General features: G+C 35.5%; 10 protein-coding genes and 1 non-coding gene across 16 annotated transcripts; 7 read left to right on the top strand and 4 right to left on the bottom strand.

Annotated features, from left to right (window-relative positions):
• Positions 1–5,918: 5,918 nt before the first annotated feature.
• LOC144573176 (NADPH-dependent aldo-keto reductase, chloroplastic-like) lies at positions 5,919–10,309 on the bottom strand. Of its 2 annotated transcripts, XM_078322895.1 has the most exons (7): positions 10,094–10,306; positions 8,198–8,248; positions 8,038–8,114; positions 7,839–7,926; positions 6,955–7,227; positions 6,261–6,512; positions 5,919–6,126 (listed from the first exon to the last, which is right to left on the bottom strand). In XM_078322895.1, the coding sequence occupies exons 1-7, from the start codon at positions 10,202–10,204 to the stop codon at positions 6,043–6,045; spliced, it is 936 nt and encodes a 311-aa protein (XP_078179021.1). In that variant the 5' UTR covers positions 10,205–10,306; the 3' UTR covers positions 5,919–6,042. The 2 variants fall into 2 exon arrangements, with proteins under 2 accessions (XP_078179021.1, XP_078179013.1); XM_078322887.1 differs by having other exon boundaries at positions 7,839–8,114; positions 10,094–10,309.
• An 811-nt stretch (positions 10,310–11,120) lies between these two features.
• On the top strand, positions 11,121–11,204 carry LOC144550720 (small nucleolar RNA R16). Its single transcript, XR_013510562.1, has one exon. It is a non-coding gene; the product is annotated as a small nucleolar RNA R16 (small nucleolar RNA).
• Positions 11,205–33,232: 22,028 nt separating this feature from the next.
• On the top strand, positions 33,233–38,669 carry LOC144573270 (NADPH-dependent aldo-keto reductase, chloroplastic-like). 2 transcript variants are annotated; one of them, XM_078323018.1, is made up of 7 exons: positions 33,233–33,469; positions 36,223–36,273; positions 36,357–36,433; positions 36,545–36,632; positions 37,251–37,523; positions 37,968–38,219; positions 38,353–38,669. In XM_078323018.1, exons 1-7 carry the CDS (start codon positions 33,359–33,361, stop codon positions 38,434–38,436), a joined length of 936 nt encoding a protein of 311 aa, XP_078179144.1. In that variant the 5' UTR covers positions 33,233–33,358; the 3' UTR covers positions 38,437–38,669. The 2 variants fall into 2 exon arrangements, with proteins under 2 accessions (XP_078179144.1, XP_078179136.1); XM_078323010.1 differs by having other exon boundaries at positions 33,248–33,469; positions 36,357–36,632.
• Positions 38,670–41,529: 2,860 nt separating this feature from the next.
• Positions 41,530–44,605, top strand: LOC144573283 (aldo-keto reductase family 4 member C10-like). Of its 2 annotated transcripts, XM_078323037.1 has the most exons (8): positions 41,530–41,550; positions 41,589–41,717; positions 42,444–42,494; positions 42,686–42,762; positions 42,887–42,974; positions 43,127–43,399; positions 43,803–44,054; positions 44,296–44,605. In XM_078323037.1, the coding sequence occupies exons 2-8, from the start codon at positions 41,598–41,600 to the stop codon at positions 44,377–44,379; spliced, it is 945 nt and encodes a 314-aa protein (XP_078179163.1). In that variant the 5' UTR covers positions 41,530–41,550; positions 41,589–41,597; the 3' UTR covers positions 44,380–44,605. The 2 variants fall into 2 exon arrangements, with proteins under 2 accessions (XP_078179163.1, XP_078179155.1); XM_078323029.1 differs by lacking the exon at positions 41,530–41,550 and having other exon boundaries at positions 41,558–41,717.
• Positions 44,606–53,325: 8,720 nt separating this feature from the next.
• On the top strand, positions 53,326–57,025 carry LOC144573301 (NADPH-dependent aldo-keto reductase, chloroplastic-like). The gene is made up of 7 exons (XM_078323048.1): positions 53,326–53,551; positions 53,894–53,944; positions 54,299–54,375; positions 54,471–54,558; positions 54,888–55,160; positions 56,172–56,420; positions 56,806–57,025. Exons 1-7 carry the CDS (start codon positions 53,441–53,443, stop codon positions 56,887–56,889), a joined length of 933 nt encoding a protein of 310 aa, XP_078179174.1. The 5' UTR covers positions 53,326–53,440; the 3' UTR covers positions 56,890–57,025.
• A 1,301-nt stretch (positions 57,026–58,326) lies between these two features.
• Positions 58,327–60,450, bottom strand: LOC144573260 (putative glutathione S-transferase GSTF1). The gene is made up of 3 exons (XM_078322997.1): positions 60,297–60,450; positions 59,355–59,403; positions 58,327–58,885 (listed from the first exon to the last, which is right to left on the bottom strand). The coding sequence occupies exons 1-3, from the start codon at positions 60,441–60,443 to the stop codon at positions 58,446–58,448; spliced, it is 636 nt and encodes a 211-aa protein (XP_078179123.1). The 5' UTR covers positions 60,444–60,450; the 3' UTR covers positions 58,327–58,445.
• A 3,424-nt stretch (positions 60,451–63,874) lies between these two features.
• On the top strand, positions 63,875–69,399 carry LOC144573225 (NADPH-dependent aldo-keto reductase, chloroplastic-like). 2 transcript variants are annotated; one of them, XM_078322950.1, is made up of 7 exons: positions 63,875–64,094; positions 65,243–65,293; positions 66,504–66,580; positions 67,731–67,818; positions 68,057–68,332; positions 68,683–68,928; positions 69,158–69,399. In XM_078322950.1, the coding sequence occupies exons 1-7, from the start codon at positions 63,957–63,959 to the stop codon at positions 69,239–69,241; spliced, it is 960 nt and encodes a 319-aa protein (XP_078179076.1). In that variant the 5' UTR covers positions 63,875–63,956; the 3' UTR covers positions 69,242–69,399. The 2 variants fall into 2 exon arrangements, with proteins under 2 accessions (XP_078179076.1, XP_078179070.1); XM_078322944.1 differs by lacking the exon at positions 65,243–65,293 and having other exon boundaries at positions 63,893–64,094.
• A 686-nt stretch (positions 69,400–70,085) lies between these two features.
• LOC144573245 (Integral membrane Yip1 family protein) lies at positions 70,086–72,741 on the bottom strand. Its single transcript, XM_078322977.1, has 6 exons — positions 72,449–72,741; positions 72,231–72,273; positions 72,071–72,151; positions 71,576–71,735; positions 71,204–71,477; positions 70,086–70,549 (listed from the first exon to the last, which is right to left on the bottom strand). Exons 1-6 carry the CDS (start codon positions 72,503–72,505, stop codon positions 70,358–70,360), a joined length of 807 nt encoding a protein of 268 aa, XP_078179103.1. The 5' UTR covers positions 72,506–72,741; the 3' UTR covers positions 70,086–70,357.
• Positions 72,742–81,730: 8,989 nt separating this feature from the next.
• Positions 81,731–85,043, top strand: LOC144573235 (uracil phosphoribosyltransferase-like). Its single transcript, XM_078322963.1, has 11 exons — positions 81,731–82,051; positions 82,155–82,233; positions 82,449–82,507; positions 82,806–82,883; positions 82,999–83,080; positions 83,674–83,722; positions 83,835–83,896; positions 84,278–84,345; positions 84,434–84,489; positions 84,583–84,630; positions 84,772–85,043. Exons 1-11 carry the CDS (start codon positions 81,797–81,799, stop codon positions 84,821–84,823), a joined length of 888 nt encoding a protein of 295 aa, XP_078179089.1. The 5' UTR covers positions 81,731–81,796; the 3' UTR covers positions 84,824–85,043.
• Positions 85,044–85,645: 602 nt separating this feature from the next.
• LOC144573251 (PRA1 family protein A3-like) lies at positions 85,646–87,847 on the bottom strand. Its single transcript, XM_078322989.1, has 8 exons — positions 87,593–87,847; positions 87,452–87,492; positions 87,276–87,354; positions 86,838–86,924; positions 86,646–86,734; positions 86,449–86,520; positions 86,242–86,362; positions 85,646–85,912 (listed from the first exon to the last, which is right to left on the bottom strand). The coding sequence occupies exons 1-7, from the start codon at positions 87,748–87,750 to the stop codon at positions 86,265–86,267; spliced, it is 624 nt and encodes a 207-aa protein (XP_078179115.1). The 5' UTR covers positions 87,751–87,847; the 3' UTR covers positions 85,646–85,912; positions 86,242–86,264.
• Positions 87,848–102,221: 14,374 nt separating this feature from the next.
• LOC144573210 (delta-1-pyrroline-5-carboxylate synthase 1-like) lies at positions 102,222–108,657 on the top strand. 2 transcript variants are annotated; one of them, XM_078322928.1, is made up of 20 exons: positions 102,222–102,427; positions 102,771–102,842; positions 102,928–103,031; positions 103,561–103,663; positions 103,782–103,943; positions 104,308–104,582; positions 104,932–105,091; positions 105,408–105,572; positions 105,787–105,864; positions 106,072–106,161; positions 106,327–106,413; positions 106,533–106,619; positions 106,750–106,846; positions 106,972–107,075; positions 107,170–107,245; positions 107,683–107,833; positions 107,916–107,984; positions 108,086–108,152; positions 108,257–108,327; positions 108,566–108,657. In XM_078322928.1, the coding sequence occupies exons 1-20, from the start codon at positions 102,377–102,379 to the stop codon at positions 108,639–108,641; spliced, it is 2,145 nt and encodes a 714-aa protein (XP_078179054.1). In that variant the 5' UTR covers positions 102,222–102,376; the 3' UTR covers positions 108,642–108,657. The 2 variants fall into 2 exon arrangements, with proteins under 2 accessions (XP_078179054.1, XP_078179059.1); XM_078322933.1 differs by having other exon boundaries at positions 102,223–102,427; positions 103,782–103,916; positions 108,566–108,648.
• The last annotated feature ends 2,313 nt before the right edge of the window (positions 108,658–110,970 follow it).

Raw genomic sequence — 110,970 nt, 5'->3', positions numbered from 1 at the left:
TCCACTGTTGAGCCTCCTCTTGCACGGCTGGCTTGGTCTTCTTACCACCTGTCCAATATAAAAGCAAAGAGACGATCAGATAAAGAATGCTTTTTGGCTGTTTTAGTTGTTGCTGTTTAAAAACGATTTCATTTATGTGTTTCCACAGAGTCCAACAAGCCGCACTAAAAATGAGTAAGAAAGCAGTTTGTGCATGTTTGGGGAGGGACGGAGCAAACTCTAACACCTCTTTAAAGGAGGTCCAATGCGTGTAAATTTGTAATATAATTGTTTGCATCCTAACCAAAACCATAATTGTCTAGCTACATGACATTGGAGCCTCATCCTCTTCGTTAATAAGCCTACATCAATAGCGGACGGGTTCCTTTAATATTAATGCAAATTTAAATTAGACAATCCAGATCTGAACTCAAATTTTGAGTTTTTTTTTTTTTTTTTTTGCAGAAAAAATGTCCCTAGGCTTTCATTACACTAGTTTATTATCATGAAAAAATCACACTGCACGAAGGCTTATCCATTCCTTCCCTCTATTCTTTTTCGCAATTTTTGGATTAGTGGTTGAGAATAGTGCTAACCCAAGGGATTCAAAAATAGCACTAACTTTGGCTATTCCGGATTAGTAGAAATGTTGTTTGGATTGTATGTTACGAATAGCACTAATTTTTAATTGATATCGCTAACCCCGTTTCTTCTATTTTCCGCTAACCCATGATTTTGATGGAATAGCAGAATAGAGCTTTTCCTCCGCTATTCTTATTTCCTATATGTCGTTTGGATGGCAAGCTAGGTTCTAGGAATAGCTCCGCTATTCTGAGAATAGCTATATTCTCACCACAACCAAACGCACCCTAATATAAGGGATACATAAACCCTGCGTGTGTACATGCAGATGCATTAAGAACGAATGAGGTCAATTGAGTTTCATTTTTTTTCTAAAATATTTTGTGTCTGTATGTGATTTTTTATATATTTTAGAATAAAATATTATAGATAATGTAAAATTAACTATCATTCACAACATAAAAATAAAATATAAAACTGACTCTCATTCACATTTAATTTTCATAATTTAAAAGCCTAATTCAGCTTCTGTATGTGTGGTTCCGCTGTTCCTTTCTTAGTCAATTTTGACTAGACAGAGAGGATACAAATTGGAATGGTTGTTGTCAGCTGTAGTTAATTTTCTCTTGGTTCGTGAACAGGCAGTTCAGTGGCGGCTTTAGTTATTTGTTTTCGTTTTTTAAAGTTTAATTTATAAGGCACTGAATGAATTGCACAGGCCTTTCAAGAAACGCATCAAAAGAAAAGAAACAAAGAGAGAGAGATTATTATACTGTTCGATCACGAAATATGAATAATAATTATAATTAAATATGTATTTGTCAGATAAAATAAGATGAAACGACAAAAAATCGCTCAAATAAAAATATAGAAGAGAATAGTTTTTTATATTTTAAAAAATAAATAATGGATAATATTCTCGCACGAAAAAAATTGATGAGATGAAATGAAAGCAAATTCCTAATTATTGTTTTCCCCTTAAAAATTGCGCTCGCAAATTACGAAATCAATATGACAAAAAGCTTAGTTTAGAAAAAATATAGATCTTTTGGCTTCTCCTATTACCTCAGCAGTGACATCATATTTTTTTAACAACTCGAAGCAAATTTTGATGGTAAACTTGTAATGATATAATTTTGTGTATAATCATTCAAATTTTTATGATACAGTCAATAATTATAATACACGTATTTAAATATATTATTTATATTAAAAATCAAAATTATAGACGTGTTCCAAAATATTAAGATAAATCTTGTATCAAATTTGAATAATTTTAAATTTTAATTAGTTATTTGTTAAAGACGAGGGATCCAATTACACCATTTTATGGTGACACATCTTAACACCATATTTTTATAAGTCATTTTTGCAATTTCAAAATTCAAATAGTCGATTCGAATCGTTCAACGTGATGTCCATATTAAAATGTGCTTGGAGACCAAATTTTACATTTTTTGAAAATGTATTACTATTTATTTATAATTTTTTTAAATTGTTGTTTTTCAATGGTTCAAAATAGCTTGAAAACAACAATTTTGTACACATCTTAATAAATGCTAAAAAAATTTCCAAAAAATGTAAAATTTTGTGCACATCTTAATATGGAGATCATGTTGAACGGTTTAGATTGTCTATTTGGATTTTAAAATTGTAAAAATAATTTATAAAAATATGGTGTCAAGATGTGTCACCATAAAATAGTATAATTGGATCGCTTCTCTTGTTATAAATCAATAAAATTTCATATTATTTTTTTTAGTCCGGTATTGCACTGTATCTGAATTCTCTTATTTATTTAGTCATCAAAATTATTTTGACTCCGGCGGCGAGCTCATTAATGGATTTTTTTTAATTATTATTAAATCTTGAAAATTTATGAAACCAATATAATTATAACTTTTTTTTTACAAAAATCATCACCGGATACTATACTCGATATGAAAATTTTGAAACTAAATATCATACTCGGTATTACATGTTACACAACCCATTTCAATTTAAAAGCCATATTGAAGATGGAAACCGGTTTTCTATTTTGTCATACCGGATACCAATCTCACCATACTCAGTTTCTATATTTTTATTTTTACAATTTTGCAAAACCACACATGATTGCCGGTTTTTCAATATTTTTTTGTTTTTTTTTTCCTAACAGAACCTGATGGCCGATTTTACTCTTTTTTTCTTTTTTTGCTTTTATTTAATATCTCATCAAACCGAATACGGTATTCAGTTTCTAATTCCTTCAAACCAAAAATGATTTTCAAATTTTCATACCAAATATCATTCTCAGTGGAGATGATTTGTATAAAAAAATCATAATTACGTTGATTTCATAACTTTTTAAGATTTAATAATACTTTTTAAAAATTCGTCATTAATCATTATACGCCCCAGTAGGGGTGGCAAAAAAACTCGTGGCTGGATCGTGATTTGTACCTGACTCGTTCACTAACAGCTCCCTCGTTATTGAACCGAGCTGTTATTGAGCCAGCTCACCACTAATTCGTTCTAAAATTAACGAGTTCAAGTTAGGCCCTAACTTGCTCGCTAACTCGGCTATGCATCAATTTGTGCATTTGTATGAATTTGCGTGGATGTTATACTGTCTAGGCTCTAGCTCGGTTCAGCTCGATTCAAAAAATTCATAAAATTTATTTTCTTTTTAAAACAAAATTCAAACAGGCGGTTCGTCTGATTCCCGTCAATCGGGAATAAAGAATTTCGTCTTTTTTTTTGCTATCGCCATAGCCAGATCTGTGGTAATCAGAATAGCCAGGAATCACTGATTACCGGGTCTATTCCCTTCCTAATATTGCCAAACGCGGGAATCCTATTCCAGGGCATCTAGATAGCAGTGAATCATCTCTCAAAAGCCTCAACCAAACGCCCCCTAAGAGGATGAGGCTCCAATGTCATGTAGCTAGACAATTATGGTTTTGGTTAGGATGCAAACAATTATATTAAACACATTGGACCTCCTTTAAAGAGGTGTTAGAGTTTGCTCTGTCCCTCCCCAAACATGCACAAACTGCTTTCTTACTCATTTTTAGTGCAACTTGTTGGACTCTGTGGAAACACAGAAATGAAATCGTTTTTAAACAGCAACAACTAAACACAACCAAAAAGCATTCTTTATCTGATCGTCTCTTTGCTTTTATATTGGACAGGTGGTAAGAAGACCAAGCCAGCCGTGCAAGAGGAGGCTCAACAGTGGATTCCTGATGAAGAGATTATAGATGCTGTCCCTTTGCGCATGATCTTGCCAGGAGAAGACGATAGTGTCTCATACCATCCTGAAGACTCAGACAGTCATAACTAATGTCACCAAAATTAGTTTTGTAGTTTGCTTTCATATGATAACTGGACTGTTGAATTAGAACTTCTGTTAAATAGCTAACTGCGTAGTGCAGCAGCCTCTTTTGGGATAGTGATAGGCGCTGCTTTGGCATGCTTTATGTAGCTCTTATTCGTAGCAGAGAGAGAAGGTCATGTGTTACCTTCTCTCTAAGAATTAGCCTACCAACAATTTCATCCCATTTTGTGTAAGAGTTTCGTTGATTTAATGAAACTGGGCACTAGTGCCTTTTTATCAAAAAAAAAAAAAAAAAAACCGAAGAGGATGAGGATTCTGGTCGTTCATGTATACTCCCTCGAAAATATAAAACATAAAGTTCAAACAATCGTTCTAAAACCCTTCAACGTTATCTCCATATAACAATGTTTCAATGTTATCTCCGTATAAGAATGCACTTGTATAACAAATTTTATATTTTTAAAAGAAATTTATTATTTTTGTAGATAAGTAGAAAATCAGTTGATCTAAAAATTGCAGATCATTCAAAAGTAATGATTTTTTATCCAACTAAAAAAATAATTAATATTTTAAAAAAATAATCTAAAATTTAGTAAACAAGTATATTTTCGTTTGATTATCGAGTTTAACAGTTCAAATCAATTATTTTAACTTTGAAAATAAAAATATTAATATATAGTGCACTATTAAATAGTACCATAACCTCACTCGAATGGTCGTATAATTTTGGACCTTGCTCAGGGAAGAATAAAGACGATGGATGAAAAGAGGGGGGGGGGGGGGGGAAGTTATTTACTCCGAATTTATAGGATTTTATGGGAAAGATTTCATTTTTTTCTCCCGATTTTTTTATTAATAGAAAATAAATAAATAAAATATCGAAATACGGGAGTATTGTTGGATTTTTTCAAAAAATAGGTAGGATGGGTCGTGTTAACCCGTCCCACCAGACAGGTCTAATTAACCCGTCCAGGTTAATCCCCCCTAATTCCCGCAAAAAAAAAAAAAAACCCGGACGGGTTTAGAGGACCCATCCCACACTTAAAAAAAAAAAAAAAAAATTCCAGGACGGGTTAAGAGGAACCGACCCCCACTTTATTACCCCGTCCCCTCCCTCTTTCGCTTTCGGATATTTGTTTTTTTTTTTTTAAGTGTGGGACGGGTCCTCTAAACCCGTCCGGGTTTTTTTTTTTTTTTTTTTTTTGCGGGAATTTGAGTAAGAGGAAATTAGAGGGATTAACCCGGACGGGTTAACACGACCCATCCTACATATTTTTCGAAAAAATCTAACAATACTCCCGTATTTTGATATTTTATTTTATTTTTTTCTATTAATAAAAAAAATCGGTTTTTTTCTCACTCGAAAAAATCAAGGTAAAAAGGGAGGTAAACCAACACATTGGCAACAGATGAGCAGATCCTTTTCATGCGGAGGAGATAGCCATAATGGATGCACTACAATTCACAACCATGCACACTATCACATCAATGCTTTTCAGATTTTCTCAGACTGTCAGGACGTACATGAAGGCACTAGTCTACCGGTGGTGCAATGCTCAAATCAGCATTGCAGAGAACAGGCAGAGAGGCACGCTTACAGATGCCAGAAGAGAGTCTCTGCACGTCTGATCACCAACTTTCGAATTTGGCGAGAAGGGGACATGCATACTGTGGAGGCCCTGAACAATGTGATACCAAAACTGGTACACGTACCAAACCAACAAATCCCATCAGGTTTTCTTATTGGGTCTTTACAGGGAATAGAACAAAACGAGGCAGGGATGTTGGATGTTTTCATTATGCACTTTCACCACTCATTTGATTGCTCAACCCATGTGCTTTCAAACCAGTCCATCAATTTGACCAATTTGGTTCCAAATAATTGACGGAACTCATGTGATCTCACGGTATGTATTCACCAGCATCTAGGAAGCAAAACTTCATTTTTATAGTACAAACCAGTAACCACAAAAATTTCACTGAAATGCATCTTATATCATGGAATTTTAACAGCAAAAGAAAACAAAAGGCGGGCAGATACAAAACCAAAGTGAAATTACATTTAATATTGCAATATTTTTTCCAATGGATACTCATAAATTCGTTGTTTTATTATTGAAAACCAAGAGCTTAAATAGACATTAGATAGGAGAAAGAGCTCCTTATATTTCGCCATCCCAGAACTCCTCAATGGTCTTGTAGATACTCTGTGGACCAACCAAGAACTCTGCCCTAAGTAACCTAGCCTGCATATCAAAACACGACAAAAAAAAGTACCGTTTATTTTTCATTAAAAACAAGATTTCTTGTAATATTTTTTTCTCAAAATCAAAGCATAATAAATCTGATTTGAGAAAACTCATCATCAGTATTGACTTGCCTGCTCAATTTTGGAGAATTCTGCAAAGTGGTCATCGGGAATAGACCAACCGAAGAGGTCCAAATTCTGCTTGATCCTTGCTTCGTTTGTGCTTTTCGGGAGTACGCTATGGCCTGATTGGATACCCCAACGCAGAGCAACTTGTGCCGGTGTTTTTCCTAATTTCTCAGCAACTGAGGCAATTATTGGGTGCTCAAGAATATTATTGTTTTTCATCCATGTTGTCCCAGGAGAACCAAGTGGGGAGTATGCCTGGTCAAACACCAGGAGCATTGAGAAATAAGCACCATCAAATGAACAAATTTAGAACCCAATTCAAGTATATCATTTCATGAAGTAACAAAATTAAGCTAGTACAACTGAGAGTACTAATAGTATTTTATACTTGAAAATTTTCTGATTAGACATTTATTATATGACTTTTACAACTAATACAATGCCTCAGAATTTGCATGAATGGAAATAAGTGACAAACAAATGGGCCATTATTCACAATAAGGCAATGGTGGAAAATCCAGTGTCAAGTAAACAATTTTGCTATAATACACACACCCTTTTAGATAGCATTTCTCAAGGATATATTAAAACAAAAGGTAGGAGTGTTACAAATTTTGATATGAGATATTGTTCCTGACTGGGGTTTCATAGTATGATCATAGATGAAATCCAACATAATGGACACGGGAAGACTTACAGTGAGATGAACACCCTTGGACTGGCACAGAGCATGTAGCTTCTCCTGTTGCCAGGAAGGGTGGCACTCAACCTGGATGACAGCTGGCGGGACCCGTGCCACAGTTAGCAAATCCTCCAGTTTCTTGGAAGAGAAGTTACTCACACCAACTGCACGTGCTTTGCCAGAATCATACAGCTTCTCCATGGCCTTCCATGTGGCAGGTATATCTGGGTTGACAAAGTTTTCAGGGCTTATGCTGCTGCCCTTCTTGACCCGAAATGGCCAGTGGATCTTCATTAATGAAAATTGTCATGGTCAGATAAAGAATTCAATCAAATGGATTAAAAGAACAATTAATGGCTACATTTCAGATTCAAAAAGCATCACTGTTACTATATTAATTCAGATCAAGGCATCTCTGGAATTTAAATGTAATTAATTAATAATTGGTATGTTATGATACAAAGCAAATGCAAATCCTTGATTTTCATGTGTGCTGCCATAGGTTGACAGCATTTAATATGTTTTACAGCTGTAGCATTGAACAGCAAATTATATGCTCTGCCCATCCATGTTTTATCTATGTGATCATTTACTTATTTCTGCTGAGTTATTTTCTGTAATTGGTTGGAGCTTGCGTTATCAGTTAGACTAATTAGTAGTTTTGAGTTGACTTCCATGAGACGTATATATAAAGCAAAAAACTGATTTTTACCAGGACATATGCTCAGCTATACTATATTTAGCCCGTTATAACTCACAAGTAATTAAAAAAGTATCTAACAAGTTTTGCGGATACAATAAATAAACAGCAACCATAAAACAACAAGTATAGGGTTCTTTCTCTGTCTTTTTTTCATTTTTTTTTTTTTTTTGAGAAATATTAGATTTCAGAAGCTTACGAGATATAGGTCAACATAATCAAGCCTTAAATCTCTCAGGGTTTTATCCAACGCCTGTGGCACATCTTCCGGTGCAGTGCTATCACACCTGCACATTTTATACCAGTATTTAAGCAAAACAATGCCAAGGGATTTTTGACCTATCCGAATAAAATTAGCTTTACATTTAGTGTGACAGGAAAAGAAATAACAAGTCAACCATAGTTTGGAGGTTATGAAGAGATCTTCACGCTTTACTACACCATCGTGAAACAGCTTCTGAAGAGAACCCCCTATCTATAAAATTTCGTGAATTAGAATTAGGTCTATTTGTAGAAAAGAAAAGGCATTGAAAAATTCTAATTGGACAGTGTAAATACCTCCTCCTCATTTCGGTATATACTAGCACAGTCAATATGACGGTAACCAACCTGCATTAAGACAAAAAATATAAATAACTAGCTGATCTATAATTATTTTATATCAAAATAACCTCTGCCAAACTGGAAAGTTCAAGCATCAATTAGTTGCAGTAGAGTTCTCATACAATGTTGATTTTAGATCCTGTTAAAGAGACCTCATTATTTGTGGGCTCAGAAAAGGATGGAAGTTGATGAAAGATAGGCTGCCTGTGAAAGATGCAAGTAACATAGCCGACCTTTTCTGATAAAGTTTGAATTTTTAATACATCTGGCAGATCGTACAAGTTCTATAATCCAAATCCTCTGTGCTTTATAAGCCCCGAGTCCGCATCAGAGAAGTAACTCAAATTCTGATCGATCCGGTCAAGAACAATGTACGGGGCTGCTTTAATAATCGTGTCAAAACAGTTCCGACAGTCCGGATCTAAACTCAAAATTTGAGCCCTTATTAACCAAAGTTAGTGACAGCCCATGGCTCCACAGCCAGTAAAAGGGCCCTTTATTAAAGGAAGAAAAATAAATAGCATGTGGTAAGGAAAATGGCACCGACAAACCGAACACATAATTACAATAATTATTTACAGAAAAAATTTCCATCAGATGTTGCTTGGTTGACAAAATTATGTTGGAGGTGAAGGGTACACAAGGGGAAAGGTTTAACTTTGCATCATTGTAATCAATATAATTGATTTCCCTCTCAATTTGAGATGTAACGGATGAAAAAAAAATATTGCAAATATTTTCAAAGAAAATAACACAAATGTCCAACCTTATATCTTACTTATATAATTTTCATCCAAATTTCTTTGTCACAAACCTACAGCTGCTGAAATTTTCATTAGCCTTCTAAATTTTAATTAACCAAACAAAAAATAAGGAGAGAACACAATTTGGTACTTTGAGAACACAATTCATCCAAATCTCTTTCGTTGATTATTGTTATTTGTTTTATTAATACAGGTACTTTGAGTTGTTGCCATACTACAAAGGAGAGAACACAATTTTTGATGTCTCACCTTCTTCGTTAGTTGTTTCTGTCGTGCATCAGCATCTCACAATTCTTCAAAAGTTTGAGGTGCTAGTATGGAGAATGCTAAAGTGATACTGGATGGCCAACTAATTAAAAGCTTTAACAGATAGACTTCGATACTACAAGCTTGATCAGATATGTTCTGGCAGTGACTAAGAAATTCAAGGAATTGGTTGGTTGGAAACAATAAAACAGAATTAATGGTTAAATTGTTGTTTTCCTATTCTTTTTTGTTTAGCTTGGAATGACCATATAATCACAAGTCATTTTGGAAGATAAAATTAGTAATTAAGAATCATAAGGAGGTTCTTCTAATTTGGTAATCTGTAACCTAGAATATGTATCAATTTGTGATTTTTGATTTGTAATTTAGATAGTGTTCTGATTTGTGATTTTCTTGCTTTAAATTTGTCAATTAGAGAATGGACACATACTACAAGAAGGGACCTAAATTCAAGGAATTTCTTTTTGTTATGTTGAATTTTTTTTTGCAACTATATATGTTCGTCTAACCCTGACAAAATTCTTGGTTTCGCCACAGTCAATGCCCCCAGAAGAAGAAGAAAATATAATAATATTAAAATAGAAAGACAAGGAATTTCTGCTTAGTAAAAAAAAAATAGTCCATAACAAACTAAAAGGTAGACCTTTGCCGTATATAAAATTCGCTGACAGACGTCAATTTGTAAGGATTATAAAAATGGTGCCACAAAGTCATGGAATTGATTAGCTGTGCCGAGCAGAGAAGAGAGGACAACCAAAAATTAAAAAGTAAATAACGAAATTTTTACGGATTAACTAAAGAGAGTAAAAGACTAAGAAACCTTCACAGCAGATAAAACAGCCTCTGCGACGACATTGGGTGGTGCTTGCCACGTGCCAAGGCCAACGGACGGGATCTTAGCGCCGGTGTTCAGTACGAAATGAGAAGCCATTCTTAGGTCGACAAGTGCGGAGCAAAAGAGGAACTGGGAATAAAATAATTGCTATGGGACCAATTTAGAGAGAGCGAGAGAAATGTTGTGGAGAAGTCGATGTGAAAAGGCAATGGCGCTTTCGTTGAATGTATATGGATGTTTAAGTCCCTATTTTTAGTGGCAGCTAGGAGTGGCAGCGAGGTCCTCTTAGCTCAGCTTATTAATACTACATTCGAGCGAGCTGAATTCAAGGCATATAAGTTAAAACCTAAGTTTGAACTTGTGACAATTCGGACCGAGTTAGCTCTTGAGCTGACAAGATGGCTCGTCGCGCGAGCACGCTTTTTATTTTATTTGGTTAAAACTGTTTTCTTTTCTTTTCCGATAATTTTCGCGAGAGAAAACTTTCTCCGACTCCGACTTGTCTCCTCGGCCTCCGTTTATACGATTCGACTTCTCCCTTTGACCTCCGTCTCCGATTACAGGTTCTCTCTCTATCTATCTCTCCGCACTAGGTTTTTCTTATTAGTTCAGAAAGTGAAAAAAATTAGAACACCGATTCAACTGCTTTATTCCGATGCTTTATTCCAATTGATCGGAACCCAAATTCAACTGATCCAGAATACCATTCAACTAATCGGAACCCAAGTTCAACTGATCCAGAATACCATTCAACTGATCGGAACCCAAATTCCGATGCTTTATTCCAATTGCTTGAATTAGTTCATTATGCTTTATTCCAAACTGAGTAAATTAGTTCATCTAGCGTTTTTTCTCTGAAAAACACAGCCAGTCAGTTTGGAAAATTGCTTTATTAATTCCAATTGCTTGAAGTCGTCAGGTAATAAGCAAATAGAAGCGGACTACCTTCTTTAGATACCTGTGTAGTCCATTAACAAATTACAGTGATGTGAATCTCTGAACTTATTTTGAGAAAGGCAGTGATGTGGATTTCTTATGCTATACACAGAATTTAAACCATGTTGACGAAATCATTCGCTTATTTACTTATGCCTTATGATATCATGTACTTGCTTCTTATCTAATCATCTTTTGTGAATTTTGATTATTTAGATAAATTCTGCCTGCACTGAAATAATGGATGAACCAACCAATCTCTACGCAATTCCTGTTACAATTTCCATTACAGCTTCATACTTTGAGATGCTTTATTATCTAACGTTTAAAACTATCTTGTTATGGTTGCTGTTGATGAGTCGTCAGACCTTGTGGGGTGGTCGTAAAGCTTTGGAGAGACACTCTATTAGATCTATAACTCTTCACAGAATGATATTTGATAGTGATTTGGTTTGTGTTGAAAATACACGCATGAATCGAAGAGCTTTTTATAGCCTGTGTGGCTTGTTGTCAAGTGTGGGGAGGTTGACATGTGATGGAAGTGTATCAGTTGAAGAGGCAGTAGCAATATTTTTGAATATTTTGGCGCATGATGAGAAAAACAAGGTAATAAAGAGACAATTTGTGAGATCCGGAAAATCAATAACCAGGCAATTCCGTAATGTGCTTACTGCCGTTATTAGATGCCATAATATTCTGCTTAAGAAGCCAACACCAATACCAGAAGATTCAACTTATGAAAGATGGAAATGGTTTAAGGTACTTCGACAATTCACCAATCATATAAAACATGTACATGGTAAATAAAATCAAATATAACTATTCTCTCTATTTAACAGAACTGTCTTGGCGCATTAGATGGTACATATATTCAAGTGAATGTATATGACATTGACAAAGCCAGATACCGTACCAGGAAAAAGGAGGTTGCTACAAATGTTTTAGGAGTTTTTTCTCCAGATATGCAGTTCATGTATATTCTACCTGGATGGGAAGGATCTGCTGCTGATTGAAGAGTACCATGTGATGCAATTGCTAGGAGAAATGGATTACACGTCCCTCGTGGTAAGCATATTAATTAGTATTTATCATATATTATATAGCTCATTACTGTATCTAAAAAAATAGAGATTTGTCTAAGATGATTAAGTGACCAGTTTTTTAGAAAGTGCAATGATACATGTGAAATCAGTTCATTATTAGCACTTGATGATTCTCAATAAAAATGATACATATCTACTGTTTTATTAAGCTAAAATAAGAATAATAATAAAGACAGGGACCTCTTTGTAAAAAACCTTGTCATAATCACTGACAGAGACAGTTCATACATTTTCATAAACTAAATAAAACAAGATGTTTCTTTTAATCTTGCATTATTTTTCATATGCATAATAAGTATATCAATTCACTAAGTCAGTACACAAGTTAATGCATATCTATGTCAAATTATCTTTTAAAGTAATGTTCAAACATAGTGAAAGCCTTGTCCCAGTCATTAGGTTAACACAATACCAATGCATGCATTACTGGTACCAGAACTCTATAGAACAACCCTCTGTTAGAAACTGAAACCAAAACTTGACCAAAACTCAAAATTAAGCCAATTCCTCTTCCAGACAGATAGAAGACATCATCATGAGCATTTAGGAACAAAAACCCAAATTATGATATTTTAGCATGCATTACAGTGTGGGGGTAGTGCACTGTTTTGAGAGTGCACTTCATTTCTGAAATATGAAATTCAATAGGCCATAAAAACTTGTAAAAAAATCATTTTTGAGAAATTCTTTTTTTAGAGTTCTTGTATGTGTGTCTACTATATGCTCATGAAGATGTTTGATCAAAATCAATCCAGAACCACTTGTGCAGTCAGTTTACTGACAAAAGGTAAATCTGGAGCTGTTTTCATGTCTCCAATTCAAAAGATTGTATTTTTCTAACTACAGGTTACTACTATCTTTGTGATGCCGGTTATCCAAATGGAGAGGGTTTTCTTACACCTTACAAAGGTCAAAGATATAATTTAAGTGATTGGAATGATGGCAGATTACCACAAACAACACAGGAGTTTTATAACTACAAACATTCTTCGGCACGCAATGTCATAGAACGATGTTTTGGTCTTCTTAAAGGGAGATGGGCAATTCTTAGGGGAAAATCATTTTATCCAGTAAAGATTCAATGTCGAATAATTGCAGCTTGTGCGCTCATTCACAATCATATTCGAAGGGAAATGCCTATTGATCCTTTGGATGTCGGAATGCAAGAGGCCAACCTACTGTTAGAGGAGCTAGATAGTGAGCGAATTACACATATTGAATCAACAGATGAATGGATGAATTGGAGGGACACATTAGCTCATGAAATGTTTACCACGTGGAGAAGCTCAAGAAATAATCACTGAGTTGATATGTTATTAGTTGTATTATATAGTCATTTTCCTTTTTATGTCATTTAAAAAAATTTAATGGGTACGAAGTATATGGTTTATGTATTAACATGATTCTTGTTATTCTATGCTTTTGTAGTATATTTTGTCGTTATTATGTGGTGATGATTTACTAATATGGTCTAAATTTTGGACCGTGTATGTAGGCACATTTATAAACTTGTTATACATAATCTTCTAAATTTAACATAACCTCTAAATTAAAATAAGTTAATATACATAATTTATTGAAGAGCTTGTATTTTTTTTTCTAAATACAAGTATTGCTAAGTATCGAAAATAACTCAGCATAGCTATTACCATTGCTGTCTAAATTAAATAACGTAATATATATTCATTAATTAAGTTAGCTTGTATTTTTTTCTAAATACAACTACTGCTACGCATAAAAAATTACTGAGCATAGTTATTACATTCTAAATTAAATGACGTAATATGCATTAATTAAGTTGGATTGTATTTTTTTTCTAAATACAATTGCTGCAGATTAAGCATTGAAAATTATTGAGTATAGTTATTGTATTCTAAAATTAAAATGACGTAATGTGCATTATTTAAACCAATTGTTGTTTTCTCTAACAACAGTTCACTAAACATCGATATTACTTTCCTCATAAAAAAATTAGACTCTTTTTCCTGCATAGACATGGATAGACAATCAACCGGCCAGAATAACAACAATACTAAACACCAGTGGGATAGGCAGGAAGATGAGAACTTGATAGAGTGCTTGCTTCAACTTGCACAATCAGGAAATTGGAGAGCTGACAATGGGACATTTCGAAGTGGCTTCCTACAACAACTCGAGCGATGGATGCATGACAAGAATCCAAATTGTCAAGTAAAAGCTACTCCTCACATTAGTTCTCGAGTGAAACTATGGAAAAAACAATACCATGCACTTTCTGAAATGCTGGGACCTAGTGCGAGTGGTTTTGGATGACATGACATTGAAAAGAGAATAATTTGCGAGAAAGACGTATTCGATAATTGGGTTAAGGTAAAACAATTTTTTTTATTCGTGTCATTATTTTTTAAGAAAAAATCTTACTTTAAATGAAACATTTATTTTATTTTCATTTTCAGAATAGTTGGTTTGATTATTTATCATAACTAGAATTTAAGGCTGAAAGCATTTTATGTTTATCTACATTTTTTAATTCATGTGCAGAGCCATCCAACTGCTACAGGATTAAGAACAAAGTCATTTCCCTTTTTGGAGCAGTGGTCTATTGTCTTTGGCAAGGATCGTGCCAATGGATTAGGAGCATAGTCCCTAGCTGATGCAGTAGAAGATATTGACCGAGAGGAATCAACTAATGAAGGTAGAGGAAGAAATGTTGAGGTAGACATGAACAATAATTTAGACAATGAGGAGTTGGATGATAATTCCATTGACGAAGGCCAATCAAACAATTCACCAACACATAGAACTGATAGTAGCGCGTCTAAAGGAAATAGAAAAAGAAGAATTTCGAATACAGACTCGCTTAATGAGTCAATTGCTAAAACAATATGCTCTATGGAGAATAAGTTTGGAACAGCTAGTGACAATATCGCAAAATTAGCCGGCTGTTTCCAATTCATGGCAGATGATGTAGCTAAAAAGGATGGAGTGTCTGCAGAGATTGATAAAATACAAGGCTTATCTTTATTAGATAGTATCAAAGCTGAGGCTATCATTTCAGGAGATACTAGTAAAACCAATTATTATTTTTCTTTAGCGGATGACAAAAAGTCAGAGTATGTGAGGTGGATCCTAGGTGGTTGTCAGATGTAGTAATTTTCAGAATCAACTATGCTTTTATTTTTTAATTTAGGACAATTGAATGTTATTTTATATTATTACCTTTTTGTTGCTCAATCAGTTTTCAATACCTAGGGTGTTTATTTGAGTGTTTTCATGTTATGTCTTTTTTTTACATTAATATAATTTATAATTTATAATTTATCTTCAAACAATACATAAAAAACTAGATAACATAATATTATTTAGTTAATAATTAAAAAAATAGTGAAGATATGTCTATAGCCATTGCAATAACTATGCGCGAACCAAACATGGGAATGCTCATTCCAAGGAATGTTGAAGCAATAGCCATGCGCGAACCAAACATGGTAATAACACATGCCCTGTAATGATATTCCCTGGTGATAGGGCCATGTGCCCAAGGCCCTTATAAAACAATAAGGGGCCGAAAAATAACCTGGGCCGAGAACTACTTGGATGAAGTCGGCCCAGGATTAAGTAAAAAGCCCCAGATAAAATAGTATAAGTGGCCCATGACCCAACCCGAGGCGGGAGGAAATCGGCGCCAAGCCCAGCCCGAAATAGGCTTAAGATTACCTCCCCCGATCTTTCGTACAAGTCGGGTGCGATTTAGTCACCGTTCCCTATGCGGACCACACCATCTATTATGCGGATGATACCGCGTTACACGTAAGCCTGGTCGCTTTGGTGCGATCCCTTCTGACAGCTCTGACAATGCGGGATGTCAAAACTGGAGAGAGCTATTTAAGGTAAGCGGCTCCAGTGAATAGGGGCTGGCATTTTGAACAAAGGACACGAGATAGGATAGAGTAAAAGTGTCTTATAACTATCCTCGGGTTACTAACCCCGAATGATGTTTGCGAACTGTCCAACATAGGCAGGACGCTAACCACACACGTACACACTGCTCACTAAACACCAACGAACCTCGAGTCTTACCTCGACATAGGCCGTATCATCCACCGTGGGGCCCAACCTAGGCAAACTCTTAAGCGTTAGATGGCACACAACCCTCCGAGTAGTCGGCCAGTTGGGTCGACTACTAGCGCCCCATGCCCTGGGAAGGGAGTCGGTCAGACCTCGCAAGGACGACCTCCCGTTCCACCTTCATCTGACATCCCTCAAAATGAATGTCCGACTATGAATCCACCCGGGATGCATCCTGAATTCGGGTCCTCCAGGATACGGGCGATCCCTGGGTTACCCCCACCCCCGACAGGAACATTACCTTACTCAACTCCACAATATCCTTAGCCTCCACCTGTTTACCCATACGCTTGGGGGACGTATCCTTATGCCTATTCGAGTCCACAATACACTTATGCCACACTCGTAGGGTATTTTCCGCCCGGGGGAAACCCTCAAACCTATATCCCTGGAACCCCCTGACCAACCATGGTCCAGCCTCCCATAAATCAGAACCCACGACAGGGGCCAGTGGGGAGAGACATCCCTATCCGTAACTTAGATACAGAATTCGGGGAGGCCCAAAAAGGAGCAGGAGACGATAGTTTGGATCTTTTGGGGTCAAATGGGGAAAATTCTAAAACGTCGGCAGATTCTCTGGCCAAAACAAATGAAAGTCAAGAAGAGCAATCCCCGAGGCGGCTGTTGTCGAGGGGTCGGCAGCAGGCAAAGACCAGGAGTACGCGGGATGGGCGCCAACGGGGAAATGGAAGCCGGGGTAAGTCTGCCTCTTTTTCCTCCAATAATAAAACTATTACGGGGAGAAGTGTGAGAACCCCCTCCCGGTCGAAGGGATCAAAGCAGTCTCGCAGATGCAAAAGATCACCTTCGCGGAAAAGCATTCGGTCTTACAGCACCGAAAGAGAAAGTGTTCCGATTAAAAAGAGGAAGTCTCCATCTCGCCGGAAGACGAAGAAAGTGATAATTAGGGATCGGAGAATCAAACGTTCTAAGAAACAGGCAAATGTTGATGTGGGGCTTAACGTGACTCAAGTAGAGGAAATGATCCAAGCTCAATTGAAGGCAAAGCTAGATGAATATGAATCAGCCAAAGATACTGCTCGAACCCGACCAATGGGGTTGGAGGAAGGACCGTTGTCAGCCGAGATATATGCGGAATCTTTGGTAGATTTCAAATGCCCTGCTAATTTACCTGTTTTTAGGGGAAGCGGGGATAACCAGGACCCGCGAAGTTTCATGTTTGGATTCCGTGAGAGGCTTAGGCTGGTGGGTGCTACCGATACAACGATGTGTCGCGTATTCACACTTTGCTTGGCTGGGGAAGCATGGGAATGGTACATCAGTTTGCCCAAGGGATCTGTGAAAAGGTTCGAAGATTTAGCCAAGGCCTTTTTGGCGCGATATATTGTCATCAAGCGACCAAGGGTCACTTGTGAAATGCTGTTCGATTTGTCTCAAGGGTCCAGTGAAAGGACACGATCATTTGTTAATCGGTTCGTAGAAGCTTCGCGAAAAGTTTCGGATCTAAATGAGGAAGTTGCCGTCGCGGCATTGAGGAAAGGCCTCCAAAGAGGGGGAGTAGGCACCTTGAGGCACGATGCCTATGTCCAAGATATAAGAACTCTTGGAGAATTTTTGAACTTCGCTGAGGGATACATACGAGCAGAAGAAGATGCCAATGCTGCAAGTCGAGATGAGAGGAGACCAAGATCCCGCTCCCCTAGGAGACAGAAGCAGGGGATAAAAGATATGAGTGGCCAGTTTAAGGGATCATGAGGGAATCCTAAAAATAAACCAGGAGGACCAGGAAGTGGCAAGCGAGATTTTAGAGACGAGGGTTACCGCCCACATTACACCAAGTATGCCGAGTTTGAGAAAAAGAACAATGAAATGTATTATGTGGCGAGTGAGGCGTTCGAATTGCCCAAGCCTTTGTCGAGGGAAATTTTCGAAGTAAAAGATAACAGCAAGACGTGCGACTTCCATGGTTTCAAAGGGCACTCGACGGCAGAATGCCTCCAATTAAAAGATATCCTGGAACGTTTGGCAAGGGAAGGTAAACTTTCTGAATTTATTCATCCCGACTTCTACAAGAGATATAAATGGAAGTATAATGGCCAGAGGAAACACTATAAAAAGAAGATACCTTACCGAAAAGATTACACGGGGCCTAGACCTCCCATAAACGATGCCCGGGAAATTGACCGGGATGAATCCGAACGACCAAAGCGTCAGGACAGTCCGGTAATTAACGTAATAAGCGGAGGTCACAGAGATAGTGAGCCAAAAAAGATCCATAGAAGGACAAAACAATATCTCACTATTTTGAACGTAGAGCAAGGGGTGGATAGAAAGAGACCTCGGTCGGATGAAGTGATTTCTTTTTCCGAAAAAGATTTTGGTGATGTGATATGGCCTCATGAGGACCCCATAGTGTTGACCCTCAAATTACATATTCACCGAGTAAAAAGGATCTTGGTCGACACGGGTAGTTCGGCTGATATTTTGTTCTTGTCGACTTATAAGAGGATGGGGTACGATCCAAGAAAGTTGCAAGAAAGAACTACCCCGTTGATAGGGTTCACCGGGAATTCACTGCAGCCAAAGGGGGTCATCAAGCTCAAAGTAATATTTGGGAAGTCGCCTAGATGTGTAGAAGTGATGGTGGATTTTCTCGTGGTTAACGCACCTTCAGCTTATAACGCGATATTAGGGAGGGGAACTTTAAATAAGATAGGCGCAGTAGTGTCCCCCCTCATTTGAAGATTAAGTTCCCCACAGAGCACGGTGTAGGTGAGGAACGAGGACATCAAGAGGTGGGCCGAGAATGTTATCTAATGTCCGCTCAAGAGCGTTAAGGGGTAATACACCAAGTCGAGAGACAAGTTGTTACAAAAAGGTCTGGGAACAGTCTTGTAAGTAAAGATTTCTTACCACCCGGCACCCAGTGGTGTTAGATCCTATAGATAAAAATGAGTCAAAAGATCATCTCGAGCCCACAGATGACGTGGAACAGGTAGAACTTCAGGAAGGCAAAGTGGTGAACGTGGGTAAAAAGATGCAAGGACGAGCCAGAGAAGAGTTGTTGGCGTTTTTGAAGCACAATCTATCTGTGTTTGCATGGAGCACAGCCGATATGCCTGGTATTCCGAGAGCGCTTGCTGAACACAAGTTGCATGTCAAACCGAGAGTTAAGCCGGTGATTCAAAAGAAGCGGAACATGGGGCCTGAAAGACGCATGGCCGTGAAAAAGGAAGTGGAGAAGTTATTGGCAGCTGGTTTTATCAGAGAAGTAGAGTGTCCCAAATGGGTAGCAAATCCTGTATTGGTGAAGAAGTCTAATGGGGATTGGAGAATGTGTATCGATTTTACTGATCTGAACAAAGCATGCCCGATGGATCCTTTCCCTCTTCCGAAAATTGATCAGTTGTTAGATTCAACGTCGGGGCATGCTTTCCTCAGTTTCATGGATGTTTTTTCGGGATATAATCAGATTATGATGAAGGAGGAAGACGAGGAAAAAACAACTTTTGCGACTAAGAGAGAATGCGGGCGCTTCTTTTCAGGGTTATGCCTTTTGGATTGAAGAATGCGGGCGCTTCTTTTCAGAGGATGATCAATGCGTTATTTGCGGGCCAATTGGGACGAAACATGGAGGCCTATATCGATGATATGCTCGTCAAAAGCATGACAGACTTTGACCATATCAGCGATCTAAGAGAAACCTTTGCCACCCTCAATAAGGCCAACATGAAATTAAACCCCAAGAAGAGTTTTTTCGGCTTAACGGGAGGAAAGTTCTTGGGATTCATGGTGTCCATGCGAGGTATTGAGATTCACCCTTCCAAATCTCAGGCCATCCTTGATATGAAACCCCCGACCAATTTGAAGGAATTACAGTCACTCACATGGCGGTTGGTTGCCCTTAATCGGTTTATAGCTCGATCAGGAGATGTGTGTTTTCCTTTTATCAAAGCGATGCGAAAAGCAGCTAAGTTCGAATGGACCGAGGAGTGTGCGACGGCTTTTGATAAGGTAAAGGAATACCTGGCGAGTCCCCCTTGCCTTAGCCGACCGGTGAATGGGGATACACTTGTGTTGTATTTGGCAGCTACGAGACGCGGAAACCCATGTACTGCGAGACGCGGAAACCCGCTATTCTCAAACGGAAAAAACTGCGTATGCTTTAATCGTCGCCACTAGGAAGCTGCAGCCGTATTTCCAATCTCACCCGATCAAAGTGTATACGGGGGTACCGTTAAAGAAAGTTTTTGCAAATTTTGACAGCTCGGGGCGCATGTTAGCTTGGGCCCTCGAGTTAACTGAGTTCGACATAACCTTTTACCCTCAAACGGCCTTAAAGTCACAGGTGTTCGCTGATTTCATAGCGGATTACTCGGGAGCAGAGGTGGCGAAGGAAGGCAAATGGATCGTCTACGTAGATGGGGCTTCGTCCGCTCAGGGAGCAGGAGTCGGGGTGTCGATGACTGGACCTCATGGAGAAATTTTGAACTATGCTCTTCATTTTCAATTTCCCGCTACGAATAATACTGCGGAGGACGAGGCCATGATAGCAGGGCTCCGAATCGCTAAAGAAGTGGGGGCTGAAGTTCACCTTTACAGTGACTCGGAACTCGCAGTAAAGCAGATTAATTCGGAATGCCAAACTTTGGATGATACTCTGCGTAGGTATCATGAGCAGATAGACAAGTTTCGATCGCAGTTCGACAAGGTCGAAATTGAGCATGTAATGAGGAACAAAAACTGCCAAGCGGACGCTTTGTCTAAGCTCGGAGCTTTTGGTTATTTAGACAAGGAGAAATCGGTTACAGTGCTAGATGTAACTGAGGCCAGTATTCCCCCGCGAAGTTTGGAAGTGTTAATCTTGGATGAACATGGTGATGTGTGGTATGGGCCTATGTGGGATTTTCTTTCCACTGGGGCATTGCCTGCGGATAAATTGGAGGCCCGACGTTTGAAGAAAATAGCCCCCATGTACTCGATATTTAATGGTCAGCTATACAAAAGGGGATATCTAAGGCCTTGGCTACGATGTGTCCCAGAAGATGTCGGCAGGACACAGATAATTGAGGTCCATGAAGGGCTATGTGGAAGCCACCAAGGGGCAAAAACAGTAGCAAAGTGAATTTTGCGGGCAGGTTTCTATTGGCCGACAATGTAGGAGGATGCAGCAAACATAGTAAAGAAATGTGAGAAATGCCAATTTCACAGTAAATTATGCAACGTACCAGCTTATGGGCAAGTCAGCATCTCGGGAGTTTGGCCTTTCGATATGTGGGGGATAGATATCATAGGGCCTTTCCCCCAGGCAGTTCGTCAGAAAAAATGGGTAATCGTGGCGGTCGAATACTTTACTAAATGGGTAGAAGCCGAGGCGTTGGTGGACATTTCTGCTGTCACAGCCCAGAAGTTCATCTGGAAGAATATAGTGTGCCGTTTTGGGGTACCGCACATTTTAATTTCGGATAATGGAACACAATTCAATGCTGATTCGACCATGGAATTTCTAGAAAAACTGAGAATTCGCAGTAACTTTGCTTCCGTAAGCCACCCTGCTAGTAATGGATTGGCAGAAGTCATCAACCGAACCATTTTAGAAGGACTCAAGAGGAAGGTTGCGGCGAATAGGAAAAATTGGCCAGACAAGTTGGACGAAATCCTGTGGTCTTATCGCACCACCCCGCGAGAGGCCACACAACAGACTCCGTTTTCGTTGGTGTATGGGATGGAGGCTATTACCCCGGTCGAACTCATCACTCCATCATTAAGGGTATCAACTCATTCAGAAGAAGGAAATCCTGAGGAGTGCGCGTTCGAGTTGGAGTTGATTGACGAAAAGCGGGAAAGGGCCCGAATTCGGATGAGTGAGTACCAGCGGCGGATAAAACGTGCTTTTGATAAGCGCATTACACCTCGAGAATTCCAACCTGGGGATCTTGTTTTGAAGACAGTGGAGTCCGCGGGGAAGCACGTAGGGAAGCTCGAGGCTAATTGGGACGGACCCTATAAAGTGCGATGTCCTCGCGGTACAGAAGCTTATGAATTAGAAGATCTCTCGGGGAAAGTGCTTCTTAGGCCGTGGAATATAGGACATCTCCGTAAGTTCTATGTTTAAAGGCGTAGGCTCCGAATAGCGAGCTGTGTCTGTATCTTCCCTTATTCTTACGTTTTTATATATGCCTTTTGTGTTAAAATTTTGTGATAGTGCGCGTTTATAAGCGCTACTTTTTTTTTTGCAAACAAAGAAGAGAACCATAAAATGCTTGCTGTTTTTTTTTGGTCGAATTTGTATAACGTATCCAAAAGATCAGATTAACTAACGAAAGTCATCCGACAACGAAAGCCGAAAGGCAACGAAAGTCATCCGACAACGAAAGCCGAAAGGCAACGAAAGTTATTTTACACCAAAAACATATGACCAACATAAGCCAGAAGGGCAAAGAAAACGGTGACATTTTTTAACGCCATCCGTAAATACAATACCTGCAAAACCTCCTATGCCAATTCTCACAGGAGGAGGTAGTTCGTTTACTCCTTTCCGACGACCTACATGATAAGAAGTTGGTGCACATTTTCTCCGACCCGGACCAATACTTTCAAGACGACGAGGACTTCGAACCACCAGCAAAGCTCCCTCGACTCGAGTTCGTAGTAGAGGGTTATCCTTCCATGGAACACGAAGGCTCAGAGGAAGAAGACGTCCTTGAGCACCATGGTAATACTCTCATCAGTGACGACGATAACAGCGATGGGAACGAGTTGGATTTCCCGGACACTGATGAAGAATTTACCTTCGCCGAAGAGCAAAGTATTGATTCGTCAGACACCGATGCTTCCCTGTCCGATGATGATTTTGATGAATAAAGTTCTCTTTCTATAATTTAGGGTCATGTTAACAATTTTGCTAGCTTTTTATGAAGCACAGTTAGCATGTAACTTTGATGCTTATAATCTTCGAGATGGAAAACTCGATAAACCAACACCTTAGTGATATGGCCTATAACTTTTTGAAATACCGTGTACGTTTACCCGGCCTTCACAGTACGACATAATGATTAGAGTAATTCACTATGTTCATCTTCCAAATACTATAATTAAAGGCATTTAAACCGGCGCATTTTCCAATGTACGCCTCAACTCTATAAATACAACCCTTCTTAAACATAGCATACCATAAAGGGCCCTACCAACCTCAAGTAGCGCAGCGAGAATGAGTATCAGCACGGCAGAATCACGGATCAAACCGCTTAGCCCTATATTGGAGGAACTGCCACAGGCTCCTCTGTCGTCCTCCGACTTTTGTTTAGCTGACTTTGAGGATGTCCCGGTGAACGACGACATTCACAACTCGTCTCGGGAATCGATTCCTCGATGTAGGACAAGAAATAAAGAGAATTGCCTTGTATGTCGACAGCCCGGGGACCGACATGCTATGTTTCATTGTGTTGAATGTATACATGATTTCCATCCACCATGCATCAGTGCATACCCGCCACAGTCAGCGGATGATGCTCGTTTTCATTTGTTTATATGCCCCTCGTGTGCTCGAGAAAAGTCTCGGCGGAGTCGACTGCCAAAGAAGCGCCGGATGCAATGGACCTCAGACTCGGAGTAGGAAGTTGTAATGCGAAGTAACTATCTTCTTCAAATAGGAGGATATTTTAGATAATATAACTTCTCTGGGAAATTCTGTATGAAATTAAGATAGTTATATTATTTTGATTTTCGAGAATGTTATATGAAATTAACGTTTACATCTCGAGTAATACTTGACTTTGGTACGATGTGTCAACACTTACATTAAATTTCGAGCAACACTTACAACTCGATTTCTTCTACCAACAACGCTTACAGCGGTAAAGGCAGCTCGGAATACGACATTTCCGCCTGCCTTACCTTGGAAGCCAATAATTCCCTCGCAAGCGATCTGGACGACATCAGCTACGTTGTATCCTTCGCAGATAACAGTTTTAGCGAGTAATCTGGGCAACTTTTCATACTTGATTTACAACTTCATCACACGAATTAACCATACGTGGAATATATTTCACACTTATTATTGCCTTTTTATGTTATTTGTCAATACTACAGCGACCTTATTATTAACTAATGTTACGCCCATTACGTCAACACCATGGTACAACTCACAATCCGCCACATGCACTGACCACGTCTGATAGTTACCTGGGACCACCAATGTTGGCAAATATTACTATAAATATGCACACAAACATGCTGTGAAAGGAGGAACTACCATAAGCATTTCAGCCATGCCTCCCAAATATTTCAAACGCGTCGCGCGCAAAGGCAAACAACTTCGTTTCGCCAAAGCGAGGCCAGTAACCCGCATGCGCCACAGCAGGCGAAGCAGACGAAGCCCGTGCGAGAGTTTAACCAAGAGGAATGACGTCTCGCCCGACGATTTTCAGTCTCCGAGATCTACTGGTTCATGCACAATAACGAGACCAAAGTTGGCGACTTTGTCGATAAGACCTTGGCGCAGGAGGCCGCCAGACCACCCACACCCAAAAAGACGTTCCTAGATCACCATTTCGATGACCTCCTCCGAGATGACAACCAACCGCCAACCGATGACGAGACTGAGAACGAAACCGTTTCTATCCGCCTTTGCTTCACCTGTACCAACTTCGGCCATAAGGATGATATGGTCTGATGTCGCAAGTGTGGATACTGATACCATACCTGGTGTGCAGATGAGCCCGAGCGAGATGGTCGCGGAGACCCATACTTCAGTTTCTGGCTCTGCCCACAGTGCAAACCGAATCCCAAACAGGACCCGGGATATAAGTTCACTTACAGATCCAAAGCCGCTATTGAGAAAGACAGCCACTACAAAGATACTGACTCCGACATGGAGCCCGATTTCAAGGTTTCAACTTGACAGCAATCAGCATGTCTCACCAGCGACACCTTATTTCTAGACTTGTTTTTCTATTATGAGTTTATATTGCCCTAAACCCATCACTTTACTTTTTCTTTTTTCCTATAAGCGCATCTCGATGATTATGTTGTCCTTGTTTTAACATTATAACCTTTCATTTGCACATTCTTGCTGGCTGTCATAAATACAAGTTAAAAATAAAAAATAAAATATATAAAAAATAAAATAAAATAAAAAAAGGGGGAAGGAAAGAGAGCATCGAAGCAATTAGAACTTCGATAAGGACCCCGCGTCCTAGTCGCCTAAGTCGATAGAGGATACATTGGATAAACAAAACTCGACGAAGTTAATCAAATCACACTTCGGATAAGTAAAGACGTATGTATTTAGAAAGACGAGCCAATTAAGAATATCCTCGGAAACATGCGCTTGGAATGCCTAGGGAATACGGAACGCCGCCTAAAACTGACAAAGTTACCTCGAAAAGTGAGAAAGCCTGTGTCGCATTAAATGAGATGTTACCGAACAGACGGCTCCGTGGACCCTACCAAATTGAATACAGACATATCCTTCCTATAAATACCCCTTAGAACACACGATTACGGCACAATCGAAGATCCTTAAACTGCATAACTCAAACCGAGTGATACTGTGAGTCGTGAATTTTAAGACTACAAAGCGAATAGCCCACAAAAATAAACCACTTAGAACAGATCCCGGGGCATCATCGTCAAACCCTTCGAACCCTCTAACACCTAATCCGCCTAAGGAGCGACGTCACTTGACCCCGGACGAAAAAGAAGGGTTATCAAAAATATTTCCCCGCTCCTTAGAGTGGATGCTGGCTAATGAAAATATTCGAATCGGGGATATGTTAGACACGACCCTCTGTATTTTCCGGAGGGCTAAAGAGTGGGAGGCTAATGAAGATGGAGTTGACTGGGAGGAACTCGAACGCGATAGCTCCGAAGAAGCTGAGGTCGATATCTCGGATGCGAACCCCCGAGATCCGTATGGAGTTCGATATCTCGGATGCGAACCCCCGGGATCTGTATGGAGTCCCGTTTACTCCGTGTCTTATCTGCGGAAAGACGGATATCGGCACCAGATTAACTTCTTGCGAGGTTTGTCACAAAAGGGCTCACATCTCGTGTCTCCCATGGAAGACGCAGCAAGATTCTCAATCGGGACGATCTTATTGGGAATGCCCCGACCACGAGATACCCCAACAACTTGCTCAAAGAAGCCATTGGGAGGATTAGGTCGCGCACATAAGCACTTACCTCCCATTCATGTGGTCTTTTACAAGTAGCCCTCAATATGTTGGTTACTTGTATTAAGACTTATAACATTTACCATTCGGCGACTACGAGCAAGCGACATCACGCCTGTCTATTTGCCGAGCTTGGGAGTTATAGTAGGCGTAAAGTATAGGGCTAGTCTTTCCTGTTGTATGACAAGTAGAATTAAAATATTAAGTTGTCGTTAAAGGTCGACGTGTGTCGCTCGATGTAAAAGAAAAGCATTATATGCGACGCGACATGTCTTGAAAAAGTATAACAAGACCATATGGATATATATGTATCTATTGATATGTTGGAGTGCTTTAATCTGTTTTAGATTTTCTTGTCTTTCGAAGTTTTGAAAACTTGATCTCGACTAGCTCACGACGTTCTCCCTTCGAGGATTTTACTTTTCAGCATACGTGCTTTATACAAACATCTTTCTCCGCGGAGATTATAAAATGCCGAATAACATGTCTTAAGTAAATAGGAAAAAGTGCAAATCGACGAGATAAACGCCCTTGCGCATGTGAAAAATAACATGAGAATTTACTCGTGATTAACAAATCCTATTATACATTCTTCGAGATTATCTTGTAAAAGCGCAATGTGTTAGGACTATTCTTTGCCTCGACTTCGAGTGATTAGTTTTTCGCTCCGATATTGTTAAGTCGCGAGATATGTGAATTGACAAGATTTGGCTCAACCCAAAATGCATCTCGCAAGATGCCTTCCGGCTTCGGGGGTTCATGATAGGGCCATGTGCCCAAGGCCCTTATAAAACAATAAGGGGCCGAAAAATAACCTGGGCCGAGAACTACTTGGATGAAGTCGGCCCAAGATTAAGTAAAAAGCCCTAGATAAAATAGTATAAGTGGCCCATGACCCAACCCGAGGCGGGATGAAATCGGCGCCAAGCCCAGCCCGAAATAGGCTTAAGATTACCTCCCCCGATCTTTCGTACAAGTCGGGTGCGATTTAGTCACCGTTCCCTATGCGGACCACACCATCTATTATGCGGATGATACCGCGTTACACGTAAGCCTGGTCGCTTTGGTGCGATCCCTTCTGACAGCTTTGACAACGCGGGATGTCAAAACTCGAGAGGGCTATTTAAGGTAAGCGGCTCCAGTGAATAGGGGCTGGCATTTTGAACAAAGGACACGAGATAGGATAGAGTAAAAGTGTCTTATAACTATCCTCGGGTTACTAACCCCGAATGATGTTTGCGGACTGTCCAACATAGGCAGGACGCTAACCACACACGCACACACCGCTCACTAAACACCAACGGACCTCGAGTCTTACCTCGACATAGGCCGTATCACCTGGCATTACATTCCCTGGAATCCTTCTATTCCCTGGAATGACCTATAGCGCGAACCAAACACCCCCTTAGTTAATAAGCCTACGTCAATAGCGGACGGGTTCCTTTAATATTAATGCAAATTTAAATTAGACAGTCCAGATCTGAACTCAAATTTTGAGTTTTTGTTTTTTTTTGCAGAAAAAATGTCCCTAGGCTTTCATTACACTAGTTTATTATCATGAAAAAATCACATTGCCCGAAGGCAGGTCCATTCCTTCCCTCTATTCTTTTTTCTCACCTTCTATTCTCTAAAATAAGGGATACATAAACCCTGCGTGTGTACATGCAGATGCATTAAGAACGAATGAGGTCAATTGAGTTTCATTTTTTTTCTAAAATATTTTGTGTCTGTATGTGATTTTTTATATATTTTAGAATAAAATATTATAGATAATGTAAAATTAACTATCATTCACAACATAAAAATAAAATATAAAACTGACTCTCATTCACATTTAATTTTCATAATTTAAAAGCCTAATTCAGCTTCTGTATGTCTGGTTCCGCTGTTCCTTTCTTAGTCAATTTTGACTAGACAGAGAGGATACAAATTGGAATGGTTGTTGTCAGCTGTAGTTAATTTTCTCTTGGTTCGTGAACAGGCCGTTCAGTGGCGGCTTTAGTTATTTGTTTTCGTTTTTTAAAGTTTAATTTATAAGGCACTGAATGAATTGCACAGGCCTTTCAAGAAACGCATCAAAAGAAAAGAAACAAAGAGAGAGAGATTATTATACTGTTCGATCACGAAATATGAATAATAATTATAATTAAATATGTATTTGTCAGATAAAATAAGATGAAACGACAAAAAATCGCTCAAATAAAAATATAGAAGAGAATAGTTTTTTATATTTTAAAAAATAAATAATGGATAATATTCTCGCACGAAAAAAATTGATGAGATGAAATGAAAGCAAATTCCTAATTATTGTTTTCCCCTTAAAAATTGCGCTCGCAAATTACGAAATCAATATGACAAAAAGCTTAGTTTAGAAAAAATATAGATCTTTTGGCTTCTCCTATTACCTCAGCAGTGACATCATATTTTTTTAACAACTCGAAGCAAATTTTGATGGTAAACTTGTAATGATATAATTTTGTGTATAATCATTCAAATTTTTATGATACAGTCAATAATTATAATACACGTATTTAAATATATTATTTATATTAAAAATCAAAATTATAGACGTGTTCCAAAATATTAAGATAAATCTTGTATCAAATTTGAATAATTTTAAATTTTAATTAGTTATTTGTTAAAGAGGAGGGATCCAATTACACCATTTTATGGTGACACATCTTAACACCATATTTTTATAAGTCATTTTTGCAATTTCAAAATTCAAATAGTCGATTCGAACCGTTCAACGTGATGTCCATATTAAAATGTGCTTGGAGACCAAATTTTACATTTTTTGAAAATGTATTACTATTTATTTATAATTTTTTTAAATTGTTGTTTTTCAATGGTTCAAAATAGCTTGAAAACAACAATTTTGTACACATCTTAATAAATGCTAAAAAAAATTCCAAAAAAATTAAAATTTGGTCTCCAAGCACATTTTAATATGGAGATCATGTTGAACGGTTCAGATTGTCTATTTGGATTTTAAAATTGCAAAAATAATTTAAAAATATGATGTCAAGATGTGTCACCATAAAATAGTATAATTGGATCCCTCTCTTGTTATAAATCAATAAAATTTCATATTATTTTTTTAAGTAGTCCGGTATTGCACTGTATCTGAATTCTCTTATTTAAGTGGAAACGTCTAATTGTCCACAGCCTTTTGTCCACCATTTGTCCACAGCTTTGACTTGCGCGAATACTGTAAAATTACTTCTACATGCTGTATAATTATACAATATATCACATAAAATATATCAGTTAATCACAAAATATTCAACAACTATTTGAAGTGGTCCCATGATAGTTGGAAAAAGATTGCAACGAGAAAAGAAATGTACTTTCAAACTGTACTTTTGGAAATTACAATTATAGGAAATTATTGGCAGTTAGAGTTAGTTATTAGCGGTTATTGGCAGTTAGAGTTAGTTATTAGCGTCTGCACTGGGTTGAATCTTGTATACTGTAAAATTGAATCATGTATACAGAAAAAATTTTGATTGAATCTTGTATACTGTAAAATTGAATCTTGTATACAGTAAAATTTTCAATTGAATCTTACATCATACTATAAAATTTTCAAATAATACTGTAAATTTTCAATTGAATCTTGTATACTGTAAAATGTTTAAATCTAAACCATAAAATAATACCATGTATAAGATAAAATGTAAAAATGCTACATTTCAGCTTAAACTACCACATGCAAAGAATCATGTATATCGTAAAATTTCAAAATATAAACCATAAAATAATACCATGTATACTGTAAAATTTCTAAATCTATACATGCATCCATCATCTGTTCAACAAAAATATGTTCACCACACAAAAAAATCTGTTCACCACACACAAAATCTGTTCACTACAATATTTGACTCTGATGATTCTTCAATTCCTACATCTCCCACAATATTGGGTTCGACATTTAAATCGATTTCTACAATCCTAATTTTTGCAACACTATTCACGCTTGAATTTTCACTTGTCAAATTTTCATTTAAATCAAAAGTCATTGGGGCAAAACTGTAAAAATCAATACTAAAGAATGTTAGACACAAAAAAAAATATAATGATGTACATCAAAATGTATTCATAACACTGTATTTGTATATCTTATATACTGTAAATTACTTAATATAAAATGTAACATACACATGTCATAACAAATAATACAAAGTGCATATCAAAACATTACTTATATACTGTAAAATTTGTCACCTATACCGTAAACCGAACCCATTTATAACATAAAATGATATATAACATTTAAAAAATAACAATATATATCATGTAAAACTGACTTGCGCCAATCCTATAAAATTTCTAATTCAAAACTGTAACTTATGTAAAATAATATAATAATAATTTTCAAACATAAGGAAAAAGTGTCATTTCACTTGCACCAATTATGTAAAATTCATCATTCAATGCTGTAACTTAAATAACAAATCTTATAAAAAATGTCATTCAAATTTTCAAACATCTAGAAACTTTCAATATGCACCAATACTGTAAAATTCATTATTCAATGCTGTAACTTAAATAACAAATCCTACAAAAAATGTACTTCACATTTTTAAAATATCAAAATCGCAAATCTAAACTGGAAAATCACAAAATCGTAACATTTCAGAAAGAATTTTTTTAAAATATCATAAATCTACAGAAAATTATAAGAATAAGTGTAACCTTGAGTATTTTTCTTCATTTTTGTTCAAAAGGATTCGAAATCACTCTCAGTTGATCCACCGGTTCAGCGATGACACGGTTGCCTGATCAAACAATGGCACCGGTTTAGCGATGACACGGTTTAGCAATCTCCAGTTTCTCTTGTTCGATCAGATCTAGAATTCTAGATCCCACGAGAAAGGGAGATGCCTTGCAATTATCAGAAAGGATACAGACTGAACGGCTCGTTTGATTTTTTTTTGATATGTGAACAGCCCGACAGGTACGCTTCCGCTGCTCCCGGAGCACCGCTGCAACCAGCTTTGAGACCTCAAATTCGTCTTGAAATCTCGTGTGATCTCTCTGACAAGCCTACGAAATGGCAGCGATCAGAAGCTCGGTGCTATCTCTCTCGAGATCAATCTCCGATCGGATTCAAAGAGAAGAGACCGATCTGATTCAAAGAGAAGAGAAGAGAGAGGGACAGAGAGAGAGAGAGAGAGAGAGAGAGAGAGAGGGGATACAGACAAGTTGGTTGGAAGGGAACGACGCTAGACTGGGAGAGCGTTAATTCTCCTAGTAGAAAGGGTAAACAAAGAAGAGATAGTACACGTGGAAATTAGTTTGGGGGATTGTACATCTGTTTGGTACGCTCTTTTATGCAGTGGACAGAAACCTTTTCTCTATTTAAGTAGTCATCAAAATTATTTTGACTCCGGCGGCTAGAGCTCATTAATGGATTTTTTTTATAAATTATTATTAAATCTTGAAAATTTATGAAACCAATATAATTATAACTTTTTTTTACAAAAATCATCCCCGGATAGTATGGAAATTTTGAAACTAAATATCATACTCGGTTTTACATGCTACACAATATTATACAAAACACAACCCATTTCAATTTAAAAGCCATATCGAAGATGGAAACCGGTTTTTCATTTTGTCATACCGGATACCAATCTTACCATACTCGGTTTCTATTTTTTTATTTTTTATTTTTACAATTTTGCAAAACCACACATGATTGCCGGTTTTTCAATATTTTTTTTGTTTTTTTTCCTAACAGAACCTGATGCCCGATTTTACTCTCTTTTTTTTTCAATTTGTCAAATGAGAATGGCATGGAATTTTTTGCTTTTTGTTTTTTGTTTTTGTTTTTATTTAATATCTCATCAAACTGAATACGGTATTCAGTTTCTAATTCCTTCAAACCAAAAATGATTTTCAAATTTTCATACCAAATATCATTCTCTCTCTTTTTTTTAAAAAAACTTGACAGAAGCTGTCAAGGCCATACCAAATATCATTCTCAGTGGAGATGATTTGTATAAAAAATCATAATTATGTTGACTTCATAACTTTTTAAGATTTAATAATACTCTTTAAAAAATTTTGTCATTAATCATTATACGCCCCAGTAGGGGTGGTAAAAAAACTCGTGGCTCGATCGTGATTTGTACCTGACTCGCTCACTAACAGTTCGCTTGTTATTGAACCGAGCTGTTAATGAGCCGCTTGTCACTGGCTCGGTTCAAAATTAACAAGTTCAAGTTAGGACCTAACTTGCTCACTAATTCGGCTATGCATTAATTTGTGCATTTGTTAAGAATAGAGTTATTCTCAGAATAGCGGAGCTATTCCTAGAACCTTGCCATCCAAACGACATATAGGAAATAAGAATAGCGGAGGAAAAACTCTATTCTGCTATTCCGTCAAAATCATGGGATAGCGGAAAATAGAAGAAACGGAGTTAGCGATATCAATTAAAAATTAGTGCTATTCCTAACATACAATCCAAACAACATTTCTACTAATTCAGAATAGCCAAAGTTAGTGCTATTCTTGAATCCCTTGGGTTAGCACTTTTTTTCAATCACTAACCCAAAAATTGCTATTTTTGCATTAATCCTTGCACCATCCAAATGTATTCTAGTGTGAAAAAAACTATTACTTTTTAATTAATAGGTAGAGCCAAAAAATATGAACTATAAGTTCAAACCTAAGTTTTAACTTATATGCCTTGGATTCAGCTCATGTAGTCGGATCCAGAATTGGATCCAGAATTAATAAGCTGAGCTAAGATATATGTCGGACCTCGCTGCCACCCCAAGCTGCCACTAAAGATAGGGACCTAAACATCCATATACATTGAACGAAAGCGCCATTGCTTTTTCTGTTTTTCACATCGACTTCTCCACAACATCTCTCTCGCTCTCTCTAAATTGGTCCCATAGCAATTATTTTATTCCCAGTTCCTCTTTTGCTCCGCACTTGTCGACCTAAGAATGACTTCTCATTTCGTACTGAACACCGGCGCTAAGATCCCGTCCGTTGGCCTTGGCACGTGGCAAGCACCACCCAATGTCGTCGCAGAGGCTGTTTTATCTGCTGTGAAGGTTTCTTAGTCTTTTACTCTCTTTAGTTAATCCGTAAAAATTTCGTTATTTACTTTTTAATTTTTGGTTGTCCTCTCTTCTCTGCTCGGCACAGCTAATCAATTCCATGACTTTGTGGCACCATTTTTATAATCCTTACAAATTGACGTCTGTCAGCGAATTTTATATACGGCAAAGGTCTACCTTTTAGTTTGTTATGGACTATTTTTTTTTTACTAAGCAGAAATTCCTTGTCTTTCTATTTTAATATTATTATATTTTCTTCTTCTTCTGGGGGCATTGACTGTGGCGAAACCAAGAATTTTGTCAGGGTTAGACGAACATATATAGAAGAACATATATAGTTGCAAAAAAAATTCAACATAACAAAAAGAAATTCCTTGAATTTAGGTCCCTTTTTGTAGTATGTGTCCATTCTCTAATTGACAAATTTAAAGCAAGAAAATCACAACTTAGAACACTATCTAAATTACAAATCAAATATCACAAATTGATACATATTCTAGGTTACAGATTACCAAATTAGAAGAACCTCCTTATGATTCTTAATTACTAATTTTATCTCCCAAAATGACTTCTGATTATATGGCCATTCCAAGCTAAACAAAAAAGAATAGGAAAACAACAATTTAACCATTAATTCTGTTTTATTGTTTCCAACCAACCAATTCCTTGAATTTCTTAGTCATTACCAGAACATATTTGATCAAGCTTGTAGTATCCAAGACTATCTGTTACAGCTTTTAATTAGTTGGCCATCCAGTATAGCATTCCCAATACTAGCACCTCAAACTTTTGAAGAATTGTGAGGTGCTGATGCACGACAGAAACAACTAACTAAGAAGGTGAGACATAAAAAATTGTGTTTTCTCCTTTGTAGTATGGCAATAACTCAAAGTACCAGTATTAATAAAACAAATAACAATAATCAACTTCAGAATGATACTATAAATGAATAGTTAAAATCTGTGAAAGACATTAGCTCAAAGCAAAAAAAAAAAAAAAAAAAAAAATCAAATATTCAAACAATTTAAGTTCATCATTCTTCTCACTTCTCTGATTAGTTTACTTTTCTAAATGATGTATCCTTGTCTTGTCTATTCTGAGGATACAATAAGGAATAAAAATTTGGGGATGACCAAGTTGACCAATTTGGGGCTGTGCTTCACTGGTAAATGGTAAAGGATCCAATAGAGATCTGAAGACTTAATGTAAAGAAGCAAAAGGATGATTGAATGAATTGTTTGACAAGTACGGAATCAGAATTCAGAGAAGGGAATTTACCGAACAGCAGTAGAGGATGATTAAATTAGGCCTCTACATTTATCATTTGGTTCATCAATTTAACAATTCTTTGCTTCTCACTCTTAGTTTAAGTACCGTATAACGAGCAAGGGTTTCGAGCCAATCAGCAGTACTAAAGAGGAAAAGCCGGACGATCCTTCTTCTTCTTCGCAGATGCCACGCAGGTGACGGCCCTTCTTCTTCTCTCAGGCGCAGGTGGCAGGCGGAGGCGATGGTCCTTCTCTTTTTTCTTTTTTCTTTTCTCGTGATACTACCCGTTGCCCTGGGTTCTGCTAGCGGAGAGTTAATAGTATTTTTTTTTTAATTGATCTGGGCTTCTTTGAGTTCTGGGCTCTGGGGTAGGCAAAGTCATGAAAAGGTCCGGTCCAAAACCCCAGTGATACACTACCTTCGTCTCTGGGTGTTGAGGAGGAAGGGGATTAACACCTTGTTTCAGTTGTTTGGATCGAGAGTAAAGGAAAGGAGAGGAGGTGAAGAATAGAAGGGAATGAAATGGAATAAAAAAGAAGATTAACACATTTCCTCTTCGTGTTTGGATGATTAATGAGGGATAATAAATTTAACTTTTCTTTCTGTCTTATTTCTTGTTTGGTTAATTAAAATTTAGAAGGTTAATGAAAAATTCAGCAGCTGTAGGTTTGTGACAAAGAAATTTGGATGAAAATTATATAGGTAAGATATAAGGTTGGGCATTTATGTCATTTTCTTTGAAAATATTTGCAATAATTTTTTTTTCCATCCTTCACATCTCAAATCGAGAGGGAAATCAATTATATTGATTACAACGATGCAAAGTTAAACCTTTCCCCTTATGTACCCTTCACCTCCAACATAATTTTGTCAACCAAACACCATTCGAGGGAAATTTTTCTGTAAATAATCATTGTAATTATGTGTTCGGTTTGTCGGTGCCATTTTCCTTACCACATGCTATTTATTTTTCTTTCTTTAATAAAGGGCCCTTTTACTGGCTGTGGAGCCATGGGCTGTCACTAACTTTGGTTAATAAGGGCTCAAATTTTGAGTTTAGATCCGGACTGTCGGATCTATTTTGACACAATTATTAAAGCAGCCCCGTACATTCTTCTTGACCGGATCAATCAGAATTTGAGTTACTTCTCTGATGCGGACTCGGGGCTTATAAAACACAGAGGATTTGGATTATAGAACTTGTACGATCTGCCAGATGTATTAAAAATTCGAACTTTATCAGAAAAGGTTGGTTATGTTACTTGCATCTTTCACAGGCAGCCTATCTTTCATCAACTTCCATCCTTTTCTGAGCCCACAAATAATGAGGTCTCTTTAACAGGATCTAAAATCAACTTTGTATGAGAACTCTACTGCAACTAATTGATGCTCGAACTTTCCAGTTTGACAGAGGTTATTTTGATATGAATTAATTAAAGGTCAGCTAGTTATTTATATTTTTTGTCTAAATAATGCAGGCTGGTTACCGTCATATTGACTGTGCTAGTATGTACCAAAATGAGGATGAGGTATTTACACTGTCCAATTAGATTTTTTCAATGCCTTTTCTTTTATACAAATGGACCTAATTCTAATTCACGAAATTTTATAGATAGGGGGTTCTCTTCAGAAGCTGTTTGATGATGGTGTAGTGAAGCGTGAAGATCTCTTCATAACCTCCAAACTATGGTTAACTTGTTATTTCTTTTCCTGTCACACTAAATGCAAAGCTAATTTTATTCAGATAGGTCAAAAAACCCTTGGCATTGTTTTGCTTAAATACTGGTATAAAATGTGCAGGTGTGATAGCACTGCACCGGAAGATGTGCCACAGGCGTTGGACAAAACCCTGAGAGATTTAAGGCTTGATTATGTTGACCTATATCTCGTAAGCTTCTGAAATCTAATGTTTCCCAAAAAAAAAAAAAAAAAAGAAGACAAAGAAAGAACCCCATACTTATTGTTTTATGGTTGCTGTTTATTTATTGTATCTGCAAAACTTGTTAGATACTTTTTTAATTGCATGTTAATTACTTGTAAGTTATAACGGGCTAAATCTAGTATAGTTGAGCATATGTTCTGGTAAAAATCAGTTTTTTGCTTTATATATACGTCTCATGGAACTCAGCTCAAAACCACTAATTAGTCTAATTGATAATGCAAGCTGCAACCAATTACAGAAAAGAACTCAGCAGAAATAAGTAAATGATCACATAAATAAAATATGGACGGGCAGAGCATATAATTTGCTGTTCAATGCTACAGCTGTAAAACATATTAAATGCTGTCAACCTATGGCAGCACACATGAAAATCAAGGATTTGCATTTGCTTTGTATCATAACATGCCAATTATTAATTAATTACATTTAAATTCCAGAGATGCCTTGATCTGAATTAATATAGTAACAGTGATGCTTTTTGAATCTGAAATGTAGCCATTAATTGTTCTTTTAATCCATTTGATTGAATTCTTTATCTGACCATGACAATTTTCATTAATGAAGATCCACTGGCCATTTCGGGTCAAGAAGGGCAGCAGCATAAGCCCTGAAAACTTTGTCAACCCAGATATACCTGCCACATGGAGGGCCATGGAGAAGCTGTATGATTCTGGCAAAGCACGTGCAATTGGTGTGAGTAACTTCTCTTCCAAGAAACTGGAGGATTTGCTATCTGTGGCACGGGTCCCGCCAGCTGTCATCCAGGTTGAGTGCCACCCTGCCTGGCAACAGGAGAAGCTACATGCTCTGTGCCAGTCCAAGGGTGTTCATCTCACTGTAAGTCTTCCCGTGTCCATTATTGTTGGATTTCATCTATGATCATACTATGAAACCCCAGTCAGGAACAATATCTCATATCAAAATTTGTAACACTCCTACCTTTTGTTTTAATATATCCTTGAGAAATGCTATCTAAAAGGGTGTGTGTATTATAGCAAAATTGTTTACTTGACACTGGATTTTCCACCATTGCCTTATTGCGAATAATGGCCCATTTGTTTGTCACTTATTTCCATTCATGCAAATTCTGAGGCATTGTATTAGTTGTAAAAGTCATATAATAAATGTCCAATCAGAAAATTTTCAAGTATAAAATACTATTAGTACTCTCAGGTTGTACTAGCTTAATTTTGTTACTTCATGAAATGATATACTTGAATTGGGTTCTAAATTTGTTCATTTGATGGTGCTTATTTCTCAATGCTCCTGGTGTTTGACCAGGCATACTCCCCACTTGGTTCTCCTGGGACAACATGGATGAAAAGCAATAATATTCTTGAGCACCCAATAATTGCCTCAGTTGCTGAGAAATTAGGAAAAACACCGGCACAAGTTGCTCTGCGTTGGGGTATCCAATCAGGCCATAGCGTACTCCCGAAAAGCACAAACGAAGCAAGGATCAAGCAGAATTTGGACCTCTTCGGTTGGTCTATTCCCGATGACCACTTTGCAGAATTCTCCAAAATTGAGCAGGCAAGTCAATACTGATGATGAGTTTTCTCAAATCAGATTTATTATGCTTTGATTTTGAGAAAAAATATTACAAAAAATCTTGTTTTTAATGAAAAATAAATGGTACTTTTTTTTGTCGTGTTTTGATATGCAGGTTAGGTTACTTAGGGCAGAGTTCTTGGTTGGTCCACAGAGTATCTACAAGACCATTGAGGAGTTCTGGGATGGCGAAATATAAGGAGCTCTTTCTCCTATCTAATGTCTATTTAAGCTCTTGGTTTTCAATAATAAAACAACGAATTTATGAGTATCCATTGGAAAAAATATTGCAATATTATATGTAATTTCACTTTGGTTTTGCATCTGCCCGCCTTTGTTTTCTTTTGCTGTTAAAAATCCATGATATAAGATGCATTTCAGTGAAATTTTTGTGGTTACTGGTTTGTACTATAAAAATGAAGTTTTGCTTCCTAGATGCTGGTGAATACATATCGTGAGATCACATGATCTCCGTCAATTATTTGGAACCAAATTGGTCAAATTGATGGACTGGTTTGAAAGCACATGGGTTGAGCAATCAAATTAGTGGTGAAAGTGCATAATGAAAACATTCAACATCCCTGCCCAGTTTTGTTCTATTCCCTGTAAAGACCCAATAAGAAAACCTGATGGGATTTGTTGGTTTGGTACGTGTACCAGTTCGGTATCACATTGTTCAGGGCCTCCACAGTATGCATGTCGCCTTCTCGCCAAATTCGAAAGTTGGTGATCAGACGTGCAGAGACTCTTCTGGCATCTGTAAGCGTGCCTCTCTGCCTGTTCTCTGAAATGCTGATTTGAGCATTGAACCACCGGTATACTAGTGCCTTCATGTACGTCCTGACAGTCTGAGAAAATCTGAAAAGCATTGATGTGATAGTGTGCATGGTTGTGAATTGTAGTGCATCCATTATGGCTATCTCCTCCGCATGAAAAGGATCTGCTCATCTGTTGCCAATGTGTTGGTTTACCTCCCTTTTTACCTTGATTTTGAGAATTATTTTTGAATAACAATCATTAAATAAATTAAAGTTTTTATTTTTTTTTAAAATAGATACAACTTTTAATAAATTAAATCTATTAGAAAGATCATAATATTTTCTAGATTATTTAGAAGTGACTTTTGAACCGGGATCAATAACTCGGAATCTAAGCATTTTTATTTTTTTCCAATAACACATAAAGAAATATATTAATTTTTCTTACAGCCGCGAAAAATCCGATCTGAAAAATATTGATCCGGGTTATTTGTTGCAATCTTTCTAATAAAACAAATTATATTGTATTCCATCTATTTTCAAATAAATATATTCAACATTTCTAATATTTTAATACAAAAAATAAAAAAAATAAAAAATTTCTGTTTTCAAAAAAAAAGAAAAAAAAAAAGAAAAAAAAAAGAAAAAAAAAAGGAAAATGCACAAATCCGGTTAACTATTAACCGGACTCAAATCAAATTTTCGGTTAATGGTTAACCGGACTATTTGAATGGATACGAGAAACCAATAACCGGAAATTTGATTTGAGTCCGGTTAATGGTTAACCGGTTTGGGTAGTTTTGCAATTTCATTGGCTACAATAACCGGAAATTTGATTTGAGTCCGGTTAATGGTTAACCGGTTTGGATAGTTTTGCAATTTCATTGGCTAGTTGGTTAGTTTTTTAAATTTATATTTTATTTTGGATATAAATAAAAAAATCGGTCCATTATGGCTATCTCCTCCGCATGAAAAGGATCTGCTCATTTGTTGCCAATGTGTTAGTTTACCTCCCTTTTTACCTTGAATTTTTCGCGAGAGAAAAAAAATGAAATCTTTCCCATCAAATCCTATAAATTCGGAGTAAATAACTTTTTTTTTCCCCTCTTTTCATCCATCGTCTTTATTCTTCCCTGAGTAAGGTCCAAAATTATACGACCATTCGAGTGAGGTTATGGTACTATTTAATAGTGCATATTAGCATGGAGTTTGGCTAGTATAACATTAGTGTCATTTCAACTTATATAACATCAACTCTAAAATTTATTAAATCGACTTCGAACGACTAATCCAAACCGTTCAAACTGATTTACATTATGAGTGATGCGTTTACATACAAATTTTTTATATTTTCGAGTTATTTTAGTATCGAATTAGCGGTAAAAATATTGAAAAATTAATGTATTAAAATTAACTTAAAAACTCACACATTTGACTACTTGACTTAATACTAAATAAATTCGAAAAGTTATAAATTTTGCATGTAAACGCACAACTAATGAAGTAGATCGGTTTGAATGGTTTGGATTCACCGTTTGAAGTTGATTTGATAGGTTTTAGAGTTGGTGTTATATAGGTTGAAATGACACTGATATTATACTAGCCAAACTCATTAGTATGCACTATATATTAATATTTTTGTTTTCAAAGTTAAAATAATTGATTTGAACCGTTTAACGTGATAATCAAACGAAAATATAACAGTTTACTAAATTAATTTTTTTTTTATTATTTTTTTAGTTGGATAAAAAATCATTACTTTTGAATGATCTGCAATTTTTAGATCAACTAATTTTCTACTTATCTACAAAAATAATAAATTTCTTTTAAAAATATAAAATTTGATATACAAGTGCATTCTTATATGGAGATAACATTGAAGATTTCTGCTTGGGTCCGATGCCCATTGGACCCAAAGTGGTTCCAATGGGTTCGCTTATCATCAGATCTGTTTTAATATTCATGCGCACGAATTTTAAAGCATATGTAAAAGTTCGAGCGCGAATCTTAAAGCAGATCCGATGATGAGCGAATCCATTGGAACCACTTTGGGTCCAATGGGCATCGGACCCAAGCTGAACTCAACATTAAAACATTGTTATATGGAAATAACGTTGAAGGGTTTAGATCGATTGTTTCAACTTTATGTTTTATATTTTCACATGTCTTTACAATATCACTTTTAATCGTCTCCCTCTAAATTTTCATCATTTGTAGCTTATCATTCGGAGCAAGCAATAAAAATGGCATCTAACGACTCTTATTTCACACTAAATACTGGTGCCAAGATTCCGTCGGTTGGCCTCGGTACGTGGCAAGCTGCGCCTGGAAATAACATCAAATTTGCGAACTTTACCTAGGTCGACTTGAACTCTGGCTCACAGCATGAAATAACATCAAATTTGCCTAGCTCGCCTCACAGCATCAAATTGATAAAAAATTAGTAATTAATCAATAGCAATTACATGTGCACGCTCTCTAATTGGTGTTCGTTCTCTCTCTTTATTGATTCGGATTTACGACCAATTTCGGTAGCCTCTTGCAAGATTTCTTTCGTCTCCCTCTATCGGTAGCCTCTCTCGTTCGTAACAAGCAATTAAAAATGGCATCTGTTGTCTCTTATTTCACACTCAACACTGGTGCCAAGATCCCGTCGGTTGGTCTCGGTACGTGGCAAGCTGCGCCTGGTTTAGTAGGAGACGCTGTTTTCGCCGCCGTCAAGGTGTTTCTATTTCCTTCTCTTTCTCTCTGTCGCACATACACACAGTTACACACACACGCACACAAATCAGAACTCCAGTTTATATATTTTGGTCGAGTCGTACTTCCCTCAATCAATGTCGCATTGATGTTAATCTGTTAAGATTCGAGGCTTGATCTAAGCTTCAAGCCAGGTTAGCAATTGTAAGAGTGAGGCTATGCCGCTATGGTACTATGCATAGCGCAGATTGGTCCATTATAGGGATCAATATTTTGGTTTCTAAAATTCAAAAAGTCGATCAAAACCATTCAACACGACTTTCATATGAAAATGTACTTGCAGACTAAATTTTACGATTTTTAGAATTTTTTTACTATAATTTTAGGTAAGAAATCACTACTTTTGAATGGTCTAGAATTTTTAGATCAAATGATTTTCTATCAATATATAAAAAAAGTAAAAATATTTAAAAATATAAAACTTGATCTACAAGTAGAATTAAATAAATTCCAAGTTTTGGTGGAAATTGTGATTATTTTTCTCAACAATAGATCAGCTTGGCAACTAATAGTATGCTTAAATAATTTGCAAAACCATTGAAGTGCTTAAGTAACTTGTACAAAGCACATGCATTTTTCTAAATTTGCTTGCCCCTATTAATTGACATGTAGCAATAAAAATAAAGAAAACCTGTTCTTAGATTTGGATGTTTTGATCATAAAGCTAATTTTTCATTGTTCTATGTAGGCTGGCTATCGGCATATTGACTGTGCTAGTATATACGGAAATGAGAAAGAGGTAAACATCTTTGTCAATTAAATTTATTTATATATATGCCCATCATATTTTGTTAATTTAGATATTTCCCCATCAACATTTCAAAATCAGTTATTTTTCCATCTGAACTCACTTATTTTATTAATAGCCCCATTTGTTAAGTTATTATCTCTCTTGTTTGTGTTTCCTGTGAATGGATGTTAACTTCTCAGGTAGGTGCTTCTCTGAAGAAACTGTTTGATGAGGGTGTAGTCAAGCGTGAAGATCTGTTCATCACCGCCAAACTATGGTAAGCAATTCAAGAGTACGAACTTAAAAGTTGAAAGAAATACACAAGCCCAACTTTCATTTATTTGGAAATTCACTGATTGTGTCGCGAGCATGTTGCTTCAATTTTAGTTTGATGTATGCAGGAATGATCACCATGCCCCAGAAGATGTGCCAGAGGCACTTGATCAAACGCTCTCTGACTTGCAACTTGACTATCTTGATCTTTACCTTGTATGTTTGATGTTTCTAAATTCTTACTTTTGAAAAAAATAATTGGTCATTGCACTGTAATCTTTGAATTAAAGGGATATTTTTCAAAAATTTGTGTCAAATATTTGTCCCTTTAAAAACCGTTTTAAGTAAGTTGATGCTTTCAAATAAAGATCCACTGGCCATGTCGGATCAAGAAGGGAACTAAAACCAGCCCAGAAAACTATGTCGACCCAGATATACCCGCCACGTGGAGGGCCATGGAGAAGCTCTATGATTCAGGCAAAGCTTGTGCTATTGGTGTGAGCAACTTCTCTTCCAAGAAATTGGAGGATTTGCTGGCTGTGGCACGGGTCCCACCAGCAGTTGACCAGGTGGAGTGCCACCCATTTTGGAAACAACCCAGGCTCCACACTTTATGCCAATCCAAGGGCGTCCATCTCACTGTAAGTTACTCCAAAGGATTGGACTTTTATCTATGATAACTTCTTAGTACCGCTCTTTTCTTGAGAAATATTTTCTTTTTGAATTTAATTACTTGATAAGTTAAGAATAACAACAAAAACAAATAAAATTCCATGCATAGCAACTTAGCAAGTAATTAGTACTGTTTTGAGTATATGTATGCTGTGAATTTTTGCCCCGTGGAGTAAACGTTTAGCTACGGTGATGAATGCTAATAGTGATACCAACAGTGTCGTGTGAACCAAATACTAAATATTAAGCAAGTAATAAAACAGGAGGATAAAGATCCAGATCAAACTTCCACTCAGTACCAAATATCTTGATTTGGTATTATTAAGTGCTAGTGTTTGAAAATATCTGGTCTCTCATTGGTTCTTTTGACAGGCATATTCTCCGTTAGGTTCTCCTGGGACAACTTGGATGGAAGGCAATAACATTCTAGAGCATCCAGTTATCGTCTCAGTTGCAGAGAAGCTGGGCAAAACTCCCGCACAAATTGCCTTGCGCTGGGGGATTCAATCTGGTCACAGTGTACTTCCAAAGAGCACAAGTGAAGCACGGATCAAGCAAAACTTGGATCTCTTTGGTTGGTCTATTCCCGAAGACCTCTTTTCTCAATTCTCTCAAATTCAACAGGCAAGCCAAAATACTTCTCATTTTCTTCTTTCAAAGTATTACCTCAGTAACTCAGTTTGTTGATTTTTGAAGGATTTAGATGCAATTTTTGGTCGTAAGGAATTATCTGATAGGGTGTTTGTTACTCTTTATGTTACCAAATGTGATCCAAATCTGGTTTGGTTATAAGTGTGATCTGATACCAATTTATTATGACCTTGATTTATGATGACAGGCCTTTTTAATTGTTTTTGACATACAGGGGAGATTGCTTTTGGGGAATTCATTTGTAGGTTCGTATAGTGTGTACAAGACAGTGCACGATCTTTGGGATGGGGAAATTTAAATCACTCTTAACTCAGAGGAGCTGCTGTCTAATTTATTTGGAAAATTAATTGGATGCCAGACATGGAGGTTCTCATGCTTTATTTGAAATTGCCAAGGTAATTAGCTATGTAGAAGTTTTACCAGTTCGCTTTATGCATCTATTGGGCACTTAGTCGGATTTTAGTTTTGTGCTGGATCACTCAATAATATGACTGTTCATAAATAAAATAATTGCTTTTTCAAAGGTCCATTTGGCATTTAATATCGCAGGAGATCTGTTGTAGAGATTTCTTTTGTTACTTCTCGCATTTAGGCAATTGATTTTTTTTTAAGATCTCCGAGGCAGTTAAGAGCAGTGTTGTAAATAATGGTATGTGGTTATCGGATGGACAAGTTGCCGTTAAACAATTAATAGGAAATAATCGGAAATAATCGACCGATCAATCGAAAAATATGTAACAATTTGATTACTGTCAACTACTAATTGGCCAATTAATTGACCTAAACGAACGTTTTTTACAACACTGATTAAGAGCTTCTTTATGCCAGGTTTTGCAGATACACTTCTCATTGATATAAAGAGTTTTTTTTTTTTTTCTGTGTACCATGAACTCTTTTCTTATTTATGTTCCTCTAGACTTGAATATATTTTATTTACCATCCAACTCTCGTAATTCTTACTTATTTACCCCTTGAGAAATTATCATTAATTTAACTGTGATTATGCTCAAGTAAATTAATAGTTCATTCCTGATTAAGAAAGAAAAGACTAAAATACCCTCGTAGATTAACTTTGCTACTCCAATTAGCAATGTTATCAGAACCGAACCGGGCATCGACCCGATAAACCTTCTGTTACACTAAGGGGCACCTCTAAATGAACAAAAACTGAAAATAAATTGCTATTGAAAGTAAAAGAGATGAGTTTAGAGAAATTGACACGCGGGATGATAACGGAGTTCGGCAAAACAATGGCCTACGTCTCCGGGGCGTCGCAACCTCTTTCTAGGTGCGCCTTTCTATTACCCAATATGAAAGGATTACAATTGTGAACCGTGGGCCCTTACAAAACGAGAAGTCACGGCCAACGAGAGATGAGCGCCGGCGAGCCCTTACAACCAAGGGATGTCACACGAGCAACTCGAGAACAAGAGAAACACTCAATAGATTACTCTAACCTAATCTAACTAGAGATTAGTGAAGTGGATTTGAGGTTGTTTGAGATTGATTGAGAGATATTGAAGTTTTAAGCTCAATCAACAATGGTGGAACCAAGCTCTCAGAAAATCGCCTCTTTTGAAGTTTAGGGACGGCTAGGTTTGATTTGAAAGTGATCTCTTCGGTCTATTTATAGTGGCAGCTCAAAAATGAGCTGATTGAGCTAAAACGTTACAACGTTTTCCAGAAACGTTGGTATCGTTTTATGAGCCTTCAAAAGTCCGAGAGCTGCACCAAAACGTTACACAAACGTTTTAAAAACGTTACAACGTTTATAAAACGTTACAACGTTTATAAAACGTTACAACGTTTATAAAACGTTACATAACGTTTTGCACTGTAAAAAACTTGATCAAAATCAGGAATTTCTGAAGTTTGGAAATTAATTAAAACGTTACCAACGTTTTAAAACGTTCAGAAAACGTTACAGCACCGTTTTTTGACTTTTTTTGACTTTGATCGAGTTGTTTCACAGCGTTTTCTTAAGGTATAATCGTTATAACGTTTTACAAACGTTACCAACGTTTTTATCCTGTTGAAACAACATCAAAAACACTTTACCAAGTTTAGATTTTACAATTTACATTCTTGATAAGTCTTCATGATTTCTTCAGTTCAAGTATTCCATATTGCAATTCCATTTGACTTGAACCTGCATAATTCTAAAATAGAAGAAATCGTAAAATTCAATAATTGTATGTTTTTGCAAATTAGTCAAATAGACTAAAAGGATTATTGCTAGAACAACAATCTCCCCCTTTTGACGATTTGCAAAAACATACAATGCGAGTAAGTGCATAAATGAGAATTTTTTTTTTCTCAATTTGGTTTACCCAATTGTTATTTTGCACGTTTAGCAATTTCTCCCCCTTTTGGAAATCGACGAAAGGGAGAAAAATTAGCACAAATTAAGAGTGCTCCCCCTCAAAATATGCACTCCCCCTCAATTTAGTAATATGATGCCGATAATTCACAAATGAGATAAAATTGAGGGATTACTCTAATACTTCATGTCAAACATTTTACAAATCCATTTAAATGTCGCAATTTTAAAGCAATGATTATCAATCGACAAATCAATTCAATGCATATCAATTCATATAAAATAATTCAATTCATGCATTTCTATATATCACACAACTTGTCAAGATTCTAAGATACACAATTCTACTCATTCAACAATTTTGCAATTTAACCCTTGACAAGTTATCAATTCACACAATTCAAATAATTCATACATCTCATACATACCAACAACAAATACCAAATTAACTAAGATATAGCAATTCAAGCAATTAACATTTTTGCATTCAAACCCTTAACAAGTTCACAATTCATGAGACTCAACAATTCAAGGATTTCGTGAAAATATTGACAATTTGGTTTTTGGTGTCGATATGTATGAGTCATAGCTAACACAAATATTTTTATTTTGCTTAGTTTTATGGCACTAGTGTTGTCACACATAATTGGTATGTAGCGGAAGCGAATTTCATAATTATGCAGAGTTTAGATTGCGCATAATATTTGTGTGTAACAACAACTATCAATGATCCAAGCATTTTGTTTATGAGATGCAATCAATCACTCCTACAATAGTATATATTAGTTATTGTTGAGTTAGTAACTAACACATACGTTGTTTAATCTCCCCCTTGATTTTTGGCAAATTGAATAAATTAGGGGAGATTATGTATGAATCTAAGCTAGTTTAACTTTAGGAACCCAAACAACATTTGAGTTGTTGTCTCCATTCCTAAACCTACACTCTAAGGAGGTATGGCCAATTTTGCAACAATAATTACAAAATGTAATTGATGGCTTTTGAGCAATAGAACCTTGCTTGAAAGCGGATTGGTATTGATGCTTAATTTCATGCATGCTACACCTACGACTATCATGAGACCTATTTGCAACTTTAGATGTGACACTCTTAGTTTTGTTGAAATCAAATCGATTATGATGTTGGGGAACATCTCTAGCTACACCATTTCTTTGAGTTTGGTTTTGTAAAACATTTTTATTTTTAAGTTCATAAAACCATCCATCGGGTCCTTTGAAATAAGTTTTGTTTGACCCCTTTGGATTAAACATGTTCTTATCACTATTTTGAAAAGTATTTTTGTTCTTGAAATTTCTTTTATTGTACTTATACCTAAATGCATAATTTGGTGACTTTTTATCTTGTTTAGCATTTGAGGCATGAGAAGACTTCAATTTGGATGACTCCTTGTTCAAGGGAGTTAAACCCTATTTGGTAAAGAATTGATAAGTTGAGTATTGCTCACAATTAAACTTAAGTTTGGCATTTGGAATACTTGAAGTTTGAGAATGTTTCCCTTTTTCTTTTGGGCCTTGTATGTGATTGGATTTAAATGAGGATTTATCCTTCTCAAATCCAAGACCAACTCTATCTATTTTATGATAAGATTGATCATGTATCAAATTACTCACATAATAAGGATCTAGACTAGTGACATTTGAAGATTCACTAGGAGACCTTAATGCCCTATTTTCGGTCTCTAAGGTTTGAACTTTAACTTTTAATATGCCTATTTCACCTATGTGCGATGTTTTTAAATTCCTAACATCACATTCTAACATGTCATTTTTAGCAATCAATTTTTGAATAATACCTTCCTTTTCAACCAAAATTCTATTGGACTCATCAAGGAGAGATTGCCACATAGGTTCATCATCATACCGTGTTAGAATCTCATTTGTGAAATTGCTTGTATCATTGGTTTCTAACCGATTGGTACACAAGTCATATTTGGTCTCATCAATTGAATCATTATATTCTTCATCACCTTCTTCCTCATCGGTCAATTCATCTTCGGTATCAAGATCATTAAGACCAAAACTTAAATGTACCTCATTAGCGGAGCTAGTTGAGGCTTCAATTTCATCACCTTCCTTGTTGATGTTTCTTGATTTGACAAGGTCTTTAAGGAATTCGATGGTGATCTCATCGGTGATATTCTTGCTTGCGATAATCGAGTCGACATCAATTTCCGAGAGACCTTCATCTACACTTGCCATCAATGCAAGGTTTGTCTCTTGTTCATTTTCCGACTCCGTGTTGGATTGCTCGGCCTCGCTCTCATACGAGAATAAGGCTTGCAAGGCTTTAGCCTTTTTCTTGGCCTTGTACCTATCCAATTGGAAGCAAGTTTGAGTGGTGTGCCCTTTTCTATGACATGCGAAGCACGTCACTCTTTTATTCTTCTCTTCTCGTTCCTTGTAATTTATTTCGAGATCAAGCATGTCTTGAAACATTTTGGATAGGAGAATGGTATTTTTGGAGGTCTTATGATCAATTTTGTTTATAAATTGATCATTTGAGAGACAAGTGTTTGAGGAGCTAGAAGATTTTCGGTTTTGAGCCGGAAATGCCATGGTTTTGAATTTTGAACTTTGCTTTGGGTTTCCGGATTGCCGAAGTTTCTCTTCGAAGCTTCGTAAGTGTGCATAGAGGTCATCCGGTGTGAGTGCGTCATGTGTGCCTTGAATTGCTTCTAGCGCACTCACCAAGCCAGACCATTTGTCTCTCATGAGCATGATCCTCAATAGCTTCCCTACAATTTTATTGTTAGAAAGCGGTTCTCCCAACTCGGTAAATTCATTTTGGATATGCATAAGTCTATTATACATATCCTCAATGCTTTCGCCATCTTCAACCTTAAAGGTTTCAAATTTGGCTTCTAAACCGGTTAATTTGGTTCGTTTAATTTGGGTATTTCCCTCATACCGGTTTACAAGAGCATCCCACATTTCTTTTGCGGTTGAAGAGCTACCAAAGATTAAGGCAACCGATTCACTAACCAAGTTAATTATGGCATTAATTGCAAGATCATTGTCTTTCTTGGTTTGTTTGGATTCGGGAGTCTCGATTTTAATGTCAGTGGTAGTGGTAGTGAATATTGGTGTATACCCCTTGTTAACCACATCCCATAACTCAAGAATGTTTAAATAATTGATCATGGTTTTCTTCCAATGCATAAAATTTTTGGTCGAATTGCCAAAAATTAGGGGTTCCTTCACGGGTCTATAGGGTGCCATTTGACAAGTTGATCTAACTCTTATTAAGTGTGTCTTAATTTGAGTAACTTGCTCTGATACCACTTTGTTACACTAAGGGGCACCTCTAAATGAACAAAAACTGAAAATAAATTGCAATTGAAAGTAAAAGAGATGAGTTTAGAGAAATTGACACGCGGGATGATAACGGAGTTCGGCAAAACAATGGCCTACGTCTCCGGGGCGTCACAACCTCTTTCTAGGTGCGCCTTTCTATTACCCAATATGAAAGGATTACAATTGTGAACCGTGAGCCCTTACAAAACGAGAAGTCACGGCCAACGAGAGATGAGCGCCGGCGAGCCCTTACAACCAAGGGATGTCACACGAGCAACTCGAGAACAAGAGAAACACTCAATAGATCACTCTAACCTAATCTAACTAGAGATTAGTGAAGTGGATTTGAGGTTGTTTGAGATTGATTGAGAGATATTGAAGTTTTAAACTCAATCAACAATGGTGGAACCAAGCTCTCAGAAAATCGCCTCTTTTGAAGTTTAGGGACGGCTAGGTTTGATTTGAAAGTGATCTCTTCGGTCTATTTATAGTGGCAGCTCAAAAATGAGCTGATTGAGCTAAAACGTTACAACGTTTTCCAGAAACGTTGGTAACGTTTTATGAGCCTTCAAAAGTCCGAGAGCTGCACCAAAACGTTACAACGTTTATAAAACGTTACAACGTTTATAAAACGTTACAACGTTTATAAAACGTTACATAACGTTTTGCACTGTAAAAAACTTGATCAAAATCAGGAATTTCTGAAGTTTGGAAATTAATTAAAACGTTACCAACGTTTTAAAACGTTCAGAAAACGTTACCAACGTTTTAAAACGTTACAGCACCGTTTTTTGACTTTTTTTGACTTTGATCGAGTTGTTTCACAGCGTTTTCTTAAGGTATAATCGTTATAACGTTTTACAAACGTTACCAACGTTTTTATCCTGTTGAAACAACATCAAAAACACTTTACCAAGTTTAGATTTTACAATTTACATTCTTGATAAGTCTTCATGATTTCTTCAGTTCAAGTATTCCATATTGCAATTCCATTTGACTTGAACCTGCATAATTCTAAAATAGAAGAAATCGTAAAATTCAATAATTGTATGTTTTTGCAAATTAGTCAAATAGACTAAAATGATTATTGCTAGAACAACACCTTCGGGTCAACGGTTTACTGGTCGAACCGGTGGGTCAATCGGTTCAACCGCTGATTTTTTTGAAGAATCATAAACTTCAAAGTTCAGCAGCCTAAACTTGACAGCTCCAATTTTTTTTTGAGATATATAAGATTGTATCGTTTGGTGTACAGTTTTGAAGATAAATAGTTATGTGTTTGATATTCTTTAACATAACCAAGGTAGTTACTGGGTTGTTTAGATATAAACCTATATGATTACGATAAATATTGCTGATCATGTTCGTTACTGTTTGTTTCAAATTCATATGATATCATAGCCATAAGAAAAGTATCATCCCTATTCAATTTTTCATCTCATATTCAATAAAAAAAATTATCTGATGAAATCACCACGGAAAATAAAATTAAAAATTAGAAAAATCTAGCAGAATTCAAAATCTTTGCTTAAATCTAAGAGATTAGGCATTCGTGCCTAGAAGAATCAACAAATTAATCTGATTTTGAATCAAATTCTTTATCAGTAACGAAAAGTCAATCGAGGCATCCTCGAATTCAGCTCAAAAAGTTCTCCAAATCCAAATCAACAATTCAGATTCTTCGATCGAACTTTGATTCAAACATTCAAATTGTATTAATAGGATATTATTCCTAACCCGATTGAAACCAATCCCCTCTCAAATAATCAATTCCACTCAATTCTTATCAAAATCACCACAAAGTTAGATAACCTTTTACTGTGAAATCCCTTAAAGTCCCTGTTAACGAGGTGATCGTCTTTTTTACTTTCTCCATGGTTCTTCCTCCCAGTCTACATCAGCCGCCTTATGAGAAACACTTCTCGCACGACTGAACAATCTCTAGCGAGGGTTCTTGAACTCAAGTTGCAACTTCAAACTGTGAAGGAAGGATCGCTGAGTAGCGCAACCTAACAGTCTCGGATCAAGACGATCGCCGATGAACTTCGATCAATATGCTGGGAGGTTCTGGAGGAGGATCTTGTCTTATGCGCCTTTGCTGGCCTCGGCGCTGACTAAAACCCCTCGTCACGGTCATCACCTCTCAAGTGCCGTCTCTCGCCATGGCCGATCTCTACGAGCATCTCCTCACTTGCGACACCAGTCTTGAAATGAACGAAAATCTGAAGCTTAAAAAAAATCTGCTTTAAACCGGGTTTTTTGTTGAAATGGTTCAGCGGTTCTTAATAAAACTCGGTTGGTTAAATCAGTTTTGGCCGGTTCAATAGCATTAACGATCTATCAACTGAACCAGACCGGAGAGGTAACCGGGTCCGGTTTTTTTCGGTTAAACCGCCGGTCCGGTCCGGTTCTGATAACACTGCCAATTAGTCTCTTTTTTTGTTGAAAATAATTAAAAATCTATTGCCATTTTCCTTCTTGTTTCTGTTTTTTTTCATTCTTTTTACCTTGTTTGCTGGTCTCACTACAGTTCTCTCTCGAGCTTGAATCAAGAGAATTTAAAGTTCACCTCACCAGTCATCACCAAACCGTCTAGCTGTAAAATCGTTGGCGCATTGCCCCTTCAAAGCACTGGACCTCTCAGAATATTAAAAAAAAAAAGGATATGCATCACCGCAGCAATTCTTAAGTTGAAAAATAATAATTTAGGAGCTAAAATTTGAAGACAATTTTAAAAACTTGCACTAAAAAGATATTGCACACGGATTGACTAACAAGATGCTGTTATTTACAGCATAATTTAGCCCACTGATTAAGGTATATCACAATCGTAATTTGTCGTCAATAATAGAGTTAATAATACATTTAAATAACTAGTCCATAATAGCAAAGAGATTCATAAAACATATTGACAATTGAATAATTCGTGAATTAAACGTAAATCATGTTATTATGTTTCTATCTCTCCAAGAAAAAAAAAACAGTATGGATGAAATAAATTATCTCGTCCAAAAAACTTTTTATTTTTATAATTAGTGAATTTGTGTGGTTAAAGATGAGTTAACTGCTTGTAATGGAGATAAATTATCCGTTCTTCTTATATTTCGAAATTTCATCAAATTCTAACCCTATTTTGATATATATATATTTTTTCTTTTATTAACAAAAAATCGGCTGCTTGGAGTAACCTCCCCGAATTCATATCACCTAAAGTAACTCAAAGTTTGGGTTTAGACTGGACCGTCAGATCTGTTTTGGCACGAATGTTAAAGGGACCGTGCATTCCATCTTGGACCGATTGACCCAGATTCTAATCGGACGGTCATAATTTGAGTTACATCAGAGGTTGCGGACTCGCTTCGGAAGCGTAACCTCTGCGGCGGTGTATGGAGCTTTTAATCTGCTCCGTTCGTTTTCCCTGACCTCTTCCTACCCGCTCGATTCAAAACGCAGAGCTGTACGGAACTTTTAATCTGCTCCGTTCGTTTTCCCTGACCTCTTCCTACCCTCTCGATTCAAAACGCTGTACGGAGCTTTTAATCTGCTCCGTTCGTTTTCCCTGCTCTCTTCCTACCCACAAAACGAACGGCTCCGCAGCGGAGGATACGCTTCCGACTCGCCTTACCCATCTCTTTTCTCTCTGTTTCCTCTTTCCATCGGTTTCCCTTTGCAGTTTCTCCGAGAAAGTTAAAAAAAAAATTAGTATTCTATATACCAGATTAAATATGGTGAAAGAGTTCATACTGAACACAGGAGCGAAGATTCCATCGGTCGCACTTGGCACTTATAGCCGCCACGCGGAAGGTTTCGGAGATTCTATCATCACCGCCGTCAAGGTTGTTGTACTATCATCTCTCATAAAAAAAAAAATTCATTTACTGTCAGATGTTTTTTTCCTATTGTAACAGACCAGTAACTGATTCGACCTGCTCAGGACTGTAGAATATAGAAATTTTCTTATCCTCATCCCGTAGGAGTAAAATTTAGAAGCTGGTTCTTTAACTTTCTTCCCAAAAGCCAATTCCAAAAAGGAACGAAAGAAAAAAATGTCATAATAATCAAGTTACTTTTTTTTTTCTATATAAAATAGAGCTCATAATATTTTAAGTAATGTAGGTGATTTGCTAATTAAAATGTGCTTATGTACTATAAGATCCTTTTCCTTTCTAATGTGACAGGCTGGTTACCGGCATATTGATTGTGCACACATGTACAACAATGAGAAGGAGGTACTCGTTCTCCTTCGGTGATAGTTCCATTAATTGCATGCTTACAAAAAGAATATATATGTGCATGCTAAGTTATTAATTTAAATGTTGCCGGACTTATGTTTGAGCTTGCTTATTGAGGTTGGGAATTTCCTACTCAGCAATTGTTGCTTATTATATACACTGGTGGAAGTTGATAGAGGGAAATGTGTGCTAAGCACCTCCTATAAATTGAAATTTTATTGTATTGTCCTTTAAAATTTTATTTTTAAAATTATACTATCAGACCACCTCATAAAATGAAATTTGAAATTACAGAACACTTATTGAACCAGCCCCATATCTCAATTTTCTGGTTCTGCTCTGATTATATAGGTTGGTGTTGCACTAAAGAGGCTATTTGAAGATGGTGTGGTCAAGCGTGAAGATCTATTCATCACATCTAAGCTATGGTTTTTTTTCTTAAACCACACTAAAAGAGGATTTTGCACCTATTTTATTGGCTAAGGATTTATCTCTATTGCCTAAAGTCGGAAAGAAATTTCAGGTGTAGTGATCTTTCACCACAGGATGCACCTGTTGCACTTGATGCGACCTTAAAGGATCTGAATTTGGATTATCTGGACCTTTATTTGGTAAGTTATTAGTTGTTTCGAATATCACTTGTAATGTAGCAATTTTTGTCTGAAAGTCTGTGATGGCTGGTACGACTCAAAAATGTTTCAGTCATTGGCTTATAACTTTGTCATATTATTCTTGTCCTGTGATTTCTTCTTCATTACTTCAAGTTGTTCTAAGTTCTAACCTTTTTCCTGACATTAACTGGTACGACTGGCACACTGTATAATTTCTATATTCACAAAGGAGAACTGCCTTGATGCAGTTACATTGATGTAGAATTTTTTACTTGAATCGTAAATCATGCTGTACGGAGGAATAATTGTGTCTTTATCATATAATGAAGATTCACTGGCCATTTCGGGTCAAGAAAGAAGGCAGCGTCAGCCCAGAAAATTTTCTCGTGCCTGATATACCGGCAACATGGCAAGCAATGGAGAAGCTGTATGATTCTGGGAAAGCACGTGCAATCGGTGTGAGCAATTTCTCTTGCAAAAAACTGGGAGATCTCCTTGAAGTAGCACGGGTCCCACCTGCTGTCAACCAGGTGGAATGTCATCCTAGCTGGCAACAGATAAAGCTGCACGAGTTTTGTCAGTCAAAGGGTGTTCACATCACAGTAAGTTTATCTTTCTATCTAAGAGCATATACATCTGCCTGATAAAAATAAAAAACCGAAAACAGCTGTCAAGAACAAAATAAAATTATGTTAATTTTAATTTCTAAACCTCTACACTCGTGCAATTAACTGTTAATTTATTTTAGTGGCTACGTCAGTAATTATTACTATGGAAGAGAACAAAGTCAATAGAAACAATTAGAAAGTGATTTCTTAAAAAAAAAAAAAACTTATTAGAAATTGATGTTACATCCCAGAAATTAGAAAAGAAATACCATGTGTGCTTTTAGAAATAAAAAAAGAAATCCCAATGCAGACGCTTTAAAGAATGGTTGACATGTGCCCCTACAACAGATGAGAAAGATCTCACATTTCCCCTCTATAACACGGTATAATATCACATAAAAGTGCTCTCTCCTGGTGTCATTAATTATTTCTTTTTTCTGATGTCATTAGTTGTTGTAGTTTAATTAGGTATATATGGCATTTCATACTTGTGGGGTTATCCATGATATTATTTGTTTTTGAGGGGTGTACATGATATTTATAGTATTCTGCAGAGGTCAATTAAATTGTACATTTGTACAATCTATACCTATCCAAAAGTTCAGACCATTTAAACTTGTTTTGCATTTATACACTTGTGTCCATTGAACTCTTAAAACACTGACAGTATAGTGTAATAACCATGTCCTTGAACTTTTTGAAGTATAGAAAAAAAACTTTTGAGTGTTCCATATTGCTTTCGACCTTGCTCACATTTTCTACAGCAAACAATTATTTGTCAAACTTTTCTGTTCTTCAGAGTTGTTTTTTTTAAACTCCAGATTACGTAAGTTCTCATATTTTTTAAAAGAATTCTCTACTTTACAATGATGTCTTCCTAATTTCTAACATAATTAAAAAGAAAAATAATACCCATGTCAACAAACTTTTTAGTATGATTTTTTGTCTTGTTAGTGAGCTATTACTTTTGTCTGACATTTACTTTTGGTCCTTTTGTTGGCAAAGGCATATGCTCCTTTAGGTAGGCCGGCATATACTTCAGGCAACAATGCAGTGTTATCAGACCCAATTGTGCAAATGGTTGCCGAGAAACTGGGTAAAACACCGGCACAAGTTGTTCTTCGTTGGGGACTCCAGATGGGGCACACTGTACTTCCCAAGAGCAAGAATGAGTCTAGGATGAAAGAAAACCTAGATTTGTTTGATTGGTCTATACCTGAAAAACTTTTTGCCAAGTTCTCTGCAATTGAACAGGCAAGTAATTTATCATTTTTCTTATCTTATTATTTGGAGAAAATAAGATGTGCATATCAGAGGATCCTTGCCTGCTAATCCAAATCTGATAAATGATTTTCTGATTGTGTGTCTGAGATCAATTACTCGAGTCTTGTGGAATATATTCTCATATTTCTAATCTTACAGGCAATATAGAGCAGTTTTGATTTTGACAAAATAGACAGGGGATGGTTTAGGGGCTTTACTGGATATTTCGCCTTCCCTTGTTTTCAACTACACCATCTATAAAAAAAAAAGAGGAGCAGAAAGAATAGTGAGGCTATGGTACTATGCATATACCATAGCCTCACTCAAAAAGAACTTTTCTATTATTTTTCTGAGAGTTTGAAGTTGTCATTCTCAGGTTAAGCTAGTGCGCGGGGAATTTTTTGTTCACCAGCAAAGCATCTATAAGAGTTTAGAAGATCTCTGGGACGGAGAAATCTAACACACTTATCGAAATGAAATCCTGGTTGTTGAACTTTTTTTTACCTTTTTTTTTCCCCATAATAACTCGTGGGACAATTTATTTGCTGCACAAGGAGCAAATATTATAATATCAAGTTTGAGATGCTTGAAAATATTTTTAGCAATATACTTGAAGAAATAAAATTAAATATGTAGTACCGGTTTTGCCGATAAGTCTAAATAAATCCTCAGAGGCATAGTGACAATGTATGCGAGAAATTCGCGTTTTATTCAGGTATTAACTTTTTTTTTTACTTTTCCGAACCAAACTTCGAATGAGACGCAAAAAAAAACGTATAATACGTTTTATTCGCACTAGTCACTAATTATTTGCGAGAAAAACATGAACCATTTTTTTTTTTATTTGGTGTTTTTTTTTGAGTTTTTTCTTCTTCTTTATTATACCGAATCATTTCCGAACCCGAATCATGAATTTTTGACCCCGCAGAACTGAACCCGAATTATGAATTTTTGACCTTGTAGTTATGAACCCGAACTATTCATTTGTCACTGTACTCAGAGGTGAGCAATGTGTACCAAAAATGACCTTCATTTGGCATCTCATGATTAGATCCGGCTGCATCAATTCCTCACTACATTAATTTTCCTTTCAATTTCCTGCGGAGTTCTTTTTATGGGAAGATTCCCTTTGTTTGGATTATATATTGAGCGAATTATGGACCCGATTGAAGACGTTTAAGGAATTAAATCTGAGAAGTTCAATTCAAATTAAAACTTGGTTATCATGTCTAATTAGTTTTGTTATTTTAAATTCTGCATCTTGGCGTCTAGGCATGATCCTGATTGTCAATATGTAATATGTAGTTTAAATGTTTTGAAAGAATAACACAGATATTTAATTTCCGATGTTACTTTTTTTATGAGCGAGTCTATGGTACTATGCATATCACGGTTGTTACGTGCTACGGCTCAATATTCGAGTTTTTAAAATCCTAATGATTGATCCGAACCGTTCATCTTGTTCTGCATATTAATGTGTTTGGAGACCAAATTTTACATTTTTTGAAATTTGTTTACTATTTTTTTTAGATAATTAAAAAATCACTTGATCTGAAAATTCTGGACCATCCAAAAAAAGTGATATTCAATAAATCTAAAAAAAATAGTAAAATTTTTTCAAAAAATGTAAAATTTGGTCTCCAAACACATATTAATATGGAGAACAAGATAAACGGTTCGGATTGACCGTTAGGATTTTGAAAAGTCGAATATTGAGCCGTATTACGGACCAAATCGTAATATGCATAGTACCATAGACTCACTCTTTTTTTTATAACATTATCTGATAAATATTTAACTTCTAACAATTATTTCTATATAAATTTTTTAATTTTTTTTATTTCGCAAGTTGACAGATACGTAATAAATATATATGAACAATCGCCACAAAGTACAATTATGCATATTTAAATCCACTAAATACTGATGCATCAAATGACCGACTGAAACATACCAAACCTAAACCATTAAAAACCAAAAATCGAAGTACAATTCGTTTCATAGTTCCCTTCTTAATTAAGCTGACATGATTTCAACAACCTTTCTAATAGATGGCCTGACCATGATTTTCTCATACCATGCCTTAACATGCGGGTACAAGTCGAACACAGACCCGTATTGTGTCGACATGATGTAATAAATGCTTGGAAAATGACTGAGATCAGCAAAACTGACGACATCTCCTGCTAAGTACTTGCATTGTGACAAGCGTGTCTCATACACGTCAAGCACCTTCTTTAGCTTCTCTAAGTTTGCGTCTACAACCTGTTGGTCGATGGCTTCCCCAAGCATCGGCTTAACAATGACATTGTACATCATGGCAGAGCAAGGTGGGTTGAATTGGCCGTATTCGACATCTAGCCATGCATCTACCAATGAGGCTTCTTTGAGATTGTCTTCTCGGAAAAGGTCAGACTTGTATTTGCGGACAACGTAACGTGAAATTGCGCGTGACTCTGATTCAACAAAAGCTGAATATGTTAGAAACACAACACATACAGTAAAGATATCTCTTGCTACTAATGATAGAAAAAAAATGTGCTATCTATATTGATTTGATTTTGATCAGGCAGTTTGAATCTTTCTTTATTAAGATCATGTTTGGTTGCTACTTAAAATTAAGAACAATTGAATTCCTTACTCTAAAATAAGATGGTTCAAGTTATTCTAGATTGGTTGGAGCTTGTTGCTTAAATTATGATTTAAATTATTGACTAATTAATAGAGAAAACAAAAAGAAAATGAAAATATGTTTTGACATTGAGTCCTACAGACGGAGTAAGCTAATCCGTCTAAAAAGCTGAATTAAATTACTCCGTTTATTTTACTTCTCATTTGACAACTTTGGTAGAAAGTACCTTGCTCTACAACCAAACATGACATGGATACATAATGCAGGACAAGATAAGAAAAATCAGAACTCACCAAAAAGCATGAAATCATCATCTTGGAAAGCAGGAACTTGGCCGAAGGGCTTCAAAGAATAAATTTAACATATATAATAAGATTCAGATATCACACACATAATATGATTCAACAAAGGGGAGTAGCCATACCAAGAAATCATTTCTCAATTTATTTCATCATTTGGGCCCTGTGTATTATTTTGTTAAGCGGACATGTTAATTAAGTATTACTAGACACATTTTTGAAAAAGAAAAAAAATACTAACAAATAATAGACAAAAAAATTCAAATCTTTTAATTGAAGAAATAGTACTTTGGGTACGTAATTTAAGGGATTTTTCGTGCTAATTGATTGATACAAATTACACCCCAACTTATTGGGGGAATTTTCATGCATAACCTTCAAAAACTTTAAAATTACATATTCTCCTTTCTAAATACATAATATCATATTTATCCTTCTAAGTTCTAACGTTAAAAAATGCATAAATTTACTCATTTTACCATTCTATTAATTAATACTCATTTTAAATTTATAAAATATCTATTTTATGATTTATTAGAAAATAAAAAATATATAGTCCGTTTAAAAAATATCAATCTTCTAATTAATCGATTTTCGAGTACAAATAATTCCTTTTCTACCTGTGATGTATTCAGTTTCAGAGCATGAAATTTCCCAAAAGTTAATTGTGATAGAGAAACCTTCAAGTTATTAGTTATACACTAAATTAATGACATTTAGTATTTTCGATCCTGAGCATATAAATGTGTGTTTTATTTACTAGTTGATTTTATTCTGAGAATGTAAAAATACTATGTAAATATAATTTTTAACATTAATATATTATCAGCCGGCTACTGACCAGATATTCTTCAAAAAAAGAGCATATAAAAATGTGATTGGTAACAAATGCAAAGATGGTATTTAGCAGAATAATAAATAAAAATAGACTAGTACATTGCGTGCAAGATGCATGGGGCTTTTGATCTTGCCGGAGATGAAGTCGACTGGCACCACCTCGTAGTCGATTCCAACCTCCTCCAGGCTTATCAACACCCTTGCTACACTTCCTGTATATGCTAAACCATAAACCTTTATCCCCATTTCTGTGCTTGAAGAAGAAGAAGAAGAAGAAGAAGAAGAAGAAGACGGAGACATATTTTATAGGGAGAGGCATTGACTGAGTTTCCGCTCATGTCGGAGCGGAGCTTCCTCGAACCTTCTTGGATTATAAAATTAAGCTTTTGATTTCGTTTTACTTTTGTCGTTTTTGTTTGAATTGGTATGTTTGACCTTTTGCTATAACAGATAACATCAGCTCTATTTTCAGAAAAGTAATAAATAATTTTTTTAAAAGAATGGATAAGTGGATAACCGTGTAAAATATGCAACTCTTTTTTTTTTTTTTTTAAAGAGATTCGCAAAAGAATCGCATTACACAGATATTGTATACAATATAGATATGATAATTTTAAAAAAAAAAATCTAAAAAACAATAAGTCTATTATATATATAGGTTAGCTAACATCCGGCCATTTTTATTAATACCCTAAAATATTTTTTTTTTAAAACTACCCGCATTATATATTTTTTAAAAAAAACTGTCATGACCATCAGGCCCACGGGCAGCCCAGATCCTCTAGCAGACCGCCCGGGCTAGGGGCAGTCCGCTAGGGACCAAACCGCCTGGGGGCTGGGCGGTCCTCTATTTTTTTTTTTAGAGATCTTAATATTTTGATTTAAATAATTTTGTGAAGAAAAAAAAATTTTGTATGCCAAAAAATAAGACATTTGATATATTTATGAGTGCGATATTGTAACTCTTTATAACTTTGATTTGATTTGTCAGTTGAATATCACAAGTCTAAAGATAACACTAATTAAGGACTTGGCCTTGATTCTTAAAAATATCAAAGCTCTGACAGCTTGTTGATCTTCTTATCTTTATTTCTGGTACTAAAACAGTAGTTTAGAGTTACTAAAATATGTTCAAACCTCAAATTAGATCTTTGTCCATGCACAAACACCCTAGACTGATCTCTGATATGGTACCAAGTCCAAACTCAGTAGCCAAGCACTAGGCAAATGCCACTGGTATAGTGCAATGCACTAAAAACATCAAATTTGACCTTTACTGGTAAATCAACAAGTATAGATTGATACAGGGACCAAACTGCAAAAGTGATTACACCAGCATGTAGAGCATTAAAAAATACACAGAATTGACATAAATTTCAATTTATTTGGATTTTTTTACAGTTAGTTATGAATTTTCAAAGTTTAGCTTTCGAAAAAACTTTAAATAGCCATAACTTTGGATAGGAAAGTCGGATTTGCGCGTATGACCACTTTTCGGAAAGGGGAGACGAGACAGATCCAAATATCGACCGGGAGATAACCTAAGCATCTGAAGCATTAGAATTTCAAAAAAAAATATCGTTTAGTGCCTCAAAAATTCAGTTTAAGTTTTCGTTCAATGGTAGATATACAACGATCGGTATTTGTTTAGGCAAAAGCCTAAGAGATTATTCAAGAATTATCTATATAATTATTTTACAATGCATTTACTATTTATTGTATTCGTTTGCCTATCTCCGAGCAAATGGTATATGTTGACAATAATCAAATAATTCAATTATTCTCTCTCTCGCTCTCCAATTATTCTCTAAAAAAATAAAGAAGTTGACATCATTGATGCAATCTAACCATATTTTCTTGTGTATATTTGAATAAAATAAATTATTAAGAATCAAGGCCAAGTCATTAATTAGTGTTATATTTAGACTTGTGATATCCAATTGACAAATCAAATCAAAGTTATAAAGAGTTACGACATCTCACTCATAAATATATCAAATGTCTTTTTTTTGGCATACAAGAAAACTTTTTCTTCACAAAATTATTTAAATCAAAATATTAAGATCTCTAAAAAAAAATAGAGGACCGCCCGGCCCCCAGGTGGTCTGGTCCCTAACATACCGTCTCTGACTCGGGCGGTCTACTAGAGGATCTGGGCCGCCCATGGGCCTGGCGGTCGGGGCAGTTTTAAAAAAAAATCTTTTTTTTAGGGTATTAATCAAAATGGCCGGATAACATCAAAATGGTAGTTCCTGAGCTTTGGTGCTATCAATTTGTTTTTGTGGTTTTTAAAATTCAAATAGTTGATTTTGAAGTGCTCAACGGTTCTGCATATTAAAATGTGTTTGGGAACCAAATTTTACATTTTTTTAATTTTTTTACTATTTTTTTTTATAAATTTTAAAATATCATTGGTTTTAAGATTCAAAACAATAATTTTAAAAAAAATTCATAAAAAATAGTAAAAAGTTTCTTATGTTGCAGTTGCAATGAAGCCGACAGTATTAAGATTAATCATAATCATAACTTAAATTAAATTTGCACAAAAAGCTAAAGATACAAATTAAATATGATAGTTACTAATATATATCACATAAGATTGTCTAGTATAATGGCAAACAATTTGAGAATTCAAATTTGATACGGATATGAATCCTATATTAGAGTATCAGAGTAACATAGCATTATACATTTACACTTTCTTTTTCGGCAGTCACATCAAATCTAATTATGTGGTTTGGAAAGTTTTCGAAATTTTGTTAAGCAAGATTTTGCTGAATTAAACTTCAGTCGCTTAGTTTAAACATATTTTGTTATACAATGACATATTGTTTTATGAAACATTTTTGACAGAACCGTCACAAAAAAAATGATACTAGTTTTTTAAATTAACTTTTTTTTTTAATGCTACATAGAAAAGAATGGCAACAAATTGTGTTGGAGTCGAACCGATAGGCACCTGCAATTCACTGTTCAACTCGAAACTATAGATATCCGAGGTCTAGGTTTCATGTTGCTCCTCCTGTACACCATTTTACAAAACGAGTCACTGACAACGTGGGCCCCATTATATTTCCTAAATCAAAGAACATTTTGGTCAATAAATTATTCACGTAAAAGGTCTCCATATTTAGTTATTTACATAATTTGTATCCTCTCGAGTAACGTAAAAGAGAATCTTTTATAATTAGTGAATTCCTATTATTTATTCTTTTAACTTTGCACAAATTTCAAAGCACAAATAATACTGGCCGTGCATCATTCTGAATAGACACTATTTTTGAAATGATATGAAACTGTAAAGTAATAAACTCCACCGTTCAATATCTGAGAGGATACTTATTTCATATTTACATAAAACTGGCTAACAATAATTTGTATTATAATCTTTTAGTTTTCTATTTTTTTTTCTTTTTTTGGTGTTCAATTTTCTTGTTTTCATAAAATCTATTTTTATGATAACTACCATCTTTACTTGACTGAATTAATTAATGAATAAAGAAAATAAATTAAAGTTTATGATGAATAATTAAACTTTATTACTCGTGATTAAATATCATATGATCAAGTCCCGATCTGACTCCCTACACGATCGGCTTCATTGCGACCGCCACACAAGTTTCTGATTAAGAGTCTTATTTTATTTGTTATTTATTTCATGCAAAATGCCACAAAGCATCCTTTCGACTCTCCTTCATCTCACGATTTCATTCCAATAAATTGTCGATAACATTATTGTTCGATAAAGAAAAGGAGGAAATGGCAAAGAGCGAGAATCAAGAAAATGCGCCTCTCTATTTTGACCTGAACACGGGTGCGAAGATCCCAGCCGTTGGTTTAGGCACATGGAAGGCGCCTTCAGGTCTTGTTGGGGATGCTGTCATTACAGCGATCAAGGTTATCTTTCTTTTAATCTCTGGTTTTGTACATATCCATTTTTTGTTGTTGTTGAATTATGTCCTAAAAAACAGTGGTGGAACTTAAAAATTTAGATTGGGGGCCAAAATATAAAATATTAAATGCATAATGTGTTGTTGCTTGTTATCAGGTTCTAAATAGTGTGCTATAGTGCTGCATTTTCAGATTATAAAAGCTATGGCACTATAGCACGCTATAGTGCATTACAGCGGCGCAATATGACAATAGTGTTTTCGGACCATAAGACTACGTATTACCCCTTCCTCTTCCCTTCAAAAACAAAAAAAAATACCACACTGTTATCTTATATATATATATATATATATATATATATAGGAGGGATCAAGTTACAACAAGTTACAACAAGCATTATTTACATTTTCAAAGTCCAAATCGTCGATCCAAACTGTTAAATGTGATCTCTACAATAAAATGTGCTTGGAGACCAAATTTTACATTTTTCGGAATATTTTTACTATTTATTAAGATGGGTACAAAATTCAATGGTATAAATTTGACTAATTTTTCTACCCACCTTAATAAATAGTAAAAAAATTCCGAAAAATGTAAAATTTGGTCTCCAAGCACATTTTATTGTAGAGATCACATCTAACAGTTTGGATCGATGATTTGGACTTTGAAAATGTAAATAATTCTTGTTGTAACTCAAAAAATGTTGTAACTTGATCCCTTCTCATATATATATTACTTGCTCTAAACCTTGATCGCTCAAAACATCATAGAAGCTATAGTGTTTTCGGACCATAAAAGTTATGACACTATAGTGTTTAGCGTTTTCGGACCATAAAAAATACTAGGGTTCTAAATAGTACATTATAGTGTTTTCGGAGCATAAAAACTATAACATTATTGGCACTATATAGAACGCTATAGCACGTTATAGCAACGCAATATGACAATAGCGTCGTTTTTTCAACAACAACAATGTGAATTCTAACTATTAGACTACAGTCACACGTTTGATATTTAATGAGAATGCTGAACTATATAAAAACTAAAAGAAAAACGAAATTTCAATTAAATTTCTGTACACACGATGAAAATTTTTAAAATTAAAGTTGTTGGGTTTGCATTGAGGCCCTTAATATTTGCTCTCTTTTGTGTAGGCTGGCTATAGACATATTGACTGTGCAAGGGTATATGAAAATGAAAAAGAGGTAACCAAAGATTTTTCTTTTCTTTTTCTCATTTTGACATCTTTGATCTACTCTTAAAATTTAGATTATCACATAAGTGATTTATTTGGAGGAGGGTTCAAATACCTTTTGTTAATTTATGATAACAAAAAAATTAAATTGAAATCTCACAATAAAATCGCTGTGCGTGATCTAGGGTTGTAAATGAGCCGAGTTTGAGCGAGTTACCTCCAACTTGAACTCGGCTCGTTTAATAAACGAGCGAGCCAACTCGAGTTGTCGAACTCAGCTCGTTATCAACTTGAGTTGACTCACAACTCGTTTATAACTCGTTTAACCAGTGATAGTATTACAACACAAGTTCAAACTCAGCTCGTTATCAACTCGACTTGGCTCACAACTCATTTATAACTCGTTTAACCAGTGATAGTTTTACAACACAAGTTCAAACATATTTTGCACGAATCTCAAAGCACAAATAATAGTCTAGAGATCCGAGCTTGATTATTTTGGAATTTATTGTGACCAATACTATGTAACTTTATGTAACTCAAGTTATAAATGAGTGAGTTGGGGCCAACTCGAACTCAGCTCATTTATTAAACGAGTTGGTCAACTCGAGTTGTAAATGAGCCAAGTTAAACGAGCTGTAAATGAGCGAGTTACGAGTTCGAGCTTTTTTTCCCAGCCCTAGCGTGATCTATATTTCTCCATCTACACCCGTATAGTAAATAATAAACAACTTCGATTCTTTTGAGATAATGAAGAACTTGAAAAATTAACATTTGAAAATTGTTTGCATGAATGAAGTTTTATAAGCTCTTAATACTAATTTAAATAAATTGAATATATCATAATATTTGTATTTGTGCATAGAAAATGTGACAGTAGATCACATGTAACTTTTTTTGTTTTTATATTTAAGTTGTGGTATTGAGTTATAAAAGTTTTAATAATAATGAAGGCATTTGTACCTTAATACCTTAAATCTAGAAATAATGAACTTAAAAAAATTAACAAGGTCCATAATTATTTGAAATCATTATGTATTAATTAAATTTAAGGATAATTGCAAATTAGTTACCGCTTTTCACGCATGTTGAAGACCGATGGTATTTTAAAAGAAAGAAAATTTGAGACTCTGAGTTGATAAAGTATTAATTACATGCATTAGTGAATCTGTATTCCTTGTTTTTTTATTCAGTTTAAGATATGAGACTTGTTAATGTAGGTAGGAGATGCCTTAAAGAAGCTCTTTTTTGAAGGAGTTGTGAAGCGTAGTGAGATCTGGATCACTTCCAAACTCTGGTAACTTAAATTTAAGGAAAAGATATGAAAAAATTGCACTTTTTTGGTTCGAACCCATCAATATTGGATGAACTTAACCGGAAATTATGTTTCTTTAATGAAACAGGGTAAAAAGCCTTTTATCAAAAAATATATATATATATTGGATTAACTTAACAGTGCTAATAATATATATTTTTTTCTTTTATTTTTTAAGACAGTAGCGAGTAGTCTGCTAATAAATTTTATTGAAATTAAAAATCAAAATACATGTGTACTGGTATTTACAATGAATAAAAAAGGTAAAAAGAGAACTATGAAGTGAAAAAGGTCACAAAAACAGAGAATACAACAAGCAAAGACCTCCTATTGTCTAACCTACTAACAATATAACTAGAAAAATGAAGTCCATGTCTTTATGCCTTGAGCAATGTGGTCGACTGCTATTTGTGATGGCTTTCTTTCGGAGGAAAAAAAAAATATTATGTTCCTCTCCTTCCAAATGTCCCACACTTGGAATGCAATTCAAATTATATTTGTATGAAACTTATGAAAAATGGTAGAATTTGATTCAACTTTACCATTCACCAAAAGACTTGGACCACTAATATGTAAGGCCAATAATATCTGTGTAAACCTAGTCCATTTTTGAAAATTTTCTGGGTTTGTTTTGAAAAATATTGCCAAATTTGTTAAGTTAATTTATTGTTAATGGATTCAAAACCTTTTTTTCTAGTCGAGAAGTAACAACATAAAGAAGTTGTAATATAACATGAGAAAAATAATACACTACCTTGGTGCTTTGATCTTGTTCTACAACATAATCAATGCATTTGTATAAAAAAAGTGAAATTTGGAGTTTGATTATGTAAGATCAACAGTCAGAAAGATTAGCAAACTTATTGTACCATTTGGTGCATTGATTTTGAATCTCTTGTTCTTATACAAAACAAACTCAAAATTTTGAAAATTTTTGGCGTGCTTGCTCACTTGTACATAGAACAACATCAATGAAATTTGTACATAAAACCAAAGGCGAATTTAATTTCAAAAACCTTAGTTGTACTAGAGCGCAGTTAACTTCATCAGTTTGTATTTTGAAGGAATTTGAAGTCCCTAATAGTAAAATTAATTAAAATATATATTTCTGTTTTCTTGTTATACTGTACAGGTGTAGTGACCATGCCCCAGAGGATGTCTCAAAGGCACTAAGCAAGACACTTGAAAACTTACAACTGGATTACATTGACCTTTATTTGGTATTTAATTCTATTTCTTTTTTTAATGTCTTAGTCACTTGAATATTATTTTTTTCCTTTTCGTAATGTCCTGAATCCTGGCTGATCTTCTCTTTTTGCCATAATTTATTCATTAACCATTAGATCAGAGGCTACGTATTACCCCTTCCTCTTCCCCTCAAAAACAAAAAAAAATACCACACTGTTATCTTATACATATATTACTTGCTCTAAAGCTTGACCACTCGAAACATCATAGATCCACTGGCCGATACGCACAAAACCAGGCTCTCGTGGATTTGAATCAGAGGTGATGCTCCCTCTGTGCCTTGAGGAGACATGGAATGCAATGGAGGGACTGTATGCATCAGGCCAGGCGCGGGCCATAGGTGTCAGTAATTTCTCTACCAAGAAGTTACAGAACCTGCTGGGTATAGCTAAGGTGCCCCCAGCTGTGAACCAAGTTGAGTGCCATCCTATGTGGCAGCAGCCATCTCTCCACCACTTTTGTAAATCTTCCGGAGTTCACCTTTCGGTATGAACATTTTTTTTATTTTCTCTCGCCACTTGGTGTTATTGTCGGAAAGAATAACGTTTCTGTTGAATTTTTTCCTAATATCTTTAAGCCAAAAGAAATAGACTAGCCACAAAAGCATAATTCTCTCTCACTTTATTTTATCCCCCACTGACATGGCATGGTATTATGAAAATCCAGAATAATAATCCTTCAAAATCATCAAGACACATGTAATGCATTTATTAATTCAATGCATCTTCAGTAAATCAAGAATACAATTCATTTAGGCTTCTTGAATAAAGAAAGTAGAATAATAAAATATCCAACTCTTGAGTCTCTGAATAGACTATGCAACGATTACATTACAGGCGTATTCTCCACTGGGATCGCCAGGTTCATGGGTCAAAGGTGAGGTTTTAAAGGAGCTAATCTTGATTGAATTGGCCGAAAAACTACAAAAGTCGCCAGCTCAGGTTGCACTGAGATGGGGATTACAGAGCGGCCATAGTGTTCTTCCCAAGAGCACTTCCGAAGCACGGGTTAAGGAGAACCTCGATTTGTTTAGTTGGTCCATTCCTAAAGACCTTTTTGACAAACTTTCTGAGATCAAGCAGGTATAGATAATTAACCTGACTTTGCTCTCTGTTTAGAGGAATTTCAGATATGGTACTCGTACCAAAAAAAAAAAAAACCAACAGAGAAAGTAAACTGAAAGATTTGAAGGGAGAATGATGGGATTGTACTATATATATATTATTTCTATTGTTGAACACCAACTCATTTGTTAACTTATGCAAGATGAAAGATCAAAACCAGCTAACAAGTAAAATGTTCTATTTCCAGGCAAGGCTACTCAGAGGAGATTTTGCAATTCATGAGGCAGGACCTTACAAAAGCCTTGAAGAGCTATGGGATGGTGAGATCTGATCTCACAAACTGACACTCCAAAAGCTTACTATAAAAACTCTATTTCTGTGATTGGAATAGATTATCATATGATGCAACATTTTCTGTTATTTTCCCGTGGTCCAAGGGTAAAACTGGTATTCAAATTAGCATTATATTTTTTTCTTTTCTTCATGTCATTGTGGTTGGATTTGCCTATATTTGGAGATTTAACTTCAGATTTAAAAAGCAAATAGTGTGATTTCTCAACTTGAAATGCGAGTGGCTCCAAGAAAATATCTCAAATCTTGATTTAAAATGGAGGTTTGTTCCCTCCCAGAATTCATATCATCAAATCTTGATTAGTTAAAAGCAATCACAAAAGATTTATTACTTGCATTTAGGCAAACACAAAACAATGATCATGATTGCAAAACTTGAATCGAATCATGACCCTGTTATTCCACCAGCTAAAGCAATTCCCAAATTTTGAAACAAGTGGACACTCTTATACAAAACATAGTAACAGTGCACGGTACCACTGGTACCAGGTGAAGGTACAAATAGAGATCACCTCCTAACCTGCCCTATACACATAGTGCTTGCATAAAAGAGTAAAGGAATACATAACATGGTATCAAATTAAATAACATACACAATGGACATGGTATACATGATAAAGGTAAAGAGTAAATGTATCAAACGATAACATAAGCATCATCCAAGCAAGGAAGCACCCACCACTCCTTTTCCTGGTCAGAATAAGGAGTTGAAACCAAAAACAATATCAACATCACACAAAAATTTCAGATTTCTGCAATAGCAGTTCCAATTAAAAGATCAAGAGATATGCCAAGGCACCAAGCTCTTGCCACTGAAAATCGTTATATGAATATTCTATTAGATTCACCATTTAATTTGTGAGATTTACAAGAAGTATGGCAGCAAATTAGCTAAATCTCAGCATGAGTTCCACTCGAAAACTTTACACATATGTCAAGTAGATACATGAAGAAAATATATTTGACCTGATCTAAGTACTAAAAAGGTTACTACGCAAAATTTGGAAGTAAAAGACTTGCAGCTTTCAATACATCCAACCACCACAAAAGAAGACCAGAATATCAAAGCACGCAAGTCACATATCATATAAACACCTTAATCAAAAAATAAAACTTTAATGAAAACAGCTAGAGCAAACTGCAGCACAAGTGCACCAACAACTAGGGGAGCCCTGTCAATTCCTTCAACATAGTACTTTAAATTCGACGAGACAAACCAAGATGAGGCACTGCCAGCTAGTAGTATTATGATCCATCGGAGGAACTCCACTGGTATAATCAATAGCAGCTAACAAAAAGGAAAAATAAAAGGCAAGTTAGCAGGAAGCTTTAGCTAGAATGTAGATATGCTAATCAAATTTATCAAAAATAATTTACACCGATGGCATGGACTCTTTTAAAGAGAGACCTCAGATACAATTCATTTTTATATAATCCATTTATGACCATCTGGACCCTATAACTTCTGGGGCTGAAATCCATTGGCAATTGAGCTAACTTGACAATCTTAATGATATTTTCTAAATCAAGCCAAGAAAAATTTTAAATATACAAAAGGTAGTTAGCAAACATTTTTTACCATACAAATTGGTTGTGTATCAAATTTCATGTAATTTAAGTATTATTTGATATTCCATCAAAATTGTTAAATACAGACTGCAAACCTCAAGTCATTTGATGAAAAGTAAACTTGCATTAATTTTCACCATTCTTCATGTCCGTGATATAAATAGTATGGACCATATTTCAGATATCGGATTCAGAATTAATAGTTATTTTAATGATTATCAATAATTGTGAAGTTAATCTATTTGCAAGGATGTCCCTGCCAACAAAAGATAATACTCCAGCCTATAGTGCTCTAAAATTATGATTGAAATAGATGTAAAGATGACTCGATACCACCTTAAAAGAAAATAACAGAAAGTAAAAGGAAGTGTACCGAGCTTGGAATGAAGATGAACAGAGAGTAACCCCACATGCACCAGAAACGAACTAGACTCGATTGGGTCCCGAAATACTGAAGCAAGAAGTAAAACCCAAGAGGCACGAGAATTGAATAGCCATATATGACAGATGCAGACCAATTAAAATAACCGACATCAAAATTCCATGCTTTGGTCGGGTCACTCTTTTTTTGTATCATATAAGTTGCTGTGTTACCAAGTGCGGCAAGCATGAACACCAGTGTAGTTGAAATCCATACCGGGCCGTACCTAAATTTGTTTACAGGCATTTGAATTACTTATATAAGCTGCTTTAACAGGTCAAACAGGAGAAACCATAAATGAAAACAAACAAGTAAATTACTTACAGATCTGGATTAGCGTCGATTTTGCTAAAGAAATTGCTTTTGGGGAACACTGAACTAATCATTCTATCCACCACAACATCAGTGTCGACATTGAAAAAAGGAGAATATGATGAAATGCTAAAGAAACCTTTCCAATCTGGCTGGCTCTGGTCATTTCCATCTGAAAAAAAAGAGATCAATAAAAATATCATAAAAAAAGACATCAGCACAACATTTTACTAGTTATCACTTATCACCTCATATACACCTTACCAATCAGAGAAAGTAAGGAGACTTGAATAAAAGATTCTGCTTGCTCTCTTTGCAATGATAAAAAAACTGCCATCTGTTAATACATTTTCTTTTGCCAGTTTGTTGAATCTAGTAATTCAAGAAACAAAAAGATTGAATATTTCCTAACACTGCAAAGAGAGCAAGTGAAGTTCATCATTCTGCCCATACAAATTACCGATCAATTTGGTTAAACACCATCACATGTTCTTAAAAGAGTATTACCAGATGGATTCCCACTCCCAGGAGCTGGGTGACCTCTGCCTGCTGGTGGAAATACATTAAAATTTGATGCTGAGGCTCCACCTAATAGCAAAAAAGAAGTTTAATCGCCAACTTCATTAGTCAATACAATACTATAGGTAAATTTTAGTTAGTTTCGTACCTTCACTAATAAGTGAGGGTTTCTTCTCATCAGAAATCACCGCCTATACAGAAGAAAAGAAAGTTCGTAAAAAGAGCGCAAATTTGAACTAAACAAATGCTTCAATAGCAATTAGGAGAAAACAGTAAATATGTATGTAAATCCAGGTACGAATGTCGGTTAATTAGCTCGAAAAATTGATAACGGAGAAAAATAGTATTAAGGATTAGTGGTCGAACCGGGACGGAGCCGAGCAAATGGCTGGTAGGGAGAGTGCCGTAGCCTTCTTCCTCCATGAGAGAGGAACTGGATGATGATTAACCTTAGCAATGGAAACCCTATCGTTAGTTCTCACGATCGGATGAACTCTTTTTTGTCTTAATTTCAGATCTCAGTGGCACCTTCCTATTTCCGAAACTTAATCTAGGGGATTGGCGAGTTGAATAGTAAGACTACTTTCTTAACCGAGATGTCAGACCTTGCTTTAACCAGGGGAAACATCAGAGGACTCAGGAGACGAGGGTTATAGACTCGGGAAATAAATCTGCTACGATTCTAAGGAATCGTAGGAACCTGCTTTTCCAAATCCAACCACTCGCTTATTTAGAGATTCGTGCATGAAAATCAACTGTTTTTGAGATTCGTGCATTCTAAAATATTGATGGTTAAATTTGAAAAAGAAGATCCTACAATTCTTGTTGGAATCGTAGCAGATTTATTTCCCATAGACTCGAGCCTAATTTTTTTTTTCCCCTTCTTACGTAGTCTTTGAAATAACGAGAGACTTTTTTTTTTTTTTTTTGAATTCATGGCAGATGCTGCCAGATTAATATTTCATTCAAACAACGTTTGTACAGCTTGCACGTTACAGTGTTAAGTTGCAATAAAACCCCCAAAACGTAACTACAAATTCTATTGTATTATGTCCTCAACAGAACTGGAGCCAGAATTTTCCATCTTGCAGAATTCTTGCCGCTAAGATTTCCGGTGGTATTCTTCTTCCCCTGAAAATTCGTTCGTTCCTTTGCCTCCAGATTCCCCACACCACACCTATGAACCATGTAGTCCATATCTTTCTTCCCTCTTTTTTGCTTCCAGCGAAATTTCCTCTGAAGGCATTCCAAGAGTTGTACCAGATCAGTTCTATAGTACTACCCGGTACGAACAGTGGAAGCCCGACGTGTGATGCCATCAACCACCAAACTTTGACCGCATAGGGGCACAGGAAGCACAAGTGTAAAGCTGACTCCATTGGGCATGCATTGCACATCACACATCCCAACTCACGTGGTATTCTTCTTTTTCGTAGAACATCGTGTGTTAGGATCTTTTCTCTAATCAACAGAAAAGCAAAAATCTTTGCCGTTGCCGGGCATTTGGCCTTCCAAATTGCTGCAAATCCCCACTTAACTTTTCCTCCCCCTTGCATTATTTCATATGCATTCTTTGCTGAGTAACTACCCGAGCTGCACCATCTCCAGTGTAGTATGTCTCTGCCTTGCACTAGCCGTGGTTGCTGTAAGGTTGGGCATAGCTCAGAAAACCGAGGTATCGCATCTGCCAGTGAGATTGCATATGCTTCTGGTCTTGGGAGGCCATCTCCATGCGATCTAAGTGCTTCCTGCTGCCATCTGTCAAACCAAAGTGAGATGTTGCATCCACTTTTGATCGACCATGAAGTGAACCACCGGAATAGTGATTCAATTTGGAGAAGCTGCGACCAAAAGAATGATCCCTGCCTCAACCACAGCTTCGGTCCATCTTGACCATTTGCTTTTTCACATAACCGCAAGGCCCAGTATTTCCAAAGTGATGATTGATCTTGGTAGAGTTGCCATAACCATCTCAACAATAGAGATGTATTATGCAATTCTATATTTCTTAGTCCCATACCACCCCAATTTTTAGGCAGAATTGCTGTTTCCCAATTTATGAGTGAAATTCCCCTAGCATCTCCATCATTCTTGCCCCATAAAAATATCCTTCTCACTCTATCAATTTTTTGTATTAGCCACTTTGGAAGCCGAAAACAGTTCATGACATAAATGGGAACAGAAGAAAGAACCGAAGTGACAAGTTGTGCCCTTCCCCCTCTAGACAACAACTTCCCTTTCCATCCTTGTAACCTTCTTTCTAGTTTATCTATGAGTGGCATAAAGCACTGTTTAGAGGGTCTATTAACCGTTAATGGCATCCCCAAATAGACAACAGGTAGTGTGGTTTGTTGGCATTCCAGTATTAGGTTGACCATCCTTATTTGTTGCGGCTGAAGATTAAATGGCACAAATGAACTTTTGGTGTAGTTAATTTCCAAACCAGAGACCTTAGAGAATAGTCTCAGGATGATTTTGAGTGTTATCAAGGTCTGAATTTCAGTATTTGCCACCAAAGCCGTGTCATCGGCATATTGCAATGCAAGAATTGACTCGGGAATTTTCGGAGAGATTGGTGTTGACAGAGTTGAATTTGCCACCTCCACAAATTTTTGGAGGACATCTACCGCCAATATAAATAACATCGGTGAGAGGGGGTCGCCTTGTCGCAACCCCCGTTTGTGCATAAAAAACTCCGAAGGTTGACCATTTACCAACACCCTTGAAGAGGCTGTGTCTAGTAAGGTCATTACCCATTGTACCCATCGTGTAGGAAATCCTCTTTGCAGTAGCAGTTCTTGTAGGAACTTCCAATTCACCGTATCAAACACCTTAGAGAAATCTATTTTCACAAAAACCGATTGCCTCTTTGTTTTATGAACATGGCTCAGTATCTCACGAGTTGCAAGGAAATTTTTGGCAATGTGGCGGCCTCTGATGAAGGCTGTCTGATGCATAGATACCAACCCTGTCAGATGTTGGGACAGCCGGGTAGCCAGCAGCTTCGAAAGCAGTTTTGGCAGTGCATTGATAACGCTTATGGGTCTATAGTCTTGAACCTGCTTTGCCACCTCCTTTTTTGGTATCAAGACTATATTTGCCTGATTAATCTCCTTTAGGTCCAAAGAGTGATTGTAGAAATCATGAACCATTCGCATCAAATCAACCTTTAACTCGGGCCAGTAGTGTTGGAGGAATTCATTTGGGACCCCATCCGGTCTCGATGATTTATTTTTTGCGAGTTGTCGAATTGTTTCTTCCACCTCTCTCTCTGTGAAGGGAGCTGCTAGGCTTGAAAGGTCCGTTTGGTTGGGGTACAGTGCTTGGGGCAGAAAGGGGAGAGTTTCATTGTTAGTGCCGAGTATGGTTTTCATGTGGTCTAGCATAGCAGCTCGGATTGCACAGTCATCTGAGATCTCTGCCCCGTCTACTGTTAAACCAGTGATCGTGTTCCGTGCGGTTCGCGCCGATGCAAAGGCGTGGAAGAATTTGGTATTGTTGTCTCCGTTCTTAAGCCAGTGGCATTTTGCTCTCTGTTTCCACTTGAGCTCGGAATCTATTGCCAGGTCATATGCCCGTTGACGGACCTTCTGTCGGAAGTTGAATTCCGATGGGTGCAATTTTCTTTTTTCTTCTATTTGGTCAAAGAATTGGATGACCTTCCTGCAGTACTGTAACTGTGGTTCCATCTTCTCAAATTTGTCTCTATTCCACCTAGCTAGTTCATCCTGCAAGGTAGCAATTTTGTGAGAGAAGGAGGCGTGTAAAGAATTAGAACCTGAGTGTTGGCCCCACAGTTTTAATACCGCCTGCTTCATTTCCGGATGTCTCATCCAGAACAGTTCAATTTTTGGTTGTCTCTTCACATGGTGGCTGTGTTTGAGAGTGAGAATAAGTGGCACATGATCCGAAATTATCATTTCGTTTGCCTGCAAGGTTATGACTGGGTAGATAGTACTCCATTCAGGTGAAATAAAACACCTATCTATTTTTGAAAATACTGGAGTTGGCCTCTTATTGCACCACGTATATGCTCTGTTTTTCAAGGGAACATCAACAAGCTGTAGATTAAGAATTAATTCATTGAACAGGTCCATCAAGTTCAATTCTCTATAGTCCCCTGATCTATCAATAAGCCATCTTACGATATTAAAATCGCCCACTAGCATCCACTTGTTGTTGATTAATTCGGCCACTGACCCTAATTCTTTTATGAACTCTGCCTTGAATGCTTCTTCACATGGGCCATAGACATTGGTTACTGTGAACTCCATTCCTGAACTTTCTTGTCTCAGCACCACAGAGCAGGTATGCCTAGTTGACCAGGATGTAAGAGCTGTATAGTTCTTCCTCCAGGAGATTAGACACCCTCCCGAGTGATTAATTGCGTTAATGTAAACACAACTTCTAACCAGGAACGTTGGTAAGAAAGTAGAGTAGTAGGCTAAGTCAAATTCATTCAATTTTGTCTCCTGGATACAAACAACATCGCATCTTGCCATTCTTAGCACCTTGCTTACCCCATTACATTTATCAGGACAGCCCAATCCTCTAGTGTTCCAAGAAATTAATTTGATTCTCTTCATATAAAACTGGAAATTAACAACTACTTAAACAAGAAGAAAAAACTTCCTCTGGCTGCGCACTCAGTCAGTCCGATTCGGACACCACCTCATCCTCTGTTAATGGGTCGACATCCACTTGTTCTTCTTCATTAGCTGAATCACTTTCAGATAGCCCAGCCTGTTTTAGGTATTCATTTTCCTCTTGTATTGTTTCCTCCACATCCGTTAACGTTACTCCACACCCCAAGGCCAACTTTGAAATGTTTTCGTACGCTACATGGACTTCGTAGAACCCATCAGGTGATCTTTCAAGGTTTATTGGGCTCTGTTCTGTTGCTCTTGATGAACCTGCTTCATCTCCTCTTGGCATTGGGCCTTGCCGGCCCTCACTTTTCCTTTGGCGAATAAGTGTTTTGGGCTTTCTACCTTCTCTCCTTAATACCAACGGTAACCCCGTCTGACCGCTTTTGTCTTTTCCCCGTACAGAAGCTTCTTTTGTTTGATTCCTTTTTTGTACCAAGGGCTGCTGCACTAGGGGAATTTGCACCCCCTTTCCATGTGGCCTTTTGTGTAATGTCCCATATCTCGTCTTAGGTTCGACCCACTTTGCTATTTTCTTCATTTGAGTAGGCTCGACTTGTAGCCCCATTTGTTTCGCCCCTCCTTTCCCTCGGTTTTTGTGTTTGTCCGTAGCAGCGACACGTGTTCTCCCAGCATCAGCCACCATTGTACTGTTCTGGAACGAATCAGCAGTCTTGTCCTCTTGCTGGGCGCTCTCCTGCCTTTGTGGAGAAGATTCCCTTCGCAGGATCTTCCGTGGCCCTTCGTTTCTCGCAGTTGTGTGGCCACCCATCTCCTCACTATTCAGACTCACTACATACTCCTCCTCCGGAGTATTGCTTAGTCCTTGTGGACCTGTGCCTGTGTGATCCTTTGTGGCCGGGTCCAGGCCTTTGTGTAGTAGAATGAATGTGGATAGGTCGTCCAAGCAGATCCGCGGCCGCCTTGTGCCGGCCAACATGGCCTTTATCTCTGAAGGGATTGTGGATGGATCCCTTCCCCGGCAGAGGTCCTGGAGAAACCTCAGGGAACATGTGAAGACATCTTCATCGTCCTCAGAACTGTCATAGGCACTAGGTCTTTTAGCTTCCGGTTTGTCATGTCTCGGTGGTAGAGCCGGGAGATCCTGCCGAGTGTAGATAGGTCCCGTTGTTACCTTAACCACCCTCATAGGCATGTACCATTTCATTCCTCCAACTGACATGGTTAATATCTCGGATATCCTTTCTAAGTTATCGGTAGCCAGAACCGCCGTCCATGTTGTGAGATTTGCTGGGTCCTCTTGTGCTATGGTGCCCAGGTAGAGTCCCATGCCACTAGTTGCTCTGATAACTGCCTTTTCCCTGTATAGGTGCGGTGGTAAGTCTAGAATATCCACAATCACCCTGAAGTTTGGGATGTTAATGGATGCGAAGTCTAGCGGAGTCCATCTCTGAAATGTCAATCCTCTCTCCCATGGTTCGGCCGGTATTGCAGGAATGAGTATATCCGGCTGAATACCTTCCGGCAGGTGCACTAGAAACCTTCCTCCTGAGATGCGTGCAAAGGTGAGATCCCTTGCCTCCACCAATCCGGATTGTGCTATGATATCAGCAACCTTCTCTATCCCAACTGGATCGGGGGTGTACACCACTATGGCATGTTGGAGTCTCTCTAACTCCCTATAGTAGTCTTCGTCTCTTTCTAGGAAGCATGTGTGTACCGGTGTTCTGGTCACAGGTAGTTCAGGTGGTACATGAGGGTAGGTTCCTGTAAGCATGGCCTCAAAGTCTGGTTCCATCAGCTTGGGTGGTGGGATTGGTATAGGCTTGTATGGCTTGGCATTTGCATTGAGTGGCCTAATCGGAGCATTGCACCTTGATCCGACATGCCCATCAGCCCAACACCTTCCACATTTTGCCGGGAAATGGCACGTGGCGGCGGTATGCCCGGTTCTACAACACCGGAAGCATCTACCACGCCATTCCTTGAATAGCGGGGAAGGTGGGAATCTCAGTGACGTCGGGCTGTGAGGAGAGATGTAAGTCACTGCATTGGGTCTATTGTTCGGTGAGGTCGGTGGGGTGGTTCGGGGTGCTGTAGTGGTCATGGTGGTGGTTGACGTTGGCTTGGCAGGGAGAGTGAGGTTTGTTTGGGGACGATTTTGGGTGTAGGCTGGCAGAGGCCGTGTAGGGTTTGGCCTGACCTGAGGTGGTGATTGCGGCCTGGCCGTTACCTGAGCATAAGTGGAGGCGAACGGCACGTATGGTCGTATTAGGGAGGGAGCTGTGGTTCGGGTGGTTGCTTTCCAGCCTTCCGGGTACCTTCTGCGGCGGGTTACGGTTTGCCAGCCATCTGTAGTCGCCGTCGCCATAAAGTCTCCTTTCTTGTAACCCTAGTCTAGACGTGCCCGGCCGTTGGCTGATCTCAAATAACGAGAGACTTGGTAGGGGATTTCCATGCCCCTAAAAAAAAATCTCAAAATTAGATATTTTTTCTTCTAAAATTCAGAATATTATATTTATCTAGAGTGGAAAAAAACACGCCGTATCGTGTCTAACACACCGTGATGTTAGTCTCATGCCATATCGTGCCATGATCAAGTTAATTTTTCACATGCCATGTCATAATCAAAATATCAAGGGATAATTACGGCACACAAATAGTCACGCCATACTCAAATGTGCCGTGACTAAACATGCCCGTGTGACTCTCGTGACCATTTAATTATAATTTAAATTTATTCAAGATTCATTATTTGATCAATATCTAATGGTCCTAATTATACGTGACTCGCATGACCACGTGTCATGTCGTGCCGTACCAAAGTTTCAAAATATGATCACGGCACGTGAATTGTCATGGCACGGAACACATGAGTCACGATACATAACCGACACGCGTGCCATACCGTTCTGTATCGTAACCTCACTAGCTCCGTTGTGCTATTTTCCCCACTCCCACTCTATTTATCTCTTTGAACTTTAAAAACTCACATATTTATTTATTGTCTTTTATTCTATTAGAACTCGTTTTGAATTAATAAAATTTCATTTAATCTTTATTAAAGATAAAAATATGTAGTATGTGTAAGAAAAATATCGACTCTTCCAATTGATTGAATTTTTAGAGTAGTTCATTATTTGTCTATGACGCATACATAGTGGAATTTAGATATACGCTTATGAGTAATAAAATGAATTATTTGTCCTCACAACCAGTCAATTAAAAGACTGAATATTTTTCTTACACATATTACATCTTTTTATTTTTTTTAATTTAAATGGAAAATTTATAAATTTAAAATGAGTTCTAAAAGAAAAGACAATAAATTAGATAAATTTGTAAGTTTTCAAAGTTTGGGTGGGTAAATATGATATTTTAAACTTTAGAGAGAAAATATGTAATTTTGAAATTAATGGTAACTTTTATCAAGAACCAATATTTCAAAATCCAAATACAAAATTCCTTATAAATATTAAATGAGTTGGGTAACTTGATTCCAACTTTACTCAATAAAAATAGTAATTTTTATCCGTTTATCCCCTCCCGAAAAATAAAATGGAAAAATATTCCACATCCTACCTCGACATGCTTAAGGATCAAACAAATCTCATTTTGATGGAGTGTATATCATATTGGAATCAGGAACAGAGCTAGCGTGTGTTAGAGCATTTTCAAAAGGTTGCAAATTGAATTACAAAATTCTAATTAATACTTTCAAAATCCTATCGACACTTTCAGTTATATTTTCATACTTTCATGACTGCATTGTAATTGTAAATTTCAAAATAAAGTGAAAGTTTTTATCTTTGTTTTCGCTCTCTCACAGCTAATTAAATTCGTTGCACTGACATTACTAATCGATTGCATGGATGTAGAAGTTGTGAAATTAAGTTTAAAATTAATTTCGCTTTACTCTTTGACAGCTGTTTGAAATTGCTAATCAATTTCGTGGATGAAGATGCTATTATGCTCACCAAGAGGATCTCGTGAACATAACTCCAAAAATCTATTAAATTGACTCCAAATGACGAATTCAAACCATTGAAACCGATATACTTTACAAGTGATGCATGTGCATACAAAATTTAAATTTTTTTGAATTAATTTAGTATAAAGTTAAGTGGTAAAAAAAAATGATGAAAAAATAATGCATAATACAGCTTATAAAAGAGTCCGGCTAGTATGATATCGATATCATATGACACCAACTACAAAATTAATTGGATAGATTTCAAATAACTAATCCAAACCGTTCAAACCGATTTATTTTATGAGTGATGCATTTACATGCAAAAATTTTATATTTTGTAGTTATTTTAGTATCAAATAAAGCGGTAAAAAATGTTGAAAAATGAATGCATTAAAATTAACTTAAAAACTCACACATTTGACCGCTTGACTTGATACTAAATAAATTTGAAACATTATAAATTTGGCATGTAAATGTGCAACGAATGAAATAGATTGGTTTGAACAGTTTGAATTCATCATTTGAAGTCGATTCGATAGATTTTAAAATTAATATTATATAGACTGATATCATACTAGCCGGACACGTTATAAAAAGTTCATAGTTTTGTTTACCGCTTAACACTAAAAACTTGCAAATGTTGAATTCGTTGATCCAAGAGAGCCTGTGGATCCGTGTTTTTCTTCTTTTATCGGTTCGACCAATCACTGAAAATACATGTTTGTTCAGCCTGTATCCGGCCCATATTTTGCTACGATCCTACTCGAGCCTACCAAAGGTCTAAACCCGTTCAAAGCCCATATCTCCTTCGCACCTGTTTCTTCTTCCTCCCCCTTGCCCAGGAAGGATCGGACTTCAGATAAAGTAGAATTCATATCAGCAAAGTAACTCAAATTTTGAGTTTAGATTTCGACCGTCAGATCTTTTTTAAGGGTCCTCGTGAATTCCAACTCGAACTGGAGCGGTACAGATTCTGATCGAACGTTCCTGATCTAATATCAAAATTTGAGATACTTTAGAGAATCTGGACACGATTAAGTAGGGAATTCTCTCCCAATTTAGTTTACCTTTCCACTCATATCTAAAACAAGCTTTCTTCTCACCTTCCTTGTCTCTGTACTTCAGCCACTTCCAATGGCGCTGCAAGCGCCGTTACATTCCTCTGGTTCGCGACCAAAAGCATTTCTCCAGCGACAAACTACAAGCTCCAGCCTCCGATTCGTCTCCTTTACTTCCTCCACAAGCTCTTTCAGTTACACAGCCTCAGCCATCACAAAATCCAGCCTTCATTCTCTCTCTTCTAAACAGATAATCAGATCGACGATCCCAAAAGGTGCTGAAGCCGAGAATGTTGCTACTGCAATGCCTCCTTCTGGTGACAGGATGCTTGTATGTGTATCTATTTTTTCTGACCCTGCTTCTTGATTCTTAATTATATGAGGATATACTGTTTCAATTAGGTTTCAGTTTGAAGGCTTTGTGTTTTTTGTAGGTAATGGTACCACCGCATCCATTGATCAAACACTTGACCTCTGTACTTAGGAATGAGGAGACGCCTCCTGCAATGTTCAGTGAGTAATTATGAAATGTTCTTTACTTAGAAAGTAAAAGAGGATTTGAGTCGTTAGTTCTCATAATTGGATCTATACCTCAAATAATACTTGAGTGATATTTTCCAATTTACCATCCAGACATCAACATGTTTAGTTGTTATTTTATCAATTTAAATGGAACTATGGAAGCATTCCAAAACTAAGAGGTCCTTATCTTTGCTATATTTTTTCAGAGAGTGCTATGGCAGAGCTTGGGAGATTTCTTATTTATGAAGCTTGCAGAGACTGGTTGGTAAGTGGAAAGTTATATTTCTTATGTGTGTTTATTTTTTGCAATTACTGTTCAACAATAAGGAGATTTTTAATAATAAAAATTTATTAGGGTATATGTAATATACTACCATTAAAGACCTTCATTATATCTCTCAGGTCTTCTGAATGTTGCCTTGCCATCTTGGGCCAAGTTCATGTATACCCTTGTAAAACAAAAATAAAGAAAGAAAAATATAGGGCAGGTTAACCTTTTTTTCATTTGTATGCAAAGATGCAAGAAGAGAAATAACAAATAATCTAATGTATGAATTTTTCAGCCAATGATAGGTGGAGAGATTCAATCGCCATTGGGTGTTGCAAATGTTGAATTCGTTGATCCAAGAGAGCCTGTGGCAGTATGTTATTATGTTATTTATACAAAACAATGATATCATCTGGTATTTGGTAATAGGATTTAAATTGCTTGCTAGCGACATAATTTTAACCATTTTTGTAAATTGGGATTTACAGATTATTCCAATATTAAGGGCAGGTCTTGCACTTGCTGAGCATGCTGCTACTCTTTTACCGGCAACAAAAACATACCACCTTGGTAAGAATTTTGTAATTGAACTCTCTGGCTTTCTACTTTGATAATTTTGATGTATATTACTCATCTGTAACTCATTTGTTCTAGAAAAAAATTAGGGATGTTAATATGTGTTGTGTCGTGACCAAATTGGGAGGACAGTCATGGCACGTTAGTTCATGACCAAGGACCAAGACACACTGTTATTGGTCACGTTTAACTAATTGTTTTTGTAATTTAAGTTTGTTTATTCAAAATTCACAATTAGATTAATATCTAATATCTTGTGTGACTCACGTGACCACGTGTCATGCCGTGCCGTGACTAAACCAGTTCGCATGATGTGCCGTGCCAATTTTCCGAAAGATGGTCAAATCAGGCAAATGGTCACGGCACAGGACCGACACGTGTTGTATCGTGATGTATTCGGTCACGGTGTGACTTTTTTACATCCCTAGTTCTATTCTTATCTAAAAAATGAAATTTGAAAAGTGTTGGCACTGCGTGAAGTACTGTTGTTGTTGTTGTTGTCTGTTCCTTTTCTTGCTATGTTTCTATACATGTAATATAATGTTCACTTGTCTTACTTTTATTTTTTCTTTTTCTCATGAATTAAGGCATGTCAAGGGACGAAGAAACACTTCAACCATCCACGTATTTGAACAAGTATGATTGTACTTATTATGATAGCCTTGGCTAAGTCAATTAAATTAGGAATCATGAATTGCCATTGTTGCTTACATGAACTGAAGTGCTTGGTTTGTTGTATGTTGTACAGAATACCAGAAAAGTTTCCTGCGGGATCTCGTGTACTAGTTATTGATCCGATGCTTGCAACAGGTACTAACATAATTGTTTTTCATCGGTTTCTACTTTATTCTCATAGAATTTGTAATAAAATCTTCTTATATCCGTCCACCGGTATGGTATTATTCTGCTTAATACTGTTAATGAAAACTTATCTTTACTCGGCAATATATAACATTTGTCTAACTAAACTAATTGGACATAACTTAGGATGTGGGCCTCCACTCTTTTCCGATGGGTCAATGAATTCTAATTGAAATTACCAAAACCATGAGTTACATGTCCTGTACAACAAAAATATACTCATAGATTTGACTCCTGGCCTCACTGAGCACGCCATATAAACCACGGATGCTACTGGTATGTGAGGTCTATGTGGCATAATAGTTAGTGTAATTGCACATTTACTATCAGGTGGCACAATAGTTGCAGCGCTAGACTTGTTAAAGGAGAAAGGCCTCACTCCCAAGCAAATAAAAGTGGTGAGTTTTATTTAATTCTTCCTTTTCTTTGTTTAGATATATCCTCTCTTTTCATTTGCTAAAGTAATCTATTTTGCTTTAATTGCAGATTTCTGCTGTTTCAGCACCTCCTGCTCTTGAGAAACTCAGCCGAAAGTTCCCAGGGTACGTTTGAAGAGCTAATTTTACTTAGATTAGATGTTCTTTTTAATTATATTACTTGTTCAAACTAATTACTGCTTCTACTATATGTCTCAGGCTTCATGTATACACTGCAATGATAGATCCAGTTGTGAATGAGAAAGGGTATGTGTGCTTCATGCCTGTTATTCTTTTGAAAAATTAAAATGCATTGATGCAGTGGTGATGGATATTTGTTTTTAATTTTTATAATTTCTTTTTTAAATCATGATGCATTTTTTTCTTAAAATGTATATGCTCTTTCAGGTTCATAGTTCCAGGACTGGGAGATGCCGGTGATCGCTGTTACGGAAATTAGAAATTTTGTATTACCATCTACTATTTTCCTTAGTCATGATGTTTTTCTAATATTGTCTATATTCTTGAAGCTTTTGGTAGTTACTTTTTATTTGAATGCCGGGTATATAGAGCAAGCGTTAGAGGAAATCGTAGTTTTTCTGCATACAGTACAATAAACTTCATATAGAGAGCTACATTTTGTAATCTCTCTCAATAATCAATACAAGCAATTTATGCTAGTTATGAAGATCTTTTGTACTGTGCGGTTGTATTATCTGGCAAAAATAATATTTTAATGTGACAATAGTAGAGAATATATATATATTTTTTTTTTCATTTTCTTGTTTGTTCTCAGTTTGTCTGGACCATAATAACAAGATTAACATTCTGGAATAAATCGGCAAAGACTAAATTTCGTGATTTACAAGTATATAGTATAATTCGATAATAGTTTATTGTTTTGCTAATGCAGATAGTATATTAAATGAATAATATACTGATATTTTGGCATAACAAAAAATAATCTCATATTTTCATCAATATGAGATAAATAGCGCATTATTATACCGGAAGTTGCTGAAAAATTATTATATAAGTATTAATAAATATCTTACTATGGTCAATACAATTTAGGTTGTTTGCTATTATTGTACAGAATCCATGGTTACTGCTGCAAATTGTTCACTTTTCGAAATGTAAATGTAGTCGTTTTGCTACAGTACCAGACAACTCAAAATGAGACTTCCGACCATCAAAAAGAGAGAATAAAAAAGGGGAAAGAAAGAGTGATTTAAGGATTTTCACTTGTACAAAGTACAAACCAAACCATTATCTAACATTGCAGTAAAATTGATTTTATACAGCACATCAAGGTTTCTTCAGTAACAAAACATTTGCAACCAAGATGATTTCACATAAGCTACTCTGTTATTTAAAGAACCAGATTCTTCAGTAACAAAACATCTGGTTTTAAATGAAACACATCTAATGGAAGTATTCCCGCAAAAGTATCACTGAAGGATTTACACAATATTTAAAGAACAGCCTATGCAGCTTCAACAAATGTACCAAATAAAATCCTAGCCACCGGAGAACACAACAATAGAACCTGCAATTTCGAACAAACAAATTCCAAGTAAATTTTAGAGCACGAACCTGAGATAGCGATTACAAATTCAAAAGCTAAAGTACCTAGGAACTAAAGAAGAAAGATAATTTCAAGTTCATGTTACATTCAAAATGGTGTAAAAATGGACTTTTTTTAAGATTCATGATGTAATTAACTCAGAAAACTTGAATGTGTACTGATTATCCTTAGAAATACACCAGCTCTAAAAATTAAAGAGCCCTTCAGTTTGCATACAAATATAAGTACTAAATGTATGAACAAGTTCTATGCATGACAAAAGACAAACTAGTAAGTTACGGTAGATGCACCTTAGTAAAATAGACAGCTAGAACTATCCAAAATTGCGCCACGCCGAATGAAATTCCTCCCTGAATGTACTCAGACGAGCTTTGAGGTTCGGTACTCTAAAACTGGCATGAATCAGTGTAGCTACAGGACAAAATACAAATCATTAGGACCACAAAAACAATACTGTTAGTATATAAAAGTTAATAAAGAAGCAATTTTTGTCTTACTGAGCAGTCCAATAAGTAGAGCCCAAAGAACAATCAGAAGACTACAGGATGTGAACCAGAGTACACAACCAACTGTAAATGGAAAAGAGAAAATCGTCACGCATATAATCATATATTCTCCTTTTGGTTTGAGGACTGAAAATATAAAAATGGATTACAAACAAACAGAAAAGACGAATATGAAATGTGGAGAAAACCTGTAGCAAAAAGGGCTACAAAAACCATGCGAGGTTGGCCGCATACATAGATAGCTCTTTTTGTAGTTCTCTTTCCGCGCACAGCAGGGCTAATATTGGTATTAAATGATTACATTAGTACAATAATGCCCTGGCTCGGAAATAAGAAGTATCTGATAAAATACAAGAAGTACAAAAGAAAAGTGTACTCACACTGCAGGAGGCCTCAATTTTGCAGCTAGATATGGAGAGAGTTGTCTGACAGTATGAGTGACCTTCTCACTGAATGCAACTGCAAAACTGGTTAAGAACAATTATTTAGATATACTTTCAACAACAGAGGAAAAGAAGTGGGAGCAAAATTCATTAGTGTTGTTGTCTGATAATGTATCATCCACTTATAAAGCTATTATTGACCGGTAACTGTAGATGAGGAAAGAAGGTTGAAATGCTAATGTTCTAATGAATTTGCAAATTGTAAGTCACAAAACAACCTCTGGTATTGAAGGTTGAAAAGCTATCATTGCTTCTAACATCGCAAGGACAACAGTTTATGTCTACTCATTTATAATTGATAAAAGTTATAGGAATGAAATAAAATTTCATCACAAAACCATAATTAATATAATATAATTGTAACAGTACTCACACCTGTCATTGAGCAATGCAATACTTATGCCAGTCAAGAACGCAGCTAAGATAGCAACTGGCTTCCTCAGAAATGCCATGCCTGTATCAAATTCTTACTAATTAGAATATAATTTAGTTCTATCCTAGTTCCAATTACTCTTCTATGGTAAAACCTACTATTAAAATCATATCCATACCGAGAATAAACGCGATGATAATGAAGTAATTCGTCCTGTAGCTGCAACAATGAAAATCAATACCAAAAGTTACAAAAAATTCCACGAGACTGAATGATTAATTTCAAATTCAACATTTGAAAGGAGGGCGAAATGAATTACTAGTAGAGATTGCACTTGAGGCGACTCTCCAATCTGGAAAGAGATCGAGGGGTAGTGAAGCGGGAGAAGAACTCCGAAATGGGGCGAGGCGGCGCTGACCAGTCAACCTCACGCAGCGCGTCAATCAGATCCTCCGTCGTTACGCTTTCCCAATCCATCTTCCCTCTCTCTCGACTGATCAAATTTGAAGCTCTAAGTTATAGTCGGCTAGCCCTCAAAAATTTGTTTATTGCGAGTTAAAAAGTGGTGTCACTGGAGTGAAAAAAAAGTGTAATCTTGTGGTGTGACTAATACGCCGTGACATAGGTCTCATGATGTGATTAAGTTAATTTTTTATGTGTCGTGTCATGTTTTGATCAAAATCTCAATAAATGATCATGACACGCAAATAGTCACATTGCGTGAGTCACGCCGTGTCTAAATATGCCGTAATCAAACGTACCGTGACTAAATGTGACTCGCGTGACGATTTGATCATAATTTATGTTAATTTATTTAAGATTCGTCATTTAGTTAAAATCTAACGGTTCTAATTACATGTGACTCGTGTGATCACGTACCGTGTCGTGCTGTGACTAGATCTTTCGCGTGCCGTGTCGTACCATGCCAAATTTTTTAAAGATGATCACGGCATGTGAATGGCCACTGCACAGGATACGCGAGTCACAACACGTAAATAAACATGTATATCGTGCTATTTCGTACCATTCCGTGACGGAACCGGCTCCATCATGTTATCTTTCCCACTCTACATGCATCATGCATATGCATAGTAGAGATTTGTTCGTATTGTGAATTATTAATTTTGTTTAAAGTTTTAATAGTAGATCCGTGGATTTAAACGGTTTAATATAATTTTCTAATAAATATATGCTTTGCGGATTAAATTTTATAATTTAAAAAGTTTAAGATAAGTATTATTATTTTTGAATGTTTTAGAAATTTAAAATCAAGTGATTTTTTACATATTTATCAAAATAGTATTAAAAAAATCTATATTGTAAAATTCGATATTTAAGTACAATTTTATGTTGAACACTTTGGATCTACCATTAGAATTTAAAATTTTCAAAATGAAGATGTGAATCCAAAGTATAGGTCAATCGCCCGATTTTTTTATTTATATCCAAAATTTAAATTAAATTTTAAAAATTAACCGAACCGGATTTCAAATTTTAAAACTACCCAAACCGCTAAACGGTTAACCGGACCCTAGGTTCGGTTAACGGTTTAGCGGACCAAGGGTTTGGGTTCGGTTAACCGTTTAGCGGACCAAGGGTTCGGTTAACGGTTTAGCGGACCAACAGTATGGATTCGTTGGTTCGCTGAACCGTTAACCGAACCCAATTTTTTTTTTTTTTTTTTTTTTACTTTTTTTACTTTTTTTTAAAACAGAAATTTTTTTATTTTTTTATTTTTCTATTGAAAATATATGAAAATTCGTATTTAGATTTATCAAATTTACACCAAAAAATTTTGTAAATCAAATATGAAATTTAAAATTATAGAAAAATACAAATACACATACACATACACATACACATACACATACACATACACGTATACATATACATATACATATACATATACATAAATAATATACGGTTACCAATTTTTTTTTTTTTTTACTTTTTTTAAAAACAGAAAATTTTTAATTTTTTTATTTTTCTATTGAAAATATACATGAAAATTCGTATTTAGATTTATCAAATTTACACCAAAAATTTTTGTAAATCAAATATGAAATTTAAAATTATAGAAAAATACACATACACATACACATACACATACACATACACATACACATACACGTATACATATACATATACATATACATATACATATACATATACATAAATAATATACGGTTACCAATTTTTTTTTTTTTTTTACTTGTTTTTAAAACAGAAAATTTTTAATTTTTTAATTTTTCTATTGAAAATATACATGAAAATTCGTATTTAGATTTATCAAATTTACACCAAAAAAATTTGTAAATCAAATATGAAATTTAAAATTATAGAAAAATACACATACACATACACATACACATACACATACACATACACGTATACATATACATATACATATACATATACATAAATAATATACGGTTACCAATTTTTTTTTTTTTTTTTACTTGTTTTTAAAACAGAAAATTTTTAATTTTTTAATTTTTCTATTGAAAATATACATGAAAATTCGTATTTAGATTTATCAAATTTACACCAAAAAAATTTGTAAATCAAATATGAAATTTAAAATTATAGAAAAATACACATACACATACACATATACATATACATATAAATATTCATATACATATTATTTTAAATTTCATATATAATATGTATATGTATATGTATATGTAGATGTATATGTATATGTATATGTGTATTTTTCTATAATTTTAAATTTCATATTTGATTTACAAATTTTTTTGGTGTAAATTTGATAAATCTAAATACGAATTTTCATGTATATTTTCAATAGAAAAATTAAAAAATTAAAAATTTTCTGTTTTAAAAACAAGTAAAAAAAAAAAAAAATTGGTAACCGTATATTATTTATGTATATGTATATGTATATGTATATGTATACGTGTATGTGTATGTGTATGTGTATGTGTATGTGTATTTTTCTATAATTTTAAATTTCATATTTGATTTACAAAAATTTTTGGTGTAAATTTGATAAATCTAAATACGAATTTTCATGTATATTTTCAATAGAAAAATTAAAAATTTTCTGTTTTAAAAAAAAGTAAAAAAAGTAAAAAAAAAGTAAAAAAAAAAAAAAAAAAAAAAAAATTTGGGTTCGGTTAACGGTTCAGCGAACCAACAAATCCATACTGTTGGTCCGCTAAACCGTTAACCGAACCCTTGGTCCGCTAAACGGTTAACCGAACCCAAACCCTTGGTCCGCTAAACGGTTAACCGAACCCTTGGTCCGCTAAACCGTTAACCGAACCTAGGGTCCGGTTAACCGTTTAGCGGTTTGGGTAGTTTTAAAATTTGAAATCCGGTTCGGTTAATTTTTAAAATTTAATTTAAATTTTGGATATAAATAAAAAAATCGGGTCAATCGCTATGCAATATACCACAACCTCACTCTCTCTTTTTTTTCTCATTAGGATTTTTTAAATTTTATTTTTTTTGTAAATAATATCAACAATATTATTTTCTTAAAATATAAACACCATTATATGTATACCCATTTTTTTTAATTCGTGCATTTATCAATCGTTTACAAATAATGTATTCATTCAACTAAAAATGATTTTTTTTAAGTACTAAAATAATCTATTAAACTCGGACATTTTTGAACGCATATATTCATAATGACTAATGAAGACATACAATAATAATTTAGCCCATTGAAGTAGCTTAATAAATGCAGACATTTCAAACATATAAATTTAGAATGACCGACGATCACAAATCAGAGAAATTGAGATAGATATATAGCTGGATTGCACAAGTGTTATGCAATTTTATTTTATGAGAGAGATTAATGAGATTAATAATATAATTTGTTTTGTAAGTCCAGTGCGGTAACTATTGTGTCACATGAAAAGTAAATGTGAATTATTGGAGTAGAACTAGGGTGTTCTTAAGCTCACCAAAGTGTTTGGTGAGCTTGACTCTAAAACCAGGGCCGGTCTTGAAGATTTTGGGGCCCGGGGCGGATGAAAATTTTGGACTCTTTATATATACCAGTGTTGTAAAAAACGGTCTTAACAGCTGATTATATGCATGTTTAATCGTTAACGACGGTTAAACTGCTATGAATACACTTATCGAAGGTCTATTAGTGAATTTTTCTGATTAATCGGCCAATTATTCTCGATTATTCCCAATTATTCTGTTTATTCTCGTTTGATCGCCCATTTATTTTCGTTTATTCCAGTGATTATTTATTTTTATATTTTTTTCTGTTACTATGTGATAATAAATTTCATAAACATATATTGCAGTTTTATTTGTGCTCAGCCATACATCTAATTTTTTTATATATGTTTTTTCTTCTTACCTATTTTGAATTAATTGATTAATTTCTCTATTATTTATATACCATATATTTTTCTTACTTACTGATGTAATTTTTTCTTGTACATGTTCATATATTTAATTAAGTTGTTATTACAAACTAAATTTAGTGATTTTATGTTTGAATGTTTCATGTCTTTCAAATACTATATTATTAGTATTTGAAAACACTTAATTCTCAAATTTATTTTTTCATTAAATAAATGTGTTACTTACACATGCAAAGTGCGCGTGTACTGTTAAGCGTAGTGTCGTGTTATAATAATAAAACTAAGTTAAATTAAGTTTATTTGATAAGTTTGATGAGTTAAATAAATTATTTTAAAAAAAATTAAGAATATATACACATAATTTTAATGAAAATACAAAATTATCTGCATAATTATGGTTAATCAGTCGCATACCGATTAATCGCTTGACGATATCTCGTTCGTTCGACAAGCGCATACCATTATTTACAATACTGATAAGTATTGTTATTGATATGCCAATAAATCATAACTATTTATAAAAAAATTTGAACCCTTTTATATATTCAAAGTTTGGGATCTAATATTTTATTCATTTTTAATATATATAGATTAATTTTTTTTAATATATACAAAATATTTTTTTTCTTTTGGGGCCCCTTGAATCTTGAGGCCCGGGGCGGTCGCCCTGGCTGCCCAGCCCCAGGGCCGGCCCTGTCTAAAACCCATCAAATCGATTTCAAATGACGAATCCGAACCGTTAGAACCCGCCTACCTTACATGTGATGCGTCTACATGTGAAATTTTTAAACATTTGAATTAGTTTAGTATAAAGTCAATCGGTCAAAATTAGAAGGTTAATAAATTAATTTTAGTGCATTCATTTTTTGAACGTTTTTTGACCGCTTGACTTTATACTAAATTAATTCGAATGTTTAAAAATTTCACATGTAGACGCATCACACGTAAGGTATGCGGGTTTCAACGGTTCGGATTCGTCATTTGAAATTGATTTGATGGGTTTTAGAGTCAAGCTCACCAAACACTTTGGTGAGCTTAAGAGCACCCTAGTTCTACTCGAATTATTGCACAAATTACGTATCGGAATGAGATATGGTGTTATTTTCTTCATTCTCTTCTCTCTATCTTTCTCCTCTTACTCTCTCTCTTTCACGTGATCTTCTTTCTCTCTCTTCTCTTCTTTGAAGAGAGAGACAAAGAGAAAATAAATAGCAGGATGTTGCTATTCTCATTAAAACAGCAGCAGATTGGGATCCTCATGCATCGGCTGCTTATGCTTACACTTGCCTTGTCATTTTGGGTCAAAGTGCAAGACTATCCAAGATGACGAGTCCACATCTTCTCCATTAACTCAAAAGAGTATCATTGACATTATATCCTCAAAAAATGCCTCATTACACATAGGCAAAAAGCCTAATAACAAATCGAAACTTGAATATAAGAAGCAAACGACTTTGAAAAGCCATCTTCTTAATCCAAGATCACCAAATGCACAACAAGGAATGTGAAACAAAATTCATGTTTTAAAAAGAGTTTAAAAGTCAAGGGAAAAAAGAATATTAAAAATTCTAAGGATGCATGTGGTATTCTTACATGTACCAACAAAAATATAGAAATAAAAATGGTAAGGTAAAAAAGAATTTTCATAACAATGTGTTCAACTTCTTTAATCCTAAAGTTTTCAATAAATTATATTTTAAAGGATCCGGCGGATATTTTTATGAATTCAAAGGGCACATTTTTTCTCAAAATTCCAGGACTCAAATGTAATGAAAAATTTCACAATATAATACTAAAAATAAACAAAATCAAAATTAAAGGTGTAATTTTTTTAAAGGTAATTTTAGCATGTACTCGTATTAATATATATACAATGGCTAAAATTTAAAGTTAAAATTTTTATAATTTTCCTTTTTTACCCAAAAGTATGGATTTTCATCAATTTACTTATTAAGAGACAGAAATAAATCGTTTGTATTAAATGAGGCTTTAGATTAATTAACAAGATTGTGATACAAATTTTCTTATAAAAATACATACTTAATATGATACTATTGTGGACAATCATCGAATTATAATTGATCTTAATACTTAGCACACTCTGTTCATATATTTTTGTGAGAATTTTAAAATTAAAAGCAATCAATACACTAAGAATATTTCGAATCTGTATCACTTCAGATATCTAAAATGCAAGTGATAAATTAGACCGTTCTTTTAACTTAACATAAATCTCAAAGCAAATCTCCTATAATTTTCATAGACATCAAATTAAGTTCGATACGGCTGAAATTAATCTAGATCGTTCTTTATTTTAAATTGCACATCAGGTGGAGGGAGGGACACGTTGAGTGGAAAAAAGGGGCCGTGATTAACACGATGTGATTTTGATCTCGTGTCGTGTTGTGTCGTGACTAAGTTAATTTTTCACGTGTCATGTCATGCCGTAACCAAAATGTCAAGGGGTGGTCATAGCATGCAAATGGTCACGTCACGTGAGTCACGCCGTGACCAAACATGTCTCGTATAACTCGCATGATCATTTAATCATAATTTAAGTTAGTTTATTAAAGATTCATCATTTGATCAAATATCTAATAGTCCTAATTATACGTGATTCACGTGACCACGTGCCGTGTTGTAACTAGATCTTTCACGTAACGTGCCATACCGTGCTAAAATTTCAAAATAGAATCACAACATGCAAATTGTCACAGTACAAAACATGCGAGTCACAACACGTAACTGACATACATACTGTGTCGTTCCATAACAGAATCGGCTTCGCCATACTATTTTTTGAATGTGTATCCTCTGCATTAACTCAAAAGGAAATATTTTGAGTTAATGAATCTCAACCGTCTGATTTTAAACGGAATCAATCCAGCTCCTGTCTAAAGTATAGAGACCCTTTAATATTAATGCGGATCTAATTCATACGAATCTTAAAATAGGTCGAATATAAATATTCATTAATTCAAAAGATTCCTTTTAAGTTAATGCAGAGGATACGAATTCCTATTTTTCCCACTCTGACAACACGGACTCGAATATTTCGCACTAACATTATTCCTATCTAATATAAGAGTAAGGCTACAGTGCTATGGGTTGCATAGAAGGCTACGGTGCTACGGCTCAATATTTGAGTTTTCAAAATTTTAACGGTCGATCCGAACCGTTAATCTTGTTCTCCATATTAATATGTGTTTGGAGACCAAATTTTAAATTTTTTGAAATTTTTTTACTATTTTTTTAGATAGGTAGAAAATCAAATATCTGAATGGTGCAGAATTTTTTAGATTAAGTGATTTTATACTTATCTAAAAAAATAGTAAAATATTTTCAAAAAATGTAAAATTTGGTCTCCAAACACATATTAATATGGAGAATAAGATGAATGGTTCGGATCGACCGTTAAAATTTTAAAAACTCAAATATTAAGCTGTAGCACCGTAGTCCTCTATGCAACCCATAGCACCGTAGTCTTGCTCCTAATGTAATAATATACCGCTTTTAACTAAAAGTTTAATTTTTCTGGTGTATACATAATAGGAATTTTTTTATAAACCATAAATAGAAAAACAATTTTTAGGGAACCAGCATGATTGTTTTTTTTTTTTGAAAAACCACAAAGACCGAGTGGAGCATTCGGTCTCCACTTTTTTTTTTCTCCAGACCGAATGCTCCACTCGGTCTCACTCTTTTTTTTCAACTTTTCCGTGCGGCAAACGGTGTGGCATATGTTTTATGTATATGTATAGAGAGTGACTTGAAATTTCAAAATTCAAAAAGTCGATCCGAACCGTTCATCTTGTTTTCCATATTAATATGTGCTTGGAGACCAAATTTTACATTTTTCTGAAATTTTTTACTATTTATTAAGTCACTTTGAAAATTGTTGATCCAACGGTGGCTTAACAAAACAGTAAAATTAGCAGCCACCGTTGGATCAACAATTTTCAAAGTGGCTTAATAAATAGTAAAAAAAATTCAGAAAAATGTAAAATTTGGTCTCCAAGCACATATTAATATGGAAAACAAGATGAACGGTTCGGATCGACTTTTTGAATTTTAAAATTTCAAGTCACTCTCTATACATATACATAAAAGGATTATTCGGATCTTATGTGGCCGAATCTGTGAAAAATTGAAAAAAATGGTGAGACCGAGTAGAGCATTCGGTCTGGAGAAAAAAAAAAAGTGGAGACCGAATGCTCCACTCGGTCTTTGTAATTTTTCAAAAAAAAAAAATAATCATGCTGGTTCCCTAAAAATTGTTTTTCTATTTATGGTTTATAAAATTGATCCTACATAATACATAAGCCACAGCCCACAGCTATGGACTGTTAACACGGCCTACCTATATAGAATTAGGCCTCTGTTTTCAAACTATTCTTCCTGACATGTTTCTAGGACTCGGATTTCTCTATGACTCATTCCCTGAAACCAAACATGTTATAGTTGTCGCTCACAAAGTCACAATTCTTCCCTAGCCTTATTACGGTGGGGTCCAAATGCCAGTGATTCGGTAAACATTCTGGAATAAAGGATTTAATGCGTTTAATAGTTAGAATCAAGTTCACGGGATTTTAACAAGGACGACATTCACATAGGCTAAAAAAAAAAACAAAGGAGTCGGCAAAGACAGGCTTTATTTCCGATTGTTTATTATTCGCCACTTGGCAAGTGGTGACCACACGCTGCGCGCCGAATCCGATCGCCCCAGGTACCTGAGGTGCAAGTGTCAAATCTGGATCGTTCTTTTTACCTGGAACGAATCTCAAAGCAGACTCAACGGCACCGGATCTAATTTGAATCTGCTGAGATTAATCTGGACCGTCTATTTTTTTGGATTGTACCTCAGGTACCTGGGGGAATACGGACTCCTGCGCGCCATCTTTTTTTTTGATGAAAACTCCTGCGCGCCATCGCCTCATCCGTGCGCACGCACAATCAAATCAAATCCTCCCGTCCTTCTTGAATCCTGACTGCCGAACCCTGGTTTTTTTTTCCTATGAACTCAGATTTTGTTTTTCGTGGCTTGCAAGTTCTTTTCATTTTGTTTATTGTTTGTTGGGACTCAGAAGAGGCAAAACGTGACTCGCAAGTCGCAGTCTGAAACAGTTCGGTGGGATCATAACTACGGAGTCCGGATTTTACGAAGCAACTCAAATTTTGAGAATTTCATGTATAAAATGAAATTAGTATTGTGTCTGTACATTGTAATGAAAACATATTATAAAAAAAATAGAGTGAGTCTATGGTACTATGCATATCACGGGTTGGTTCGTAATACGGTTCAATATTCGACTTTTCAAAATCTTAACGGTCGATCCGAACCGTTCATCTTGTTCTCCATATTAATATGTGTCTGGAGACCAAATTTTACATTTTTTGAAATTTTTTTACTATTTTTTTAGATATTTAGAAAATCACGTGATATGAAAATTCTGGATTATCCAAAAACAGTGATTTTCAATAAACCCAAACAAATAGTAAAAAAATTTCAAAAAATGTAAAATTTGGTCTCCAAACACATATTAATATGAAGAACAAGATGAACAGTTCGGATCCGACCGTTAGGATTTTGAAAAGTTAAATATTGAGCCGTATTACGGGCCAAATCGTAATATGCATAGTACCATAGACTCACTCAAAAAAATATATCATGCAAAATGACATATTTTTATAAAAGAAATTGTTTAGATAACATATTAAATGACATATATGTTCTTTTATTTTCATTCTTATATTTTTCATCTTTTAATTAAAGTCGTTGGCAAATCAAGATACCTATGTGCTTAATATAAGAATGAAAATATATTGTACTTCTTTAATATACGTGTCAAAATAAATCGGCTGTTTTGAATATAAACTCAAAATTTGAATTACTATTGATGATATGAATTCGGAACAATGCGGAACTATGAATCTTTTTAATTTGTTATTAAGAAAACTGTTTGAGACCCCCATAAATTGAAAAATTCGGTTTTGTTCATTAAAATTTTATAATTTTCAGAAAAAGATACTCTTCATCTCTCCGTCAAAAATAAAATTACAAAACTTATTTATCCGGCCCTCATAAAATGAAATTTTTTGGTGAGATGCTTGTGAGTTTTTTCGTTACTAAAAATAAGTAAAACAAAAAAATAGAAAAAAAAATATTTTATTTCCCTTGATTTGACTTCAAATGTATCCAACTTTAACTCATGTTTGATTATAGATTAAAGTTACGATGAAATAAGTTTTTTTTTTATTTCAAATTAAGATGACATAAAATATTCTTGTTCAGTTGTGGGTTGAAGTTACGATAGAATAAGTCGAATCTCTTAATCCTCATATTTTATCTTACGCATTTGATAATAATTAACAAGCTGTTTTAATTACAAAATAATTTAAAATTTAAAAAATTATAGATGTTAGTCTTTCCATGCATACTAATGTGCAGACACAAAAAAATTATGATCAAACATTTTTAGAATTAAAAAAATAACATTATATAATTTATAACACAACATACTAATCTAGAGATTAAAAATATAAATCAAGCGTCAATATAAATTGTATTACAATTGCCAACTTTGTTCACAATGTGTTCTTAATATTATTTCAAATAATATCTCATGCAGCAATATTAGTAGCATGCTAGCATAATAATAATAATAATAATAATAATAATAATAATAATAATAATAAATAATGTCATGATGATAATGATGCCAACAATAACAACAACATGAAATAAATTAATCTATGTGGATTAACTTAATTATGACAACATAAATGATTTTATGTTCCATGCTATTCCATTCGACTTGATTCATATTTAACAGTATAAGTGCATAATAAAATACTTATATCTTGACTTAATAACTTATACCACAACTAAACATAGACTAAGACTTCAAAAATTCAAAACATAACTAATATCATCTAATATATTGCATAAATTGTACTTCTTTCATACATCAAAATACTTAACTATTGCAATTCGAACTTTCATAATTTCATAACTTATGATCTATTACTTGACACGAGATGCGTCAAATGCTCGGTAACTCTCATAATTTTAAATATTTTAATTATTTATATTAAAATTTAACCGAATCTAAAAGTATTTATATGATTCAGTTTGATCCTCCTCATAAATTATTAATATACGTGCATGTAAAATAATAATTAGAATTTTACTGTGTGATTGTAAAAATTTGAATTTAAATTCCGCCTATACAATATTATACATTTTAGTCTGTCAATATAAATTTCTAATTCAGTTACTGTATGTGATGACTCTAAATAAATACTACTAACTTTTAGTATTTAAAAATATACTTAGTTATCCTAATTCTACTATGTCGGATTACAAGCGTATAATCCTACCGTGTAGTAGTGTCGGGTGTCGATCCACAGGGATAAATCTTAGAATGATTAACAACGTTATACTAGTCTAGGTTCTCCGGTTTGTTTGTTTTGTGTGCTAATAGTAATAATAATAAGTATAAGTTTGATTTTACAATTTACTCTTGCTAGGTTTTAGGTGGAGATGCTAATTGATGTAAACCAGAAAATAAGGAGCTTCTAGGGTTTTAGATGATATCCTTCTAATTATTTCAGAATATACTTATGACACTCATGTTTATCCGCATACGGCATTGTCACTAACCTGTATGCGGTATAAACCACCCCGCAAACAGAGTCGCACATCAGTACTATTATTCTCTACGGATGCTAGGGTTCGGTCTTATGCGTATTTGAAAGGTTCTCCGCCTCTAAGGTTAGCTTGTGGGGAACAATTCACATTATCACAGGATGTAATGTAATTCAATCACTCACACTAATCTAATTAATCACATTCCCCTATTACTCGTCATGTAATAACCCTAAACCCTACTTATTACGAAGTAATAAATAAATTCCTAATTATAATTCAACATGCAATCTAATCTATATCCTACCAAGGGAGCAAATTTGGTTCTAACCCTAGTCTTTGAACCGCTGTCAAGTCTCGTTAGCCGAAGTGCTTAGTACTTACTCATATACGTCTATTACCATATATGATGACCTTACACCTATTGGTATGTGGAGGGCATTGGTATATAGTAGACAGAACTGTATATATGCAATGATATATTTCAATAACATTCAAAAATAATGAAATCTCAAATAGACATAAGAGAAAAATAAATATATAAAGAAATAATATATAATTCAATACATCCAAACCCTAGAGAAGAGAAGCTTAGCTACTCAAAGCCATGACAACATAAAAGAAATAAAATAAGAAAATCATAACCACAACTCCTGAAGATTGAAGACTATTCTTCCTTAAATGACGCTTTCTTCTCCCGCCTTGGACTTCAAGAGCTTTTCCTTCTCCAACTCCAGAATTTGCACACTATTCTACTCTAATTTTTGGACTTACACAATTAAAACATGCACACCAAATTCTATTACATGAGGGGTTTATATTAGTAATCCTAAGGGTGTAGCTAAGGCGGTCATGGAGGCTATCTTTAGCATTTCGAGGTTATTTTTAGCCTCTAATATTATAAATAACATCGCCATATATAAACTTCCAATCATAGCAAACCTGCCATGGCTGTAGGTTCGTCCTTCTAGAAGGTTGCTGCTCAACAGCCAAGATTTAATCCAACCAAGACAATCTACGGATCCAATCCTTGTGCCTATGCGGCCTAGGCGTTGAGCCCGCATACGACCTGCTCCAGTACGCATGGCACTTGACTTAGCCAATTTTTTTGTGTTTTCACCATGTTGCATGTTGTGTACTTCGTGTAAGGTGTTGTCAGGAGCGAATCCAGAATTTTGATGAGGCAAGCACAAAATATTAACAAAAGTACATTTTTTTCTCTTGATGAATCAGAGCAAAGTAGTATATAGGAATCTAAAAAAGTCACGACATGATACGGTTCCGTCAAGGCACATGTGCCTGTTACATGCTATGACTCGCTGTCTTGTGTCATGACCACCTTTCAAAAATTTGACACGACAAGGCACATCACGCAAAAGATTTAGTCACAACACGTATGGTCACGTATAATTAGGATTGTTAAATCTTAATTGAATAGTGAATCCTGAATAAACTAACTTAAATTATGAAAAAAAAGTTAAACATGACCAAACCTGACAGGTCACGTTTGGACAAGTTACATCATGGCGTGATTAACGTGCTCTGATCATTCACGTGCCATGACCATCCTTCCAAATTTAGTCACAGTACAACACGACACGTGATCCAATTCACGGTACATATTCATATACTTAGTAGTTGATCTCTTTTTTTCTCCTAACAAATCAACGATTCTTCTAAGTAGAGTAGCGAATCATTCTGTGTCTTTTCTTTCTTTCTTTTATGCGAATTAGTCTGAGCTGACTTTCTTTTCCGTACAATTTTCTTCTACTGGACCGTGAATTAAATTAAGGGGTAGACACTATTCAGGGGTAGGCACAAGTATAAAATACCACTGCGTCTAAATTTTTTTTCAAATTCAGGGGTAGGCAAGTGCCTACCCTTGGATCTATTTGGATCGGCCATTGGGTGTTGCATACTCCATGTGATGCCTTATTTTGACGCTTACTTCAGAATTGGCATAAATATGACATTTTTGCTCTGTTTTTTTGCCTAAATACGCAACTATTTTCAAAACCTGCCAAAATAACTTAAAAACACATTTGCAATAAATAATTCAGAAAAACAACTACTTTGCATACGTTTTTTTTGTCATTTTTCGTACTTAAAAGTAGTAATTTTTGCTATATAAATTGACGTTATGAGTATGCCATGAAAATAAAAATGAGAAAGAGCATGCGGTTTTATAAAATATAGAGGAAAATGGCTTGTAACTAATTTTCTTATCAGTACAAATTGTTGGCGGGCTTTCAGCCTCTAACCTTCAAAAAGACAAAAATCTACAGGAAAATGGACAAATTACAATCTAATAAGTAATAACGTGTGTGGAAAATGGACAAATTACAGTCTAATAAGTAATAACTTGTGTGGAACTTTTTTATCAATACAAACGTTAGCCGGTTTATGCCGCTAACCTTCAAAAAAAAAAAAAAAAAAATAACTTGTGTGGAAAGTAATAACTTGTGTTACTGATGGAAACCACCTGGCAGCTTCTGCCAGGGAATTTAAAAATATATATACTGTAATTAATTTAGCTAGTTAAGAACTCCTGTAAATAACTGTTTATTACTATTAATCAATAGATTTGTTGACGATCTGTCAACCGTAAAAAAGAAAAGAAACACGTTATTAAATTTTTTTTTTTATTTCTTTCGAGTGACAAAGTGAAATATATCAACTTTAACTGGTTTGAATATAATTCAAGGTAAAAATATTAACAGAGTAGTTTTAACTTCATGAAGCGTATGAACCATAAGCAGCGCTATTTTGATTCTATGTGCGTGCGCTGCATGACGCTAAAACTACGCTGTTAAAATCTTTATTCTATAATTCATGTTCAGCGCGTGCCAACTGCCAAAAACACGACAATCAGCAAACCTGTCGGCTACTGTATCATGGCACCTTGCTTGCCTATAATAAGCGAATGTAGATCATCAAAATTCAACACAGATAGAGAAAGAAACAGAGAGCGACTCAGTCAGGTGCTATTTTTGTATAATACGCGGCGACGCGAGCGAGAGAGAGAGAGACTAACTCAGAAAAGAGAGAGAGAGAGAGAGAGAGAGAGCAGCTACTCACATAATTGGTAAAATTGGCGATGGATTCAAGCAGAGCATTTGTAAAGAATGTCAAACGAATCATTGTCAAAGTTAGTTGATTCTTTCTTTTTTTTTATTTATATTTTTTTTTCAATAATTGTTGCTTCCTCTTCACCATCAACTTACGAGACGGTTACTGGTAAACTGGTAACGAAGTAATGGCTGGTACAGTACGGTACTGTCCTCTGTGCTGCCACTTGTACCAGTCACCTTGTTCCAACGCCTGCTCGATTTTGGTTCATTTTTGTTCTCTTCTATTCTCTCAATCGAAGGGAAAATGTAGTATTTTCAATTAACATCAGTGATTGCATGCGTGCAGTAATAAGTTTAATTTTTTAAGAATTTAGCGACTTCAATTAATCAATTTGTGTATTTTTGTTGGCAATTTAATAGGTTGGAACTGCTGTTGTGACAAGAACAGATGGGAGATTGGCAATTGGTCGACTAGGTGCTTTATTTGAGCAGGTAATACTGTGAAATCTCTCATTCTGTTTCCTCTGCAATGCAACTTTTTACAACTATGTTATAATCCAATTTCATACAAATGCAGCTTCAAGAACTGAACTCTCAGGGGTATGAGGTTATTTTGGTAACTTCAGGTGCTGTTGGTGTGGGACGCCAACGCCTGCGGTACAGAAAACTTCTCAACAGCAGGTATTTTTTTTCCTTCAATTATTCTTCCGTTTTTTCCAATTTCTGGGTATTTTTCTTCTCTTTTAGTGTGGTAATAGTACACTGAGTGAGGCAATGGTAATATGCATAGTGCGGATTGGTCCGTACTATGGATCAATATTAATATTTCCAAAGCCCAAACAGTTGATCTGAACCGTTCAACATGATCTCCATATGAAATTGTACTTGTAGATCAAATTTTACATTTTTTACAATTTTTTGTACTATTTTTTTAGATAGGTAGAAAATCACTTGATTTAAAAATTCTAGACCATTCAAAAGTAGTGATTTTCTACCTATCTAACAAATTCTAGAAAATGTAAAATTTAGTCAACAAGTACATTTTCATATGCAGATCATGTTGAATGGTTCAGATCAGCTATTAAAACTTTTAAACTGTAGATATTATTCCCTAGTCCGGACAAATCTGCGGTATGCATAGTACCATAGCCTGCCTCATAATACACCACATTGGAAATCTTTCTTTGATTTATTCGCTCTTCCCCTTCAGTTTTTCTGATCTCCAAAAACCACAAGTTGAGCTTAATGGGAAGGCATGTGCAGCAGTTGGGCAGAGCGGCCTAATGGCTCTTTATGATTCCTTGTTTAGCCAAGTGAGTTTTCTTTCTCTAATCACTTTTACTGCGGTTTTAGATTTCAATCTTGTTTATTTTGTATTTTTATTTTTTGTTCATCCTAGACTTAAGTTACATACAAATTGATTGATTTCAGCTTGACGTGGCATCATCCCAGCTTCTTGTGACTGATAATGATTTCAAGGATCCCGAATTTCGAAATCAACTCTGCAGTACTGTGAATACCCTACTGTCACTTAAAGTGATACCAGTATTCAATGAAAATGATGCTGTTAGTACCAGAAAGGCTCCTTATGAGGTTTTATATATATATATATATATATATATATATATTTTATATTCATATGCTACAAAAGTAGTATCTGCATTTGTACCTTAACCTCCAAAGTTTGTGATGTGGTATTGGCAACATTTTGACTGGCATTGCGTAAAAGTGCCCATGTGTTAGGAGGCACAGTTAAAATAATTCTCCTCAAAATTTCTTATTTTTCAATTAGGACCAACTAGGCTGTTCTAAAGTCCCATTGATGCTATCATGCCTCAAATATGCTTCTATTCTCGAGCATGATTCACTTTAGGTTCAATTACTTCTTTTTTTGAACCAACAATACTGTTACCAAGTTGTACTTTAGAGAATAACTATTTATTATTTTTGTTCTCAGGATTCTTCTGGAATCTTCTGGGACAATGACAGTTTAGCTGCACTATTGGCTTTGGAATCAAAGGCGGACCTCCTTGTATTGTTGAGTGATGTCGAGGGACTTTACAATGGGCCACCTAGCGATAGTAAGTCAGAGCTCATCGACACTTACATAAAAGAAAAGCACGATGAGACGATCACATTTGGAGACAAATCAAGGGTTGGCCGAGGAGGCATGCAAGCCAAAGTCAAGGCTGCATCCTGTGCAGCTACCCAAATTCCTGTCGTAATAACTAGGTATGGTTTTTTTGTTTTTTATTAGAGAAGTAAATTTCTCACCAGTTTCTATTAAAATCTATAGCATCTCAAACTAACATTTGCAGTTCAACCTCAAAAGAACTATATTATTACAAACCAACTCCCCAAAAGATGACATAATAGCCCCACTACCAGTTAACTATTATACTGGTGACTTGCCAGTCAGATCCAGTACTGGATTAATTCTGTATCAGTAGAGTCACATATGGCCAGCATGATTTTTGAATTTTTCTCGATGACATGCAAGTTCAATCTGTTGTGAATTATAATTTAGTCAAGTCATATTAAAGAAAACTTTTGGAGGCTGATCTGGTATTATTTGTTGAAGTGGTTTTACAAGAGATAGTATTCTGAAAGTCCTACAAGGGAAGAAGGTCGGAACTCTCTTCCCAACAGAAAGCATGCTGAAAGAAATTGTGGTGTCTACTAAAGATATTAGCTCCCGTGACATGGCAGTTTCAGCGAGAGATTGCTCCCGCCGCCTCCAGGTAAAGTCTCAACCAGTTATGGACACTATATTTACTCACAACAAGTATATTTTTTTTATCAGCTCAAAAAATGCTGCATATATTGTACATATCTGTTGCAATATAATTGTCCTAGATTTTAAATATATTTCCTTGGGCTTCAAAATATTTTTTTATGTAATAAGCAAAATATTTAAGTAGAGAGATTCAGAAATAAAATTAAGATAGTTATTTGCCCATCATTATTAAATCTTTTCTTACAGAACCATATGCGTTAAATATTTCTTATTTCTGTTGGATGAGATGTAAATCTTATTTGCACCTTGTTTATAAATAGAGTATATCATCAGAGGAGAGAAAGAAGATACTGCTTGATGTAGCCGATGCATTAGAAGCAAATGAAGCTAAAATCAGAGCAGAAAATGAGGCTGATGTAGCAGTTGCACAAGAAGCCGGGTATGAAAAGGCTTTAATATCTAGGTTGACTCTCAAACCTGGAAAGGTAATTGCAAATTAATCCAATTTTGTCATTGCATGTTCTAAAAACTAATAAAAACTCGACCAAAAGGTTTTGTTGTATGCTCCATTGAAGAAATAATCCTGTAGTTAATTGTATAGATATATGTGTATCCATTGCTCTTGCTCTGATTGGACTAACCTGATTATGTTAGACTAAATTTTGTTTATACCGGTGTGTTTTGCTACATTATGTACAGATATCTAGCCTGGCAAAATCCATCCGGGTACTTGCTAATATGGACGATCCAATAGGCCAAATACTCAAAAGAACAGAGGTCAGTTCTTACATTTCAAGTGTTGGTAGAATACACTGTATTAAAAAATCTCAGCTTCAGTTTGTTTGCTGAAATGTAAGAAAAAGGAGCAAAAAGAAATTAAGTATGATTGTTTGTGATTCATAAAAGCACCTATTTACATTACCATCACTGTTTTTTTTTATATATTAAAATTATGAGTGCACAAATTCCTTTGATATTTTTCAGGTTGCTGATGAGTTGGTTCTTGAGAAGAAATCAAGCCCTTTGGGGGTTCTTCTCATTGTGTTTGAATCCCGTCCAGATGCTTTAGTGCAGGTAGAATATCATGACTTAAATTGTTTCAAAATTTGAAACAACCGAGTTTTAATTTAACATGGGAACGTGGATGCTTTTGTTACATGCCTGATGTCTACTGCATCTTGCTTGCTTAAGTGTAGCTTAACGATTTATATGATTTTTTTATTTCTCTTGGAACTACAGATTGCATCTTTGGCAATTCGAAGTGGTAATGGGCTACTTCTGAAAGGAGGTAAGGAGGCAATGAGATCCAATGCAATTTTGCATAAGGTATTGTAATTTAATTTTACCAGCTGTCATTGGAAAAGCAAAAGAAAATGCCCAATGGATTTTTTTTTTTTTTTTTGATAAAAAACATATTTTCTTTGACTTATCCTCATCTGTAATAGGTTATTACTGGAGCAATTCCGGCTTCAGTTGGGGAAGGACTCATTGGTCTTGTGACATCAAGAGATGAGATTGCAGATTTGCTGAAGGTGAGCAAGTATATTATAAATTTCATTATTTCTTAATTTCCTCTAAAAGGAGTAACAAACTAAAGCACCTTAATTTGTATAGTTAAAAGGAGTTTGAAAGTAGAATGTGTCTTTAATGTTTATTTTGTAGCTTGATGATGTGATCGATCTTGTCATCCCAAGAGGAAGCAATAAGCTTGTGTCTCAAATCAAGGCATCGACGAAGATTCCTGTTTTAGGACATGCCGGTAAGATTTTGAATCTTCTTTTCGGGGATCTCTTAACACACTTGAATGGATCGACTGTTTTTTAAGTGTGACCAATGAGATTCATTGACTAAAGAAAACTAAAATTCTGGACTCCTTTTCTCCAGATGGCATATGTCATGTATATATTGACAAATCAGCTGACATGAGCATGGCAAAGAAGATTGTATTGGATGCAAAAATTGACTATCCAGCAGCCTGCAATGCTATGGTGGTTATATTTTTCTCTTTCCTCATATACTCATGTGCTGCAGTAATTTTTTTTTTCCTTCCTTTACTTTTATTTAAATTACTTGATTTTTCAGGAGACTTTGCTTGTGCATAAGAGCTTGTTAAAATCAGCTGGCATAAAGGACATTATTTTTGAGCTGGAATCAAAAGGTTTTTTATCTTCACTTTCTTCAAATTTATATGAGTAGAACTAAGGTGTTCTTAATCTCACCAAACAAAATTGTGAGCTTAACTCCAAAATCTATCGAATTGGTTTCAAACAACGAATCCAAACCATTTAATTCAATCTTCTTTACGAATGATGTGTCTATATCTAAAATTTATAAATGTTTGAATTAATTTAGTGTAAAATCAATCGGCCCAAAAATGATGAAAAATTAATGTATTTAAAATTAATTTATGAACCTTTTTTTTTTACCGGTTGACTTTATACTAAATTAACTCGAAAATATATAATTATACATATAAATACATCATTTGTAAAGTAGAACAGTTTTAACTATTTGGATTCGTCGTTTGAAGCTAATCCAACATTATTCTAGTGCATATCATCTCTAGAATATTGACATATGGACAATGTGTGACAGGAGTGGTGATTTTTGGAGGACGAACTGCTAGTAAAGAATTGAGCATTCCAAAGGCAGAGTCCTTTCATCATGAGTATAGTTCAATGGCATGCACCATTGAATTTGTTGATGATGTTAATGCTGCCATTGATCATATCCACCGCTATGGGAGGTATAATAACACCAGTTCTTAGAATTATGAAAATGTTTTATTCCTATTTTGAGCATTCTTTAATTGTATTTAACAATTTCAGTGCACATACGGATTGTATAGTCACTTCAGATGATGAGGTTGCTGATATCTTCCTCAAACAAGTTGACAGGTATTATTTTATTGTGCATTAATTGCTGATTTTTTACAGTTAGAAGTTTGTGTACTTAACGCACTCTCTCTCTCTCTCTCTCTCTCTCTACCTCTTCTTAGTGCTGCTGTCTTCCATAATGCAAGCACAAGATTCTCTGATGGAGCTCGGTTTGGACTAGGTGCAGAGGTACTGATTAAGAACATTCTTCCGGTTTTCTTTTTAATTTTCTGTTGAAGAGCTATTTGATTTTTCATTTTGTTATTAATTTCGGTGATTTCTGGGTTTTGTAGGTTGGAATAAGTACGGGTAGGATTCATGCACGGGGACCAGTTGGTGTTGAGGGGCTTCTAACAACAAGATGGTAATATTATTTCCTGTTTAACATTGATCTTCTGAATCCATTTCATTTTGCATTTATGTTCTTTTTGATGTTCTTTGCATGTAATTCGTCAAAAATGTTTACTATCCTCAAAGTTTGCAAACTCAAGTCGATAATAACATAAAAAATAAAGAACTTTAAAAGTTAAGTTTATTGATTGTGCTGTATAGTGTCTTGCTCGAGCTTTCAAGAATCTCAAGTTCTGGTAAAATATTTGTAGGATTTTGAAAGGAAACGGGCAAGTAGTGAACAGTGACGAAGGTATTGTATACACCCACAAAATTCTTCCCTTGTGATGCCGGGTATGCTCGAGTCCTCTCACTTTTTTCATTTGCATTATCATTAATAGACTTTACAAATACCAGTCTTGATTTTCTTTAAAGGTGGTATGTTGCCATTTGAAGACTCATCATAGTTTTATATATCTTGTCAGGGTGGTTGTCGGACGAGTTTTGAGGTTCCGAGCAAAATTACACGTTCTTTCTTTTATGCACTAGTGATGTAGAATGCAATGAGGCTGTTGTTTAACTTATGATGATGATTATGACAGTTCTGTTCCTCTGCATGAATGAAATAATAATTATTATAATATAATAATAGCAATAATAATAAAAAAAATTTACGATATTGACTGTATCTATCTAGTTTGGTGGATCCCATATCACTATGCCGGGGTTTTCAGTAATTGGAATTATTGTGGTTAATTTCATCTGTACCAAATCAATAATTAGAATTATAGAGGCTTTCAGTAATTCCACAAAGGATGATTGACAATTTAGATGATGAGGAATTGGGTATCATGCATTACTGATGCACAGGCACATTGTAGTACTTAAAAAATTTCAGGTTAAGTTATGTTGGAAGAGATGCTAGTGCTTTCTTGGTTCAAGGGGTTTGTATGAGCTGGCAATGAGATTGCGTCTGAGAAGAAAAGCTTAGCCTAAAGGGAAATATGAACAGGATATCTGGTTTCTAATAGGAGACTAGGAGAGTGAGAACTGGTTATAAGCTAACATAAGGCTGGGGTGTTTCAGGAGTTCTTTTGCAAGTTTTGAGGTGTTGAGATTAGTGAAGGAAAACACCGTAAGGTGACTAACATGTCATGACTTGACTAGACACGGCACATGACTAAAATTTATTTTCACATGATATGTTTAAAATAATAAATGGCAATCACGTCTCATGCTGTGATAACACGTGACATGACCGATCACTTTTAATTATTGTTTTGAAGTTTTAAGTTTGATCATAAACAATAATAACAAATTATACTAAAAAGATAAGACATTATTATAAATTAAATTAAATGAGAAAATAATATTAAAAAAAAAGTAACGTGACTTGATGAAATCAATTTATTTGACGTGACATAATATTTTTTATTAAAAGAAGACACGTCATGCGACACGCGAGCCACATCACGTGACATACCACGACAAAATTGGTAACCGCCTGACAAATTTCTTTCACTAATTGACATCTGTATTTGTGTAACCGCCTGACAAATTTCTTTCACTAATTGACATCTGTATTTGTGCTTACTTTAACTGACTGATCAATTCACGGCCATCATTCAGGGAGGAATATTGGTGTAAATCGGTCCCTTCATTTCCGATTGGACGGTCTGAACTAAAACTCACCATTTAATATGAAAGAAAATTTAATTAATTTCTTATTAAATAATTTCCATGAGGGGACACATATCATCTTCTTGATAATCTAACTAACTTCTCTAATTAAAACCATTTGCATATGGAGACACATGTCATCATTTTGATAATCCATCTAACTTCTCTAATTAATATTGATGATTTACTCTTCAAAGGGAGGGGTTTAAAAGATAAAATATTGAAAAGAAGAAAACGGGTTCTCTTTTTATGGAGTCCACAAAATTTGATCAGAAAAGGACGGTCTGAACTAGAAAAGGACCCTACTTTCTGAATTCACATGTTACCTGATCGAGGACAATTACGATCAGACGGTTCTTTTAACTTGATACAGACTCAAAACGGACCCCTACATTCTTCGAACTCACATTCTCTCCAATACCTGATAAGGGAATCTTTTACAGTTACTAGATCTGAACCGTTCTTTTTAACTTGGCACGAATCTCAAAGCCCAAAAATTTACCTGATGAAATACCGGAGAGGATACGGATTCACTATCAGATTAAGTTTGATCCTGATGAAATTAATCTGGACCGTCCATTTCAATTTGCTTGAGTCAGATACCTGGGAGGATATTAAATTTGAAATTCAGTCTCTTGAATGTTCGTGTTGATGTGGATTAGATGGTCCAGATTTTTTCTGCAGCAATTCAAAATTTAAGTTGCCGCAGACGATAGAAATTCCACTATACGAGGGACCTTCATTCAAAGGGTGCAAAAGAAAAATTCTTATTAGATTCCAAATTTCAAATTTGTAACAATTTCAGTCCTAGTCTTGTATACAGTTTCAAAGTTCTATATGTTATTAGAAATAAATTTCAGAAGAAAAAATCCTTCTTAGATCAGACCTATCCATACAAAGCCTGTTTCTGTGATGCTACTCAGCAGGTAGGTGCATTTCTGTTTTTAAAATTAGATCTCTAAATTTGGCAGAAAATTTCCTAGCGATTTTTGTTGCT

The sequence above is a fragment of the Carex rostrata genome, chromosome 2 (assembly GCF_964058835.1).
Source record: "Carex rostrata chromosome 2, lpCarRost1.2, whole genome shotgun sequence".
Classification (NCBI taxonomy): Eukaryota; Viridiplantae; Streptophyta; class Magnoliopsida; order Poales; family Cyperaceae; genus Carex; species Carex rostrata.
The sequence above is the reverse complement of the archived record's forward strand: the minus strand, read 5'-3'. Positions and strand labels throughout refer to the sequence as shown.

Bases quoted from the DNA above. Each gene is read 5' to 3' on its own strand.
- LOC144573245 (XM_078322977.1), bottom strand. From the start codon at position 72,505: ATGGAGGAAGAAGGCTACGGCACTCTCCCTACCAGCCATTTGCTCGGC. The intron at 72,152-72,230 runs GTACGAAACTAA...TTTTGCTATTAG, and splicing joins ACCCTCACTTATTAGTGAAG to GTGGAGCCTCAGCATCAAAT. The intron at 71,478-71,575 runs GTAAGTAATTTA...AAACAAATTTAG, and splicing joins ATCGACGCTAATCCAGATCT to GTACGGCCCGGTATGGATTT.
- LOC144573301 (XM_078323048.1), top strand. From the start codon at position 53,441: ATGGTGAAAGAGTTCATACTGAACACAGGAGCGAAGATTCCATCGGTC. The intron at 53,552-53,893 runs GTTGTTGTACTA...CTAATGTGACAG, and splicing joins CTATCATCACCGCCGTCAAG to GCTGGTTACCGGCATATTGA. The intron at 55,161-56,171 runs GTAAGTTTATCT...TTGTTGGCAAAG, and splicing joins CAAAGGGTGTTCACATCACA to GCATATGCTCCTTTAGGTAG.
- LOC144573251 (XM_078322989.1), bottom strand. From the start codon at position 87,750: ATGGATTGGGAAAGCGTAACGACGGAGGATCTGATTGACGCGCTGCGT. The intron at 87,493-87,592 runs GTAATTCATTTC...TCATTGTTGCAG, and splicing joins CTCAAGTGCAATCTCTACTA to CTACAGGACGAATTACTTCA. The intron at 87,355-87,451 runs GTATGGATATGA...AATTTGATACAG, and splicing joins TATCATCGCGTTTATTCTCG to GCATGGCATTTCTGAGGAAG.
- LOC144573225 (XM_078322950.1), top strand. From the start codon at position 63,957: ATGGCAAAGAGCGAGAATCAAGAAAATGCGCCTCTCTATTTTGACCTG. The intron at 64,095-65,242 runs GTTATCTTTCTT...TCTTTTGTGTAG, and splicing joins CTGTCATTACAGCGATCAAG to GCTGGCTATAGACATATTGA. The intron at 67,819-68,056 runs GTATTTAATTCT...GAAACATCATAG, and splicing joins ATTACATTGACCTTTATTTG to ATCCACTGGCCGATACGCAC.
- LOC144573283 (XM_078323037.1), top strand. From the start codon at position 41,598: ATGGCATCTGTTGTCTCTTATTTCACACTCAACACTGGTGCCAAGATC. The intron at 42,763-42,886 runs GTAAGCAATTCA...TGATGTATGCAG, and splicing joins TTCATCACCGCCAAACTATG to GAATGATCACCATGCCCCAG. The intron at 43,400-43,802 runs GTAAGTTACTCC...TTCTTTTGACAG, and splicing joins CCAAGGGCGTCCATCTCACT to GCATATTCTCCGTTAGGTTC.
- LOC144573270 (XM_078323010.1), top strand. From the start codon at position 33,359: ATGACTTCTCATTTCGTACTGAACACCGGCGCTAAGATCCCGTCCGTT. The intron at 36,633-37,250 runs GTAAGCTTCTGA...TCATTAATGAAG, and splicing joins ATTATGTTGACCTATATCTC to ATCCACTGGCCATTTCGGGT. The intron at 38,220-38,352 runs GCAAGTCAATAC...TTTGATATGCAG, and splicing joins AATTCTCCAAAATTGAGCAG to GTTAGGTTACTTAGGGCAGA.
- LOC144573210 (XM_078322928.1), top strand. From the start codon at position 102,377: ATGGATTCAAGCAGAGCATTTGTAAAGAATGTCAAACGAATCATTGTC. The intron at 102,428-102,770 runs GTTAGTTGATTC...GCAATTTAATAG, and splicing joins TCAAACGAATCATTGTCAAA to GTTGGAACTGCTGTTGTGAC. The intron at 108,328-108,565 runs GTAATATTATTT...AAATATTTGTAG, and splicing joins GGGCTTCTAACAACAAGATG to GATTTTGAAAGGAAACGGGC.
- LOC144573260 (XM_078322997.1), bottom strand. From the start codon at position 60,443: ATGGGGATAAAGGTTTATGGTTTAGCATATACAGGAAGTGTAGCAAGG. The intron at 59,404-60,296 runs GTACTAGTCTAT...TATTCTTTGAAG, and splicing joins CCATGCATCTTGCACGCAAT to CCCTTCGGCCAAGTTCCTGC. The intron at 58,886-59,354 runs GTGAGTTCTGAT...TTGTTGAATCAG, and splicing joins TGATGATTTCATGCTTTTTG to AGTCACGCGCAATTTCACGT.
- LOC144573235 (XM_078322963.1), top strand. From the start codon at position 81,797: ATGGCGCTGCAAGCGCCGTTACATTCCTCTGGTTCGCGACCAAAAGCA. The intron at 84,346-84,433 runs GTGAGTTTTATT...CTTTAATTGCAG, and splicing joins CTCCCAAGCAAATAAAAGTG to ATTTCTGCTGTTTCAGCACC. The intron at 84,490-84,582 runs GTACGTTTGAAG...TATATGTCTCAG, and splicing joins CTCAGCCGAAAGTTCCCAGG to GCTTCATGTATACACTGCAA.
- LOC144573176 (XM_078322887.1), bottom strand. From the start codon at position 10,204: ATGGCTTCTCATTTCGTACTGAACACCGGCGCTAAGATCCCGTCCGTT. The intron at 8,249-10,093 runs GTTTCTTAGTCT...GTCTTAATGCAG, and splicing joins CTGTTTTATCTGCTGTGAAG to GTTGGTTACCGTCATATTGA. The intron at 8,115-8,197 runs GTATTTACACTG...GAAATTTTATAG, and splicing joins TATACCGAAATGAGGAGGAG to ATAGGGGGTTCTCTTCAGAA.